The sequence below is a fragment of the Coregonus lavaretus genome, assembly GCF_964263955.1.
Source record: "Coregonus lavaretus genome assembly, chromosome: 14".
NCBI classification, from domain to species: Eukaryota; Metazoa; Chordata; class Actinopteri; order Salmoniformes; family Salmonidae; genus Coregonus; species Coregonus lavaretus.
This window is the reverse complement of record NC_140001.1, coordinates 25321019-25433323: the sequence shown is the minus strand read 5'-3', so window position 1 is coordinate 25433323 and position 112305 is coordinate 25321019. Positions and strand designations below refer to the sequence as shown.

Here is a 112305-nt window from a genome sequence, read left to right as displayed (position 1 = left end):
ACCTACAATAAACTTTGGAGAACAAACACCCTCTTACTATTGAGCGAGTCATGTAGGCTAATTAGGTACGAGAAACACTCTGAAAATAGTGTGTCCCGTGTCCCAATTAGGTATTAGGAGCAATGTTGGGCGACGCGAGAGAACAGGGAATCTGAGAGCCAAGCCTACTGGTGAGAGCGTTCAGGCGTCATCTATCCATAGTCTTTCTGTAGCTACAAAACATCAAATTTTCACTGACAGTATTGCAAGTGACTGTGCTGCACCTGTCCATTCTTTTAAATCGAGCGAAAACAGAATCGAAAACAGTCAGCGACAGATGTGATACGATTTTTAAAAACTAATAGATAGAGTATAATTCAGACATTTCGATTCTCGGGACTTTCTTGCTGATGTTCTTCTGCTTAGACAGGTAGGTAAGTGATTTTACTTAGTGATTTATTAATTTTTTTGCTATGTGAAGTTAAAGTTGCATAGCTGAATCTCTAACAATTTGACATATTTTGTTGCGTACTATGCCTATTATTTAATCAACTGCATCCTTAGTGCGAAATGAGTTTTTGAGCTGTCTTTTCAATCAAAGACGGTCTAATTAGAATGTTCTGAAATGCAACAAATAAAAAATTTACAATGTAATACACGCACACACACACACACACACACACACACACAAGTGGCGGTCGGTGCCGTTTAAGATGAGGGAGGACGACTATTTATTTTATGGGCCTTATTTCAATTACAGCATATTGGATGACTGTCATTCATATTCCATTCACCCAGTTCAATGTAACATCGATAGGTTTAGGCTACTACATGATACTCAAATGTTCCATATACCCATCATGAGGTTGCTACAACCTACGAATGAAAGTTTACAACATAGTAGCACACAGGTCGAGAGAAAGATTTGAGGTGACAGACAGTACCACCTTGCACACTCTTGCCTGCATCTAACCGATCTAGGGTGTAATGATTAGGCCATACATTTCAAAGGAGAGTTTCTATTGGACAAATTCAGGGATGTTTATCCCCGTTTCGTTCCGTTTGCTTCCGTTTCAGAAACGTTTTTCAACAGAATCGGCGGAATGAATAAACCCCTGATCAAACGCAAACTGTTCACTTTCATAGCCACAGACAGTATAAACAGTTGTATTCCTTCTCGCATCTACGCACTCTCCTCCTCTCACCTTTTCCATTCACTTATGAACTTCAGTGCACAACACATCAGCTGTCTGTGACCAGGCGAAAGAACCTTTCCAAGCCAAACCTTCATATCGTAACTGCTACACACAACCTACATCGTTGTCACCATATTAGCTAAAGTAACGTCATAGTCAATAGCTAATGGAACTAACACCTTAGTAAACCCGCTACAATCATGCAGTACAGTGTACAGCCAGTAAGCATTTTTAGCAACTACACCGGCAGGCCCCGGTGGCAATAAATGAGTAAAATCAAAATTTTACCTTGACTTGGAAGAGTTTCAGTGTTGGATAGTCATAGCCAGCTAGCTAACATAACAGCCCTCTGCTTGATCAGGGTGTTTGAGTAGGCAAAACTAGCTAGCAGCATTTGCTAGCTAAGTAAGTGAAAGTGAAAGTTTAAAAAATGGTGAAATATAGCTCTCTCTCTCTCTCTCTCTCTCTCTCTCTTGCTCCTCATTCATTTTTAAAGACATGTATTTCTTCAAAACTGTTCAACTATTGTCTTTCTCTCTCTTTGAGTCAACTAATCACCACATTTTATGCACTGCTGTGCTAGCTAGCTGTAGCTTATGCTTTCAAAACTAGATTCATTCTCTGATCCTTTGATTGGGTGGACAACATGTCAGTTCATACTGAAAGAGCTCCGATAGGTTGGAGGATGTCCTCCGGAAGTTGTCATAATTACTGTGTAAGTCTATGGAAGGGGGTGAGAACCATGAGCCTCCTAGGTTTTGCATTGAAGTCAATGTACCCAGAGGAGGACGGAAGCTAGCTGTCCTCCGGCTACACCATGGTGCTACCCTACAGAGTGCTGTTGAGGCTACTGTAGACCTTCATTGCAAAACAGCGTGTTTTAATCAATTATTTGGTGACGTGAATATATTTAACATAGTTTTATCTAAAAAGGATAAAACATTTACATTTGACTATTTAAAAAAATGAAATTCACTGAGGAGGATGGTCCTCCCCTTCCTCCTATGAGGAGCCTCCACTTACACACACTCTCTCTAAATCTCTCTCATAATTCCCTCGCCCATCAGCTTTGCTCCGCTCTACAGAGGCAATGGGTACACTTCGAGACCTGCAGTTTGCCCTGCAACTGAAGATTGAGGAGCTTCGCCAGAGGGATACACTCATTGATGAGCTAGAGCTGGAGTTGGATGCCAAGGACGACTTGATTCGAAGGCTGCAGGGTGAACTGGACCGGTACAGGGCAACCATCACACCCCCAGGGTCTTCTGGAGCTAGTGAAGGTAAGACATTATGCAGAAAATACATCCACATTTCAGGCAATGTTTTTATTTTATGCTCTTATACATTTTATTTATCACATACAGTGCCTTCAGAAAGTATTCACACCCCTTTACTTTTTCCATATTTCGTTTCGTTACAGTCTGAAATTAAAATTGATTAATTTGAGATTTTGTGTCACTGACCTACTTTTACAGATTAATTAAAAATGAAAAGCCCCTTTGTTATGGCAAGCCTAAATAAGTTTGGGAGTAAAACTGTGCTTAACAAGTCACATAATAAGTTGCATGGACTCACTCTGTGTGCAATAATAGTGTTTAACATGATTTTTGAATGACTATCACATCTCTGTACTCCACACATACAATTATCTGTAAGGTCCCTTAGTCGAGCAGTGAATTTTAAACACAGATTCAACCACAAAGACCAGGGAGGTTTTCCAATGCCTCACAAAGAAGGCACCTATTGGTAGATGGGTAAAAAAAACAGACATTGAATAACCCTTTGAGCATGGTGAAGTTATTAATTACACTTTGGATGGTGTATCAATACACCCAGTTACTACAAAGATACAGGCGTCCTTCCTAACACAGTTGTCGGAGAGGAAGGAAACCGCTCAGGGATTTCATGAGGCCAATGGTGACTTTAAAACAGTTACAGAGTTTAATGGCTGTGATAGAAAAAAAATGATGATGGATCAACAACATTGTAGTTACTCCAAAATACTAACTAAATGACAGAGTGAAAAGAAGGAAACCTGTACAGAACTAAAGTAAAACTGCAAAGAATGTGGCAAAGAAATTATCTTTATGTCCTAAATACAAAGCATTATGTTTGGGGCAAATCTAACACAACACATCACGGAGTACCACTCTTAATATCTTCAAGCATGGTGGTGGCTGCATCATGTCATGGGTATGCTTGTCATCGGCAAGGATTAGGGAGTTTTTTAGGATAAAAATAAATTGAATAGAGCTAAGCACAGGCAATATCCTAGAGCAAAACTTGGTTCTGTCTGCTTTCCAACGGACACTTGGAGACAAATTCACTTTTCAGCAGGACAATAACCTAAAACACAAGGCCAAATATGCTTACCAAGACAACATTGAATGTTCCTGAGTGGCCTAGTTACAGTTGTGACTTAAATCGGCTTGAAAATCTATGGCAAGACTTGAAAATGGGTGTCTAGCAATGATGAACAACCAACTTGACAGAGCTTGAAGAATAAAAAAAATAAAAAAGTCCAAATATTGTACAATCCAGGTGTGCAAAGCTCTTGAAGACTTACCCAGAATGTCTCACCGCTGTAATCGCTGCCAAAAGTGATTCTAACATGTATTGACTCAGGGGTGTGTATACTTATGTAAATTAGATATTTCATTTTCAATACATTTGCAAAAATGTTTTCACTTTGTCATTATGGGGTATTGTGTGTAGATGGGTGAGAAAAAAACATCTAATTTTGAATTCAGGCTGTAACACAACAAAATGTGGAGTAAGTCAAGGGGTATGAATACTTTCTGAAGGCGCTGTATTTCTATATGTGCTGACGTAGGATACATTGTATCTAATGTCTGAATATTATGAATCATAGTGTAAATACTCTACATTTGGCTATTTGTTGTTTTAGACTTGAATTGTGCTCCTTATATGTTGCTCAAAGAAAGTGAGCAGAGCAAAATTGATTTGTTTTCCTGTTTCAGGGCATTCTGCAGAGTGTGAAGAGATCCAGAGAGCCAAAAGAAAGACCATATTATCAGAGCCCCTCACTCTGGATCCAAGGCAACTTGCTCTGACCACCCTGAAAAGCTACAACAAAAGCCAACAGTGAGAGAACACACCAAGGACACCATTAGCCTTGGCAACATTCCCTTTTACCTGTTCCACTTGAGAAATGTGCTCGGAAAGGCCCGTAAGGCTGATCAAGTGGTACATGCACAGACACAAACGTCAATAATGATTTTCATTGATTTATACACACTGTATGAAACTTGGCTCAAGGCTTTAGAGTCTTTGTTGTCAAACACTAGCCACTGTGAAATTACTTATTGATTGCCTCACACACTCTTTACTCCTTCAGGTCACAGGAGCTGATTCAGACCTCCTTTTTAGAGAATGACTTTCTAAAGAACCTGGAGAGTGGGCAAATCCTGGCTATAATGGACTGCATGTACCCCACCACGGTCAACCAAGGCTGCTGCGTCATTCAAGAGGGAGACAGTGGAACTCTTGCCTATGTTCTAGAAGGTAACAAGTTAAATCAACAGTGGTTTAAAAGTGGTGGATTGGGAATACAGCCACTTCAAGGTCCAAACCCTGTTGTCTTCTTGAAATTCCATGTATAGCCCCACTCTCAAAAAGAGGACTTAAGTATTCCCAAAGTCCCCAATGTATAGTAATTGCTCGAGGCGTTTTGGTGAATTATTCATCGAGCACTTGGTCTCCGCAATCTAAGAGCAGGCAGCTCATGGTCTTTAATGTATGTTGGTTATTCGTTTTTTAAGTTAGCTCAGAGATGTCCCCCTCCTTATTTCCTCCTCCCTCTGGCTCAAGTTGAATTGGTATGCTCCTCTGTTAGTGCCGGCACTGCTTTCTGGCGCAATGAGGGAGACTGTTAGAATGACCTGTTTCTGGAAGGAGAGAGGGAGAGATGGTGTTGTGCATGATAAGCGGCATACATCATGTTTAATGTCAGATAGGGACAGGGCAAGAGGCCCATTCGCGATCGGCCCTGGTTTGCAATGCTCATTGATGCTGGAGCTCAGGCATTTCTCCGACTACCCTCATATCTGATCTGACACGCAATCGGGCACGGTTGTCCAATTTGCTTTTCTTGTTACCTGAGCCCTAGACTGTTTCTGTTTCTGCTGTGCTGTTGTAGATTAAAGTGTCTCTACCTGACACATGGCATATCTCAGACAGCTGCGTTCATCTGATGGTGTCAGTCACACTCCCTGTCAGCTCCTGCAGCTGGGAGCTGGGTGAGGGGGGCTGAGCTAACGTGTGGTCACACCTCCTCAGCTTCCGCCCTGCTGTTTGTATGGGATGCCTCAGACTGCCATCACCGTCCTTTACCATCTTCCTCTGAAGGAGATCAAACAGCAGCTGCACTGTCACACACACACACACATAGCCTACACGCACATGCCAATGGCATAAACACGCACACGCACATGCAAACGTAAACATGCACAAAGGTAAACACATACATGCATACTTAAACACAAGCACACCACATATTCCTGCAACATCACTGGTGCACTTTGATTTCAAGCATTTGTAATCTGTTGATAACGATATATTCTGTATTTGCTGCATTGTATGTTTGTGTTTAAATGGGCATTTAACAGAGGGGAAGATGGAGATGACCAAGGATGCCAAGAAGCTACTCACAATTGAACCAGGAAGAGTGTTTGGAGAATTGGCACTCCTGTACAACTGCAACTACACCTACACTATAACAGGTACTGGAGTGTTGTGCATGGAGTGCTGTGTAGTGTGGTTGTTCTATTCTATTGTAACAACAGCTGAAGTAAATGCAAAACATGTCATCTAGAAATCCTTTCACAATTTTGCTGTGCTTGGATAGATTTTTAATTGGTCTAAAAAATTATTGTTCAAGAGAGCATCACAATCACAGACCAGCCTATTCATCACAGCTGAGTAGATTAGCTGTCAGATTGGGAAATTCTGTAGAATTTCAAATCAAAATAACTTTTTCAAACACTACATCACAGCTTCAAACACTCCTCTCCTCTGAGATGTGCGGAATACAAAACACATCTTGCTTTGGTTCATAAGTATACAGTTGAAGTCGGAAGTTTACATACACCTTAGCCAAATATTTTTATTTATTTATTTTATTTCACCTTTATTTAACCAGGTAAGCCAGTTGAGAACAAGTTCTCATTTACAACTGCGACCTGGCCAAGATAAAGCAAAGCAGTGCGATAAAAACAACAGCACAGAGTTACATATGGGGTAAAAAAACATAAAGTAAAAAAATACAACAGAAAATATATATACAGTGTGTGCAAATGTAGCAAGTTATGGTGGTAAGGCAATACATTTATACATTTAAACTTTTTCACAATTCCTGACATTTAATCCTAGGAAAAATTCCCTGTTTTAGGTCAGTTAGGATCACCACTTTATTTTAAGAATGTGAAATGTCAGAATAATAGTAGAGGGAATTATTTATTTCAGCTTTTATTTATTTCATCACATTCCCAGTAGGTCAGAAGTTTACATACACTCAATTAATATTTGGTAGCATTGCCTTTAAATTGTTTAACTTGGGTCAAATGTTTCAGGTAGACTTTCACAAGCTTCCCACAATAAGTAGGGAGAATTTTGGCCCATTCCTCCTGACAGAGCTGGTGTAACTGAGTCAGGTTTGTAGGCCTCCTTGCTTGCACACGCTTTTTCAGTTCTGCCCACACATTTTCTATAGGATTGAGGTCAGGGCTTTGTGATGGACACTCCAATAACTTGACTTTGTTGTCCTTAAGCCATTTTTCCACAACTTTGGAAGTCTGCTTGGGGTCATTGTCCATTTGGAAGACCCATTTGCGACCAAGCTTTAACTTCCTGACTAATGTCTTGAGATGTTGCTTCAATATATCCACCTAATTTACCTTCCTCATGATGCCATCTATTTTGTGAAGTGCACCAGTCCCTCCTGCAGCAAAGCACCCACACAGCATGATGCTGCCACCCCGTGCTTCACGATTGGGATGGTGTTCTTCGGCTTGCAAGATACCACCTTTTTCCTCCAAACATAACAATGGTCATTATGGCCAAACAGTTCTATTTTTGTTTCATCAGACCAGAGGACATTTCTCCAAAAAGTATGATCTTTGTCCCCATGTGCAGTTTCAAACCGTAGTCTGGCTTTTTTATGGCGGTTTTGGAGCAGTGGCTTCTTCCTTGCTGAGCGGCCTTTCAGGTTATGTCGATATAAGACTTGTTTTACTGTGGATATAGATACTTTTGTACCTGTTTCCTCCAGCATCTTCACAAGGTCCTTTGCTGTTGTTCTGGGATTGATTTGCACTTTTCCCACCACAGTACGTTCATCTCTAGGAGACAGAACGAGTCTCCTTCCTGAGCGGTATGACGGCTGCGTGGTCCCATGGTGTTTATACTTGCGTACTATTGTTTGTACAGATGAACGTGGTACCTTCAGGCGTTTGGAAATTGCTCCCAAGGATGAACCAGACTTGTGGAGGTCTACAATTGTTTTTCTGAGGTCTTGGCTGATTTATTTTGATTTTCACATGATGTCAAGCAAAGAGGCACTGAGTTTGAAGGTAGGCCTTGAAATACATCCACAGGTACACCTCCAATTGACTCAAATGATGTCAATTAGCCTATCAGAAGCTTCTTAAGGCATGACATCATTTTCTGGAATTTTCCAAGCTGTTTAAAGGCACAGTCAACTTAGTGTATGTAAACTTCTGACCCACTGGAATTGTGATACAGTGAATTATAAGTGAAATAATCTGTCTGAAAACAATTGTTAGAAAAATTACTTGTGTCATGCACAAAGTAGATGTCCTAACCGACTTGCCAAAACTATAGTTTGTTAACAAGAAATGTGTGGAGTGGTTGAAAAATGAGTTTTAATGACTCCAACCTAAGTGTATGTAAACTTCCAACTTCAACTGTACATATTCAAATATGTATAATGGTACATCAAAACAACACATTTTATTTAGTTATACATTTTTATTATTGCTCAGTGGCTTGCACTTGATTTTATCAATGGAAAATTAAATGTGTGCTATCGTCTCTCTACACTGTCTGAGCCCAAAGCCCACTGGGAAACGCAGCCACTGCTGCTCACATCTGACCTGCTTTCGCAAAGAAATAGGTTGATGGAATGGACAGAATCAGTGCAAATAAAAAAATCTGTTCATTTCTCCCCCTCTTACTGTGTTTCCTTTGCCATCCTCCTGTCCTATTTTCCACTGTCCCACCTTGTCCATTTTCTCTTTCAGTGCATTGCTGGTTTCGTGTTTAATTGTCTAGTACATTTATCTTTCAGTAAATCTCCCTCTCCAATTCCCTCTCCCTATCTGTTCTCACAGCAACAGTTCTCAATTTATGTTCCTTGCCTCTCTTTCTTCTATATCCACTCCTCCCAACCCTTTCCCTGGTGCGGCACTGCCTTGTTCTCCTGGCTGACCTGACATTACTTTTTCCCTTTGTTGCCATCAAATAACATCAATAAAGCTTTCTCTCCTGTAGTCTAAAATCACTGTATAACTGCAAGAGGTTAAGGTGAAAAAATGTGTTCCCTGATTTGGCATTCATGGTCACACAGGATGTTCTTCCCAGAAAATGGCAAAGAGTATGACATTTAAAAGGGTTAGACTAATATCTGATATTCAGATTTTAGACTCAAATATACTGTAGCAATCCTCGCAATATGAGGCACGTTACAATTCCCACCAAGTGGGTTAACCCTATTGGCACGATAGGGTGTTTGCCTTTCACGTAAGTGACCTGGGTTCGCTTCCCTGCCTGGCTGCCCTGCCGTTCGCTACATTGGTGTCAGAAGGCGGCAGTGTAGTGATCCTTGCTATATGAGCCACGTTACAATTCCCACCAAGTGGGTTAACCCTATTGGCGCGATGCGTAGGCCAGCGATCTGGGTTCACTTCCCTGCCGTTCGCTACAATAGGTACCATATAAAGATAACAATGGCATGTTGTTGATTTCACACTGTGCGTTCATTATCAACTTAAATAATGGCATGATTGGGAGGGGAAGGACTAGAAGGATTGGAGTTGTACGGCCAGTACAGGACAGAGGCTCCTGTTCGCACAAAGCCCTGCTGAATCAATTAATCTGGATCATTATTCATTTACAACATCTCTGTCAGAGTTCCGTTCCTGTCTGCCCACAGAACAGACAGAAGAGAGGAAGGCTGCATGGGGAATGTCATCTAGAATCATCTGTCCTCCTTATTCCCTTATCCACAACACTTTCAGAGAAAGGAACACAAACACTCAGACATTCCTTTTAAGAGTACAGGAAACATTTATAGTAGTGTTATCTAACTGTGTTTCTAGGAGTCAATTGTTTGTAGAGCATCGTTTGCAAACCCGGCCTTGACAGATGCTGCATCTATTTACAGAGATGAAAATGTTGTGAAATAGAAGACATTTGCTAAGTCCCCTAGCCTTACATTGTAGTGCAACAGAGGGTACTATCTATACTACTAACATAAACTGGAAGGGTAAGAATGAAAATTTGCCCTCAACACACATACGGTATACTCACAGAATACAGAAAACATTCATACCTAAAGAGATTTCTGTTTCTTTCTACCACTGCTCTTGACATTGTGGGATTTGGAAGATCTTCTTTACCATTTCCTGTCTTTCTCTGCAGCCCTAAAAAACAGCATGTTGTGGGTTATTGACCGGCAGAGCTTTCAGACCATCATGGTGCAGAGTGGCCTCAGCAGACTGGCCCAGTTCAGAGAGCTCCTCTGCAGGTAAATACCACCCTCATCACTACACAAGGAAAATATATATCTGTGTAAAATTGAAAATACATACAGTGGGGAAAAAAAGTATTTAGTCAGCCACCAATTGTGCAAGTTCTCCCACTTAAAAAGATGAGAGAGGCCTGTAATTTTCATCATAGGTACACGTCAACTATGACAGACAAATTGAGAATTTTTTTCTCCAGAAAATCACATTGTAGGATTTTTTATGAATTTATTTGCAAATTATGGTGGAAAATAAGTATTTGGTCACCTACAAACAAGCAAGATTTCTGGCTCTCACAGACCTGTAACTTCTTCTTTAAGAGGCTCCTCTGTCCTCCACTCGTTACCTGTATTAATGGCACCTGTTTGAACTTGTTATCAGTATAAAAGACACCTGTCCACAACCTCAAACAGTCACACTCCAAACTCCACTATGGCCAAGACCAAAGAGCTGTCAAAGGACACCAGAAACAAAATTGTAGACCTGCACCAGGCTGGGAAGACTGAATCTGCAATAGGTAAGCAGCTTGGTTTGAAGAAATCAACTGTGGGAGCAATTATTAGGAAATGGAAGACATACAAGACCACTGATAATCTCCCTCGATCTGGGGCTCCACGCAAGATCTCACCCCGTGGGGTCAAAATTATCACAAGAACGGTGAGCAGAAATCCCAGAACCACACGGGGGGACCTAGTGAATGACCTGCAGAGAGCTGGGACCAAAGTAACAAAGCCTACCATCAGTAATACACTACGCCTCCAGGGACTCAAATCCTGCAGTGCCAGACGTGTCCCCCTGCTTAAGCCAGTACATGTCCAGGCCCGTCTGAAGTTTGCTAGAGTGCATTTGGATGATCCAGAAGAGGATTGGGAGAATGTCATATGGTCAGATGAAACCAAAATAGAACTTTTTGGTAAAAACTCAACTCGTCGTGTTTGGAGGACAAAGAATGCTGAGTTGCATCCAAAGAACACCATACCTACTGTGAAGCCTGTGAAGCATGGGGGTGGAAACATCATGCTTTGGGGCTGTTTTTCTGCAAAGGGACCAGGACGACTGATCCGTGTAAAGGAAAGAATGAATGGGGCCATGTATCGTGAGATTTTGAGTGAAAACCTCCTTCCATCAGCAAGGGCATTGAAGATGAAACGTGGCTGGGTCTTTCAGCATGACAATGATCCCAAACACACCGCCCGGGCAACGAAGGAGTGGCTTCGTAAGAAGCATTTCAAGGTCCTGGAGTGGCCTAGCCAGTCTCCAGATCTCAACCCCATAGAAAATCTTTGGAGGGAGTTGAAAGTCTGTGTTGCCCAGCGACAGCCCCAAAACATCACTGCTCTAGAGGAAATCTGCATGGAGGAATGGGCCAAAATACCAGCAACAGTGTGTGAAAACCTTGTGAAGACTTACAGAAAACGTTTGACCTGTGTCATTGCCAACAACGGGTATATAACAAAGTATTGAGAAACTTTTGTTATTGACCAAATACTTACTTTCCACCATAATTTGCAAATAAATTCATAAAAAATCCTACAATGTGATTTTCTGGATTTGTTTTTCTCATTTTGTGTGTCATAGTTGATGTGTACCTATGATGAAAATTACAGGCCTCTCTCATCTTTTTAAGTGGGAGAACTTGCACAATTGGTGGCTGACTAAATACTTTTTTCCCCCACTGTATTTGTATAGAATTTACACTAATCTACAATCTACGCCACTATAGTAGAACAGTTCAAATGTCCTATGTTGTGAGTCAGTCGTCCTGATGTTACCTGTGTGTTTGTCTGGCTGCAGAGTTCCCTTCCTGCGCTCGCTGCCAGAGGATGTGCTCATGAAAGTGTCTGATATTCTGGAAGAGGTACAGAACATTAATCTATTATACACATTCTCTCCTCAGCTTCACTAACACAACATGCTGTAGAAAAGGCATGTTCCACAAACAGAATCTAGTTAGCTGATTGTTTTTTTATGTTATGCAATAATTATTACCCATCTGCTATGCATTCTCTATTGACAGTTTACAGGCATATTTGCATTGCATTGGTGGCCTAATCAGGTTGGCTCACAGACAACATTTTACATTTACATTTACGTCATTTAGCAGACGCTCTTATCCAGAGCGACTTACAAATTGGTGCATTCACCTTATAGCCAGTGGGATAACCACTTTACAATGTGTATTTTAATGTATATTTTTAAATAAATAAAAAATGTGTGTTATTTTTATTTTTTTATTTTTTATTTTTGGGGGGGGTGGGGGGGGGGGGTTGGGGTAAGGGAGGGGTAGAAGGATTACTTTATCCTATCCCAGGTATTCCTTAAAGAGGTGGGGTTTCAAATGTCTCCGGAAGGTTGTGAGTGACTCCGCTGTCCTGGCGTCGTGAGGGAGCTTGTTCCACCATTGGGGTGCCAGAGCAGCGAACAGTTTTGACTGGGCTGAGCGGGAACTATGCTTCCACAGAGGAAGGGGAGCCAGCAGGCCAGAGGTGGATGAACGCAATGCCCTCGTTTGGGTGTAGGGACTGATCAGAACCTGAAGGTACGGAGGTGCCGTTCCCCTCACAGCTCCATAGGCAAGCACCATGGTCTTGTAACAGATGCGAGCTTCAACTGGAAGCCAGTGGAGTGTGCGGAGGAGGGGGGTGACGTGAGAGAACTTGGGAAGGTTGAACACCAGACGGGCTGCGGCATTCTGGATGAGTTGTAGGGGTTTAATGGCACAGGCAGGGAGCCCAGCCAACAGCGAGTTGCAGTAATCCAGACGGGAGATGACAAGTGCCTGGATTAGGACCTGTGCCGCTTCCTGTGTAAGGCAGGGTCGTACTCTCCGAATGTTGTAGAGCATGAACCTACAGGATCGGGTCACCGCCTTGATGTTAGCGGAGAACGACAGGGTGTTGTCCAGGGTCACGCCAAGGCTCTTCGCACTCTGGGAGGAGGACACAACGGAGTTGTCAACCATGATGGCGAGATCATGGAACAGGCAGTCCTTCCCCGGGAGGAAGAACAGCTCCGTCTTGCCAAGGTTCAGCTTGAGGTGGTGATCCGTCATCCATACTGATATGTCTGCCAGACATGCAGAGATGCGATTCGCCACCTGGTTATCAGAAGGGGGAAAGGAGAAGATTAGTTGTGTGTCGTCAGCGTAGCAATGATAGGAGAGGCCATGTGAGGATATGACAGAGCCAAGTGACTTGGTGTATAGCGAGAATAGGAGAGGGCCTAGAACTGAGCACGTGGTGCGGAGACAGCTTCTCGCCACGCCACTTGGTAGGAGCGACCGGTCAGGTAGGACGCAATCCAAGAGTGAGCCGCGCCGGAGATGCCCAGCTCGGAGAGGGTGGAGAGGAGGATCTGATGGTTCACAGTATCAAAGGCAGCAGACAGGTCTAGAAGGACAAGAGCAGAGGAGAGAGAGTTAGCTTTAGCAGTGCGGAGAGCCTCCGTGACACAGAGAAGAGCAGTCTCAGTTGAATGACCAGTCTTGAAACCTGACTGGTTTGGATCAAAAAGGTCATTCTGAGAGAGATAGCAAGAGAGTTGGCTAAAGACGGCACGCTCAATAGTTTTGGAGAGAAAAGAAAGAAGGGATACTGGTCTGTAGTTGTTGACATCAGAGGGATCGAGTGTTGGTTTTTTGAGAAGGGGTGCAACTCTCGCTCTCTTGAAGACGGAAGGGACATAGCCAGCGGTCAAGGATGAGTTGATCAGCGAGGTGAGGTAGGGGAGAAGGTCACCGGAGATGGTCTGGAGAAGAGAGGAGGGGATAGGGTCAAGCGGGCAGGTTGTTGGGCAGCCTGCCGTCACAAGTCGCAAGATTTTATCTGGAGAGAGAGGGGAGAAAGAAGTCAAAGCATAGGGTAGGGCAGTGTGAGCAGGACCAGCAGTGTCATTTGACTTAACAAACGAGGATCGGATGTCGTCAACCTTCTTTTCAAAGTGGTTGACGAAGTCATCCACAGAGAGGGAGGAGGGGGGGGGGGGGGATTCAGCAGGGAGGAGAATGTGGCAAAGAGCTTCCTAGGGTTAGAGGCAGATGCTTGGAATTTAGCGTGGTAGAAAGTGGCCTTAGCAGCAGAAACAGATGAAGAAAATGTAGAGAGGAGGGAGTGAAAAGATGCCAGGTCCGCAGGGAGTCTAGTTTTCTTCCATTTCCGCTCAGCTGCCCGGAGCTCTGTTCTGTGAGCTCGCAATGAGTCATCAAGCCACGGAGCTGGAGGGGAGGACCCAGCCGGCCGGGAGGATAGGGGACATAGAGAGTCAAAGGATGCAGAAAGGGAGGAGAGGAGGGTTGAGGAGGCAGAATCAGGAGATTGGAGGGAGAAGGATTGAGCAGAGGGAAGAGATGATAGGATGGAAGAGGAGAGAGTAGCAGGAGAGAGAGACCGAAGGTTGCGACGGCGCATTACCATCTGTGTAGGGGCAGAGTGAGTAGTGTTGGAGGAGAGCGAGAGAGAAAAGGATACAAAGTAGTGGTCGGAGACTTGGAGGGGAGTTGCAGTGAGATTAGTAGAAAAACAGCATCTAGTAAAGATGAGGTCAAGCGTATTGCCTGCCTTGTGAGTAGGGGGGGACGGTGAGAGGGTGAGGTCAAAAGAGGAGAGGAGTGGAAAGAAGGAGGCAGAGAGAAATGAGTCAAATGTAGACGTAGGGAGGTTGAAATCCCCCAGAACTGTGAGGGGTGAGCCATCCTCAGGAAAGGAACTTATCAAGGCGTCAAGCTCATTGATGAACTCTCCAAGGGAACCTGGAGGGCGATAGATGACAAGGATATTAAGCTTAAATGGGCTAGTGACTGTGACAGCATGGAATTCAAATGAGGAGATAGACAGATGGGTTAGGGGAAAAATTGAGAATGTCCACTTGGGAGAGATGAGGATTGCTGTGCCACCACCCCGCTGACCAGATGCTCTCGGGGTATGCGAGAACACATGGTCAGACGAGGAGAGAGCAGTAGGAGTAACAGTGTTTTCAGTGGTAATCCATGTTTCCGTCAGCGCCAAGAAGTCGAGGGACTGGAGGGTAGCATAGGCTGGGATGAAGTCTGCCTTTTTGGCAGCAGAACGGCAGTTCCAGAGGCTGCCTGAGACCTGGAACTCCAGGTGGGTGGTGCGTGCAGGGACCACCAGGTTAGAGAGGCAGCAGCCACGCGGTGTGAGGCATTTGTGTAGCCTGTGCGGAGAGGAGAGAACAGGGATAGGCAGAGGCATAGTTGACAGGCTGCAGCAAATGGCTACAATAATGCAGAGGAGATCGGAATGAAATGAACTAAACATCTGGGAAAGGAGAGAGCGGGGCCTGCCTCAGCACAACTCCCAAATATAACTCTCCCAACTTCCACCTCAGAAACTATAATTGTTGTAAACTACAGCGGTTCAATGTTTCTAGGAATAGACTAACTCAGTTTATTCAGCTAGCTAACTAGGTGCATCTCTGTGTTGATTGGTTGGTGATGTACACATGCCAGGATTCTCAACATCTCACATGCTACATATCCCTTCTCCCCCTGCCTTCATACTGTTACTTCATAATTTACCTCTTATTTCTAACTCCCATCTCCCATTTTCCCACCTATCCACCATCTCTCACCTGTCTGTCTCAACAGAGTCGCTACAGTGAAGGTGATTATATTATTCGCCAGGGTGCCACAGGGGACACGTTCTACATCATCAGTAGTGGCCAGGTAAGGATGAGGATGGCTGAACCTTACCTTGAACTCAATAAACAAGCTTCAACTAGTGGAGGACAGAAATAGGCATCTACAGGGGTTAGTCTGACACAACAACTGTACTGGCACAGTTGGTGCTAATTAATCAGTGCATCTCCACATTTCAAAGATGACATGAAAGAGACAAGACAGATAATCAGTCTCTACCCCCTCTATCTACCTCCTAGGTGAAGGTGACAGAGAAGAAGTCAGCCAATGATGAGGCAGTACTCCTGTCAACTCTCTCTGAGGGCCATTGGTTTGGAGAGAAAGCACTGAGGGGGTGAGAAACAGTAATTCATCATGTGCTTTTATCCAAAGGTCTGTTATACAGCAGCTTACATTCGTACACATTACATTGCTTGATATATATTGACATACTAGCTCTCTCATATCACAAATCTCATTAACCACTAGACAGTTATAGTTATAGAGTAATAGAACATACATACATTATACTGTATGGATAATTCAGCTATTACTAAGCCAACACTGTCCAAGTTTGTCTCATCTGGGGAATGAGACATACTCTCCCCATGTGATTGCATTTTGCTCATCATGTTGTCCCTCATAAACAACTACAATCAATAGGACAGTGGGAACTAGTGACAATATGCAAATTCATAATGAATCTATCTTGGTCAAATGATAGTAATAAAAGCTACATAGGGTCTCACAGATTTCAAGAGAATATTCTGAGCGATAACATTTTCTGTCTGCATGGTGTCAGTGCTGTTGTCATTTATTGGCATGCCATTTTGATAACCTTTCAATTACAAACCTTTTGCTCCATTTCCAGAGAGGATGTGCGGACAGTGAATGTAATTGCTGCTAGTGATGTCACATGCCTGGTTGTGGATAGAGAGTAAGTGATTTGTTTAGACTATGGCATGATTATTTGAGAATGTTGCACATTCTGCTTCATTCTCATCCTCTTATTTGTAGAATATGTAGAACAGATCTCCAACATGCACGCAATGCCCCACCACGGTGTCCCCCAAGCACACAGTGCCAGGATAGTTTTTATAAGCCACTTTGTTATGATGTGAAAATGGTTCAAAATGTTTTAAGTGACCTGAGACCATATCATTTTTCATCAGGTCTTTCAAAAATATCATAGGTTTGGTGGAGGACAGTAATACTGTGCACAAGAGCAGCGAACTCAATGCCCAGTAAGTAGCAACGGAAACTATAGCTAACACTTTACAGCCAACAGGTATATTGCATTAGTATTTGTTATAAGCATGGTATAAACCTTTATAATGTCTTATCATAAGGCTTACATGTTTTGTCTCTTTATCTCTGTTTGTATTTTAATGAGCCTTGATCCAAATGAACCATTTTTATGTATTTAATCTTTATTTAGAACAAGTAAAGCAACATGGGCTAACCCATCTTTTCCATGTGAGCAGGTCAGAGGAAGATGCAGCTCTCCTCTCCAACGCGTCTCTCAGAGATTTCCAGGTCATCTGTAACCTAGGAGAGGGGGAAACCGGTCATTCAGAGCTGGTGAGTTGTTTCAAGTTTTATTAGTCGTATGGGATATGCATGGAATACCTTATCCAAGGAAATACTTACTTGCAGGTTCCTTCTTGACAATGCAACAACAATAAAGAAGAATAAAATATAAGAATGCGAACATAAAGTAAATGGCAGTAGAATAGAAGAAACATTTTAGCATAAGTATTATATAGGAAGGCACAATTTATAATCCAATATTTACATGTGTATTGGGGAAGGGGGGGATGGGGGACAGTATATAATTTGAGCAGTATAATAAGAGTCTTGTAGCAGCAGTTGTGATGTGTGTGCAGCATGAATGTATATGTGTGTGTGTGTGTATATCTGTGTGGGTGTGTGCATGAGTGAGTGCATGTGTGCTAAGGTGAAGAGAATCAGAGCAGGTGGTCAGTCCAGTTCAAGTGTTCAGCAGTCTGATGGCTTGTAGATAGAAACTGTCTCTGAGCCTGTTGGTATCAGACCTCATGCTCCGATACTGTATGTCCGACGGTAAGGGAGAGAACAGCTCGTGGCTGGAGTGTGTGGGGCCCTTGATGATGCTGTGTGCCTTCCTCAGGCACCGTTTCAAGTAGATGTCCTAGATGGGTGGGAGCACGGTCCCAGTGATGTACTGGACCGTCTTCACCACGCGCAGGAGGGCCTCTCAATGGTGCAGCAGTAGTATTTGGAGAGAAGCTTTGGTGCCCTCTTGGGAAGAGTGGTGATGTTGTTGGTCCATGACAAGTCCTCTGTGATGTTGATGCCGAGGAACTTAAAACTCGTGACTCTCTCTACTGCAGTACCGTTGAGGTTTTTGTCATGACACCGTAAGGCCAGTTCACTGACTTGTCGTTGTTGGTTATCAGGCCTACAACCGTGGTGTCGTCAGCAAACTTGATGGTGGAGTTGGTGTAGTGCAAAGCCACGCAGTCGTGGGTGAACAGGGAGTACAGCAGAGGACTGATGACACAGCCTTGGGGGGCCCCTGTGTTAAGAGTCAGTGTGGAGGAGGTGTTGTTGTGGATCTGTTGGAGCGGTAGAAAATTGGAGTGGGTCCAGTGTGCCTGGCATGCTGGCCTTGGCGATAGTCATTTGGGCATGTCACCTTGTTTTTCTTTGGCACTGGGACGATGGTGGTCTCCTTAAAGCAGGTGGGGACTACAGCCTGGGTTAGGGACAGGTTGAAGATGTCAGAGAAGACGCCCGTGAGCTGGTCAGCACACACTCTGAACCAGGGATGCCATCTGGGCCGGTGGCTTTGTGAGTATTCACTCTTTTGAGAGCTTTCCTCACGTCAGCCTAAAGACTCCAAGACCATGAGGAACAAGATTCTCTGGTCTGATGAAAGGAAGATTGAACTCTTTGGCCTGAATGCCAAGCGTCACATCTGGAGGAAACCTGGCACCATCCCTACGGTGAAGCATGGTGGTGGCAGCATCATGCTGTGGGGATGTTTTTCAGTGGCAGGGACTGGGAGACAGGATCGAGGCAAAGATTGTAAACAAAGTACTGAGTAAAGGGTCTGAATACTTATTAAAATGTGTGGGGGGGGGTTATATATAAATTAGCACACATTTCTAAAAACCTGTTTTTGCTTTGTCATTATTGGGTATTGTGTGTAGATTGACCAATTTAATCAATTTTAGAATTGTGTGTAGATTGACCAAAACCAATTTAATCAATTTTAGAATAAGGCTGTAACGTAACAAAATGTGGAAAAAGTCAAGGGGTCTGAATACTTTCCGAAGGCACTGTATATTACTCATTGTTGATGGATGAATCCTGGGTGGATGAATCTTTGAACATATTCCAATCAGTATTCTCAAAACAATCCTGCAGCATTGAGTCTGCCTCCTCTGTCCAGCGCCTCACTATTCTCTGTGTTGGTGGCTCCCTCTTGAGTTGCTGCTTGTAGCCGGGGAGTAGGAACAGCAACGTGATCTAATTGGCCGAAGTTGGGAGTAAGTAGTGTGTCAAGCTTGAAACTGTCAGTAAATCCCAATGCATTATTGTCTGGTTTCCATGTTGCTTTTAATGGATAAACCTACATGTTGTTGTTAATGTTTTTGCATTCCTCCTAGGTACAGCTTAAGTCCAACATCAACTGCCTGTTCACCATGAGGGTGTTGAGGAAGCATCAGATCCTAAGCACTGCTAAACAGGAGTGCATCCTGAGGGAAAGACACATCCTCATGGCAGCTCATAGTCCATTCATTGTCAGGTGTGCTGTGCACCCACCCACCAGCCAAACATACCTAGGCCGGGATTCAATCCGATCACGGGTTATAGGCATTGCGGCTTAGGCAATGTTCTGCCGTTCACGGAGATCCCATTCACTGTATAAAAGCTGCATATATCGGCTCAAAAAAACCTTTAATTACTGCAATGCCTATCACCTGCGATCGGATTGAATCCTTGAACAAATCTTACACTGGTGAACTCACTATATGCTTATCAACTGTACAACATCTGTGTCTTCTTTGCCACTCATAGGTTACACCGTACCTTCAGAGATGCAAAGTGCCTGTACATGCTGACAGAAGCTTGCCTAGGTGGTGAGCTCTGGAATCTACTGAAAGACAGGTACTGCTAACGGCACTACTGTCTACATGTGATTTTTGTATATTTTGCAGTATGGATTTTATAACTGAATTGATAGCGTTTGAATACTTATTTTTAGGGCACAACATCAGTATGTCCCATGAAACTTGCTAATCACTACGGTGCTCTTGCTCCTACATTTCAGAGGCTCATTTGATGACAGTAGCACACGTTTTTACACTGCCTGTGTTGTTGAGGCCCTTATCTTCCTGCACCACAACAGTATCACATACAGGGATCTGAAGCCTGAGAATGTAGTTCTGGACCAGCGCGGATATGCCAAAGTGGTAACATGACTAGAGCTCCTTTCACTGCATTTCAAACCCACACAAGATGGAATATAATATAGTAATTGTCAATTTTGCATAATAATAATATGCCATTTAGCAGACGCTTTTATCCAAAGCGACTTACAGTCATGCGTGCATACATTTTTTTTTTGTGTTTTTTTTTGTGTTTTTTGCACATGGTTACACAAACAAATACAGTACGTTCAAAGGTTACAGTTATATTAGCATACATAGAACTGTTTCACTTTGGAAAATATAGGTTATGGATCCATTGAGATACTGAACATCCATATTCATGACTTGACTGTGCTACCCTTCTTAGGTGGGGTTTGGTTGTGCTAAGAAAGTGGGCTTGGGTAAGAAGACATGGACATTCTGTGGCACACCTGACTATGTGGCCCCTGAGATCATCCTGAACAAGGGGCACAGTCTGTCTGCAGATCTCTGGTCTCTAGGCGTCTTTGTGTTTGAACTGCTGAGTGGAAGGTAAGATTATAAGATAGTCAATTTCTCTCCAGAGCTCCAGTGTTTTGTCCCATTTTTTGTTCTCTGTTGTTCTCGTCTCTGTCAGGCATTCTCATAGATCAATCTTTACCTTTCCAGTCTCCCATTCTATGGCCCTGATCCTATGAAGACGTTCACAGCCACCATCCGTGGGATTGACCTGGTTGAATTCCCTAAAACCATCAGTAAGAGTGCCTCAAGCCTGATCAAGAAGCTCTGCAGGTGTGACACATTTAGCAATGACTGAAAACAGTCATTCATTGTATCACACTTCCTCAGCTATTAGTTGTGTGTCATGATGACTCTCTGTCCTGGTCTCTCAGGAACAACCCTGCAGAGAGACTGGGGAATCAGAGAAACGGGGCCAAGGACATCCAGAAGCACAAGTAAGATGAAAGGCTGAGATGAAAACATCCGACTGTGTCACTGTCATCTATATAGCAGCAGGTTATAGTCTGTTATCTTGTTCTTTCTTTCAGGTGGTTTGAAGGTTTCAACTGGGAAGGACTTCGCAAAAGCACTTTGGCTCCACCAATCATACCCAAAGTAAGTACTAGGCAGAGCTATATGTTAATTAGTCATAAGACAACATGCTTCAGCAACTGCATAAGAATAGTTATTGCACAGGTAGCTGTACAGGTCTGACCATTGCTGACTACTTCTGGTTTGATATATATACTGAACAAAAATATAAAAGCAACATGCAACAATTTCAAAGATTTTACTGAGTTACAGTTATATAAGGAAATTAGTCAATTGAAATAAATTAATTAGTCCCTAATCTATGGATTTCACATGACTGGGCAGGGGTGCAGCCATAGGTGGGCCTTGGAGGGCATAGCCCCTGTCACGGAATCAGCCGAGGCTGCTCCTCCTCCTTGCTCGGGCAGGCTTCGGCGTTCGTCGTCCCCGGAGTACTAGCTGGCACCGATCTATGTTTCTGTGTTTGACTTGTTTTGTCTTGATTGTGTACACCTGTTTCCTATTATGTTGTATTGTATTCCCTATATAACCCTCTGTCGTTCATTGTGTGTTGTGTGTGATTGTTCTCGTCATTTTCGGCAGTTGCTATTGTGCGGGTATTCCCCTCCCTGTTTGGAGGTTGTTTTGTACTCTGGTTACTTTGTTAGTAAAAGTACGTTTCCAGTAGCTCGGTGTCCTGCGTTTGACTTCGCCTACCGCATTCACGTCGCACTTTGACAGCCCCACCCACTTGGCAGCCAGGCAACACTCACTGGGGAGCCAGGCCCAGCCAATCAGAATGAGTTTTTCCCCACAAAAGGGCTTTATTACAGACAAAAATACTCCTCAACAACCCCCCCGATCCTGTAGGTGAAGAAGCCGGATGTGGAGGTCCTGGACTGGCGTGGTTACACATGTTCTACGGTTGTGAGGCCGGTTGGACGTACTGCCAAATTCTCTAAAAGATGTTGGAGGCAGCTTATGGTAGAGAAATTAACATTCAATTCTCTGGCAACAGCTCTGGTGGACATTGCTGTAGTCAGCATGCCAATTGCACGCACCCTCAAAACTTTAGTCATCTGTGGCATTCTGTTGTTTTAAAGTGGCCTTTTATTGTCCCCAGCACAAGGTGCACCTGTGTAATGATCATGCTGTTTAATCAGCTTCTTGATATACCACATCTGTCAGGTTGATGGAATATGTTGGCAAAGGAGAAATGCTCACTAACAGGGATGTAAACAAATTTGTGCACAACATTTTAGAGAAATACGCTTTTTGGGCGTATGGAATGGGGTATTTTTTATTTCAACTAATGAAACATAGGACCAACACTTTACATGTTGCATTTATATTTATGTTCAGTGTATATATACAGTGCCTTCAGAAAGTATTCAGACCCCTTGACTTTTTCTACATTTTGTTAGGTTACAGCCTTATTCTAAAATTGATTTTTTTTAAAATTCCCTCATCGATCTACACAATACCACATAATGACAAAGCAAAAACAGGTTTTTAGAAATGTTTGCTAATTTATAAAAAATAAAAAACTGAAATATCACATTTACATAAGTATTCAGACTCTTTACTCAGTACTTTGTTGAAACACCTTTGGCAGCAATTACAGCCTTGAGTCTTCTTGGGTATGACGCTACAAGCTATTTTCAGGTCTCTCCAGATATGTTCGATCGGGTTCAAGTTCGGGCTCTGGCTGGGCCACTCAAGGACATTCAGAGACTTGTCCCGAAGCCACTCCTGCGTTGTCTTGGCTGTGTGCTTAGGGTCGTTGTCCTGTTGGAGGGTGAACCTTCGCCCCAGTCTGAGGTCCTGAGTGCTCTGGAGCAGGTTTTCATTAAGGATCTCTCTGTACTTTGCTCTGTTCATCCTTGCCTCGATCTTGACTAGTCTCCCTGTCCCTGCCACTGAAAAACACCCCCACAGCATGATGCTGCCACCACCATGCTTCACCGTAGAGATGGTGCCAGGTTTCCTCCAGATGTGACACTTGGCATTCAGGCCAAAGAGTTCAATCTTGGTTTCATCAGACCAGAGAATCTTGTTTCTCATGGACAGAGTCTTTAGGTGCCTTTTGGCAAACTCCAAGCGGGTTATCATGTGCCTTTTACTGAGGATTGGCATCCATCTGGCCACTCTACCATAAAGTCCTGATTGGTGGAGTGCTGCAGAGATGGTTGTCCTTCTGGAAGGTTCTCCCATCTCCACAGAGGGATTCTAGAGCTCTGTCAGAGTGACCATCGGGTTCTTGGTCACCTCCCTGACCAAGGCCCTTCTCTTGCTCAGTTTGGCCGGGTGGCCAGCTCTAGCAAGAGTCTTGGTGGTTCCAAACGTCTTCCATTTAAGAATGATGGAGGCCACTGTGTTCTTGTGGACATTCAATGCTGCAGAATTTTTGTTTGTACCCTTCCCCAGATCTGTGCCTCGACACAATCCTGTCTCGGAGCTCTATGGACAATTCCTTCGACCTCATGGCTTGGTTTTTGCTCTGACATGCACAGTCAACTGTGGGACCTTATATAGACAGGTGTGTGCCTTTCCAAATCAATTGAATTTACCACAGGTGGACTCCAATCAAGTTGTAGAAACATCTCAAGGATGATCAATGGAAACAGGATGCACCTGAGCTCAATTTTGAGTCTCATAGCAAAGGGTCTGAATACTTATGTAAATAAGGTATTTCTGTTTTTTATTTTTTATTAATTTGCAAACATTTCTAAAAACCTATTTTCGCTTTGTCATTATTGGGTATTGTGTGTAGATTGCTGAGGATTTGTATTTATTTAATCCATTTTAGAATAAGGCTGTAACGTAACAAAATGTGGAAAAGGTCAAGGGTCTGAATACTTTCCGAAGGCACTATATACTTGCATATTGTATTTTACCATTATAAATATTATTTTTTCAGTTCATCAGTCACTTGGAGGACAACAAATTGGACCCCTTCACTGACATCATTGAGGACTCACCAGCTGTTGAGGACTCAGAGTGGGACATAGATTTCTGATTGAAAAATATAATTTCTATCTGGGTTGAATCCTACTCATGATCTGATACGAAAATAGTTTTTGTAAATTCAACTGAGGAGACAGAGAAATGGAATGTCATTGTGTTCAACATTCTTTGATTTCAACTGGTTTGAATATTTTGTAATTCTATATTTTGTAAACTAGCAAAGAAGTGAATGTTGATAGCTGTTCCTGTATTATTATGTGATATTTCTTACTGTGTATTATTGTTTTACCAAAAGTGTTATGTAGGCTATCTCAATTCATAAACCTATGAGTCAACATCTGATTATTTGTAATTAAATAAATAAACAAATACATAATCTGAGCTTCATCTTGCATTCAATAACTGGTTGTTAAATCACAGGATGTTTTAGAGCACTTTAATTAATAAAAAAATGTTAATCACCTCCAATATTTGTTGAGTTGAGATATAATGTGCTTGACTAATTCAAAAGCTTTTTTTTCTCTCATGATCATTAATTTCAAGAGCAATAGACTAGCTACAGACATCATCTCTCAGGCCCCTCATCTCTCTGGCCCCTCTCTATACTGCCACCTACCGGAGACATCATCTCTCAGGCCCCTCATCTCTCTGGCCCCTCATCTCTCAGGCCCCTCATCTCTCTGGCCCCTCTCTATACTGCCACCTACCGGAGACCTCATCTCTCAGGCCCCTCATCTCTCAGGCCCCTCTCTATACTGTCACCTACCGGAGACCTCATCTCTCAGGTCCCTCTTATCTCTCATGCCCCTCCCCACATCTCTCAGGCCCCTCATCTCTCAGGCCCCTCTCTATACTGCCACCTACCGGAGACCTCATCTCTCAGGCCCCTCATCTCTCAGGCCCCTCTCTATACTGTCACCTACCGGAGACCTCATCTCTCAGGTCCCTCTTATCTCTCATGCCCCTCCCCACATCTCTCAGGCCCCTCAGTGACAAACCGCCCAGGGAAAACAAACCCCCTCTTTCAATTGGCTCTTGGATGCTTCTCTTTCTATTGGCTCATGACTACTTTATCGTTCTACGGGTCGCAGTAGCAGCCATTTTTTAAACTTCATTTTGATTTGCCTACCTAAATCGAAATAGCCTACCGTTCCTGGTTTATATGCTTATTTAGAAGTATTTTATTCATGGAATGCTGCTCATGTCACTATACCAATTGTTTAATTGACTTGTTTATTTCATTCTATTTGGGAGACAACAAATGTAACCATATTTTGCATTATTGAAATATTGTGAATTATGTTGGATGATGACAATAATCCTGTCTGACATGTAGAGAGTTCAGTTCTATGGCAATCTCTGAGAGATGAGAGGGGCCTGAGGATGAGGGGGAGGTGCCTGAGATATCTCTAGTTGGTGGCATTATAGAAAGGAGCCTGAGAGATGAGGTCTCCAGTGATCGGCGTATGCGCACGTGGAAGGGGCGATGGAAGACGCAGGCCAAGATGTCGACACAAGTCCACAGGATAGAATAGACGCCGGAAGGGAAAGGAGGGGGGAAATGGAGTCCTTTGAGAAGGCAAGAAACAGATATTGGTTAGGAGAAATGCAGTATTATCATAAGGAGACGTATACTTGGATGAATGAGGAGGAATGGAGGGAAAAAGAGAGGCAGAGGAGGTCTAAGAGAGAGAGGGAGGAAGACTGAGTTTGAGTCAGTAAAAAATGGCGGGGAAAAGGGAGAAGGTTTGTTAAAGAAAAGTGGTAGGAAATGTAAGCAAAGTGAGCTGAAGACAGGAGGAGAAATGGAAGTGAATGAGGGTGAAGTATCGGAGGGGGTAGGTGTGGTGAAGTACTCGGAGCCAGAGGCTTGCACTGAGGGTCAGGATAAAGATGAGTCTGTGACAGTAGGAGTGAAGTTTGTGGAAAAAGTGGATCCTTGCCTTTTGGCTGATCCATTTGTGGTTTCAAGATGGGTGAAAAAAAGCATTGGGTATAGTGGAATCGGTGAGGGTAACCAGAAGTGGTCTAGTGATAATTGTTTGTGTTTCTGTTGGGCAGAGGGAGAAGGCGCTCAGAGTTAAACAAGAAAAGGGTGCCATTGAAAGGAGTGATTACTGGGGTAGCAGTAAATGTAAAAGTGGATCAACTGAAGGAGAAGATTCCTGGTGTGTGTGATGCTCGTCGTTTGGTGCGACGCAAACAGGGTGGCGAGAGTGGGGAAACAGAAGAGTCATTGTCTGTTCTTTTGAGTTTTGAAGTTGAGTCTTTGCCTGACAAAGTGAAATTAGGATATATAAGTTATCCTGTGCGAGCTTATGTGCCGAGTACATTACGATGTTACAGGTGTCAAACTTATGGGCATGTGGCAGCAGTATGTAGGAGGGAGATTCCAAGGTGTGAGAAGTGTGCAGAAGGGCATGAGACAAAGGAGTGTGAAGCAGTGGGGAAAGTGGTGGTATGTGCTAATTGTAGGGGTGGCCATGGGGCTGGGGATCAGACATGTCCAGTGCGAGAGAAGCAGGTTGAGGTTTCCAGGGTAAGATTAGAGAAGAAATTGTCATATGTGGAGGCAGTGAAGAAAGTAGAGGAAGAGGGGTCAAGGGGGGTAGTGGTGAGAGTAGGAGATATATACCAGTACAGTGGGATAGGCAAGCAAGTGATATATGTTTCAGTAAGATTGGATTTTTAGCGTTTATAGCAATGGTTATTAATTGTACTGCAGGGATGGAACGTAAGTCGAAGAAAATTGAAGTTGTGGTAGCAGCTGCAGAGAGATATTTGGGTGTGCGAGACTTGACAGCAGAAGAGTTACAGAGAGTGTTAAGTGGTGATGTCCCATCATTTCAGGTTGAGTGCATGAGGTAGGAGTGAGTATATTTAAATAGTGGAGAAGGGTGGGGTTAATTATTAGTAATAGTTTTGAATGTGTGAGTGTAGTGTTAGATGGTAGGATATTTATTTGGTTTGTTTTATTTTATTTTTCAAGGAAAGATAAGGGAGTTGTACTCCAGTCTAGTAGGTGGCGGTAATGCAACAAATTGGATGCCAACCGCCGTTAAACCTCATGGAAGAAGAAGAAGAGGTCTCCAGTAGGTGGCAGTAAAGAGTGGGGCCTGAGAGATGAGGTCTCCAGTAGATGGCAGTATAGAGAGGGGCCTGAGAGATGAGGTCTCCAGATGTACCCCTCTCAAGAAGAGGGGGGTTAAGGGTTACACTTTGGTATGTTTGGTGGCGGGTGGTGATTTCGCTACTCCTGTCGAAGTAGAGGAACACAATTTGAAGAAAATCGGGTGACTTAGATTTTATTCAGGTAAGAGTCAGTTGCGTTGAGACTTGTGAAACGACTTCTTTAAAACTGTGGGGAAAGTTCTCTACTAGGTACAAATTAACTAGAGTAGGTAATTGGAACACACTTTGTAGTGACACTATTGGATACAAAGTAGCGTACTCAACGTGGCATAAGTGCAATACACTTACAACCTGTTTACCATTTCCATTCGATACTAGCTTTGAAACAGGTACAGTACAGTTTTGACGATGTTGAGTTGTCCTGCACTATTCTGTAAATGAAGAGAGAGAGTCAGAGGCGTGTGTCTATTCTGAAGATGATGCATGTTAAATTATGTATTGCCATGAATGGGACAGAAATTCGATTTTCGAGCTCACCGTCAATCTGGCTGTTTTTAGTTACATTGTAGCCTTTTATTTTGCAAGCTACAGTATTAGTTAACACCCCAATATCTACACAGTAACTGAAAGACAAAATATTCTAAACTTTGCAATACATGGTAAGAAATTGTCAGCTGCCATAACAGTAGGTTATCAGTTTCAAGGAAGGATATATTTCAAATACTTCTTTGTACTTTTAATTCTAGCATATGAGGTGAAAACACCCTTTGCAGAATTATGTGGTCCTTCTTTTTCCCCAAACAAAGGTAAGTGCTATATGGCTTGAAACCAATGGTATTTGGCCAGCTGGACCAAACCCGTGTATAGCTTGAGTTCTTTGGCATTCCTCCTATTGCAGTTCATGCTGTACAGTTACCCGAAATAATGCCTGGCTGCATGTACCCATGTGTCTTCATTTAGTTTGTTTTTGCAAGGGCTTTGTGCCTTTGCCTTAATATTGAAGTCTATGTCTGTCAATGGAAACCACAGGCAAGGTGTTAAAAAGTTGTTGATGTTGCTGGAATGCAGTCTGGGCAGGGCTGAGTTGGCACACTGTTGTGTTGCTGGTACAGTCAGACAGTGGAGGTAAAGTAACACTGTGGATAAAGTAACACTGTGGACAGCTGAAGTTTGTGTCCATTTATGCATAGTGGGCTGTGCTGCTTTAGTGTACAAACACACATTCTAGACAGGCCCTCCTTTTAATCAATACCATGGGAGTCTAATGATGGTGGTAGGAGTGCTGCAAAGACCTCCTGTGTTCTTTGTGTGTGTGTGTTGACTAGAGTGATGGCCTCTGCTCTGCTCTGTCTGCTCCTGGACTGTTAATCTTCCCAGCAGCCCATCATGGTGATGGTTACCGTGCCTTCTGTTTTCCTCTCCATCGCCTTTCCCTTCCCAAAACCCTAATTGTGACTATGTCTGTGTTTTTCACGCTTCATTTGGGAATCACAGCCGGGAAAACAATGTGCATTTCATTCTCTCTCCCCCTTACTCTCTCACTCATTCACTAACCTCACGTGTCCCCAGTGCTCTTCCCATCTCCACTCAGATCCCTTGCTTCTGTGACCACATGGAAGCAGTGCAAAATGTACTAAACCTTTGGTATACTGCTAGGCTATGCTGTTGCTCAGTCCTTCCTCTCTCACCTGTAGTTTTCTGGGTCAGAGAATAACATTTCCTGCCATTTTTCTTTCATCAGGGATGGCCTTCGAAGCCAACATGACATTTGCTCACACACGTAATTAGATTTTTGTAGTGGGGTGGCTTTTGATCACTAGAAATCTGTAAAATACTGAAAACAATGCTTAATCTCTGCTTGATGATGAAATCCTTTGCCAACCACATTCCCCCATGCACCACTCTCCTGTAGAACATAGACCCAGGTGTGCAGTGACATAGGCACCTATGTTAATTTAGTACAAAGACAATGAGGATACAGATAGAGGGTGCAATACTGCTCCTGATCCTCATTTTAGATTTCTCCACAGACAAGCATTGCATCTTTAAACGTTCTTATTATTTTCTATTGGAGAGGATTACACATTGTGTGGTTTTTGCTTTTGTCTTAGTGTTGCTCTGTTTTTATCTCTGTTTATGCCTGCCAGCAGGAGTGAATATGCACAGACATGCAAACTGCCCTTGGGTGTCTGTTTAAATATTTGTCATTTTTGAAACTCTAAGCTGGTGCTTTATGGCACCTTTTAATGTGTACCTTACTGAGCAGTATAGGTGATTCATTCCAGATTGTTGTGTTTACTCTAAAGGCTATAGAGAAAATATATGTTAGAGGCCTACAATGTGTGTATTTAATCCCTCTTAGATATTTCATTTGCTTAGTAACTGTTTCACATGTCTCCATTATTCCCTTTGTCTCATTTCTGTTTGGGACTAAGTGCCAGGGAAGCACAATAGTCCCTGTCTGGTTCTGACAATAGCCATAATGAATGGGACTGAGGGAGGAAGGGTGATAATGCTACATTCTAGTCTAGATAAAGAGAGAAATAGGGGAATATAGGGGGATATTCTCTTCTCAGCAAACCATCATTTTTGATGTGTCATCTATGAAAGCCCATTTATTTTCTCATTGGTATATGTCAAAGGAGCCATGGGGACCTTCCAAACTCAGACTGCAACTTTTCAGCAGGTGTAGTGCAATGCTTAGGGCAATTGTTGCCATATTTATTATTTTATCAGCTAACAGAATTGATGAATTATTATGGATGCTGGGCACAGTATGAATTATGTGACCATTCCAACAGGGCATTTTATTTGAGTTCAGAGCAATATATTCTGGTTAGATATTGTGCATTTGGAGAGGTCCTAGAACTTTCAAAGAACTTGAAGAAAAAGTAATGAGAAAAATGATGAATCTTTGGTCATTTTCTTCTCTATGGGGGTGAACTGGGAAATGGTTGGCCTGCTTTAAAGACTGAAGGAGAGGGGAGTGACCACCCTTTATCCCCTTTACTTCTGAAAGAAGGGGGGAGAAAGTGGGTGAGAGGTTGAGGGGTATGGGGGAGGGGGATTTATTTGGTGAAGTGAATTCCATGTGCTGATGCAGAGAAAGTGGAACGGTGGACAAACTCATAGTTTGGAGAGACTTAGAAGATTTTAGAAGACAGGAGGGTGTGAGAATGAAATGCTTTAGTAGATGTATGTTTGTTTCACATTTGTTTTGGTTAACATGTTGTGCCCACGTTTCTTTCTCGTACTCTGGTTTGGTTGTGACCATTACAGACTGGCAGGGAAACATTAGGGTGGACCTACAGGCTGTCCCTCCCATCTCCCCACCAAACTACTCTCTTTCTCTCTCACTCGCTCTCTCTCTTTATTCTCTCCTCTCTCTAGCTCCATTTATGTTGGTGGACACAGCATTGACTAAATGCCTGTTTCTGGTTAGCCAATCATGATTACTTCCGAGTGTCTGTCCTCTATACACCCCAGCCATTCATTCTCTCCTCAGTCCCCCCCGTCTGTCTGCTGAGCTGGAGGGCCAGTGTGCGTCGGCTTTTAAAAACAGAGGATGTTGCATTGTTTAGTTTTGGTGACCAAGTTTGTTTGTTGTCATTTAGCTTTATTCATTTTGTGCTGTATACGATTTGTCAGTTTCATTCCTAATTGTTCCATAAACATTGACCCCCCTCAGCCCCTCTTTTCCCTGAAACATTTAGAAAACTATTGTATAGGGGAGATTAGCTACTCTTTCTTGCATACTGCACATGCTTTATGTTCTGTTTCTAAAGTACAATAGCACCTCTGTGGACGTCTTTTCACAAGTTTGTAGAGAATTCCTGGATGTAATTGCTTCCCCTTTCACGTTTACACTCTCATTACATTTCTCTCTCATTCATTCAGGCAAATACACTCATATTCTCTCTCTCTCTTTCTCTCTCAGCTATGCATTTTCAGGAGTGGTTCCAGTCCCTTCGTTTCAGTGGGGGGGTTCGAGGACCTGAGAGGGAGGACTTCTGGAGCCTTGTCCCCTCTCTCCCTTCATTGTCCTCTTTCTCCGTCTCTCTGTCCCCGTCCTCTCTGCTGGGTATAGGGGCTCTGGCCTCCTTCACTGCATACTGGCTGGTGACCCGCCCTCGGCCCATGCGTCCTCCTTGTGATCTGAATGCCCAGTCTATCCCTGTACAGGTGAGAGTATTGTGTTCTGGAGCAGATGAGTGTTAGTAAGAGTAATATTTATTAAGAACAGTCGTGTTTGTTTGTGTGAGTAATAGTAGTTGTATTTATCACTGTATTTTGGATTGTATTTTTTTAATGGAGTCTATATATTGCAGGGAGAGCCCAATTGGAGGCGTTCAGCTTTGCTCAAGGACGATGTCCTGTTGGAGTTCTACTATGATGACACCAGGACAGCTTATGATATGTTCCAGAGAGGACTGAGGGTGGCAGGTGAGCTGGTCGGACACAGTGGACTAATGGGCTAGTTATGAGCAATGACAACTTACCAGACATGCCAGAGTGTACCTGACTAGAATGTGTTGATGCACAGGGGATGGCCCATGCCTTGGCTTCAGGAAACCTGGGGAACCTTACCAGTGGATCTCCTACAGTGAGGTCTGTGGATCTTTGGTCTTTGATCGTTATTGCTAAGTAATTACATACGGTATGCTCAAGCTCTATTCAATGATTTTATTATTGTTGCTGTCTGATTGTCATCTGTTTTAGGTGGCTGAACAGGCACAGGTGCTGGGCTCTGGGCTTTTGGGCAAAGGCTGCCAACCAAACCCTGAGCAGTTTGTTGGAATATTTGCCCAGAACAGGCCAGAGGTACAGAAGGCTACACATTCCTTCCCTGCTATTCTACGTAGTGAAATGCCAAGACGTTTAATCCTAATACTTCCCTGTCTGTTAGAGCACTGTCCTTGTAGAGACTCCACTAATGTGGTGACCAAGCATCAGTTAGGAAGGAGTCTGGGGTCTGTCTTTCTAATAGTGTTGCTCTGTCTCCCTCTGTTGGCGGCAGTGGATCATTTCAGAGCTGGCCTGCTACACCTTCTCAATGGCTGTAGTGCCCCTGTATGACACACTCGGAGAGGAGGCCATGGTGCATATCCTCAACCTTGGTAAGGCTGGAATACTCTGTTACAACAGACTGTAATGTATGGGTATATATATATATATATACAGTACCAGTCAAACGTTTGGACACACCTACTCATTCACAGGTTTTTCTTTATTTTTACTATTTTCTACAAGACATCAACACTATGCAATAACACATATAAAATCATGTGGTAACCCAAAAAGTGTTAAACAAATCAAAATATATTTGAGATTCTTCAAAGTAGCCACCCTTTGCCTTGATGACAGCTTTGCACACTCTTGGCATTCTCTAAACCAGCTTCATGAGGTAGTCACCTGGAATGCGTTTCAATTAACAGGTGTGCCTTGTTAATTTGTGGAATTTATTTCCTTAATGGTTTTGAGCCAATCAGTTGTGTTGTGACAAGGTAGGGTTGGTATACAGAAGATAGCCCTATTTGGTAAAAGACCAAGTCCATATTATGGCAAGAACAGCTCAAATAAGCAAAGAGAAACGACAGTCCATCATTACTTTAAGACATGAAGGTCAGTCAATCCGGAAAATTTCAAGAACTTTTACAGTTTCTTCAATTGCTATGATGAAACTGGCTCTCATGAGGACCGCCACAGGAAAGGAAGACCCAGAGTTACCTCTGCTACAGAGGATAAGTTCATTAGAGTTTTGCAGCCCAAATAAATGCTTCACAGAGTTCAAGTAACAGACACATCTCAACATCAACTGTTCAGAGGAGACTGCGTGAATCAGGCCGTCATGGTCGAATTGCTGCAAAGAAACCACTACTAAAGGACACCAATAAGAAGAAGAGACTTGCTTGGTCCAAGAAACACGAGTTTCTGATGAATTTGAGATTTTTGGTTCCAACCACCGTGTCTTTGTGAGATGCAGAGTAGGTGAACGGATGATCTCTGCATGTGTGGTTCCCACCGTGAAGCATGGAGGAGGAGGTGTGGGGGTGCTTAGCTGGTGAATCTGTCAGTGATTTATTTAGAATTCAAGGCACACTTGACCAGCATGGCTACCACAGCATTCTGCAGCGATACGCCATCCCATCTGGTTTGCGCTTAGTGGGACTATCATTTGTTTATCAACAGGACAATGACCCAAAACACACCTCCAGGCTGTGTAAGGGCTATTTGACCAAGAAGAAGAGTGATGGTGTGCTGCATCAGATGACCTGGCCTCCACAATCACCCGACATCAACCCAATTGAGATGGTTTTGGATGAGTCGGACCGCAGAGTGAAGGAAAAGCAGCTAACAAGTGCTCAGCATATGTGGGAACTCCTTCAAGACTATTGGAAAAGCATTCCAGGTGAAGCTGGTTGAGAGAATGCCAAGAGTGTGCAAAGCTGTCATCAAGGCAAAGGGTGGCTACTTTGAAAAATCTAAAATATAGTTTGATTTATTTAACACTTCTTTGGTTAATACATGATTCCATATGTGTTATTTCATAGTTTTGATGTCTTCACTATTATTCTACTATGTAGAAAATAGTAAAAATAAAGAAACACCCTTGAATGAGTAGGTGTGTCCAAACATTTGACTGGTACTATATATATATATATGTCCACCACTGTCCTATTACTCTTCTTGTTCATTCTGGCTGTTTCACCTCCTAGCGGAGATCTCCCTGGTGATCTGTGACAAGGAGGAGAAGGCAGAGTCCCTTCTGGGGAATAAGGAGAAGGGTGTGACGCCTACTCTCTCCTGTCTGGTGCTCTTCAATGCCTGCAGTGATGCCATAGTGGAGAGGGGGAAGAACTGTGGTGTGGAGATTCTAGAACTCACACAGCTCATGGTGGGAGGAGGGTAGATGTATACAATGTAAAGATGATGAATTGCTAGAATAGATGCCTGCTTCTTTAGTTGGGATATTGGATCAACATCACAAACAAAAGATCACATCACAAACCCTTTCACTGGGGTTAGATTATAAGTCACCTTGAGTACCACAGACATGACCTTGTGTTTGTATGTGCATATTGCAGGAACTTGGACGACAGAACCTCACAGAACCTGTGGTGAGTTTTCCTCTGGTAAATGTCGATTAGGTCTCAATTACAGTTTTTGCTGCTTCCCTACTGTTTTTGATCCTGTTGTCAATCATCTGTGTCTGTTTGTTGCAGCCACCCCAACCCCAGGACCTGGCAGTCGTGTGCTTCACCAGTGGAACAACAGGTACCATGTGTTTTTATAGATCTCTGTGTGAGGCCTCAAGTACCCCCACTACCCTGCATGTTAATCATATACTTAAGCATTTACCCACACTGCTAGGAATGTGCCCATGGGGGCCCACTGACAACCTCTCATTATGTTATGAGATAAATTCCGGTGCTACACAGAGCCGTGCAATGATGCCCTCCTTCAAACTAAACTGTGTTCTGTTTATTTGGGCAGGAAAGCCCAAGGGAGCCATGATCACCCACGGCAACATCGCCTCCAACTCCTCCTCTGTTATTAAGATCCTGGAGGTCTGTTCTGGCTCCCACCTCCGTCTTGAATTCAGAAGGAGTTTCATGGCTAGCTCCATTTTCTCTCTATTTGTCTCACTCCATCCATCTCTCTCACTGTTCTTCTCCCTGTAGTGTTTTAAGATATAATAAATGGGATGTTTAATAGCCCTTGTGAATGCGAAATAGTTTACCCATAATTGTCCTTGTAAAAGATACATTGCTGTTGTAAAATCTAGATTGCATATTTAATTGGTTGTATGCCATCTCTATTATCCACTGTGTAACTGTTTTATGCGTCAATTATTTCCCTCCATTACAGGGGTCATTTGTGATTCAGCAAGAGGACGTGTCAATCTCTTACCTGCCTCTTGCCCACATGTTTGAGAGGATGATTCAGGTAGCTCACCCTCTTTTGATTACAATAATACTTTTATATGTCTGTCTTGGTGACTATGCATGTCAGACAGTGCTTCTAAATGGTCCTGTCTTCCTCAGGTGTCCATGTTATGTCATGGGGCCAGGGTAGGATTCTACCAGGGGGATATCTCCCTGCTCATGGACGATATTAAGACTCTGAAACCCACCTTCTTCCCAGTGGTGCCTCGCCTACTCAACCGCATCTACGACAAGGTCAGCAGATGAGTCCAAATCCTATGATACTGTACCAACCATACCAATTTTGTTTGTTTATGTAGGATTTTATTTTTTTCTATGCTCTTTTCTGTGTGCATGCATGTCTGTGTGTAGATCTTAGGCTCCATGACGTCCCCATTGCGCCGGGCAGTGCTGCACTATGCGGTGAGGAGGAAGCAGGCTGAGCTCAGCAGTGGGGTGGTACGTAACAACAGTCTGTGGGACAGGCTGGTGTTCAACAGGATTCAGGTCAGTCACTGAACACATACAGTGCATTCAGAAAGTATTCAGACCCCTTCCCTTTTTCCACATTTTGTTACGTTACAGCCTTATTCTAAAATGGATTAAATATTATTTTCTTCTCATCAATCTACACACAATACCCCATAATGACAAAGCGAAAACAGGTTTTTATAAATTTTTGCAAATGTATTTCAAATAAAAACAGATACCTTACTTACATAAGTATTCAGACCCTTTGATATGAGACTCAAAATGTCCATTGATCATCCTTGAGATGTTTCTACAACTTGATTGGAGTCCACCTGTGGTAAATTCAATTGATTGGACATGATTTGGAAAGGAGCACACCTGTCTATGTAAGGTCCTACAGTTGACAGTGCATGTCAGAGCAAAAACCAAGCCATGAGGTCGAAGGAATTGTCCATAGAGCTCCGAGACAGGATTGTGTCAAGGCACAGATCTGGGGAAGGGTACCAAAACATTTCTGCAGCATTGAAGGTCCCCAAGAACACAGTGGCCTCCATCATTCTTAAATGGAAGAAGTTTGGAACCACCAAGACTCTTCCTAGAGCTGGCCACCCGGCCAAACTGAGCAATCTGGGGAGAAGGGCCTTGGTCAGGGAGGTGACCAAGAACCCGATGGTCACTCTGACAGAGCTCCAGAGTTCCTCTGTGGAGATGGGAGAACCTTCCAGAAGGACAACCATCTCTGCAGCACTCCACCAATCAGGCCTTTATGGTAGAGTGGCCAGACGGAAGCCACTCCTCAGTAAAAGGCACATGACAGCCTGCTTGGAGTTTGCTAAAAGGCACCTAAAGGACTCTCAGACCATGAGAAACAAGATGTTCTGGTCTGATGAAACCAAGATTGAACTCTTTGGCCTGAATGCCAAACGTCACGTCAGGAGGAAACCTGGCACCATCCCTACGGTGAAGCATGGTGGTGGCAGCATCATGCTGTGGGGATGTTTTTCAGCGCCAGGGACTGGGAGACTAGTCAGGATTGAGGGAAAGATTAATGGAGCAAAGTACAGAGAGATCCTTAATGAAAACCTGCTCCAGAGCGCTCAGGACCTCAGACTGGGGCGAAGGTTCACCTTCCAACAGGACAACGACCCTAAGCACACAGCCAGGACAAGTCTCTGAATGTCTTTGAGTGGTCCAGCCAGAGCCCAGACTTGAACCCGATCGAACATATCTGAAGAGACCTGAAGATAGCTGTGCCCTACGCTCCCCATCCAACCTGACAGAGCTTGAGAGGATCTGCAGAGAAGAATGGGAGAAACTCCCCAAATACAGGTGTGCCAAGCTTGTAGCGTCATACCCAAGAAGACTCAATGTTGTAATCGCTGCCAAAGGTGCCTCAACAAAGTACTGAGTAAAGGGTCTGAATACTTATGTAAAAGTCATATTTCAGTTTTTTTTTAAACTGTTTTTGCTTTGTTATTATGGGGTATTGGGTGTATATTTGAGGGGGGGAAACGATTTAATCAATTTTAGAATAAGGCTGTAATGGAACAAAATGTGTGAATACTTTCCGAATGCACTGTAAAGTCTCCCTTTTCAGAAAACTGTATTTGTTAGATGTAATTGGATTCTAGTTGTTTCTTTGTGTTTCAGGCTAATTTAGGAGGTAATCTGAGGTTCATTCTGACCGCCTCGGCCCCCATCTCCCCCACCGTGCTCTCCTTCCTCAGGGCCACCCTCGGCTGTCTGGTGAGAATGCCTGCCTGGAGCTCAGGCTAAATGTATGGGTTTATTTCTGATGGGAGTGTGAGGTTTAGTGATGTGGAATGTGCCTGCTGCTCTGTGCAGATCTTCGAGGGTTACGGGCAGACTGAATGCACAGCAGGCTGCACCTTCTCCATGCCAGGTGACTGGAGTGCAGGTAAGGGGCTGGGTCTCTGACTATGGGAAACTATGTACTTCATATCTGGAGACAACTAGTCACTGATCAAATCAAATCAAATCAAATTGTATTGGTCACATGCGCCGAATACAACAGGTGCAGACATTACAGTGAAATGCTTACTTACAGCCCTTAACCAACAGTGCATTTATTTTTAACGAAAAAAGTAAAAATAAAACAACAACAAAAAAGTGTTTAGAGAAAAAAAGAGCAGAAGTAAAATAAAGTGACAGTAGGGAGGCTATATATACAGGGGGGTACCGTTGCAGAGTCAATGTGCGGGGGCACCGGCTAGTTGAGGTAGTTGAGGTAATATGTACATGTGGGTAGAGTTGCATAAATGAGTGACTATGCATAAATAATTAACAGAGTAGCAGCAGCGTAAAAAGGATGGGGTGGGGGGGCAGTGCAAATAGTCCGGGTAGCCATGATTAGCTGTTCAGGAGTCTTATGGCTTGGGGTTAGAAGCTGTTGAGAAGTCTTTTGGACCTAGACTTGGCACTCCGGTACCGCTTGCCGTGCGGTAGCAGAGAGAACAGTCTATGACTAGGGTGGCTGGAGTCTTTGACAATTTTGAGGGCCTTCCTCTGACACCGCCTGGTATAGAGGTCCTGGATGGCAGGAAGCTTGGCCCCAGTGATGTACTGGGCCGTACGCACTACCCTCTGTAGTGCCTTGCGGTCGGAGGCCAAGCAGTTGCCATACCAGGCGGTGATGCAACCAGTCAGGATGCTCTCGATGGTGCAGCTGTAAAAAATTTTGAGGATCTGAGGACCCATGCCAAATCTTTTCAGTCTCCTGAGGGGGAATAGGCTTTGTCGTGCCCTCTTCACGACTGTCTTGGTGTGTTTGGACCATGATAGTTCGTTGGTGATGTGGACACCAAGGAACTTGAAGCTCTCAACCTGTTCCACTACAGCCCCGTCGATGAGAATGGGGCTGTAGTGATCCCATTATCTGCATGTTGGTTATACTCTGGTACTGTGTGTGTGTGTCTCAGGCCATGTTGGTGCTCCCCTGCCCTGTGCCATGGTGAAGTTGGTTGACATTCCTGATATGAACTATTATGCCAAGAACGGAGAAGGAGAGGTGAGGTGGTAAAAAAGCATAATGGTATTACCGTGTTATTGTACAACATACCCAGCAAAAATGTATCACTCTGGCTGTTGTGTATCAAGTGCTGTTCCTATATTAACACTGTTCCTACCTTTCTGCTGAGTTAGATCTGTATCCGTGGCCACAGTGTGTTCCGGGGGTACCTGAAAGATGAGGAGAAAACAACAGAGGCCCTGGACAGTGATGGCTGGCTGCACAGTGGAGATGTGGGCCAGTGGCTACCGGTGAGCTGGGTTACCATAGAGGACAATGATCAGTAGATACTCCAGTCAGTCAAGTCATGAATGTGTGTCGGTATGTTTTCCTGTTAGAATGGGACACTTCGCATCATCGACAGGAAGAAGCACATCTTCAAGCTGTCCCAGGGAGAGTACATTGCCCCTGAGAAGATTGAGAATGTCTACATGCGTTGTGTCCCTGTGCTACAGGTCTTTGTGCACGGAGACAGCCTACAGGTATTTGATATACCAGTACTCTGTAGTCCCCTGTAGCTCAGTTGGTAGAGCATGGCGCTTGCAACGCCAGGGTTGTGGGTTCATTTCCCATGGGGGGCCAGTATGAAAATGTATGCACTCACTAACTGTAAGTCGCTCTGGATAAGAGCGTCTGCTAAATGACTAAAATGTAAATGTACTCTTGTATTCACTGTCAGAGAATAGTCCTTTTTCTAAGACACAGTCATTCTCACTAACACTGTTTTATGTTCTGTTTCCAGGGTCACCTGATCGGTATTGTTGTGCCAGACCCAGAAGTGTTCATTGACTGGGTTAAGGAGAGGGGAATCGTTGGAACCTATGAGGAACTCTGCCAGAATCCAGTATGTGACGTCACCCTGGTTCACTCAATAGGCCATCTGCACCTTTACAATGTTTGCTGTTGTTGGATTGTATCAACTCCGAAGGTACTGATTGAAATCTTCTCTCACTACAGGATGTGAAGAAAGAAGTGTTAGAAGACATGACAGCCGTGGGGAAGGAAGCTGGGCTGAAGTCATTTGAGCAGGTGAGGAATCTTCAACATGAATACAGGCATACATTGGCTTCATATTTGTAACTAATGGTGCCATGGTATATGAAGACATAAAACATGGTGTAACAGGAAACTGAATACAACATAAAGAGTCTGATCGTTTTGCCATCTCTTTCCTCACTTTTAGGTGAAGGACTTGCACCTGCATCCAGAGATGTTCAGTGTTAGCAACGGTCTCCTCACCCCCACTCTGAAGACCAGACGAGTGGACATCCACAGGGTCTTCCAGGAACAGATAACAAACATGTACAGCACCACTGCCATCTAGAAGACCTCTATCCACTGTAACATGCTCACACACACACCCTGACATTTACATGAACTGTGTCTGTGTTTCCTGTCACTGGACAAAGATATGCAGTTTGCTGGATCTCACTATAGTACTAAAAACTGAGCATGTAGCCAAGCCAACAGAGGCAATTCCTACAGTACCCAGCTCAATACTATCAAACACATTTGGTACGGTTTTCAGGGGATTCCAGTCTGATACCATGCTGCTTCTTGTACATCAGTGTGTCAAATGTATTTTCATTGTTTACACATCATAGACAGTAGGAACAACAACATTAAATGGGACCAAACTATTTTTGCTCAAATGTTGTCCTTGCACAAAACCTGTCCGTAGAAAAAAAAAAAAAAAAAAAAATTGGGTAGAGAGCCGTGAGCAAGTAGACACTAGGTGGGCCTGATAATGCCCCCCTGGACCACACTTCCATCCTCCTGACTAATATGTAGCATCTAAACCTCGTGAAGGCTGCTTCTTGCAGTGTAAATGAATTAATATTCAGGTGTGTATTCTAGAGATGATTGTTTAGTGTTCTCAGTGAAGCTGTGACTGAGATACAGTAGCTTTGAACAAGACGATATCTGCAGTAAATCATTCCCATTTACTGACCACAGTCCTTTCTCCAAGGTTATATAAGGGATTCAACTGAAACATTACCCTTAAAGACATGCGCCGGAACTTCTTTAAACCGCCGGCTTTGGTCTGGGTGTGTCAATGTGTAGTTCATACATTCATAAGCTATGAGTAGAATTACTGTCTTATCTCAATTAGCCACTAAATCCTTAGTTTGAAAGGGACTGTGCTGCGCCATTTTCCCCCACATGGGCCAGCCCCTAGCAATTTGAGTTCTAGCCAATGAGCTTCAGCCCCTCGCCATTTGAGTGACAGCTAGAAAGATGCATACACCGTAGCACCTGAGAAAGCGCAATGACGTGGTGCACATATAACATAATACATTTTCGGGGACTACTTTTGGCTTGTGAGCACTCACTACTTTTAAAACTACTGCCAAAAAATTATACAAAAGTACCGGAGAATCTCTTTATAATTTATGCAGTTGCCATTAAATAGTGAATTTGTAAATGGGAAGTGCATTTTAAACTGTGAATATTGATGAATTATGTTCACTGGGCACGATTGACTAAATCCCAACAATGTAGAAATATTATTGTATGTTGCTTTCCTTAATAAAGAAACTATGATGATTATCATTCGTCAATTTCATTTAGTTGAAGTGTATGACAAGGCAGATCACTGAAGGAGACACTTCTTACATCTATTTATTGCATGGTTGTTCATAGAAAATGACAATGGAAAAAGCTTTACTGAACACAATGTCTAAACAGATGGTAACAGAGCAACAACAAAACTGCTTAATAAAACCCACTAACATTAAAGAAACAGATTACAAGTCAAGTTTCTCACTCAATAACAATGTTAATTAAACTAGAACTATGTTTTGGAAAAGGTAACCAAATAATAAAAAAAATACACATTTAGTCAAGTATGCATTTTGTGCATAGCTGTCCACAAAGAAAAGGCACACATGTCAAGAGAGAATTCCCTCAAAACATGACAAATTGACAATCATTGACTAAGGAAAAATGTCATCCTCAAGCAGAAGCATTTGCCATTAATAAATATCCAACAAAGGTGGGTATAATAGTTAAGTGATGTACTTCAATCATATGCCATGATCTCATCTTAGGCAATAACTGATAGACATGGTCCTCTCCTGGTTTTATTTGATCTGGTATGTAGTAGGAACATTTACTGGAGAGTTTAAATCAATAATTAAACTGTTTGCACAAATAAAACTGAGCACAAACAATGGAACAAAGAACAACAAAGATATGGTCAAATGAAGGAAAGCTATGAGAACAATGAACAGTAAGTGTCACTAGAGGGAACAAGAGCGTTGCTTTTGAAAGGCAAGCACTCTAGCTTGACTTGTAAAACCTACATGAAGAACAAGATAAGGGTATAAGGACTATCTCAGTCTAAGACTATGTCAGATTGTCCTTTTCAGAAGCAGGGGACGATTAGGGAACAGACAAAAACATTTTGACACTCCTTTATACAGCCACCATCAGAGGTCTGAAGATTAAAGAGTTTGACGTATTATATCCATAGCCAGGAAACTGGAGTGGCTAGTGTTAAATACTACAGGTAACTTTCAATATAATTTTTACCCCAACAAATAAGCTCCCAGTCCACAATGCACAGGCTAGATCAGTGTGCATAACCCCTGAGGGAGGGAGAAATACAGAGATTCAACTGAATGTAGCTTTCTGACCTACACTTCATCCTCTAGTCTGCTAACATTTCAATATTAGTGTTCAAGACAGTACTACCAATATGGTACAATAAATTACATTTTGGTACGTACCTTGATTTGGAAATGATTACAAAACTCAAACGATCAAAACCGAGTATGCAGCTTTGAGAAGAAAGTGTGACCCACGGATATCCTATAAATCTACTAGTTCTATATGTAATTCTATGGTGTGACCCACAAATGAGTTCTTAGAACAGTTTCATTCCATGATTTAAAAAATATATATACATATTGGCTTATGATAATAGCACTTGGCTGATGGCTTGGTAAATGTGGCAGTTAAAATGCTTTGAATTGCTATCAGTGTTTCTTTAGACGTGAGAAAAGGGTCAGATGTGAGAGAGAGAGAGGTGGGAAGATGAGTGCAAGAAAGAAATTGATGATTAGGATATGACCAAAGCTGTCCATTTGCACAGTGAGAAGGATCCTGAAGAGCAATCCATTCACTGAGGTTTGAAAGGAGTCAAGGCCAGAGGTATAGAGCGAGCCCTTCCCCTCCTTGGTGTTCTCTCCCGCGCTCAGTCATCAGCGACAATAGACAGAGCACGCAGCTCACTCAGCTTGGCTTCATTCTCCCTCTCCCTCTGCTCATCAGTCAGCCCTGCCTGGTCGATCTGATCTGTCAACTCACTGAAGATATTGTGCATCTCCGTGAAGTACACCACCTGAAAGAGAGAAGGAAAGAGATGAATGGTTAATTTACTGAGGTGGAAGACTTTAAGAGGATGAGGATCTTACAGAAAGAGAGCAGTTGAAGTTCAAATCAGAACCCTGCCCAGTCCACCCCCCCCAATCTAACCACAGTTTACTTACAACATGCAGAGGCTCATGGTCCTATAGCCCTTCACCTCCACTAATGAGAAGCCATTCAGAAGTAAAGGAGCGAGCCCGTAGAAATCAAACAACTAAAACAAAGCCCAAACCCCAGCACTTCAGTGGGTAGTGACCCTGCCTTTTCTCTTCCAATCTGAACATGATACAGAGAGTGTTCGCTGAAAGCTTTCTTGACACATTCCACCCCTGTTTCTTCCCCCAGTTCATGAGTCAGGATCCCAGGAGAGATGCTTTGATGATTAATAGACTTTAATCACATTACAAGACTCCAAAAGAGTGGGCAGAGAATGAAAGTACTGGGAAATACAACCCCTTGAAACCCACACACATTTCAATATTTATTCATGCAGCGATGCATACGCTACAGTGCACTTAAGGGGGCATTTCTGACTTATTTGCAAATGCACACGTGTGTTCTGTTCTATATAGAGGCTGGAATAAAATAATAGCTGCTGGCAGATCAAGGGCGTTGAAGAATATAGACAGGCCATTTCAGATAGGAAAATGAAGATCTCTCTCTCTTGGGTAGGGAGAAGACGTAGCCACATGCTACTATAAGAGCTTTGTCACAGGAGGCATGCTGGTAGAGAAATGATCATGTAGCCATTTTCAACTAATTACATTTGAACAGTGATTAACTATCCAAATGTCTAATCCACATGACGTGTGCCAGCTGCAGCCCAGTTATATTAACAGAAGCCAGTTGGTATACCCAGTGACTAACCGGAAGAGGAACCCAGTTTGAAAAGCCTGTGTGTGTTTATACCGAACTCTGTCACTTAGACCACATGAGTGGGCCATGAGTATTGGGTTACCGGTGTATGTGGGGACAAAGCGGATATTTTTCATTTGAAAAGTGGCTTGGTGAAAAAGCTATGGGATACATGTCAGTTATAATGTACACCAGATCACGGTGTCCGGTCTGGGGTGAACATCCTTCATGTCATCCAGTCTCTACAATTATCCCAGTAATCATGTGCCATAAACTCCATGGACCACCTATGAAAAGAAGCCAATGGCCAAATTCAGACTTATTTATATGAACTATGTGATGTCTATTTATTTTCTTATTTTTATTTTATTTTACAAATGTCCAAATACACACCCTCGTCACCCTGGCCCTGATGACTAAATATTTTTTTAGACAGAGCTACACCAACTCATCTGACCTCAACTATGACTGTTTATTTCACTAACAATATTTCAAAAACATACAGCACGTGGGAGAAAAAGTTGCAGAACTTTGGCATCCAATATGATCCCATCTATCAATCTAATCTATCGATTGCCTCAGGAGAAGTGCAAAATAACTAAATCATTATGACAGTAGCGTGTCAAAAGAACATATCATTTCTTTCAGCTTGTACAAGCAGTACAGAACACCCTAACCAAGAACAACCACAGGGAATCCAAACTCAGACAATGTCTCAATTATCCAGCATCCGTACAGGTGGACAGGCACATCCGATCACAGCAGAGCATTGCGTCCCATTCATAGCCATTTCATGGAACTCCTGCTAGTGGTGCTAGAGCCTCAGAACAAAGGGAGGCATTGTGAGGGCACCCTGGGAGGCATGCAGCAGGTCCGGGGGAGAGGGAGTCCAGACTGCGCATGGGCTGCAGTGCTGACTGACCACCCAGGAGCGGCTGTGTTGGAGGAGTGGGTGTGTAGACCAGCCCGGCGCTGGAGTCTGTCCCTCTGACCCAACTGCATCCCCCCCCGCCTCCATTCACAGTGTGCTGGGGTTAGAGATGCGCTCTCTGAGCGAATTTGAGTCATCAGCGCTTTGCCTTCAGAGGGCCCTCATTACTGTTTCAAGTCATTATTTGCAGATGACTGAGTACAGACATGCTCCAGTGTCCATAGAGGACAGAGCACTGGAAAAGGGACACTAACAGTGGGAAGGCCCAAAATCTTTACCCAATCATTTTTATCCACAACCTGTCTCTATTAAATCCTAATCTTATAGGGCATTGGATCCATGTTTCTATAATCATCATTCTAGGGAGAGATAATGGCTCAGTGATGTCCAGTGTTACATTACAGAGCTACTATGGAGGAGATAATCCTGATCAGCTAACAAGATTACCAGAGACCTAATGGCAGCTGCCAAGTTCATACAGACTACCTCCAGTGACACCATCTCCTGAGCTGTGAAGATTAGGCTCCGATGCTGTTACACAAGTTTGTCTTTACTCAGCCAGCCCAGGAGGGCTCCATTCACTTCCAGTCTTCCAGTAACAGTCATCACATACAAGCCTTCCCACCTGTTCTAATGTCATAGAAATACAGGGGGAAAGTAAAGAACTCTGTCACGGAAGACAGAACTATGGATAGATCAAAGGACGCAAATATCAACTTCCTTTGAACCCCCTCTGGGCTTGCCTGGTAGTATCAATGACACAATGTCGGCTGAGTCTGATAGGCAGCTGTCGGTCTGTCAGTGTGTTTGGGGGTGGGGCGCCAGCCTGGCCTAGTGACGTGGCCACTACTCAATCTGATTAGGCGTGTGCCAGTTTCTATCCCAAAGGGGAAATGACATGGCTGGGGTGGGGTTAACGGTGTGGGGGTGCTCGGCTCAGCTGCTGGGCTGGATAAAGCGAGGCGGGCTCGCAGGTTAGAGGGGCTGGAGCCAGACAGACAGATAGACGGACAGACCTGGGCTTCCTGGGCTAATCAGGGAGGAGTGGGGCCGTCGCTGGGGGTTAATCACATTAAGACTGGGTGGAGGGAGACAGGGAGGATTACACACACTCTCTCCACTCCACTACCACTCCATGCTGTTGGTCAACAGACTGCTGGGCGCAACACTACACCCAAATCAACAATCTACTATAATGACAAATAAAACCCATTGGACACTTTTTGAACTGGGATTGGACAGTTAACAGGTTTTGTGTATCAACTGTATGCTCATACATACCTAGGCCTAATAATTCATAACTGTGCATGTATGTATGCATTACAAAGATGGCTCACAGGAGTTAAACTGGGTATGTCATGAGTGTGCACCCAGCCAGATACACTATAGCTCACCTGTGCCCGGATGAGTGCCTCAAAGCTGGGCTGAAAGTAGTCGATGCGGCTGTGGTAGAACTTGGGCATCTCGTCCAACAGCTGCTTGTTTTTGGCTTCAAAGTCCTCCCTGACTGGTCTCAGCTCCTCCCTGGCCTGGACGGGGGCAAACAGACGACAGGTTGACACTTCAACATACACACCTCATCATAACTATGGAGTCTCAACAATAATATTCCAGCTACGTTCTCAGAAATGTCATCTGTCAATAACAATGAAAAACAATAGGAGGAATGAAAATGTGTTCTGACGCAGAGAAAAAATAAAAAGACTAATCACGACCACAAGTGAGGAGGAGTGGGTTATGTGGGAAGAGTTGGCTGTGTGCAGACCACACCACCACTGATCAGGATTATGTGTGATGTATTAGCAGGTAGTCTATTGGTGGGCATAAAAAAAATTATATCTCAGTGAATATGCATGATTTAGAGTGCATGATGTGTGTGTATGTTAGTGGGGAGGGAGGAAGGTATAACAGCATTACCTGTGAGCACTAATGTTTATCTTAAGTATCTACTCTGTGTGTCCGTCCTTAGTGAGTCTGTTTAACTGGTGTGGTAGTGTTTTGTCAAGATCATTTCTCTAAGAGCTGTGAGATTCAAAGGCCAGGGAGATAGGGGGCCTCTTTAGGCTTTGTGCCCCTGACAATGCTTTTCTCATTGTGTGTGGGTGGGCAGCCATGTGAGGGTGTGAGCCCAGGCAGTGCTGCATTGATATCTGTGAATATGTGTGTGCTGCCGAAGAGGTCTCGGTGAGTGTGTCTACAATACTCAATTACGTGCCTGTATATGTGCAGCAGTGTCTTTTCAAAAGGCAATACTTGAGAGCCTGGTAGCTTGCGTGGGTGAACAGAGAGCACATGTACAGTATACATGCACTCAACTATTTTTGTTCATATCCAGTCAACATTTGTACCTTGTTCACTTCTTGATTGTATTGAAACCACTGACACCATGCTAGGACTTCTGCTGCCCAACGGAGATATGGAGTGAGAGTTAAAGTGGCAACACGTGCCAGCAGAAGCTGTTAGCACTGTTCCGTTACATAGAAAGAGCAGTGTACCTGGTGTAGTTTGACCATGGTGGGACCCGTCTTCTCCTTCTCTTCATACTTCTCTACCTTGGACTGTAACCTCTTGTAGTCCTGTAGAGCCTGCTCCCTTCGTTTCACGGCCATGTTGAGGCTGGGGAACACACTGCTGTACCTGAGACACACACACACACACAGAGACACAGCGAATGAGATCTGACACACAGAGGCAGACCTTGAGAGACAGAGAGAGAGAGAGAGACAGAGACACAGAGAGACAGAGAGAGATAAAGATACTGAGAGCCTGCTGGACAACACATCATGGAGACAAAGTGACTGCTTTGTACCTGAGATGTGGACATAATGAGACATGACATTGCTCTGTGTACATATCTGAATGATACTTCCTACTTATTGCATTGTGTCCTCAATTCAGACCAAGAAATCTAAACAAATCATGCGAAATGAACCCAAGGTGTTGTCTTAAAATAATAAACATGTGCATTGAAAAAAGTATTGCACTTTAAGATCGAAAGTACACTACCGGTCAAAAGTTCTAGAACACCTACTCATTCAAGGGTGTTTCTTTATTTTTATTATATTCTACATTGTAGAATAATAGTGAAGACATCAAAACTATGACATAACACATATGGAATCATGTAGTAACCAAGTTACTACAAATATATTTTATATTTGAGATTCTTCAAATAGCCACCCTTTGCCATGATGACAGCTTTGCACACTCTTGGCATTCTCTCAACTAGCTTCACCTGGAATGCTTTTCCAACAGTCTTGAAGGAGTTTCCACATATGCTGAGCACTTGTTGGCTGCTTTTCCTTCACTCTGTGGTCCGACTCATCCCAAACCATCTCAATTTGGTTGAGGTCGGGGGATTGTGGAGGCCAGCACTCCATCACTCTCCTTCTTGGTAAAATAGCCCTTACACAGCCTGGAGGTGTGTTGGGTCATTGTCCTGTTGAAAAACAAATTATAGTCCCACTAAGCCCAAACCAGATGGGATGGCGTATCGCTGCAGAATGCTGTGGTAGCCATGCTGGTTAAGGTTTTTTTTTTTTTCAGCCCTCTAACCAATTGTACTATTATGTGTGTTTTTCCGCGTTATTTGTAATTTATTCTGTACATAATGTTTCTGCCATCGTCTCTTATAACCAAAAAGATCTTCTGGATATCAGGACAGCGATTACGCACCTCGTATTGGACTAAGATTTTTTCTTCAACAAGTCGGATGCGAAGGATATCCTACAGACACCTGACAAGGCCCAAATCCCCGTCATTCGCATGAGAAAGAGACGGAGATATCGTGGACGTAGGTCGGGGTGCCTTGTAAGGATCCGACGGCGAGCGAGTAAACTGCCTCTTCCATCAATCCTATTAGCCAATGTTGTTGTTTTATTTTAAATGCATTGTTGGTTAAGTGTGCCTACGTTATATCGGCATCGAACATGTCACCCTCCCTAGGAGAGGGGGTGACCTCGACAACTTATTGTTAAAACGAGAGGCTGCCTGGATCTTTAATTTAAAGACCCTTGCCCCCTTCGGTCTCAATGTAGACTTTGATTTGAAGCCATTCTTGTGATTATTGTGATTTTGCTATTCATTGTAAATGTTTGTGGGCCTATGTAGCCAAGTTGTATCTATGATCGTATGCTATCCATGTTTTTTGTGTGTTCTGTTTATCTGTGAATTAACCAATGCTATTAAGCCACACCCGGCCATGATTACAGACACCTGCGTGTGTCCTTTGACACTATATAAACTAGTGACCAGCAGTGTTTGGCATTATACCCTGATGAAGACAGCTTGTCTGTCGAAACGTTGGTTATTAGGTTATTAAATGATTGCATCTGAGCTCCTAGAGTGTGCAGCTCTCCTTTTCTTTTTCAAGCCACGATGGTTAAGTGTGCCTTGAATTCTAAATAAATCACAGACAGTGTCACCAGCAAAGCACCCCCACACCATACACCTTCCTCCTCCATGCTTTACGGTAGATCATCCGTTCACCCACACCGCGTCTCCCAAAGACACGGTGGTTGGAACCAAAAATCTCCAATTTGGACTCATCAGATCAATTGACACATTCCCACCGGTCTAATGTCCATTGCTCGTGTTTCTTGGCCCAAGCAAGTCTCTTCTTCTTATTGGTGTCCTTTAGTAATGGTTTCTTTGCAGCAATTCAACCATGAAGGACTGATTCACGCAGTCTCCTCTTAACAGTTGATGTTGAGATGTGTCTGTTACTTGAACTCTGTGAAGCATTGATTTGGGCTGCAATTTCTGAGGCTGGTAACTCTAATGAACTTATCCTCTGCAGCAGAGGTAACTCTGGGTCTTCCATTCCTGTGGCGGTCCTCATGAGAGCCACTTTCATCATAGCGCTTGATGGTTGTTGCGACTGCACTTGAAGTAACTTTCAAAGTTCTTGAAATGTTCCGTATTGACTGACATACATGTCTTAAAGTAATGATGGACTGTCGTTTCTCTTTGCTTATTTGAGCTGTTCTTGCCATAATATGGACTTGGTCTTTTACGAAATAGGGCTATCTTCCGTATACCCCCCGTACCTTGTCACAACACAACTGATTGGCTCAAACACATTAAGAAGGAAATAAATTCCACAAATTAACTTTTAAGAAGACACACATGTTAATTGAAATGCATTCCAGGTGACTACCTCATGAAGCTGGTTGAGAGAATGCCAAGAGTGTGTAACGCTGTCATCAAGGTAAAGGGTGGCTATTTGAAGAATCTCAAATATAAAATATATTTTGATTTGTTTAACACTTTTTTGGTTACTACATGATTCCATGTGTGTTATTTCATAGTTTTGATGTCTTCACTATTATTTCTACAATGTAGAAAATAGTAAAAATAAAGAAAAACTCTTGAATGAGTAGATGTTCTAAAACTTTTGACCGGTAGTGTAGACTGAACAAGAAAGAATAAGCTTTCTCTAAACCACTGACAACTTTTTGAAGTGAGTTCTCCTGGATCGATACGCAAGCAGCACAGAAAAGTGTCCTCAAGTAGGAGACATCTTAGTGTAGACTGGAGTCACTTTCAAACAACCATGGAGGACAATGGTCAGTCAAACCGACTCCAATATATTATTTAACTACTATAGTGCAAAATGGCATGAAACAATTAATTCGGTTTCAATGATTTTATTCAAAATGAAAATATAATCTTTCTGAGAGGATCCTTGTCTTAGGTACTAAAAATAGGAAACACATTTGTAACTTAGCAACAGGAGTCCGTGCCTCATCCTGGGACTTACTTTGCTCCAACACACTGGTTCTGTGCATTCTGCTTTTACAGGAAATATAGTACAGAAATGCAGCTACGCCACTTCATTTGCAAAATACTTTACATTTTCCAAACTAGAAAACTAAAATGGTTGCCAACCAACTAGATACCTGGATCTTCACACATTTGAGAGCACTTTAATATACTTTGTATGATTCTATATAGGCACAGTAAGTCAGGTGTCACATTCACCATGCATGTTTATTTACCCAGGTCTAAGTTTCATAACCTGATGACATTGCTTTCTTTTCTATGATTCATCTGGGAGGATTCCATACAGGCTGTGGCTAGCTATAGCTTAGTTCCTTGAACGTCTGCTAATCTCACTAGTGTAAAGTGTGCCAGTGATTCATATTTTTTCCTCAAACAATGAGCCAATTCTCCTGGTTCTCTACTTAATATACCACAGGTGAGGGGAATCCACAATGGACCTGACAAGAGGTTGTGAAATCCAGTCTGCCTCAACAAAGAGTAGAGTAAGCCCTGTGAGGGGGTGGCCAGCTGGGGTGGGGGGAGTTGGGCAGTGTGACGTGACGTGACCTGGGCTCAGCCTCAGACAAGCTGTGGATTGTTTCCCACAGGAAGTTGAGAAGGGAGCGGCCCTGTATCGTTTTGCCGATGTCACAGAGCCCAGCCCCACGACCCACGCTCTCCCTCTATTTATAAAACAACACTTTGGCCCAGTTTACGGCAGGCAGGCAGGCTGGGTGGATGCCTTCCTCTAGTAGTTTACGATCTGTCTCTTGCTCCAGTGTAGTGTACACATACTTCAAGTGCCAGAGGATTACACAACCGCCCCCTAAGCACGAATGCACTCCAACATGATTCACTTCAGACTACATCACAATAGAGTAGTAATGACAACATTTGGGTCACTCACACATGATCACATTGTAGGTAGGAGGTATCTGGTAGAGTAGTGACAGTCAGGAGGACCACTGCTTCCTTTCTCTTAATGATGTGACTGAGAGAACACCTGTGTGAGCCGATATAAGGAGCTCACTGTTCTAATGCTGTCATACCTAGAGGTAGAGCTCCAAGAGGATGCCAATGTGTCTGTTGTGCTCAGACTGTGTAAAGAGGAGCTCTGTGGGAGCCTGGCTGACTCAGCTGTAACTGTGACATGTAGAGGAGTGACAGTGGCTGTGTTTGAAGGTCACTGTATACATTGCGTAATGATAGTTTGGGATCGCTGGCTGGGCTGGACATTTCCCTAGATGTCTCTGGTCTGACTTCCACATACTGACCAGTCAGCTCCAGACCAGCCTATATTTACTCCGGCCTCGTCTAGGCCTAGGCTCTGCTGGACCAAGGGCGCACCACCACTGTCTATGTGACAGGTCAGTCAGGGTGTGGTGGCTGGCTGGATGGAAATAGCAACTGGATGAGAGCTTGTTTATGACAAGTTGATCCACAGTCGAACCGACACAACCAGACAGCCAGCCAGCCAGACAGTCAGCCAGACAAGCCCCAGTCTGGACCAACCAGCCCAGCCGGAGCGGAGCAGAGACCTTGTTCTGGCAGGTTGATTGACCGCTCCACTGAACACTGTCACTATCCCATGACTAAAGGCCTCTCTAAGAATATGTTCACCTTCTATGTCTCATTATCTATGAAATGAGGAAGTAACACAGTGAAAGCCAAGCTTACGCAATCACATAAGGCATTATTTATGCGTAGTGAAAATACAAAGTCACTGTAGGCTAAGTGTTGTGTAAAGGCTAGAGACAGCGTGTTGCGTACGTGCCAGCAGAACCTCTGTTTCGATAGGGAAGGTTTGCTCTGCCACAACATGCCTCATGCTTTGTCTCTGTTGATCGAAAGTGAGAGGACGACTCACGCAAGCTAGATACCTGATACACCCGATATAAAAAATAAAAATAAATGTTTTTATTGTCACATACACCAGATAGGTGCAGTGAAATGTGTTGTTTTACAGGGTCAGCCATAAGGCAAGATCAGAAAAGAAATGTCTAGAATAACTTAAATTAAAAAAAACATTTCTGTGACTGTGAACTAAAATGTAGGCTAGTTTATAGGCTACGTAATTTTGAGACACCCCCTTAAAACACATCGAATTGCTTAAATTTGACAGTGACAGAAAACCAACAGCACCTTGAGTAACTCCCAAAGTAGGCTAAATGAACCAGAGTGTCGGGGGCAGTCACTTTCTTACCCAACCCCAGGTCTTATAACAGGGCTGCCTTCCTTCTCACTCAAAAGAGCAACAAAGCAGAAAGGGTTAGGCTAGGAGGCCTCATGCCCACGCACTCCCCCTTAGGTATGGGCATGAGTAATCGAGTACTCGAACGGACATCAAAGCTCAATCTTTAACCAGAGATCACATTTTTTGAAATACTGTAAATCTATTTGGTGGAATGTGCTTTGTGGCTGCCCGAACGTGCAAGTGAAATTTTGTCTTGAAGACAACGGTAATTTGCTTTGACTCTAATGTACTCTTTGTACATGCGCCTTTCCGGGGAACAACAAAAAAGAAAACAATTCAAGCATCACACTGTTCTTCTCCTTAAATTCCCTTTCCCCTCCATGTCTCATTCACTCAATTGCGTTCCGACTCCTCCCTCCACACACGCGTGCTGAGTGCGCACAAAAGCTCCCGTTAGGCTTACAGAAATAAATGTCTATAAAACAAATCTGTTGGGATACACAAGATGCATTCCTTGTCAAGTTTTGTTACAAATTCAAAATGGACTGTTGATTGAAGTAGGAAAAGATGTGTTCCAACAACGAGCTGCAGTTTTGGAATAATTGCGTGCCGTCTTTTTTTCGGTTAAGCTACTTTGCGAAATGCTAGTGCCATTTAGAATTGGTTAGCCTAGGGCCCTAGCCTATAACCTCCATAAACATAGACAGGGTCCACACTGAAAATGTGCAAAAATAGTTTGATAAAGACAAAGAGCGTATTTTCATCAGAATCATTAAGCATATGGCTACTCACCAAACAGATGTCATGGTCGTAATTCATCCACATGCAGTGTTCAATGTGGAATTGTTCATCCATTTAAATTCCAAAGAACAGGCAGAATAAACTTAATCGAACGTCTGTATATTCGAAAAGATTACCGATTTTGGTTTGTAACCCTGATTTTTTTTTTCTTTCTCAACTCGCCAAATTGAGCCCCGTTTCAAATGATCACACTGTGAGAATAACTGTTCCAGCCACGAGATGTGAATCACTTCACACTGGCAACTTTTTCATTTGGAAAAATGATGTTCTATTTTATTCTGTTATATTCAGTTTCTTTACAATAAAATAGGCGTCTTGGCTGTGATAAGGGCTCGGGAAATAAGAGCATATTGTCTGCTAAATTAGCAAAACAAGGCTATGCCATTGTACAGCCTTGGGCTTCTAGAAGCAAGCACCACTGCTGAGGTTACTTCCTTTTTGAAGATTGTGTTCCACAATATAATATAAAATGCCCATCCCTACTCCCCCTCCCTCCGCATAAACAGCCTGATGTCATTCACTGACCCCCCTGAGTGGATGGAATTCACGGCTGGGAGAGAGGGACAGACAGCGAGAGAGAGGGAGAGACAGAGAAAGGGAGAGCATCTTTTCGTGCTTATCATTTCCTGGATATGTTGGTGGGTGCTTATATTTGTCCTAATACATTGAGTGTTAATTACCCAACTAAGTGTAGCCAAATTCGAATACACACACTCTGGCACGTACACAGCCCATTGAAGGGACAAATAAAAACCCTCCATTAACACTGTCCAGGCCCAGCCCATTCTATGCTCTATTTAAGATTCAACACATTTGCTTACAGATCGACACAAAAACATCAAAAGAGTATTGAGACTTCATAAACAATGCTTAACATTCTGTTACTGGTGGACTAATGGAATTTTATTTTTAATGGAAGCTTAATGTATGGTGCCTTAATAGAGCAGTCCTCTATACTTTGATGGCTAATTACATTACGCTGCGCTTCAACGCCATATACAGCAACAGGGCTGACGGCTGGTTTTCCTCATCCTAAAACAGTGGTCACCAACCTTTTGAGTCAAGATCACTTTCCGAGTTAAAATGCAAGCCGAGATCTACGGCTCAGATTTTTTTTTAAACATGACTTAAAAACATAAGCCTGTAACAGTACTGTAGCAATGAGGTTTGTGCAGTAGGCTATAGGCCCAATACATTATCACTGCATATTGGCTACGCTTGAATTGCCCTGCCAATGTTGTTCTTCCCAGACCATTTTGAAATTATATATATTTTATAATTAGGTATATGATCACACTGATAATGTGTTGTATTACTTGTGAGGCACAGCTGAGTGAGCTTAATCATTTGCTTTTATTTTCTTTACTGGACTGATGGCCTGCATCTGATGGTCAGTCTGAGGGGAGGGAGGGAGCAGCGGTGAGGCTGCCTCTCACCCGTCGCGCCGCCCTCCTTCCCTGCGCTGAGAAAAGGGGACACAGTCTTCCAGCTGATGGCGAAACGCAAGTCGCAATGCCTCATGCACCAATTCATGTTTTTACTCCTATGACCAGAGAAAGTGAAATATTCCTTGGTATTAAAAAAGACACATAGGCCGCTAATAATAACAACGTAAGCTTATCGGAACACTTTGCTATACTCATTCATTGCAGCTGCAGTGCTGGTTGTAGCGTGTGGAAGTCTGGAGAACGTGCATTTTATGGCTTATAAAGAAAGGTGTTGAACAAAGTGTTGACAGTGTTGAATAACAATTTAAACATGAATTTACACATAAAAACAGCAGCTCTTTGCTGTATTCGTTGTGTCTTTCTCTAGTCATGGTTTTAAACGTTTTGAAATCACAGTATCAACTTTGCTGTGCGTTCTATGCTTTTCTTTCCAGTCTATGGCTCGAAGAAACTGTGCAGACATGGTGATCTGAGCTGTCTGATGGGTCAGCGGTGGCCCTACAGGTGTACTTGATTTGCTCTCTGGGCCTGCCGGGTAGGCAGAGTTCTACCTTCAGTTAAAAATGGGAACACTTTGCCTTCCCGGCGCTAGGGCTGCTGAATCAAGTGCACCAACAGTGCGAAACTAATACAAAAATAGGAACGCAAGGCTTTATCATTGGGTTTTTTACAAAAATGTTTGGTGATAGACTAGGAATGTCTAAGAGATCGACCAGTCTGTCCCCACAATGCGGTGTGTGTGTGTTTGTGTACTGTCCTGAGACAGTCCTGCTCTCCAGCCAATCCCCTGCCCTTGGCCCAGGAAGCTGGGCCCTCTGCCATATTCAGAGCCTGCCCACACGTCCGCCTGCCGCCCACCAGGAAGAGGAAATTAGAACCATTCCATCCTGTCACAGCTCTGCTACCAGAACACATGAGGAAGAGACAAATAGCACATGCACACAATCACTAACTAGTGCATTCATATGTTCCATCAAAGTTCACTTTGTCAGGGGTTTGACTTGACAAGAGCAGGAATTTGACAGATTTTTTGTTATAAACAAAAGTTAAAACACACACAAATTCACCAGACAGCAAACACATTGAGTCTCTCTCATACACACACCCCGCTCCAAAAAGCACCCTCCGGGGAGGGGCCAGCAGGAGGAAGCAGGACCTTAACAAGCACTACAGAAGACGGGTGGGATCCCTGCTCCCAAGCCTGGCCACTCCCTCTACCGCCTCTGCACTCTGTGTGTGTGTGTGTGTGTGTGTGTGTGTGTGTGTGTGTGTGTGTGTGTGTGTGTGTGTGTGTGTGTGTGTGTGTGTGTGTGTGTGTGTGTGTGTGTGTGTGTGTGTGTGTGTGTGTGTGTGTGTGTGTGTGTGTGTGACAGGGCCAGACTTCAGGAATGGAATAGCACTCACTGTGTGCTCGGACGGACGGGGGCGAGTATAAGGAAGGGGGGCCAAGTAAACTTTCTTCCAGACGCACTACCACAGCAGCCCCATTCACTCCCCTGTCCAGTTCAGTTTTACAATCTGCTATGCTTTATTACAGTGCATTCTGGAGCTAATGCTAAGTTCCAACTCCCCTTGTGTGTGCGCTCCTTCCCACTCTACAGACACAGACACAGCAGCTGCAGCTTGTGATGTATTAAAAACATGCGGACAATGGGAGCGGTGCAGGTCAGGATCCACACTTACTTTTTTAGAGGATCGATCACCGTCTTCGAGATCTGGTTCAACTGTGGACGAACAGACACGGGTCAATGTTAGATTAAAAAAGTACAGTACTTTTTTAAGTACAGAATGTCTTTATGAATTAAAATGTGTTGTCAAAGTGGATTACATCAAGTTGAATAAAATAGCTCCTCCAAGTCCCACTGATGTACAGCATGATAAAGCCTCCACACAAACAATCAACAATTGTGTATTTTCAAACAGAGCACTCAAGACAATAGAGGGGAGGGAGGTGAGGCGGGTTGCAAAGAACATTTTGTGACATTGACTCTTTTATTGTACACAAGCCCTGAGGAGAAATCCCTGAATATTCATTGAGCTCAACAATACAAAAGGATACAACTGTCAGGGGACGAACATGAAAGCAAAGCCCCACTGATTTCAAATCCTGCGGAGGGTGGGCTGCCTTACAAGATGAAAGTTCTTTGCAAACAAACATTTTAACAATAACAGTTTCTATTTTCCTGCATTCTCCTTCTCGTTGCCAGAGCCGACAGGGGAAGGGAGGGAGGGGGGATTTGTTAAATGGAAGTAAATGAACATCTCATCTTGAGGCCTCCAGCCCCGGCGCCAAAGTCTCATCGATAGAAGTTGGCACACAATTAATAAAGTTTCCAGTGTCATTTACATTGCATATTCAAAAGTAATCCTAGATCTAGATCTCTGACAGAACGCTAAGTTAACCTGGCAAACAACTCCAGTGAAGAACATCACTAAGAACATTTAATGAGAAATAAAAGTGGCAAGACAACTCCATGAAGTGACAGCTCCATGTGAACAGTGAGCCTAGTACAAGTAATAACTTGTTCACTAGTTATTGGAAGGATAGTCAATCACAGAATATAAGAAACAAATACTGTACAACAGCAGAGCTTTGTGAATGCCCTGACCAACTGAGAATACACACACATCAACACTGCTTCGCTAAGGCAAGTACATAACACGAATGAATTTGGTTTGAGGGAAAACAAGAGAACCAATAACAAATAAGTACATGGGAATTCACTTTTTCTTCTGTTTTACATATTCACACCATCCCCCCCTCCCTGGGAGAGAGTAAAAAGCTGGAGCTGCGCTGCTGCTGAGGTGAGTGCATGCAGTAAGCAGGGAGAACAACACCAGCGCATTTGCTTAAGCATGCTGGTGCCCTCTACTCTCTGCCCTTCCCACAGAGAGGGGGGGGCAGGACTATTCCACTGAGGCCCAGCAGTGCCTGAGGCCGGCGCTCTAGCAGCAGTCTCCGTGAGTGAGTCACGGGGCAGAGGCCATCCCGGCACACAGGCCTCCCAAAAATACACGCAGATCGCAGAGGAAATCAATATCCCTCCAAACGGAGCATCCGCTACTGCTCAGCCGCCATTTTCACTGGGGCTCGGCTTCAGCAGCAGTGTGCCGGGGGGGCTGCGCGCCCACCTCGGCCCCAGAAATAAACACACAGGCCTGGGCCACTGCTGCCTTCATTATCCCTGCACATTTTATCCACTCGCTCTCTCACTCACAGCCCCGCGGCGGAACATCTCGTCTCAACACCAAGGAGAGCAAAGGGTGGTTGCTTTTGTGTCTGTTTTGCTTGAGCAGTTGAGTTGTTGGTGGTGCCGTCAGAAGGAAGGAACAGCCAGCTTGGAGGGAGAGCTGGTGGAGTATGATTCTGGTGAGCTGCGCTGGGCTTTAACAACTCTGGACTCCTGAGGTGATATTCAAAAATACTGAACCAACTGACCAACCAAGGGCCTAGAAACGCTTTGCTTGTGCGTCAGCTCTCAACCAGTTAACCGAATGCCAAGCTATGCGGCTCAGAGAGACATACTGTACCAGAACACAGTCATGTCAAACATCTTGTTGACGGAGACTGGCTGAAAAAGGAGGCCTCTAAACTCAAGCACCATCTTGTGATAACAGAAGGGTTGCATGTCAAAATACTGTGAAGGCCACCTACCTACCAGGCTCAACATGATGGAGAATAATGTATTTTGGTTTGAGTATTTTCTAACTTATGATGACTGCTTCACTTCCAGAAGTGAGAAGGTGTACTTGGCTCCATGCTGCCTGGCTGGAGTCCTGTCCAGCAGACCATGGCCATGGAGCCAAGCAGGGAAATGACACCCTATGGAGTCAGCCAACGCCTCCAATCCTACGCACTGTGCAGCAAACCTGCACCTTTTGTTACTGACCTGCAAAACGGCAGTGATGTAAAAATACAATACCACATAGACATCTTGCTGTTCCTGACCATATGACTCAAAGCAACTCAAAACCGATTCGAGATGATTTCAAAAGCTCAAGTAGAGTCCAGCAAGATGAGTGCTGTGTAGTGCAGAGCTGGCCTCCCGTGTTTGTCCGAGGTAAAGGTTATGAGGGTTATTAGCGTAGCCAGAGGGAAGAGGACTCTGAGGAGAACAGTAAGAGATCTTAACTACACTTCAGGGTTCTGACACACTGTTTAACTAAGAGGGAAGGGGAGAAAGAAAGAGAAAAGCTGACTGAAAATGGATGATCACTAATACATTTGCCTTGGACGTTTCCATAACAATGGGGTAGAGAATATTGGCTACGCTTCATCTTTTGCAAGGGTTACAGATTTAAGTGGAGAATAACTCTGTTCTGATGTGAAAATGTTACTCATTTCAAATCTTCAGAAAGGATGAGAAGACATTTCATCTTAAATACAGTCAAAATGGAAGGACTGTTCATGGCAGACCACCAAGCCAAACTCTTGAAAAGACCTACCATAGGTCACAAGCTGTGAACCACAAGCACAGTCACCACACATCTTTGTCCAGTCATTCCAAATGGCTACTGTAAAACTTGATCTGAGCACACTGTGTTATATGTACAGTTTTGTTGGAAGAATGCCTTGTTGTTGAGTGCTTGAAAGGAATTCACAGAGATCTGCATAATATGTACAGAGAGGGACATTGTCACATAAGGTAAAGCCACCAGACACATAAAAGGACGCTGGGAAAACCAGTCTAAAGCACACTCATGGAAAAAGCACTCTTCTAAAGTTGTAGTAGAATCAGGTCTTGTACATATTTGTTTTTCTGCACTCTTGATGATCAGTGTGATTCCCTGTTGACTGACTTCTCTCTCTTAACAGAGATGTCTCTCACAGTGCAATGCCCTGAAGAAACACGCATGCAATGCCACCCCTATGATTCCCTTTGTGATTACCTGCAGTGATGATTTTAATAAAATATGTGAAGTACACAAGGCAAATAATATAAAGGAGCAGAGAGCAGAAGCAGAATTCCTCACAGAGAGGGAATGGGGAAGATCATGCAGAGAACAAATCCCATTAAAAACAGCCTGTGACATTTCCAAGTGAAGCTATTCCATAGTAGGAGTTATTTTAAACACTAGTGAGTCACAAATGCATCCGATCTACAGCTCTCTGATATTCGACAAAGATGAGCAGCTAATAGACCAGTGTGCTGCTGGAGACGCTCTCAAAAGAAGACAAGATAAGAAAAGAGATCCTGAGTGAGTTTTTTCTTCTCGTTCAAACAATATTGAGAAAGATGAAAATACACTTAGGCAAACCAAACCCTTTTGGTTTCTGCTCTTTGAGTGTTTAAAGAGAGGGGAGCATATGAGGCATACCTGTCAGAATTCTAGGTAGAGCTGTGAAAGCTAGGATGGGGGAGGGTTTCCCTGCCTAAAAGAGTATATCGTTTATTTTGGTTTCAATAGACAATTTCGATGCAAGAGGGCCTAGATGTTGCTCTGGGGGTTTTGCAATTGCACCCCACCTATGGGAATGACTCAGCTGTGGTGTGAGGCTGAGGAGCACAGACAGGACCTGACCTTCTCCTGATTGAAGGAGTCCATCCTCTTCATGGCCGTGTCCAGAGCAGTCATGGATTCCAGAAAGACCTGGTCCTGTTCACACAGTGGGTTACTGAGCAGGTCCCCTGAGATCTTCACTGCTGCCTTGGACATGGCTGAGAGACACACATAGAACATTACATTTACATTTTAGTAATTTAGCAGACGCTCTTATCCAGAGCGACTTACAGTTAGTGAGTGCATACATTTTTCATACTGGCCCCCCGTGGGAATCAAACCCACAACCCTGGCATTGCAAGCGCCATGCTCTACCAACTGAGCTACAGGAGGCCCACATGCAAGGAACATTATTATTACCATGTTAAAACTGGGCCTGAGAAGGGAAGGGAGGGAGGAAAGGAGAGAGAGAGAAAGAAAATGAGAAAGAAAGGATAAGAAAAATAAAGCCATAACCAAATAGAGACAGGAGGAAGGGAGAAACATTACCATGCCAACATACAATCTGTGTTATTAATTGTTGGCCTGGTTTGACTATTTGGCCCAGACATGCTTGGTGGGCGCGGCTAGCAGCAGAGGTTAGCACCGTGCCAGGACTGACACAGCGGGGAGGGGTTCAAAAGTTTGAGCTTTTCATGAAATAAAGCGAAAAGGAAAAAGTAGGATAGTGCAGCGCAGCATCACTTGGAGGGAGTCGCGGGTGTGGTGGGCTCAGCTGCTGTGATTAATATTCACAAAAGCACTGGGAATCTGTGTAAATGTTTCTACAGTGCCAGCGCCAATTACTATTAATCTGTACTCCTGAAACTTTATCTTAGACCCAGAGTGCATATCGGATGACAATCACAATCAAAATAAATGAGCTGCACTGGGGACACGCAGAGAAGTTGATAAGACAGGAAGTAAAAAACAAAAACAAAAAATAAACATCAGACTCAACTTAGGACTCATTCACAGGATCGGGTAAAGACCCATTTACTGTCCATCAATCATATGCAGGTGGAGTTTCTGGTTTTGTAATAACAGGTTGAGCCTGACCTAACCTGACATTCACATGAGAATGTCTATGTGGGTAAAACAAGCCAGGGTGATTTAGTGGTTATAAAACAGACTAAAGCCCCTTTCTCACCAAGTCCCTTATTTTTGTCAGAATAATTCAGACAAAAATAAATAAATACAGCACGTCTTGTTTATTACGCCGTTCACTCCAATTGCGAAATATCATCCTGCCGCAATCAGTCAATTATTTATTTGGAACAGGTTCGATTTTTGCATCTTTTCGCAAGCGAAAATAAGCTGTTGACCAATAGCAACTGTTTTCTGATTAAGGTTCTCCCGAGTGGCGCAGTGGTCTAAGGCACTGCATCGCTGTGCCACTAGAGATCCTGGTTCGAATCCAGGCTCTGTCGTAGCTGGCTGCGGCCGGGAGACCCATGGGGCGGCGCACAATTGGCCCAGGGTAGGGGAGGGAATGGCCGGCAGGGATGTAGCTCAGTTGGTAGAGCATGGCGTTTGATTCCCATGGGGGGGTCAGTATATGAAAAAAAAATGTAGGCGCTAACTGTAAGTCGCTCTGGATAAGAGCGTCTGCTAAATGACTTAAAATTCAATTAATCTGGGATACTGACATTGACATGCCGCGCACTTCCCCTGACAGGTCTGTGTTCTTTGTGTGTATGAATGAATTTATCTTTGCCCATTTTTTGCATTTACAATGCAGCAATGTATCAATTTAGCCAATGTGATCACATCACACCAGAGCTACACGTCACTCTCGCCATTCAAACTTCCCCGCCAGTTCATTGCCAACGCTGTAACCTATTTTATAGCCATTCAGCAAGCAAGAGGATCGATCAATGCTTCTCTCCTCAAATAGGCCTATTAGTTTAACCCCCTAGAGGTAAACTTGCATAATTAAGAAATTACCATAAAAATCCAACAGTTTAAGGTAGAGATATGTTTTTTTGCAATGGATGCGTCTCAATCCACCGCATCTGCCGATGTCGCACTTCCGCATCTGCGGTGAAAGGTCACAGAGCTAGAGTGGTGTTTGTCAGACCATGAGACATCATGAAAATCGGTCTTCTCACAAAATCATCTGTAGAGTCTGAATGGCCTACAAATTATTATGATCCCTCTATAGAAAGATGAGACTCTCACGAACACGATTGTGTTCTCTGTTTAGCTCTACGACCCCCACAAGCATATTGGGACTCTTCTGAAGTCAGTACAGCCGATCTGCCAACTTCTGTCTGTAGCATCCGAACAGTTTGGGCTACACACCAATTGGCCCAGCGTCGTCCAGGGTAGGGCAGGGAATGGCCGGCAGGGATGTAGCTCAGTTGATAGAGCATGGCGTTTGCAACGCCAGGGTTGTGGGTTCGATCCCCACGGGGGGCCAGTATAAAAAAAATATGTGTTCACTAACTGTAAGTCGCTCTGGATAAGAGCGTCTGCTAAATGACTAAAATGTAAATGTAAATGACCGCTCTGTGGAAAGGCGAGACTCTCACCAACACGTACATGTCACAAGACTCTTCTGAAGGTCCCCCTGTACCAGTTGAAAAAAATGATTGGAAGTAAATATGGAGACTATTTAGTACCAAGAATAAGGGGTTGATTAAATGTTTAAAAAAATACCTAAAAAGTTTCCTGATCTTTCAAATAGGACAGACACTTCAGAACAAACTTCCTTTAGATTTTTTTGAGGGAGTATCTGTTGTTCCGTGTATTAAATCTGTTATTCAAATCGTTTGTATGGGATAATAGCAGTAAGGCCAAAAATAATTTATCAAATATGTTTTGATATTTTATGTGGATACTTCAAGGGGTCTTAAAATTCAAAATCAAATAGCCAAATGATCCTTAAAACAATTCCATATAGCTTAGTAGAACCCCCCGGCTTAGACTCTTATGGATATTATTTTTTTAGCTTTAAATAAAAAATTGCTTCAAACTATATTGCTGTTCATTGTCTATATATAGGCTACTCATTCAAGAAAGAGGGGAAAGAGATAGGGCAGTGGTGTTGCCAGCGGAGATGCGTGAATTGTGCAAGAAGAGAACAGTGAAAGAGAGAAGTTAGAAGTTAATTCATATATTAATGCATCATTCATATAGCCTATATATTAGGCTATACATTATAGGCCTGCTAAAGTTAATCTAGGTGACCACCTGTGCTATAGACAACCCTAAAAGACAGACCAAAAAATATCTGCTGGAGCTTACCGTTATCAATAAGTGTTTGCGCAGATTTAGATAAAGCACTCACTCAAATTAAAATGTAGGCCTAGTGTCAACATAACCACCCATTGCTTCACTAAAATTGATCAACAGCTGATAGGAACACATGCACACAGCCTGTCCTAGCCTATTTTCTAATGGTTGTCAATTTCATCTTCATATAGCCTTGGCTTATATCACAGCTATCTCTATCTCTTCCCCTTACAACTTTCGTCAAATGATATGATAGGCTACATTGATTTAGCATTATCCTATAATGTAGACTAGTTTTTGATATCCTACAGAAAGGATTTGAAAACTAGGTTTTTAATAAGTTTTGTTTTGGGGAAAGAAGAAATGTGATTTGCTTTTGTGTCTGAGTGAGATGCACTGCAGGCGGCTTTGATTGATTGGTCCTTTTAGGTGGGTGGGTGTGCGTGTATGAGTTCGCTAATTCTCCATGTCCATTTAGGAAGTTTCCTAAAATAGGTATAGTCTGTCTGGACTTCACCTCTTTAAAAATCAGATAGAAAGAAAACTATAGGCAGCAAGCATCATGATGGTCAGCTTATGTGCGTGGAATGACGACAGGTGCCCATTTTGCTTTTAACTGAATGAAACATAGCCAACCTCCTTCATGAATAGCCTATCCTAATATTTTCAGTAGCATATTATTTGTCCAGTATTATATGATTTTTCTCTCATTCTGCATCCTCTCATAGTCACTTTGAACAACATATTGCCACTGATAATGACCGCAGCAACGTTGGTGACGTTATGCAAATGTTTCGCAAAAGTGGAGGGAAAAACGTATCAGACTTGGTGTGAATGGTTAGTGTGTCAAAATTGGAATCTGTATCTTTTCGGAATTTGGACAAAAAGATTGCAATGCAGTTGGTGAGAAAAGGTCTTAACATGGCTGGCAAGCTACAGAAAATCTAACTGTTCAATTCCATTGTGTGAACGATCCTTAGTCAGGTAATGAAGAAACCGTTTGTGTTGCCAATGTAGAACTTGACTCAGCTTTTCTGCTTGCAGTCAAACAGATTTTAAATGGTACAAAATGGCTTATGGCCAGTAATATGCCGACTCTGCAAAGATTTCTCTCTAAAGGCTTATGGACTTGCCTCAGAAGTCCCCACAATGTCATTGTCTTACTTTAAATAAACTAGACAAATGATTGCGGTTATGAAAAGCTGTGTGGAGCACACTGTGTGCTAACATATTGTGCAGGCAGGTCTACTCATTGTTTGGTTGCAGTTGATAGAGAAAGGACCTGTGCAACAGATCGAATCCATTAATTCTAATGAGACATTGACAGCTCTGATACTTTGATGAGGCATCATCCCATATTCCAGAGCACAAAGCAGAGGAAATGAAGAAGCCCCACCCTCCCCCACCCTTCCCCTCTCCACCCTCAGAGTAGCTATCTACCAGGGGCACATTCTGCTACTGCTCCTCCCAAAGATACCCATTTCCATCTCCAAAAGAGCCAACCCCAAAATATATTTATTCTTAGCAGAAATGTAAAACAGAATGTAGGCTAAAAGCTATGAGTAGAAACATTGCTAATCTTTAAGGGCAACTGAATAAAACCTCACATCCCAAAAAAGGCATTTTTCCAAAATTGCATAATAGACATGTCCCTGAAAAGCCTGACAGGCACAACAATTAAGGTGTCAGCGTGTGAAAGAGATTAGAAGAATGAGAGCAAGTTAATGACGTAAAGGAGATTCGTACATGAAAGAAAAGATGATCAGTGGGAAATCCATTTTTTTCTGAGATTGGCCAAAATATACAACACTGGGTCAACAACAAACCTATATCAGCCTCTGTGCTTTTCTTCATGTCTTTGTGGAGCTTCTTTGTCTGATCTTCCAACCTGTAAATGAAGGGAAATGTAGTTTTTTTTCAGTTCAGGTATACCTTGGATATCACAATAATACAACATATAACATTTGGTAAGCATCTGTCCAAGTACAGTTAGGCATCAACAGAGCAAATTGACAGTAGGATCATGTTTTTGAATTCAGCAGCTAGAGTAGGCAGAGTGGCAGAGATGGAGAGTACAGAAAAAAAAGTGTCCACTGTGTCCATCCTGATCAAACCCCTCTAATCTCTATACAGCCTTCACTGACACAGTCTTACTGGGATATCTCAGTCCAACCTGCATGTTACAAATAAACACCTACAAGTCACTCTGGACTGGGACATTCAATAGGATTACAGAAATGCATTGATTTCATATAAAACACATTATTATGACTTCCCTTTTGCTAATTAAAAATACTAGGATTGGTTCTTGTTACTGTCAACTAAATTCTGGCATAAAAGCATTTATGTCTTCAATCATCCCTCCGCATTCATTTAAATGATGGGTGTTAAAATGGCAATTACGAGACTATGGAGGCTGGATCGTGTGCCGTTCATTATATCAATTAAGGGAAACGAGGGGCTGTTTAGCAACTCCCAGGAGACTGCTGTCACATCAGTTTTCAGGGTTTCATTAAGGGAGGGGGGAGGAGAGGGGAACTGAAAAAAAAACAATTTTCCTATTTCCATCTTCATTCTCCAATCTGTGTGAACTGACGTGAGGCAGGAGAGTGTGAGGGCTGAGGAGGGCTCTTCTGGATGTGGGCCAGAAGTCCGTTTCTACAAGGTGTTAATGGAGGCCTGCTGGAGCAGCTGCTCCTCATTTACATTTTACATTTTAGTCATTTCGCAGACGCTCTTATCCAGAGCGACTTACAGTTAGTGAGTGCATACATTTTTTTCCCCATACTACTCCTCGCTCCTGTGTGCCCCAACAGTTCACCCTTTCCTGCCGCCAACAGCCAGCCTCTCTACACTCCCAGATGCTGCGGTATAATGCCGTAGGAGTATGGACTTAGGAGCTGATCTCAGGTAGACAAATACTGCTATGGGATTATAGATGCTAGACTTACTGTGGGAGGCATTGGATGATGAAATTATTTGCTATATTTGACCAAAACGTGAAGTGCTCTCACTCAGTCTGCAGGCCCCTCGGGAGTCTCTTTAACCTCAGACACACAATAGGAGAGGGCCTCCTATGTGCTAGGTCACGGAAGGTCTTGGGCAAGAGAACGCTTCACACACAAACCATCTACACTGTACAAAAATATAAAACGCACCATGCAACAATTTCAAAGATTTTACTGAGTTACAGTTCATATAAGGAAATCAGTCAATTGAATTAAATTCATTAGGCCTTAATCTATGGATTTCACATGACTGGGAATACAGATATGCATCTGTTGGTCACAGAAACCTTAAAAAAAATAAAAGGTAGGGGCGTAGATCAGAAAATCCATCAGTATCTGGTGTGACCACTATTTGCCTCATGCAGCGTAACACATCTCCTTCGCAGAGTTGATCAGGCTGTTGATTGTGGCCTGTGGAATGTTGTCCCACTCCTCTTCAATGGCTGAGCGAAGTTGCTGGATATTAGCGGGAACTGGAACACGTTGTCGTACATGTCGATCCCGAGTATCCCAAACATGCTTAACGGGTGACATATCTGGTGAGTATGCAGGCCATGGAAGAACTGGGACATTTTCAGCTTCCAGAAATTGTGTACAGATCCTTGCGACATGGGGCCGTGCATTATCATACTGAAACATGAGGTGATGGCGACGGATGAATGGCACCACAATGGGCCTCTGGATCTCGTCACTCTCGATAAAACGCGACTGTGTTCGTTGTCCGTAGTTTATGCTTGCCCATACCATAACCCCACCACCACCATGGGGCACTCTGTTCACAACGTTGACATCTGCACGGTACATTTGAAACCGGGATTAATCTGTAATGAGCACACTTCTCCACTGAAGTCGGTTACAACACCGAACTGCAGTTAGGTCAAGACCCTGGTGAGGACGACAAGCACGCAGATGAGCTTCCCTGACAGTTTGTGCAGAAATTCTTGGGTTGTGCAAACCCACAGTTTCATCAGCTGTCCGGGTGGCTGGTCTCAGACGATCCCGCAGGTGATGAAGCCAGATGTCGAGGTCCTGGGCTGGTGTGGCTACACGTGGTCTGCGGTTGTGAAGCCGGTTGGACGTACTGCCAAATTCTGTAAAATGACATTGGAGGCAGCTTATGGTAGAGAAATGAACAATTATCTGGCAACAGCTCTGGTGGACATTCCTCCAGTCAGCATGCCAATTGCACGCTCCCCTTGAGACATCTGTGGCATTGCGTTGTGACAAAACTGCACATTTAAGAGTGGCCTTTTATTGTTCCCAGCACAAGGTGCACCTGTGTAATGATCAAGCTGTTTAATTGATATGCCACACCTATCAGGTGGATGGATAATCTTAGCAAAGGAGAAATGCTCACTAAAAGGGATGTAAACAAAGTTGTGCACAACGTTTGAAATAAATAAATAACTTTTTGCGTGTATGGAAACATGGGACCAACACTTTACATGTTGCGTTTATATTTTTGTTCAATGTATATTGTATAACCTAACTCACTTCAGCATTGGGTCAGAAGAGAGAGAGGTGAAAGATTCTAACATGGTATTTCCCATGAAAATAATTATTTCAAGGTTAAATGTTGATGTGAAAGCCTAAAGGCCCTGAGAGAGAACAGGCATGTATGTTCACCTCCACAAATCAATGGAAAACTTGCACTTAAAATAGCACTCGTTATGTTTTCTAGTCTGTCAGTTCAGTGTTCATCTGTAATGAGGGTTTTTGCTGCACTAATGATGCAGAGTCAATACATACAGTATGTAAAACAGAGCACAAACGAGAACTTAAATAATTATCTCCAGCACAATACCAGTGTCTACATTTCCCTTACATTAGGAAAAATTGCACATTTCTATGATCTGTGGTTAAAAAGAGAGAAGAAAGGTCCTAAAAATGCTTCTTTGTGACATCACAGGTTAGGATTAAAGGGTACGATTTTCTTGCTCCCCACGAATCTCATAGCGTTTGAAAATCACTGCTTTTAAAATGTTTTAACTTTTGATGATGGCATCGGGTAAAACTTAACGTTATATATTTTTCTACATAATGTAGAAGTGCGCCGGTTTCACATACAGTCAGACCCCTTCACTTTTTCCACATTTTGTTACGTTACAGCCTTATTCTAAAATTGATCTTATCAATCTACATCCCCATAATGATTAAGCGAAAACAGGTTTTTATTTCTTTTTGCAAATGTATTAAAAATAAGAAACAGAAATAGCTTATTTACATAAGTATTCAGGCCCTTTGCTATGAGACTTGAAAATGAGCTCAGGTGCATCCTGTTTCCATTGATCATCCTTGAGGATGTTTCTAAAACTTGAGTTCAACTGTGGTAAATGCAATTGATTGGACATGATATGGAAAGGCGCACACCTGTCTAAATAAGGTCCCACAGTTGACAGTGCATGTCAGAGCAACAACCAAGCCATGAGGTCGAAGGAATTGTCCGTAGAGCTCCGAGACAGGATTGTGTCGAGGCACAGATCTGGGGAAGGGTACCAAAACATTTCTGCAGCATTGAAGGTCCCCAAGAACACAGTGGCCTCCATCATTCTTAAATGGAAGAAGTTTGGAACCGCCAAGACTCTTCCTAGAGCTGGCCGTCTGGCCAAACTGAGCAATTGGGGAAGAAGGGTCTTGGTCAGGGAGGTGACCAAGAACCCGATGGTCACTCTGAAAGAGCTCCAGAGTTCCTCTGTGGAGATGGGAGAACCTTCCAGAAGGACAACCACCTCTGCAGCACCCCACCAATCAGGCCTTTATGGTAGAGTGGCCAGATGGAAGCCACTCCTCAATAAAAGGCACATGACAGCCCGCTTGGAGTTTGCCAAAAGGCACCTAAAGGACTCTCAGACCATGAGAAACAAGATTCTCTGGTCTGATGAAACCGAGACTGAACTCTTTGGCCTGAATGCTAAGCGCCACGTCTGGAGGAAACCTGGCACCATCCCTACGGTGAAGCATGGTGGTGGCAGCATCATGCTGTGGGAATGTTTTTCAGCGGCAGGGACTGGGAGACTAGTCAGGGTCGAGGGAAAGATGAACAGAGCAAAGTACCTTGATTAAAACCTGCTCCAGAGCGCTCAGGACCTCAGACTGGGGCGAATGTTCACTTTCCAACAGGACAACAACCTTAAGCACACAGCCAAGACAATGCAGGAGTGGCTTCAGGACAAGTCTCTGAATGTCATTCAGTGGCCCAGCCAGAGCCCGGACTTGAACCCGATCGAACATCTCTGGAGAGACCTGAAAATAGCTGTGAAGCGACACTCCCCATCTGACCTGACAGAGCTTGAGAGGATCTGCAGAGAAGAATAGGATTAACTCCCCAAATACAGGTGTGCCAAGCTTTTAGCGTCAAACCCAAGAAGACTCGAGGCTGTAATCGCTGCCAAATGTGCTTCAACAAAGTACTGAGTAAAGGGTCTGAATACTTATGTAAATGTTATATTTCCGTTTTTTATAAATTAGCAAAATGTTCTAAAAAATTGTGTTTGCTTTGTCATTATGGGGTATTGTGTGTAGATTGATGAGGAATATCAGTTTGAAAAGTGGAGTTCCCCTTTAACATTAATGGCAACAAACTTACTTTTGGAGCTTGTTATATTCTCGTTCGAAGTCTCTTTCAACCTGTAAAAACACATTGAAACTCATTGTTAGATACAACTTTATCATCTTTGTGTTCATGTCCGTTCATTCAATGTTGTTCCCTTCAATTATGGTCCTAACATGTGCTTGATGAATACTGAATATCCCTACTATTGGAGAGCCAATAAAGCCATATCATGAGCACAGCCTGGCTCCCCCTAATTTGCTTCATGTTGTTAGTTCTAAAGGTCTGGTTGACAGCCCCCACCCACCCCCTCCCTGCTCCGCCTCAGATCAGACTGGTCTGATTGAACAGGCCAGCGCTGGATACGGAGGTAGCAGGGGTTCATGTCTTGTGGTTCTGTGGGCTTCTGGATAAACAAATAAACAGTAAGGGAGGCAGCTGCCAGTCTGTCAGTAGAGGGAGGGTTGTCCACTGGGCTCCCTGTACTGTAGCCCACTCCCTGGGCCTGGGATGTCACAGGAAGCTGCCTGGGAGCCCGTTCTGACTGTCTGCCACTGCCGGACCACAGAGACAGACAGATTACTGTGGAAGTGGTTTTCCCCAAAGGAAGGCACCCACTCACTGGCACTTCAAGGCAGCCACCTCTGCCCCCTCACATGTTTTAGACAAATTGGCACCCCACAGACCCAGGCTCATTGATGAGGGTGCAGTCACTTGTCTGACGATTAGCTGGTGGTTACCTCTAGTACACTATGCTCATTTTGTGAATAGACTCATACGCCTTATACAATAAAGATATTTCAGAAAACCCAAACAACAAGTTAAAGATGCAGTTGGTCAGGATGAGGGACTTCATTTGGGTTTCCACATAATTTTTAAACTGATTTTCTGATTACAGGCTCCTTTGGAGGTCAATGATTGGATGTAAAAGCTGTATAACTGCTGTCCATTCAGTTCTGAAAACAACCGTGCTGTGGGACCTGGAACATTGTTTGAGGTTTATGTGTGATTCTCTCCACAGGCCACACAGACATGCATTAACTCCTTCACTGTCCAGTGTGTGGACAGAGGTGCTCTGCTCTCCCCACGTCTAAATCCATGGTTTCAGAGATAAAATTGACAGGTTAAGCAAATGTCCTCTTCCATAGCCACCACAGGTCTTTGATCTTTTTGGCTGAAGGACACTCATAGCATACATTTCTAACAACAAAATGCAACCAACTATTTTTATTGGTTGGGCCAGACTGCCTAGCCTTCCCCCATAAAAGAGGTAAAAATATCAAGCTTGGATTTCTGCAGTCTGAAAGTCTCTTACTCATCAGTCGTAAGATCCCAGTGTGCTTCCATATACAGTGGGGGAAAAAAGTATTTAGTCAGCCACCAATTGTGCAAGTTCTCCCACTTAAAAAGATGAGAGAGGCCTGTAATTTTCATCATAGGTACACGTCAACTATGACAGACAAAATGAGAAGAAGAAAAAATCCAGAAAATCACTTTGTAGGATTTTTTATGAATTTATTTGCAAATTATGGTGGAAAATAAGTATTTGGTCAATAACAAAAGTTTCTCAATACTTTGTTATATACCCTTTGTTGGCAATGACACAGGTCAAACGTTTTCTGTAAGTCTTCACAAGGTTTTCACACACTGTTGCTGGTATTTTGGCCCATTCCTCCATGCAGATCTCCTCTAGAGCAGTGATGTTTTGGGGCTGTCGCTGGGCAACACGGACTTTCAACTCCCTCCAAAGATTTTCTATGGGGTTGAGATCTGGAGACTGGCTAGGCCACTCCAGGACCTTGAAATGCTTCTTACGAAGCCACTCCTTCGTTGCCCGGGCGGTGTGTTTGGGATCATTGTCATGCTGAAAGACCCAGCCACGTTTCATCTTCAATGCCCTTGCTGATGGAAGGAGGTATGGTATTATTTGGATGCAACTCAGCATTCTTTGTCCTCCAAACACGACGAGTTGAGTTTTTACCAAAAAGTTCTATTTTGGTTTCATCTGACCATATGACATTCTCCCAATCCTCTTCTGGATCATCCAAATGCACTCTAGCAAACTTCAGACGGGCCTGGACATGTACTGGCTTAAGCAGGGGGACACGTCTGGCACTGAGTCCCTGGCGGCGTAGTGTGTTACTGATGGTAGGCTTTGTTACTTTGGTCCCAGCTCTCTGCAGGTCATTCACTAGGTCCCCCCGTGTGGTTCTGGGATTTTTGCTCACCGTTCTTGTGATCATTTTGACCCCACGGGGTGAGATCTTGCATGGAGCCCCAGATCGAGGGAGATTATCAGTGGTCTTGTATGTCTTCCATTTCCTAATAATTGCTCCCACAGTTGATTTCTTCAAACCAAGCTGCTTACCTATTGCAGATTCAGTCTTCCCAGCCTGGTGCAGGTCTACAATTTTGTTTCTGGTGTCCTTTGACAGCTCTTTGGTCTTGGCCATAGTGGAGTTTGGAGTGTGACAGTTTGAGGTTGTGGACAGGTGTCTTTTATACTGATAACAAGTTCAAACAGGTGCCATTAATACAGGTAACGAGTGGAGGACAGAGGAGCCTCTTAAAGAAGAAGTTACAGGTCTGTGAGAGCCAGAAATCTTGCTTGTTTGTAGGTGACCAAATACTTATTTTCCACCATAATTTGCAAATAAATTCATTAAAAATCCTACAATGTGATTTTCTGGAATTTTTTTCTCAATTTGTCTGTCATAGTTGACGTGTACCTATGATGAAAATTACAGGCCTCTCTCATCTTTTTAAGTGGGAGAACTTGCACAATTGGTGGCTGACTAAATACTTTTTTTCCCCACTGTACACTGCATCGCCAAAAGTATGTGGGCACCCATTCAAATGAGTGGATTTGGCTATTTCAGCCACACCCGTTGCTGACAGGTGTATAACATCGAGCACACAGCCATGCAATCTCCATAGACAAACATTGGCAGTAGAATAGCCGTACTGAAGAGCTCAGTGATTTTCAACGTGGCACAGTCATAGGATGCCACCTTTCCAACATGTCAGTTCATCAAATTTCTGCCCTTCTATCGCTGCCCCGGTCAACTATAAGTGCTGCTATTGTGAAGTTGAAACGTCTAGGAGCAACAATGGTTCAGCCTCAAAGTGGTAGGCCACACAAGCTCACAGAATGGGACCGCCGAGTGCTGAAGCCTTAGCGCGTAAAAATAGTCTGTCCTCGGTTGCAACACTCACTACCAAGTTCCAAACTGCCTCTGGAAGCAACGTCAGCACAAGAACTGTTCATTGGGAGCTTCATGAAATGGGTTTCCATGGCCAAGCAGCCGCACACAAGCCTAAGATCACCATGTGCAATGCCAAGCGTCGGCTGGAGTGGTGTAAAGCTTGCCGCCATTGGACTCTGGCGCAGTAGAAACGCGTTCTCTGGAGTGATGAATCACGCTTCACCATCTGGCAGTCTGATGGATGAACCTAGGTTTGGCGGATGCCTGGAGAACGCTACCTTCCCCAATGCATAGCGCCAACTGTAAAGTTTGGTGGAGGAGGAATAATGGTCTGGGGCTGTTTTTCATGGTTCGGGCTAGGCCCCTTAGTTTCAGTGAAGGGAAATCTTAATGCTACAGCATACAATGACATTCTAGACAATTCTGTGCTTCCAACTTTGTGGCAACAGTTTGGGGAAGGCCCTTTCCTGTTTCAGCATGATAATGCCCCCGTGCACAAAGTGAGGTCCATACAGAAATGGTTTGTCAAGATCAGTGTGGAAGAACTTGACTGGCCTGCATAAAGCCCTGACCTCAACCCTATCAAACACCTTTGTGATGAATTGGAACACTGACTGCGAGCCAGGCCTAATCGCCCAACATCACTGCCCAACCTCACAATGCTCGTGGCTGAATGGAAGCAAGTCCCCGCAGCAATGTTCCAACATCTAGCGGAAAGCCTTCACAGAAGAGTGGAGGCTGTTATAGCAGCAAAGGGGGGGGGGGGCAACTCCATATTAATGCCCATGATTTTGGAATGAGATGTTCGACGAGCAGCTGTCCACATACTTTTGGCCATGTATTGTAACAACAACAAGCTAAATAAAGCCTGGTAGCGAGTGTCTAGTGAAATTAGACATTTAATTATGTATTGTCTAGTTTCATAGGTGTTGCAACACAAATAATGGAAACTCTTATGTTGGCACATTAGTTTTTTTTTTTTTTGTTAGGGACAGAAGACTGAACACTTACTGTTTTGGAAACAATCTGCTTTTTTGGTTGTCCAATCTTGAAGGGCATCCTGGAAGCAGAAAATATTATAAATTGGTGGGACAGACACCACATTCTGCACATCAAAGACAATCTAACACATCCAAACAGACATTTAACTGAAATGAGAGGCATTTTTAAGGGGCTGGCAGACAGGTACTCTGACTGGTAGGTAATAATGTGTTGCGAGGTGGGTACAAGTGAACAAGTGAATCCTTTGGCTCAGTTACAGCTAGCCAAATCAAAATGTTGTTAACCCCTGGCCTTCTGGACTGTGCTTCAGGAGCCCTGTGCATTGACTTCCTGTCATCACACGCCACATCTGGCTTCCATTGCTGGTGGATATCACTAATTAGAAGTGGCTGTCCCCTCTGCTCTGTGTGGCTTTCCTGCAACCCCCCCACCCCCACAGTCAAACACAGGCCCACATGTTATACTGGCCATGGCCTGACAGATTGCTGTGAATGGAGACTGCAGCATGGCAGTTCACAATGCATCACTCTGCACCCCTTACAGACTCCAGTCTGCCTACAGTATACAGTGCATTCGGAAAGTTTTCAGAGCCCTTGACTTTTTCCACATTGTTACGTTACAGCCTTATTCTAAAATGGATTAAATTGTTGTTTTTTCCCCATCCTCAATCTACACACAATATCCCATAATGACAAAGCGAAAACAGTTTGACATTTTTGCAAATGTATTAAAAATAAAAAACAGAAACACCATATTTACATAAGTATTCAGACCCTTTGCTATGAGACTTGGAATTGAGCTCATGTGCATCCTGTTTCCATGGATCATCCTTGAGGATGTTTCTAAAACTTGATTGGAGTCCACCTGTGGTAAATTCAATTAATTGGACATGATTTGGAAAGGCACACACCTGTCTATATAAGGTCCCACAGTTGACAGTGCATGTCAAAGCAAAAACCAAGCCATGAGGTCGAAGGAATTGTCCGTAGAGCGCCGAGACAGGATTGTGTCGAGGCACATATCTGGGGAAGGGTACCAAGAAATGTCTGCAGCATTGAAGGTCCACCAAGGCTCTTCCTAGAGCTGGCCACCAGGCCAAACTGAGCAATCGGGGGAGAAGGGCCTTGGTCAGGGAGGTGACCAAGAACCCGATGGTCACTCTGACAGAGCTCCAGAGTTCCTCTTTGGAGATGGGAGAACCTTCCAGAAGGACAACCATCTCTGCAGCACTCCACCATTCACGCCTTCATGGTAGAGTGGCAAGACGGAAGCCATTCCTCAGTAAAAGGCACAGGACAGCCCGCTTGGAGTTTGCCAACAGGCACCTAAAGGACTCTCAAACCATGAGAAACAAGATTCTCTGGTCTGATGAAACCGAGATTGAACTCTTTGGCCTGCATGCCAAGCAACACGTCTGGAGGAAACCTGGCACCATCGCTACGGTGAAGCATGGTGGTGGAAGCATCATGCTGTGGGGATGTTTTTCAGCGGCAGGGACCGGGAGACTAGTCCGGATTGAGGGAAAGATGAACGGAGCAAAGAACAGAGAGATCCTTGCTGAAAACCTGCTCCAGAGCGCTCAGGACCTCAGACTGGGGCGAAGGTTCACCTTCTAACAGGACAACGACCCTAAACACACAGCCAAGGCAACGCAAGAGTGGCTTCGGGACAAGTCTCTGAATGTCCTTGAGTGGCCCAGCCAGAGCCCTGACTTGAACCCACTAGAATATCTCTGGAGAGACCTTAAAATAGCTGTGCAGCGATGCTCCCCATCCAACCTGACAGAGCTTGAGAGGATCTGCAGAGAATAATGGGAGAAACTCCACAAATATAGGTGTGCCAAGCTTGTAGACTCGAGGCTGTAATCACTGCCAAAGGTGCTTCAACAAAGTACTGAGTAAAGGGTCTGAATACTTATGTAAATGAGATCTGCAATGCAAACCTGCTTTTGCTTTGTCATTATGGGTTTTTTGTGTGTAGATTGATGAGGGGAAACAAATATCTAATCAATTTTAGTATAAGGCTGTAACGTAACAAAATGTGGAAAAAGTCAAGGGGTCTGAATACTTTCCGAATGCATTCGAATGCCGAATGTATGATGACAAGATCCAAGGATACTCATCGCTTAAAATAAGCTTCCAAGATTTCCAAAGCCAGTCAAGATGCTCTCAATGGTGCAGCTGTAGAACTTTGAGGATTTGAGGGCCAATGCCAAATCTTTTCAACCTGCTGAGGGGAAAGAGGCGCTGTCACGCCTTCCTCACGACTGTTGGCGTGTGTGTGGACTATTTTAAGTCCTTAGTGATTTGGACATTGAGGAACTTGAAGCTCTCAACCCGCTGCACTGGATGGGGGCGTGCTCGCCCACCCGTTTCATGTAGTCCACAATCAGCTTCTTGGTCTTACTGACGTTGAGGGAGAGGTTGTTGTCCTGGCACCACACTGCCAGGTCACTGACCTCCTCCCTGTAGGCCAGGGTTCCCCAACTGGCGGCCTGTGAGCTGAATTTGGCCCACGGGTGGTTTTATTTGGCCCCCCAAGTAAAAAAAATAATAGATATATTTCATTGTAGGACATAAGACCAAAAACACCAGGAAATCAGCTCCAAGTTATTAAATTTTTTGGAAATCTGTTCCCAAGTAATCCCATACATATTAGAGAGAGACACGTGATTGTGTAAGCAAGGTTTGAAATTATTATGTTTTAGTCACAAATATTATATCTGTTTGGGCTTCTTGTGGTCAATTTGCTGTCTACAATTATTTGTAATTATGTTCCGGGCACCCGATCAAGAAATAAATAAAATCGGCCCGAGCTGAATGTAGTTGATGATCCCCGTTGTAGGCCGTCTCATCGTCGCCGGTGATCAGGAATTCCACTGTTGTGTCATCAGCAAACTTGATGATGGTGTTGGAGTCTTGCGTGGCCACGTAGTCGTGGGTGAACAAGAAGTACAAGAGGGGACTAAGCACCCACCCCTTTAGGGCCCCCGTGTTGAGGGTTCAGCGTGGCAGAGGAAATGTTGCCTACCCTCAACACCTGGGGTCGGCCTGTCAGGAAGTCCAGGATCCAGCTGCAGAGGGAGGTTTCTAGTCCCAGGGTCCCAAGCTTGGTGACGATCTTGGAGGGGACTATGGTGTTGAACGCTGATCTGTAGTCAACTAACAGTATTCTCACATAGGTATTCATTCCTCTTATCTAGGTGGATGGGGGCAGTGTGGAGTGCAATTGAGATTGCATCGTCTATGGATCTGTTGGGGCGGTATGCACATTGGAGTAAGTCTAGGGTGTCTGGGATGATGGGAGTTGATGTTAGCCATAACCAGCCTTTCAAAGCACTTCATGATTACAGATGTGAGTGCTACAGGGCGGTAGTCATTGTGGAAGGTAGCCTTAGAGTTCTTGGGAACAGGAATGATGGTGGTCAGCTTGAGACGTGGGGATTACTGACTGGGACAAGGAGAGGTTGAAAATGACTGAATATGCCTGCCAGCTGTTCTGTTCATGCTCTGAGAATGCACCCTGGAATACAGTCTGGCCTTACGAGTGTTTACCTTATTAAAAACCTTACTCACGACAGCCTCGGAGTAGCGAGATCAACCAGTCCCCTGGGCCAGCGGGGACCCTCGCCCACGGGTCGGTGTTGTTTTTGTCAAAGCGTGCATAAAATGCATTGAGTTTGTCTTGTAGAGAGGCATCGTTGGTCAGATCACAGCTGGGTCTTCCTTTGTAATCCGTAATGGACTGTAGCCCCTTCTACATGCATCGGAGCCTGTGTAATAGGATTCCACCTTGTTCCTATATTGCCCTTTTGCTTGTTTGATGGCTCTGCGGAGGTCGTAGCGGGACTTCTTGTACTTGTTTGTGTCCTCAGCCGTAGCCTCGGGGTTGGCTGCAATAGCCCTGTGTGCGGGAGCCCTGTTATTTAGCTTAGCGCCAACCTCTGTGTTAATCCAGGGCTTTTGATTGGGGAAGCAGCGAACCTTCACTTTGGGGACAACGTCGGCGATGCATTTCTTAATGAAGCCGGTGACGGAGGTGGTTAGCTCGTCGATGCTATTGGCAGAGTCCTGGAACATATTCCAGTCAGCGCAAGCAAAGCAGTCTTGTAGCATAGCCTCGGAAACGGAGGACCATTTCTCAACAGAGCGTGTCACAGGTACTTCCTGTTTGAGCTTCTGCTTGTGACACCTATCAAAACGATCATAAGATAACAACTTATTTTCTTAATGCCATCCGTCTTTTATCCGCCTGAAACCATCTTTATAAACCATGTCTCGCTACATAAGTTGTTACTTAAATCACCATTGTGATGGAGAAACATGAGAAAGAAAACACTTTTTATTGCCACTGCACATTGCTGTAGGTTGTCATTGATGTGACACTAATAACATCCAAGGCACATGATGGACGGTTGCCGTTGACAGGCTCAGTGAGACAGCAGCTGCGTCAAAAGAAAGGTGTATAAACTAATGAGATGGAAAGATGAGGATGTGAGGCAGGGCCGTGTTGTGCAACCAGGGCACGCCACTGATGTGTGTGTGACAGTTCCCTCTGATGACAGCTGAATCAGAAAGCACAACACAGCCAAGAGAGGCAACAGGAAAATGGGCTTAATCCGAATTACAACAGAAAGGCTGCTTTCACTGGCAGGAGGGAGTATTAAGTCCCTATCAAACTACCCCTGGTAAAGCGCTGGGAGAAAGATGTTCTTTGATTACCCTTTTGACTCCTAGAGTAAAGCAGTGTTTAAACAAAATTGATGTATCCTATTCATAAATGACTGACTCATATCAGATCAAGTCAAAATTCTAAGGTCAAAATAGCTGATTCAGGAGGAAAAGTTTCACCTACAGTGGGGAAAAAAAGTATTTAGTCAGCCACCAATTGTGCAAGTTCTCCCACTTAAAAAGATGAGAGGCCTGTAATTTTCATCATAGGTACACGTCTACTATGACAGACAAAATGAGATTTTTTCCCCCAGAAAATCACATTGTAGGATTTTTAATGAATTTATTTGCAAATTATGGTGGAAAATAAGTATTTGGTCAATAACAAAAATGTCTCAATACTTTGTTATATACCCTTTGTTGGCAATGACACAGGTCAAACGTTTTCTGTAAGTCTTCACAAGGTTTTCACACACTGTTGCTGGTATTTTGGCCCATTCCTCCATGCAGATCTCCTCTAGAGCAGTGATGTTTTGGGGCTGTCGCTGGGCAACACGGACTTTCAACTCCCTTCAAAGATTTTCTATGGGGTTGAGATCTGGAGACTGGCTAGGCCACTCCAGGACCATGAAATGCTTCTTACGAAGCCACTCCTTCGTTGCCCGGGCGGTGTGTTTGGGATCATTGTCATGCTGAAAGACCCAGCCACGTTTCATCTTCAATGCCCTTGCTGATGGAAGGAGGTTTTCACTCAAAATCTCACGATACATGGCCCCATTCATTCTTTCCTTTACACGGATCAGTCGTCCTGGTCCCTTTGCAGAAAAACAGCCCCAAAGCATGATGTTTCCACCCCCATGCTTCACAGTAGGTATGGTGTTCTTTGGATGCAACTCAACATTCTTTGTCCTCCAAACACGACGAGTTGAGTTTTTACCAAAATGTTCTATTTTGGTTTCATCTGACCATATGACATTCTCCCAATCCTCTTCTGGATCATCCAAATGCAGTCTAGCAAACTTCAGACGGGCCTGGACATGTACTGGCTTAAGCAGGGGGACACGTCTGGCACTGCAGGATTTGAGTCCCTGGCGGCGTAGTGTGTTACTGATGGTAGGCTTTGTTACTTTGGTCCCAGCTCTCTGCAGGTCATTCACTAGGTCCCCCCGTGTGGTTCTGGGATTTTTGCTCACCGTTCTTGTGATCATTTTGACCCCACGGGGTGAGATCTTGCGTGGAGCCCCAGATCGAGGGAGATTATCAGTGGTCTTGTATGTCTTCCATTTCCTAATAATTGCTCCCACAGTTGATTTATTCAAACCAAGCTGCTTACCTATTGCAGATTCAGTCTTCCCAGCCTGGTGCAGGTCTACAATTTTGTTTCTGGTGTCCTTTGACAGCTCTTTGGTCTTGGCCATAGTGGAGTTTGGAGTGTGACAGTTTGAGGTTGTGGACAGGTGTCTTTTATACTGATAACAAGTTCAAACAGGTGCCATTAATACAGGTAACGAGTGGAGGACAGAGGAGCCTCTTAAAGAAGAAGTTACAGGTCTGTGAGAGCCAGAAATCTTGCTTGTTTGTACGTGACCAAATACTTATTTTCCACCACAATTTGCAAATAAATTCATAAAAAATCCTACAATGTGATTTTCTGGATTTTTTTCCCTCCATTTGTCTGTCATAGTTGACGTGTACCTATGATGAAAATTACAGGCCTCTCTCATCTTTTTAAGTGGGAGAACTTGCACAATTGGTGGCTGACTAAATACATTTTTTCCCCACTGTATGTCATACTTCTGGTGAGCCAACACCATCATGGAAAACTACGTTTCGTCACCCACTGAAATTCCTGTGGTCCATGGGGTGACTCATCTTACTACCCATGCAATGCATCACCAGAACACTATGGCAGTAACTGGGCCTAGCCTACCTATCTGAGCAGTAATCACATAAGACTTGGCAAGGACTATACGATATGTCAACTGTTTGTTAAACACGCAGTAACTTTCCAAGAAAGAAGGTAAGATCATCAAGGTGGCAAAACCCCCTACTGTATATCTCTGGCCCAATACAAAAGATCTTGGCCCAGTAGAACATACAATCGAGCCCCAGAGTTACAAAGTATACTTAGCTAACAGCCTGTGGACACTGCCTTATTTGCTAAAATCCCAAAGCAATCCAGAGAGAGTGGTAGGCTAGAGGGGTAGAGGAAGGAGGATGGTCTATCCTGTGGGAATTGTTTGTTATGTTTCTTCACACACAGCGGCATTAAAGTAGTGGCCTGTACATTTAGAACCTTTGGTTAGTCTGTAAGCCCTGATCCCATGACCTACTCAAAGAAGGGCAGGAAAGACAGAGCGTGCACAGAGCATGTTACATTAGGTAGATAGAGAGCACAACCTTCTCTCCTATGGAAAGACTTTCAACTGTATGGATAAGTATGGATAATTCTATAGGCTAAATATCAGCTTTGGACATGTTCCAGGGCTCTACGCTGACCATTTTTACAAGGAAAGATTTACGTTTTACGTTGAAAAATGTAGGCGCACACAAAGAAACTTAGGAGCACAATGCAAAATATTTTAGGTAATAACACTAGAATCCTTCATTTTTCTAGGCGCACTGGTGCTCCTATATACACATTCCAGGTCACACAGCAAAATATTTAAGCACATACAGTGGGGAGAACAAGTATTTGATACACTGCCGATTTTGCAGGTTTTCCTACTTACAAAGCATGTAGAGGTCTGTAATTTTTATCATAGGTACACTTCAACTGTGAGAGACGGAATCTATAACAAAAATCCAGAAAATCACATTGTATGATTTTTAAGTAATTAATTTGCATTTTATTGCATGACATAAGTATTTGATCACCTACCAACCAGTAAGAATTCCGGCTCTCACAGACCTGTTAGTTTTTCTTTAAGAAGCCCTCCTGTTCTCCACTCATTACCTGTATTAACTGCACCTGTTTGAACTCGTTACCTGTATAAAAGACACCTGTCCACACACTCAATCAAACAGACTCCAACCTCTCCACAATGGCCAAGACCAGAGAGCTGTGTAAGGACATCAGGGATAAAATTGTAGACCTGCACAAGGCTGGGATGGGCTACAGGACAATAGGCAAGCAGCTTGGTGAGAAGGCAACAACTGTTGGCGCAATTATTAGAAAATGGAAGAAGTTCAAGATGACGGTCAATCACCCTCGGTCTGGGGCTCCATGCAAGATCTCACCTCGTGGGGCATCAATGATCATGAGGAAGGTGAGGGATCAGCCCAGAACTACACGGCAGGACCTGGTCAATGACCTGAAGAGAGCTGGGACCACAGTCTCAAAGAAAACCATTAGTAACACACTACGCCGTCATAGATTAAAATCCTGCAGCGCACGCAAGGTCCCCCTGCTCAAGCCAGCGCATGTCCAGGCCCGTCTGAAGTTTGCCAATGACCATCTGGATGATCCAGAGGAGGAATGGGAGAAGGTCATGTGGTCTGATGAGACAAAAATATAGCTTTTTGGTCTAAACTCTACTCGCCGTGTTTGGAGGAAGAAGAAGGATGAGTACAACCCCAAGAACACCATCCCAACCGTGAAGCATGGAGGTGGAAACATCATTCTTTGGGGATGCTTTTCTGCAAAGGGGACAGGACGACTGCACCGTATTGAGGGGAGGATGGATGGGGCCATGTATCGCGAGATCTTGGCCAACAACCTCCTTCCCTCAGTAAGAGCATTGAAGATGGGTCGTGGCTGGGTCTTCCAGCATGACAACGACCCGAAACACACAGCCAGGGCAACTAAGGAGTGGCTCCGTAAGAAGCATCTCAAGGTCCTGGAGTGGCCTAGCCAGTCTCCAGACCTGAACCCAATAGAACATCTTTGGAGGGAGCTGAAAGTCCGTATTGCCCAGTGACAGCCCCGAAACCTGAAGGATCTGGAGAAGGTCTGTATGGAGGAGTGGGCCAAAATCCCTGCTGCAGTGTGTGCAAACCTGGTCAAGACCTACAGGAAACTTATGATCTCTGTAATTGCAAACAAAGGTTTCTGTACCAAATATTAAGTTCTGCTTTTCTGATGTATCAAATACTTATGTCATGCAATAAAATGCAAATTAATTACTTAAAAATCATACAATGTGATTTTCTGGATTTTAGATTTTTTTTTTGATTCCGTCTCTCACAGTTGAAGTGTACCTATGATAAAATGTACAGACCTCTACATGCTTTGTAAGTAGGAAAACCTGCAAAATCGGCAGTGTATCAAATACTTGTTCTCCCCACTGTATGCGAGTAAAATTGTCTCACTGTAGAGCCTTACTTAGCCTATAGGACAATATCATTGATATAGCCTGGGCCTATTCTGAATTATGTTAAAAGTAAAAGCATTACTATAGTATATTAGGCTATATTGTGTGGCGTTGGTGTTGTTTAAGGCAGGGCGATTCCATGCCAGCGTAGGCTGAAAATATTTAGGTTATCTTAGATTGTTCTGGCAATTCTTACACAGTAACTTCATTGGGAGGAAGGACGCTTGAGATGATTTTTATTTGTATGACAAACCATTTTTTTGAAAATCATGATGAAAGTGCCCATTTTAGACCTAGTATACAGTGGGGGAAAAAAGTATTTAGTCAGCCACCAATTGTGCAAGTTCTCCCACTTAAAAAGATGAGAGAGGCCTGTAGTTTTCATCATAGGTACACATCAACTATGACAGACAAATTGAGGAAAAAAATCCAGAAAATCACATTGTAGGATTTTTAATTAATTAATTTGCAAATGATGGTGGAAAATAAGTATTTGGTCACCTACAAACAAGCAAGATTTCTGGCTCTCACAGACCTGTAACTTCTTCTTTAAGAGGCTCCTCTGTCCTCCACTCGTTACCTGTATTAATGGCACCTGTTTGAACTTGTTATCAGTATAAAAGACACCTGTCCACAACCTCAAACAGTCACACTCCAAACTCCACTATGGCCAAGACCAAAGAGCTGTCAAAGGACACCAGAAACAAAATTGTAGACCTGCACCAGGCTGGGAAGACTGAATCTGCAATAGGTAAGCAGCTTGGTTTGAATAAATCAACTGTGGGAGCAATTATTAGGAAATGGAAGACATACAAGACCACTGATAATCTCCCTCGATCTGGGGCTCCACGCAAGATCTCACCCCGTGGGGTCAAAATGATCACAAGAACGGTGAGCAAAAATCCCAGAACCACACGGGGGGACCTAGTGAATGACCTCCAGAGAGCTGGGACCAAAGTAACAAAGCCTACCATCAGTAACACACTACGCCACCAGGGACTCAAATCCTGCAGTGCCAGACGTGTCCCCCTGCTTAAGCCAGTACATGTCCAGGCCCGTCTGAAGTTTGCTAGAGTGCACTTGGATGATACAGAAGAGGATTGGGAGAATGTCATATGGTCAGATGAAACCAAAATAGAACTTTTTGGTAAAAACTCAACTCGTCGTGTTTGGAGGACAAAGAATGCTGAGTTGCATCCAAAGAACACCATACCTACTGTGAAGCATGGGGGTGGAAACATCATGCTTTGGGGCTGTTTTTCTGCAAAGGGACCAGGACGACTGATCCGTGTAAAGGAAAGAATGAATGGGGCCATGTATCGTGAGATTTTGAGTGAAAACCTCCTTCCATCAGCAAGGGCATTGAAGATGAAACGTGGCTGGGTCTTTCAGCATGACAATGATCCCAAACACACCGCCCGGGCAACGAAGGAGTGGCTTCGTAAGAAGCATTTCAAGGTCCTGGAGTGGCCTAGCCAGTCTCCAGATCTCAACCCCATAGAAAATCTTTGGAGGGAGTTGAAAGTCCGTGTTGCCCAGCGACAGCCCCAAAACATCACTGCTCTAGAGGAGATCTGCATTGAGGAATGGGCCAAAATACCAGCAACAGTGTGTGAAAACCTTGTGAAGACTTACAGAAAACGTTTGACCTGTGTCATTGCCAACAAAGGGTATATAACAAAGTATTGAGAAACTTTTGTTATTGACCAAATACTTATTTTCCACCATAATATGCTAAAAAATGCATTAAAAATCCTACAATGGAATTTTTTTTCTCATTTTGTCTGTCATAGTTGAAATGTACCTATGATGAAAATTACAGGCCTCTCTCATCTTTTTAAGTGGGAGAACATGCACAATTGGTGGCTGACTAAATACTTTTTTTCCCCACTGTACATTCCTCCTGTAGGATCTGTGGTACACGATACATACAACATCTTGGTGTCATTATACTCCTTATAGTGTTCTCAAATATGGACTAGCCTATGTCTACATTCTGAAATACACACTTTCACATTTATTTATTCAACATTAAGAATATGTATATCTCACAAGTACCCTTTCTGATTTTGCTTAGTTTTAAACATACAGTGGGGAGAACAAGTATTTGATACACTGACGATTTTGCAGGTTTTCCTACTTACATACGTTTCCTGTAGGTCTTGACCAGGTTTGCACACACTGCAGCAGGGATTTTGGCCCACTCCTCCATACAGACCTTCTCCAGATCCTTCAGGTTTCGGGGCTGTCGCTGGGCAATACGGACTTTCAGCTCCCTCCAAAGATTTTCTATTGGGTTCAGGTCTGGAGACTGGCTAGGCCACTCCAGGACCTTGAGATGCTTCTTAGGGAGCCACTCCTTAGTTGCCCTGGCTGTGTGTTTCGGGTCGTTGTCATGCTGGAAGACTCAGCCACGACCCATCTTCAATGCTCTTACTGAGGAAAGGAGATTGTTGGCCAAGATCTCGCGATACATGGCCCCATACATCCTCCCCTCAATACGGTGCCGTCGTCCTGTCCCCTTTGCAGAAAAGCATCCCCAAAGAATGATGTTTCCACCTCCATGCTTCGCTGTTGGGATGGTGTTCTTGGGGTTGTACTCATCCTTCTTCTTCCTCCAAACACGGCGAGTGGAGTTTAGACCAAAAAGCTCTATTTTTGTCTCATCAGACCACATGACCTTCTCCCATTCCTCCTCTGGATCATCCAGATGGTCATTGGCAAACTTCAGACGGGCCTGGACATGCGCTGGCTTGAGCAGGGGGACCTTGCGAGCACTGCAGGATTTTAATCTATGACGGCTATTTTAATCTATGTGTTACTAATGGTTTTCTTTGAGACTGTGGTCCCAGCACTCTTCAGGTCATTGACCAGGTCCTGCCGTGTAGTTCTGGGCTGATCCCTCACCTTCCTCATGATCATTGATGCCCCATGAGGTGAGATCTTGCATGGAGCCCCAGACCGAGGGTGATTGACCGTCATCTTGAACTTCTTCCATTTTCTAATAATTGAGAGCCGGAATTCTTCCTGGTTGGTAGGTGATCAAATACTTATGTCATGCAATAAAATGCAAATTAATTACTTAAAAATCATACAATGTGATTTTCTGGATTTTTGTTTTAGATTCCATCTCTCACAGTTGAAGTGTACCTATGATAAAAATTACAGACCTCTATATGCTTTGTAAGTAGGAAAACCTGCAAAATCGGCAGTGTATCAAATACTTGTTCTCCCCACTGTATTGTTTGTTACTATATACTCTTCAAACATCACATACTTTTATGATATGACCCATTTTATACATAGAAATTGACATGATAGGTAATTAACCGATCACAGCCCTCCTTTAGGGTTGCACATTCAGCAAATCACCAGCAGAGGGAGTTCCGTTTGAATCAATTTTCCCATTCACCGTGTTGGTGGTGCTCATAAAAATGTCATACCTAGAGATATTAGATATACCTACAGTGCTTTCAGAAAGTATTCACACCCCTTGACTTTTTCCACTGGGATTCAATTACTTGTACAATTTTTGTAAACGATCTACACAAAATACTCTGTCAAAGTGGACAAAAAAATCTAACATTTGTAAAAATACAAATAAAACTAATATATCTTGATTAGATAAGTATTCAATTCATGTTAGAATCACCTGTGGCAGCGATTACAGCTGTGAGTCTTTCTGGGTAAGTCTCTAAGAGCTTTCCACACCTGGCTTGTGCAACATTTGCCCATTCTTCTTTTTCAAAATTCTTCAATCTGTCAAATTGGTTGTTGATCATTGCTAGACAACCATTTTCAGGACTTGCCTTAGATTTTCAAGCAGATTTAAGTCAAAACTGTAACTTGGAAACAACTCCAGTGTAGCTTTGGCCTTGTGTTTTAGGTTTTTGTCCTGCTGAAAGGTGAATTCATCTCCAAGTGTCTGGTGGAAAGCAGACTGAACCAGGTGTTCCTGTGCTTAGCTCCATTCTGTTTCTTTTTTTTATCCTGAAAAACTCCCCAGTCCTTAACGATTACAAGCATACACAACATGATGCAGCCACCACTATGCTTGAAAATATGGAGCGTGGTACTAACAAAAAAATACATTACAGACAAGACTTTACAATTAACATGTAGTGTGCACGTGTGTGCATCTATCAGGTACACATACGTCAGTACATACACACAACAATAGGTCACATGGGGGGGAGAGGTGTTGCTTTATTTCTTTTGTTTTTTAAACCAGGTTTGCTGTTCACTTGCGCTAGCCTATATGAGATGGAAGGAGTTCCATTCAAATCATGGCTCTGTAAAATACTGTACATTTCCTTGAATTTGTTCTGGACCTGGGGACTGGTGGGGTAAGTGTGTTTGTCAGTGCTGTGAGTAAGTTGACTATGCAAACCATTTTGAATTTCCAACACATTAATGTTTCTTATAAAAACAAGAAGTGATGCAGTCAGTCTTTTCTCAACTCTTAGCCAAGAGAGACTAGCATGCATAGTATTGATATTAGCCCTCTGATTACAATCAGGAGCAAAGTGTGCCGCTCTGTTCTGGGCCAGCTGCAGCTTAACTAGGTCCTTCTTTGCAGCACTTGACCATATAACGGGACATTACTCAAGATAAGAAAATTCTAGAGCCTGCAGGACTTTAGTGCCTTGTTGTAAACAGGATGCATGTTTTGGAATATTTGTATGCTGTACAGGCTTCCTTCTTTTCACTCTGTCAATTAGGTTAATTACAATGTTGTTGATCCATCCTCAGTTTTCTCCTATCACAGCCATTAAACTCGTAACTGTTTTAAAGTCAACATTGCCCTCATGGTGAAATTCCTGAGAGGTTTCCTTCCTCTCTGGCAACTGAGTTAGGAAGGATGCCTGTATCTTTGTAGTGACTGGCCATATTGATGCACCATCAAAAGTGTAATTAATAACTTTGCCATACTCAAAGGGATATTCCATGTCTGCTTTTTCTATTTTTACCCATCTACCTATAGGTGCCCTTCTTTGCGAGGCATTGGAAAACCTTCTTGGTATTTGTGGTTGAATCTGTGTTTGAAATTCACTGCTCAACTATGGGACCTTACAGATAATTGTATGTGTGGGGTACAGAGATGAGGTAGTCATTCAAACACTATTATTGCACACCGAGTGAGCCCATGCAACTTATGTGACTTGTTAAGCAAATTTTTACTCCTGAACTTATTTAGGCTTGCCATAACAACAGGGTTGAATACTTGACACAAGACATTTCAGCTTTTACTTTTTAGCAACATTTGCACTAATTTCTAAAAACATAATTCCACTTTGACATTATAGGGTATTGTGTGTAGGCCAGTGACAAAAAATAAAAATGTAATTAATTTTAAATTCATTCTGTAACTCAACAAAATGTGCAACAAGTCAAAGGGTGTGAATACTTTCTGAAGTCACCGTAATTAACAGCGAGCCCATTCTGGAAAATGTATGTACTTGTAGAGTATATTATTCCAAACAATAGCCTATGTCTTCAAATGAACAAAATCAAAAAGGGTGCTTTTAAGATATTAATATGTTTAATGTTAAATACATTTTTTTTTCAGAATCAAGGCATACTCCATATTTTACAGTACACTATAAGGAGTATAATGACACCAAGATGTCTGTACGATTCACATGTACGGTTCAAATATCATAGGGTCTTACTGGAGGCGTATAGGTATAAAAAGGGCCATGATTTTCAAAAACATTGTTTGTGATTCAAATGTAAAAAGCATGTCAAACATCCTGTGATGTGGTCCTCTGTAGCTCAATTGGTAGAGCATGGTGCTTGTAACGCCAGGGTAGTGGGTTCGATCCCCGGGACCACCCATACGTAAAAATGTATGCACACATGACTGTAAGTCGCTTTGGATAAAAGTGTCTGCTAAATGGCATATTATATTATATTATATATTATCCTTTCTCCCAATTAAGTTTGTATGTGAGAACAATCTGAGATACCCAAAATATTTTCGGACTACGCTGGCATGGAATCACCTGGCATACGTTTACTTCATTAAATCAGAGCAGGCAAGGGCCAATATATAGGCCCTTGCCAAGGTTTAGGCCTTCATTTTTGACACTTGTTTGTTAGCCTAGCCTAAATGTCCATACACAATAGCCTACCTTTTTTTCTTGTAAAAATGAAGCTAATGAGAGCAAGGCAGAAGCCCTAATTTGCCCTGAGTTCTACTGTGGTCCACACAACAATATGGCTGGTGGTGTAGGCCTAATGTAGGCTAGGCCTATTGCTTGAGCTGTCAGCGAACTGCTGTGCCCAGCTTTACATTCCCTAAAACATAGTGGCTCATGTTAAAACCCACAGTTGAACACCCCTGCTCTCCCCCTTTACCAAACCTTTAGGACTAAGCTGTTTCCTTACGGACGTCACTCTACTCTAGTCTAGACGTATGCATGTCCAGAGAAACAACAGTCTTATTTACCAGCGCAGCAATTAGTTCTGCATTATAAGAATACATAAATTATGCTGCTACAGGAAGAACCAATGACTACGTTGGAACTATAAATGTGTGCGCCATTGGCAAGGGGATATCATATCACTCCAACTGGGGCTATTGCCTGGAGTACAGAGGGATGGTTGAGGACATTAGGAGTGCAATTGTTCTGATGATGACCCCAGAGTCAAATCTCTCGCGTCATAGAAGCAAGAGTCAGGGCCTGACTGGAATGCGTCGGCCAGCAGAGTCGATAAAGGGCTCTTTCACTGGACAGGCACCCCACTTTTGACCTTGTGCATGGCTGTGCGTAGAGCCCTGCACAGGCATGAATTTAAACCCTGAGCCCTACCCATGCCAGCAACCATCAAGCCCTACCCTACCCAGGTCCGACTGCTTCTGCCAAATTTAAAGGCACCCCACACTTGACCTTGTGCTTGGCTGTGCGTAGAGCTGTGCGTAGAGTTTGAACAGTGCAGAAGAGAACTTCCCAACAGTTTTTTTCTCTCTCGTCAGGACAGGAAAGAAAGAGACGCTGCTCAGGTGTTTATTTTACACCTGCTACGTTAGGTTAATAGTCTGCCTGTGTGAGTATCCATAGCAATGGCTCCGCCTTGGGCTGCTCAAAGACGAGACGCGAGAGAAGTTGTCACTCTAAACTCCGGAACATTATTATTTTCTGTGAAATAATCCGTCCTGTCGACAAATGACAATGTTCTGATCGTATATTTGACGAGGTTGAAGCACTTCTGACACCATGTTATGATCTTAGTAATATATGACTGTAGGCTGCTTGAAAATCTAAGGCAAGACCTGAAAATGGTTGTCTAGCAATGATCAACAACCAATTTGATATAGATTGAAGAATTATGAAAATAATAATGGGCAAATGTTGCACAAGCCAGGTGTGGAAAGCTCTTCGAGACTTACCCAGAAAGACTCACAGCTGTAATCGCCGCCACAGGTGATTCTAACATGTATTGAATACTTATCTAATCAAGATATTACTTTTATTTGTATTTTTACAAGTGTTAGATTTTTTAATCCACTTTGACATTAGAGTATTTTGTGTAGATCGTTGACAATTTTGTTTTACAATTACATTCATTTTAATCCCACTTTGTAACAACAAAATGTGGAAAAAGTCAAGGGGTGTGAATCCTTTCTGAAAGCACTGTAGGTGTATCTAATATCTCTAGTTATGACACATTTTATGAGCACCACCAACACAGTCAATGGGAAAATTGAGCATGAGCAAATGGCTCAGCTTCAAAATGTTTGTGATCAATTTAGTGACACCCGAAAAACAGGCCCTAACCCGATGTATAGTGTCGGGCCCGTCGGGCTCGGGCCAGGTAGCAGAGCTCTAGCTGTAAGTGCTGATGGAAGCGTCGCCTGCCAGCTATCTGCTGTGTGATGCGGTGTTGCTTCTTCCATGCAAATTAGTTTCAGTCACAGAAGCACACTTAAAAGAAACTACCCAAGATCTCCACCCAATAAGTCCCCTACATTGTCCTCTACATATACCACCAAAAGGTCTGAAGGGATGGGGGCTAGCTAATGTGTATGGAGCTAATGTGTATGGAAAAGTGATTGTTCTGTATAGCCTGCAAGCGTATCCATGTTCAGGCTACTGTGAAATGCTGGCTGTCAAGCAAGCACCTACCTAGCTCTCAAAAACCCTTCTTATCTGTAGAGTTTTCAGCGGTTAGCGTAGCCCACGGTTGGCTCCGTGTGAACTACAATTCCAACGCTGTGTATTAACGTTTAGAAATGTAAATAATAATCTCTTGCGAAACGGTTTTCCAAGCATATGCTGATATGCCCCTTATCTTTTATACCTGCAAGAAATAATCTTTCTAATAAGAAAGATACACTTATTGTAACTAGCATTTTTGCACAGATCCATTAACTGTGTGTGTCCCCAGTTGACGAACTACACTTCCTACCCAGTTATGCTTACAAACAGGTATTCGGCGCATGCTAGATAGCTATGTCTTCTGTAAACAAGCACAGTAACGTGGCGATATGGCCATGTGGGAACACAAAGCCTAACCCTATAAAAGGTATGTAGTAATTTAACCTCCCAGGATTGTAATTTAACCTACCAAAACGAGCGTCGTGACTCTTAACAAAACTCCCCCAGCTTCTATGAACGGGTTAGCTCCTACCTAAGCAGGTACTTAGCTAAAGTTGGCAACCTGGCTAGCTAACTAAGAATTTAACTACACTACAATGTAACATTGGAGTTAAATCTTTAGGTTAGTGCCAGGTTAGTACTAGCTATCTTTGCTAAACAATTGGTTGATGGTTAGTTAACTAGCGCTGCTACTTTAACAAGTTAACTAGTAAGCCAACATAAGTTGTTGTTTCTGGTCACTATGCTAGGGTGCTAGCTAGCTAATGTAAATAACAGCTCGCAAGCTACGCTCATCATGCTAGCGTTTTAAAGTTAGTTGACGAGTTTGCAAGGCAAATTAAACCATACTGTTCGCTATAATTGTCAACACATTACATCATGTGTATAATATATTTCTAAACAGCTTGGCCAGTTTTAGATAACGTTAACTTACTGAAAGCTAAGCCAATGATGGCTAGCTAACCCCACAACTTCACTAGTCGAGTCAAAGCGTTAACGTTAGCTTGTTGAAGATGATTAACGTTAATTCGTATAGCTGTCTTATCAAAATACATACCAGCTCATTTTGTCTGACTTTCTGATCCAGTTTCAATGGGCAGCTTTTCTCTCTTCAAAAAACCTCATCCCCTTTCACAGAAAATACTAGTTAGCTAGATAAAGTAACCAGGAAGTGGCTACATTAGTAGTTGGGGGGGTTTAAACTACGGAGAGCAGAACGGCCTGAGAGGGAGATTTTACATTTTAGTCATTTTAGCAGACGCCTTTATCCAGAGCGACTTACAGTTAGTGAGTGCATACATTTTTCATACTGCTCCCCCGTGGGAATCGAACCCACAACCCTGGGGTTGCAAGCGCCATGCTCTACCAACTGAGTTACAGGAGATGAAGTAGAGAGCCATATTTATGTGGGCTTGTCTGTTCAGCAATGTCATTTTGAAATGTTTGAAATGTTATATTATAGCTTAGAAAATTATGTTGCTGACAGGTAAGCTCAAATCAAGGAAAGATCAGAAATAAAAGGGATCCTGGACCTTCAGGATTTCATGCTGATCTATCTTGATTTCAGCCCAGAGGTGGAAGCATGGATATAATATGGATGGAGTATGATGCCATGCCAGTAAGTGTGCAGGCAAATCACATTTTCCAAAGTTCTTTAAATGCTGTGTGTCTAACATAATGGTCTTTCATCACATAATACACCTGTTGATACGCATGTAACATAATGTTTGAGGACTATTCCTCTAACAAATCAAATAGTCCGGGTAGCCATGATTAGCTGTTCGGGAGTCTTATGGCTTGGGGGTAGAAGATGTTAAGAAGCCTTTTGGACCCCTCGTTGATTATCCCTTACATACTTATATACAGTGCCTTCGGAAAGTATTCAGACGCCTTGACTTTTTCCACATTTTGTTACGTTACAGCCTTATTCTAAAATTGATTAAATAAATAAAAATCCTCAGCAATCTACACACAATACCCCATAATGACAAAGGGAAAACAGGTTTTTATTAATTTTTGCAAATTTATAAAAAAAATAAAAAACTGAAATACCTTATTTACATAAATATTCAGACCCTTTGTTATGAGACTCGACATTGAGCTCAGGTGCATCCTGTTTCCATTGATCATCCTTGAGATGTTTCTACAAATTGATTGGAGTCCACCTGTGGTAAATTCAATTGATTGTACATGATTTGGAAAGGCACATACCTGTCTATATAAGGTCCCACAGTTGACAGTGCATGTCAGAGCAAAAACCAACCCATGATGTCGAAGGAATTGACCGTAGAGCTCCGAGACAGGATTGTGTCGAGGCACAGATCTGGGGAAGGGTACCAAAACATTTCTGCAGCATTGAAGGTCCCCAAGAACACAGTGGCCTCCATCATTCTTAAATGGAAGAAGTTTGGAACCACTGCCCGGCCAAACTGAGCAATCGGGGGAGAAGGTCCTTAATCAGGGAGGTGACCAAGAAGCTGATGGTCACTCTGACAGAGCTCCAGAGTTCCTCTGTGGAGATGGGAGAACCTTCCAGAAGGACAACCATCTCTGCAGCACTCCACCAATCAGGCCTTTATGGTAGAGTGGCCACTCCTCAGTAAAAGGCACATGACAGCCTGCTTGGAGTTTGCCAAAAGGCACCTGATGGACTCTCAGACCATAAGAAACAAGATTCTCTGGTCTGATGAAACAAAGATTGAACTCTTTGGCCTGAATGCCAAGCGTCACGTCTGGAGGAAACCTGGCACCATCCCCACGGTGAAGCATGGTGGTGGCAGCATCATGCTGTGGGGATGTTGTTCAGCGGCAGGGACTGGGAGACAAGTCAGGATCGAGGGAAAGATGAACAGAGCAAAGTACAGAGAGATCCTTGATGAAAACCTGCTCCAGAGCGCTTAGGACCTCAGACTGGGGCGAAGCAAACAGCCAAGACAATGCAGGAGTGGCTTCGGGACAAGTTTCTGAATGTCCTTGAGTGGCCCAGCCAGAGCCAGGACTTGAACCCGATAGAACATCTCTGGAGAGACTTGAAAATAGCTGTGCAGCGACGCTCCCCATCCAACCTGACAGAGCTTGAGAGGATCTGCAGAGAAGAATGGGAGATACTCCCCAAATACAGGTGTGCCAAGCTTATAGCATCATACCCAAGAAGACTTGAGTGTCACGACTTCCTCCGAAGCTGCCTCCTCTCCTTGTTTGGGCAGGCTTCGGCGTTCGTCGTCATCGGCCTTCTAGCCACTGCCGCTCCTCATCTCATCATTCCATTGGTTTTGTCATGTTTATTACACACACCTGGTTCATATCCCCTCATCAGTACCTGTATAAGTGTTCCCTCTGCCCCCTCTCCTTGTATTTTGTATCGCCAGGTTATTTTCCCTGTGTGCCTTGTTGGGGGTGGGGTGGGGGGGGGATTGCACGATAAACCTCCGGGTAGACGCTGTGCCTCCCAGGAGTCATGTGTATCTCCTGTCGCAAGCTGAAATGGAGGCTATGGAGACATACGTCTCCGAGTCCCTGTGCCAGGGGTTCATACGTCACTCCACTTCGCCCACCTCCTCGAGTTTATTTTTTGTGAAGAAGAAAGACGGAGGTCTGCACCCTTGCATTGATTACCGAGCACTGAACAAGGGGACAATACGTTATAGTTATCCTCTACCCCTCATTCCATCTGTGATCGAGTCAATGCATTGGGCGGACTTCTTCACAAAATTAGATCTCCGGAGTGCGTACAACCTGGTGCGTGTCCGAGAGGGGGACGAGTGGAAGACAGCATTCAGCACAACCATGGGGCATTATGAATACCTGGTGATGCCTTACAGTTTGATGAATGCTCCATCCGTCTTCCAGTCCTTTGTGAATGAGGTGTTTCATGACATGCTTGGTCGCGGTGTAGTGGTCTACATCGATGACATTCTGGTGTATTCCGCTATGCGCGCCGAGCATGTGTCCCTGGTTCGCAAAGTGCTGGCCCAACTGTTGGAACATAACCTTTATGCCAAGGCAGAAAAGTGTCTGGAGATGGAGGGAGATTGCATTTCAGCCGTGCGTAATTGGCCGACTCCAACCAGAGTTAAGGAGGTGCAGCGCTATATTGGCTTTACCAACTACTATCGGAGGTTTATCCGGGGCTTTGGCAAGGTCGCAGCTCCCATCACATCTCTGTTGAAGGGTGGGCCGTCCCAGCTCCGCTGGTCTGCTGAGGCTGACAGGGCCTTAAGTAACCTGAGGGTTCTGTTCACCTCAGCCCCGGTACTGGCCCATCCCGATCCATCACTACCGTTCATAGTGGAGGTGGATGCGTCCGAGGTAGGGATAGGCGCTGTCCTATCTCAACGCTTGGGCACACCACCCAAGCTCTGCCCCTGTGCCTTCTTCTCCAAGAAGCTCAGCTTGGCGGAGCAGAACTACGACGTTGGTGATCAGGACTTGTTGGGTGTTGTCCGAGCCCTGACCGTGTGGAGGCACTGGCTCGAGGGGGCAAAACACCCTTTCCTCATCTGGACGGACACTGTAACCTGGAGTACATCCGGGCCCTATTCTTCACCCGGTTTGATTTTACACTATCTTACATCCCGGGTATGAAGAACGTGAAGGCAGACGCACTGTCACGGCTGTACGACACAGAGGAGAGGCCCATACACAACACCCCCATACTCCTGGCTTCCCGCATTGTGGCGCCGGTAGTATGGGCGATGGACGCGGCATAGAGCGGGCATTACGCACAGAGCCATCTCCACCTCAGTGTCCAGCTGGGCTGCAGTACGTGCCTTTTCTTGTCCGTGACCGTCTGATATTTTGAGCACACGTCTCCCTCCTCTGGTCACCCAGGTATCGGTCGTACAGTGCGCTGCCTGACCGGTAAGTACTGGTGGCCTACCTTGGCTAAGGACGTGAGGGTGTATGTCTCCTCCTGCTCGGTGTCCGCCCAGAGTAAGGCACCTAGGCACCTCCCAGCGGGTAAGTTACAGACCTTACCAGTTCCACAACGGCCATGGTCCCACTTGTGTATTGACTTCCTTACTGATCTTCCCCTCTCTCAAGGTAACACCACCATCCTGGTCATTGTGGACCGCATTTCCAAAGCCTGCTGCCTCCTTCCTCTGCCCGGTCTCCCCACGGCCCTGCAGACTGTGGAGGCCCTGTTTACACACTTCTTCCGGCACTACAGAGGACATAGTGTCTGACCGGGGTCTCCAGTTCACATCCAGGGTCTGGAAGGCGTTCATGGAACGTCTGGGGGTCTCGGTCAGCCTGACATCTGGTTTTCACCCGAGTCTAATGGGCAGGTGGAACGGGTGAATCAGGATGTGGGTAGGTTCCTGTGGTCCTACTGCCAGGACCGGCGGGGGGAGTGGTCGGTATTCTTGCCATGGGCCGAATATGCCCAGAACTCTCTCCGCCACTCCTCCACTAACCTAACGCCATTTCAATGTGTTTTAGGTTATCAGCCGGTTCTGGCACCGTGGCATCAGAGCCAGACCGAGGCTCTTGCGGTGGATGACTGGTTTCGGCGGGCGGAGGAGACATGGAACGCTGCTCACGTCAACCTCCAATGCGCCGTGCGTGGCCAGAAGGCCAATGCTGACCTCCACCGCAGTGAGGCCCCGGTCTTTGTGCAGGGTGATCGGGTCGGCTCTCGACCCGGAATCTGCCCCTCTGCCTGCCCTGCCGGAAGCTGAGGCCGCCGTTTGTGGGGCCGTTCAAAGTCCTGAGGAGAATAAACAAGGTTTCCTATAGGTTACTACTCCCTCCAGATTACCGTATTAACCCCTCGTTTCATGTGTCTCTCCCCAGACCGGTGGTGGCTGGTCCGCTCCAGAAGTCTGAGGTGTGGGAGGTCCCTCCGCCCCCTCTGGACATCGAGGGGGCCCCGGCGTACTCCGTCCTTTCCATCCTGGATTCGGGGCTTCGGGTGGGGGGCCTTCAGTACCGTGTGGATTGGGAGGGGTACAGTCCGGAGGAATGGTGCTGGGTCCCGGTGAGGGATATCCTCAATCCCTTCCTGTTGTGGGATTTCCACCGTCGCCATCCGGCTCGCCCTGCTCCGCATCCTCCTGGCCATCCCCGAGGCCGGTGTCGGCGCGCTGCTAGAGCTGCGCGTCATGGGGGAGGGGGTACTGTCATGACTTCCTCCGAAGCTGCCTCCTCTCCTTGTTCATGCAGGCTTCGGAGAACACATAGAGTCCCGAGATGATTATCCCTTTTATACCATGGCTATAATTTAACACATTTCCCACTAGAAATGTCAGTAAAAAATGGTTCAACATCCACTGAAGTAGCTACCAAGTTACTAGATAGCTACAGTAGTTGCCATGGTAACCAAACTAATAACTTGCTAGTTTAGCTAACCAAACCATTATGAAAATCGAATTCAACAATGCCAATAATGTTTTCAGTTCGACTTTTGCTTTCAAAAGCAGCTCAAACATAGAACATTATGCATATATAAATCAAATCAAATCAAATCAAATTGTATTGGTCACATGCGCCGAATACAACAGGTGCAGACATTACAGTGAAATGCTTACTTACAGCCCTTAACCAACAGTGCATTTATTTTAAACAAAAAAAGTAAGAATAAAACAACAACAAAAAAAGTGTTGAGAAAAAAAGAGCAGAAGTAAAATAAAGTGACAGTAGGGAGACTATATATACAGTAAAATAAAGTGACAGTAGGGAGGCTATATATACAGGGGGGTACCGTTGCAGAGTCAATGTGCGGGGGCACCGGCTAGTTGAGGTAGTTGAGGTAATATGTACATGTGGGTAGAGTTCATATACAGTTCATTATTTAAGCAATAAGGCCCGAGGGGGTGTGATATATGGCCAATATACCATGGCTAAAGGCTGTTCTTAACACGACACAACGCGGAGTGCCTGGATACAGCCCTTAGCCGTGGTATATTGCCCATATACCACAAACCCCAGAGGTGCCTTATTAAGTGTTAGTGCCAGAGAAGAATGTTTGGAGGATATATTGGCACAACCGTGCCAATATATCCTCCAAACACCGGCTTTGAGGGGCTTATCACTTAATAAGGCACCTCTGGGGTTTGAGGTATATGGCCAATATACCACGGCTAAGGGTACGCCTTTCCTACGTATGCCTTTGCAACGCACTTCTCAGTAGTTGGTATTCAGACTTACCTTGTGCAGGTGCATAATGGGATTTGCATGCGTGGTTCCCTTGTGCCCGCTGAATACATTTAATTAAACCGCTGAAAACCCTCCCATTTGCTGGTCAACAGATTTTCCTGTGGAATTTTCATTCAATAGGGTTTTCAGTACATTTATCTAAAGCCATCCCTGTAAATTTGGTGTACCTTTTAATTTGAATTTTCTCTACAGACTCGCTAGAATTTATGGAGAGAACGGTTCAGAATATTAGGGATCAATTACAGAAAGCATGTAAATACACACATATTCGTCTCCTTTTCAGCACCAATTAGTAGATTTAAAAATACTCTGATCTTGTATATTATTTAGGGTTAGGAAAGTATTTATGCAAAATTAAAAAAAAACTGGTTTAGAGAGCCTTTACGCATTAAATATAATGGTGAATAAAAAATGCAGTTGTTTGATTCATCCTGAAAGTTGCCATATTCAATTGTTCAATACATGAAATATTGGAAGGTGAGAAAAGTGTACAATAGGGTTTGAACAGTAGTCCTATAAATCTACCCTAATAATTCTCACTAATCATGGAACTGTGATGACAACTCTCCAGTCGTGGTGAACCGTGCGCCAGGCTCCAGGGTTTAATTAAGTGATAATGCCAGAGAAGCCGGTGTTGTTAGGCAAACCGTGCCAATATATCCTCCAAACACCAGCTTCAAGGGCATTATCACTTTTATACAACGGGTTACCAACATATTCAAATAATAATTGACATATTTTCATTAAGAATGTTATTTTGTTGAATTTATTCATACTATTTCATCCTTCCACAAGATATAGACCCGACACAAATCTAGGGTTGCTACCCAAAGTGGCTGGTCGTTTGTTCTATCGGTTCGGTTGCCAGAGACGCGACCAGTAGTTCAGTCTTTTTGTTCTGTATCTATAGACGCGACCCAGTCATTCGTTCTAAATGTTCCATTGCCATACTGGCTGGCAACGTTCTTATCCCTTGCTTGCTAGCTAGCCAACTACTGCTAACTTACAGTCACGACAAACAGTGCAGCCAGATTAACAACAGTAGCTGCATTTGCATTTGTTTAAGCTGTTTTCTAGTGACATTTATTTGGATACATCCATAACAATGAGTGATTTCGCCTGGCATAGAACATGTGCTCACTTGTCAGGACACTGTTGTTCAGAGGAGCTAGTCAACAACACAGCTAACACAATCACTTCAAACTGAAGCTGGAAAGACTGCAAACTAGCTGCACTTTGTTTTGTTTGACCTTTCTTCAATTTACATTTCTTTGTATATATCCATAAAAATGATGCCAGCTGATTCATGATTTGGACTGGCTGAGAAACGCTGCCTGCCTGCCTGTCTGTCTCGTCCCAACTCCCGACATGTTCATTACTATGTGACAGTTGGAGATCGAATTTGAATATTGAAACAATGTTGCAAATGTCGGAGAGACAGACCACTAGGTTTATACAAATCTCCGCTGTTGAAAACTAAATGTTAGTCTAAAAGAAATGTAAGATAATGTCTAGATGTTTTTTATAGTGGAGATGAAGTTCATAAATTGCCTGGCTGGGCTGATGAGACAGTGGATTGCTCAGTCAGATGGAACAGAGTAAATAGGCATTTTAAAGTCATAGATTTAGATGGTGGTAACTTGTGGAATAGACACCGGCTGGAATGCAGTTTTAACCAATCAGCATTCAGGATTAGACCCACACCTTGAATGATTGCTGTTATAAACTGGTTACCAACGTAATTAGAGCAGTAAAAATACATGTTTTGTCATACCAGTGGTGTACCAATCAGCATTCAGGGCTCGAACCACCCAGTTTATGAGGGGAAATAATGCACGCTCTAGAATGCAGTATTCAACAATGCCATGGTATAAATATATATATATATAATAGTGCAAATGGTACACACACACAGTTTCATTTTCTTTATTCAAGTACTAGACATAGAAATAACAAAAACAATTGCATTACAACAAACTGAAGTGCCAAGTTAACAATGATGGGAGTACATCTCCCCACCACAAAAGGATAATACATTTCATTACAATATTCAGAATTTATATTAGGACCTTATTATAAGGTAATAGAAAAACATGAAGTAAGACAATCCACAACATTTTCAACAAGACCTTTTGTTTTCTTTTTTTGTGTAAAGAATCCCAGTGTGTTTTCCAAAATGTCCAAATTTGTAGTCCCGCAGTTTGTCCCATTTTACTTATGTTTAATGTTTTTATTGTAATCATTATTTTCATGCATAATAAAATAATTGAGCACCACCTTTAGAACCTTAAGGTGGCTCTAAACATGGTTAGAACGTTTTCGTGCACATGCAAACAAGAAGATATAATGAAAAGCAAACACAGGAGACAACAAAGAAACATTTCCCAAAAACATTTCAGTGCCATCTACCGAAGGTTAACCTACTCTAGTATGGACCACATGTCTGGTACCATCCTCAAAATAAACGTTTAGGATAGCAATCTATGATAATTTTAAATTTTTTGAATTTTTTGGTTATTAAGATGAGATGAGCTGCCAGTCATTTATCCTGGTACAAAAGTGGTCATGGAGGTTTTGTGTGGAATGTTTACTTTCAGTCTTTTATGACCTTGCACAAAGGCAGCTTTACAGGGAGTAAATGAATGAGTAAACACAGACATCAGCACAGGGCCGCCTTGAGCTGGAAGCTAACTGAGGTCACATTTACATTTTGTTACCTTTGTGGAGTTCTCATCGCATATTGTTCCTAATCACCCAACCTTGCATCCGAATTTGGCCCAAACATGTCTGTTAAGGTTGGCTTGAGTCCAAGACTGAGCAGAGAACTATCAGGATGATGAGGAGAAGATATGAAGGGAGCTCTCTTATTTAAATATCTTACACACTTAACGTATCCTCTAAAATCATACCAGTTCAAGACAAATACAAAAACAAAACGGAAAACAGTCTTGAAAGTTCTCTGTTCAGATCATATGGGACAAACAAAGCACTATTGAATCATGATTCATGAGGACAGTTTTTGCTTTCAGACCTTTTGACAGTGGTTTTATATTTAACAGTAATGTGAAATAAAAATGTACAATTGTTATACTTAATATAGACCATGCTTTTACACTGTGCAATTTGCATTAGTCAGAAATATGACAGATGACAACATCCAGTTGTAATTACATGTCTTTGGGTGACAGATGGAAATATGTTAGCGTATTCTCCTCTCTTCCGAGCACAACTTCCACTCTTCTCACTGAGAGCTAGATAAACACAGTATTCTTTAAAACCAAACCTCATTCACCATAAACGTAACATTTGAACCCTCACATACGAGCATCAAATCCACAGGGCAGCCATATGATCTCTGAGAACTGTCTTTGTTATTCTACTCTTACTGCAAGGCCTTGTTGCTGAACTATGTTGGCTGAATGAAAAGGTACAGAATAAGTCAGAGGATATGTTGCTCATCATCCATGTGCCCTTAAAAAAGTAATCATTCTAAACCAGAAGAGGCTGAAACAATATCCCAAACCAGCAAATAATGTCTACACCAAATCCTTAGAGACATTTCTTGTTCCACTGAACAAACATATAAAAGGAACATGTAAAATGTTGGTCCCATGTTTCATAAGCTGAAATAAAAGATCCCAGAAATGTCCCATACACACAAAAAGCTTATTCCTCTCCACTTTTGTGCACACATTTGTTTACATCCCTGTTCCTGAGCATTTCTCCTTTGCCAAGATAACCCATCCACCTGACAGGTGTGGCATAGCAAGAAGCTGATTGAACAACATGATCATTACACAGGTGCACCTTGTGCTGCGGACAATAAAAGGCCACTCTAAAATGTGCAGTTTTGTCACACAACACAATGCCACGGATTTCTCATGTTTTGTGGGAGCGTGCAATTGGTGTGCTGACTGCAGGAATGTCCACTAGAGCTGTTGCCAGAGCATTGAATGTTCATTTCTCTACCATAAGCCACCTCCAACGTCGTTTTAGAGAATTTGGCAGTACGTTCAACCGGCCTCGCAACCGCAGACCAAGTGTAACCACGCCAGCCCAGGACCTCCACATCCAGCTTCTTCACCTGCGGGATCGTCTGAAACCAGCCCCCGGACAGCTGATGAAACAGAGGAGTATTTATTTCTGTAATAAAGCCCTTTTGTTGGGAAAACTCCTTCTCATTGGCTGGACCACCCATGGCTGCGCCCCTCCCCAGTCATGTGAAATCCATAGATTAGGGCCTAATTTATTTATTTCAATTGGCTGATTTCCTTATATGAACTGTAACTCAGTAAAATCGTTGAAATTGTTGCATGTTGCATTTATAATTCTGTTCAGTATAGATTATATTTGCCCTTTCCACCTGTGAGCCAATCCCGTCTCAGCTGTTGAGAATTTCATCCCCTCAATTAATCAGAGAAGTTAAGATGGATACACTTGCTTATGCGCACACTTTTGACATTAAAGGCCATAACTGAATATTCCAAGCCATAAATCGTTTTGTACACTTCACTTAGCTTAAGGCAAATCCCACTTCAATTGATACATTTTTTTAAATCAATGCAGACCAGTGTTATTTGAGTATCATTATAGATAGACTGTAATCATCTACATTCCCCTTCTATAGCCTTTCTTTTTCCACTTACTACTATTCACTTACTAACTATTCATGATCAGTGATCTACCCTTTTTAAAATCCTGCCAGTCATCGAACTAGCTCAAGCAAAGTACAGGAAATAATAATAATGGTCACCAGGAATACAAGTGTCTTAAAATGCACTTCATAAAGCCATTGATTTAAATAATAAGTGAGATGATACTGTATGTGTGAACTCGCCAACTCTTTCAGTCAATGCAAGGGGTCTGGTCATTTACCCATTTACAGTAGATGAACTGGAGAAAGACTCTCTGGGGCCAAATTCATTGGAAAATAAGTGGACACTTGCCAGGAAGCCCAGCAATGAAAACCAGTTTCACAGGAAAGAGGGAATGTGGCCTTGGAAGCACATTGGAGAATTCTGTAATATTAGTGAGCAATGCATTTATAAATCCTTGTTGTTGACATTTGTTGAAATTTTCAATCAAGATTTGTGAAAGTTATTGCTATCAGGCACAGCTGCTATGACAATAAGTAATCCATATCAAACACACAGAGAACACATTTGACTGTGGTGCATTAATTATCACGCACGGGACCAGATGGGACAGGAGGGGTAAAATAACTGCCCTTTAAGGGGAAAGACATCAGAGAAACACGCCAAGACCAAAGCTGACTAGAGCATTGAGCAGAGTGAAGACAACAATCAAATGTAGTGGATCAATTCCCAAACAGTTTGGATTCACATCCCTCAAATGAATTGTAGTACATTATTACCTATACATTGTTATCATTAAAGAAATTATAAGATTATATGATTTTACTTATTTGACTACTTGTTTAATGATTTTATAGATTTGACACACATTTGAGTGCATTTTTGAATCAGTTTGACCCAAGATTAATGTGAGAAATGTATTTATCTGAATCTAGAGCCAGTCAAGTAGTGTAACCTTCAGTCAATGCCAGACTTGCCACTTGTAAGACTGTATGTTGCATACTGATATTGCCTTACTGATAAATACAAATCCATGTGGATAGTGAAAAATGTTGCATACTGTGTACTAGGCTTATCTTTTTCAATATATTTGTCTGAACTTTGGAATCCCATACATTACGGGTTTGTTTGCAATTGAAATACAAAGATTTTTGTTCAGATTTTTGTTTATTTAGTTGAAGAACACATTAGTGTTTCCTCAAACCACCCTCTGCTAAGAACCCTATAGTAGGTACAAATAATATTAGACTGTTTTGAAATGGAAGATAATGTACTCCATTTGGCACTGTGTCAATGCTCCAAAGTCTTTTGCAATGACTTCTATTCACAAAACGTTCTGCATTATCATTACTTTACAAGAAGCATTTTAAGACACCTTCTGCACAAGCATTCAGTCAATAAGAAATGTGTGTATGTATACATTTGATTTTATATATTGTACGTCTACATACACATGCATACAAATGCACAATTTAATACTGAAGTATATGGTGCCTTTGACAGTCTGAGTACAAAAGTTGAAGTACCTGTATATATCTCTCACTTTACAAAAAATAACAATCATTTAAAATTCAGAATCTCTCAAAATAGTAGGAGGTGTAAACATGGCAATACCATGTAGATTCCATAGTAGTTCTTAGAGGTGTTGCTCATTGTAACAATATGCAAAACATTTTATTTTACAATATCTCTAATTACATGCATATAACTGGCAGGTCTCTGTCAGTGAACGCACAGATAAAAGGCTCTCTAATTCATGTCTGCTGTTATTCAGAAATGTTGTCGACTTGCAGTATAGATGGAGGTATTTCAACGTTTCAGTCTTTTTCTCTGAGCTCTCAGCATTTCATTTCAAGATTGGTTGAGTGTGTCTTACATACACATATAAATGTGACCAAGAGGAGTCCTCGGAGGATAGACTGAAATAAAAAATTTTTAAAGCAACATAAGCACTCAACTTAAAATATATATTTTTTGTTTTATCTTGGGTATCTTAATAGGCTTTCTTTCATGGATTTGTGTAATTTGTAGTGAATATGTTAAATTCTTCATCAGTTCATAAATATTTAGCATTAATGTTGCAATCCATTTCATTTAGTGTGCATCAGACGACAATAGATTACCGCCAAAGACTGGTCCATTGAACACAGGATCAGGTTTGGATGGACAAAGCCAATGATTTGTGTGTTTTTTTATGCTGATGTTTTGAGCTTATAGCAAAAAGATTTCGACCCATTTAGTTGTAACTGTGATACTTATAATTGCTAAAATTATAATAACATAAAAATAAAAAATAAACGTTACCAATCTGCCTTAAATCAATGTCGGAAACATAGTTTATGTCTTTGTAATGTTTGGTTAATCCCAGGCACAATTAAGAAAAAAACTTAGCAGTATTATCCCAAAACGTTTGGCACATTCTTTTGAGAAACAATAAAAAAAATAAAAATAAAAATATATACAAAAGTATTTTTCAACATAAAGACAGGCAATGGAAAGTGCAGCAAATAAGATATCAACAATAGCACACAAATACAACCAATTGCACTTTTAAACAACCAGATGAAATAAATGCATACATCCCAAACATTGCTCACCTTATTCTACGCCCAGTTGTAATTCAGTCTAAACCCCAATTATTATTTTTTTGAATCCCTTCACATCCAAGGTTCTTGGTGAATTTCTCAGAAAGCACAATACATGATATGACTTCAGAAAGTTGACTTTCATTCTCAAAGATATGCCATGTCCTCTTGGACAGCCGGTGCCATGATGCCGCTCTGCTTGCAGACATTCACAGAGTTGCTGGCCCTCCAGTCTATGTCGTCTTCTTCCCCTACTCTTACAAGATAACATCTCCAAAAAGAGGAGGGAAATATTACATGGAAATAAAAATGAAGAGAAATGGAGTGTAAGAGAAAAAGAGAGAGAAAGAGTCACCTATTTGTCTCATTGTGGATAGGATCCCTCCCTCCCCAGTCTTATGTTAGGGCATGGTGATGGTCCATCCTAAGCACAAGTAGTGACAGTCATGATGTTGCCACCGCTGGGCCCCCCACTGCCACCGCAGGAACTGGGGGGTGAGCTGTGGCTGCCAGCCGCCCCACTCCCCTTGTCGGCCGGCTTCTTGTCCTTCTGCTTGAAGTGAACTTTGGCATGTCTTTTGCGCTCATCACTCCGGGCGAACTTGCGTCCACAGAACTCACAGGAGAAGGGCTTCTCGCCCGTGTGCGTGCGGATGTGGGTAGTCAGGTGGTCGCTTCGGCTAAAGGAGCGCATGCATATGCGGCACTGGAAGGGTTTGAGACCTGTGTGGATGCGGAGGTGGCGTGTCAGTTCATCTGAACGGGAGAAGCGTCTGTCACAGTTTTCTGCTGGGCAGGCATGTGGCCGCTCATGCACAGGGGTTTTGCTGGGCCGGTTTGGGTACTTCCGTGGTCGGATGGGTTTGAGTGTTAGTGTCTGTGGTGGCTGGTGGTGCTGAGGAGCATGCTGCTGCCCACCCATGAAACCTGGATGAATCTGCTTGTCTTTGAATGCTCGAATGGTCTCTAGTGGTGTGATGGGTGGGGGGTTGACACGAATGGGGTCCATGGACTGGAAAGGCTTGTGCTCCATCATGCCAACCTCACCCTGATGATGGAAGATGTTATAGTCTGGGATCATAGAGAAAAGGCTCCCGTCCATGGAGGGCTTGGAGGTGGTGTGGTAGTCATTGCTGGGGTAGCCGAGGGCAGTGCTGGTGGCAGGGCTGTGGTGGAAGGAGACCTGGTCCTGGTACAGGTCACTGCAGGTGGAATAAGCGGGCAGTGGCGGACAATAGACCTGTTCCGTATCTGATGACTGGCCGCCCATGCTGGCTCCAGAGGACGACGTCTGTGCGGTGATAGTGCCAGGCGACGGGGAGACGCCCAGGATCCCAGCACTTACTAAACTAATTATATTGTTGTCTGAACACCAGCCAGAGCCCCCAATTCCACCCGATGGAGGAGTGTCGAAGGCAAACTTCCCCAGATAGGTCACGGGCTGCCCGCTGCGGCTGGACTGGAAGTTAGAGCCGTACTGGATCTCTGCATTTCCCTTATCACTTCCCATCCCCAGATCCATGATATTATCTGGATGAAAGGGAAACAAATTGAAGTAGAGTGTCAATGAATAGTTCACCCAGCTGTTATAACATGAAATGAAATACAACTAAAAGCAGAACCTGTTAGAAAAAAAACATACGTGAAAGTGTGCAGTACAAAGTGCAGAAAAGTTTCTCGAAGCCTAGAAGCTACTATACTAGACTATGATAAATATAAACCTGCTTGATATTTCAGTCAGAGTACTCGATTAGTCCGAAATTCAGGTTCTCTGTATATCTCTGCAAATAGTCTGCCAAGAAGAAATCATAAAACAAATCAGTCCAATCCAGTTCATTAGGAAAAAGTGAGCGGTGGTGTCAGACCTGCAAGTTTATCGACTGACTTGTGCATCTGAGACAATGTTCTCTCTTTCAGATCCCACAAGCTCTCATAAATCAAGACCTAAACACCCCTTTGATCCAGTCATTGTATGTCCCACAGGAGGACAGCCACACTGAATGGCAAGATCTGATTCCCTCACAACAGGGTGTAAGCCAGACACCACTGCCAGCACTCTTACATGTATTGTATCTGCATGGGTTTTAGCAGAACATGAAATCTACACAAAATGAGCAACTTGAACTGTAAAGTGTACTTCCTACTCAGATCACTTAGTCAGCTATGCACAATCGGCCATAGAAATGCACATTTGGTCTTCTAGCTAAATGTTATGTTCACAGTAACTTTCTTGTTTCTTGCACTTTTGTCAGTGTGTATTTTACTAGTACTGTAGTAGCCTATCTTAGATATATGTGGCAGCATTACAATTAAATGTCATATCAGACACCTGCAATAAAAATATCCAAATGAATGCAGTTCTGAGATGGCACAGTTTTGTGCAGACATTTTAACATGTTTTGTGCAGACATTTTAACATGTTTTGTGCAGACATTTTAACATGTTTTGTGCAGACATTTTAAAATAATTCATACATCATCAGACATAGCCTATATCAGCCCATCATTCAAGTTGCAATAAATTATACACAAGGGTGCTTATATATTCAGTCCCAGTAATTACTGTCTGTTTACCAGAATTTGGCTAAGGGCAAAGCATGATGAAACAAACAAAACCAAAATTACATATCTTTCACACAACTATTGAACACATGAGGTAAATTCAATACCTTTTGGCATATATTTTAATTATTCTGGAGGTGAAGTTGAAGAAAACAAGCCTAAAAATAGCAAATGCTTAGGATTGTGTTTTAGACAGTAGGCTATATGAATACAAGGCAGACATTATATCTTGCTGTAATCTTCCTCAATATTTTGATTTGAACGATTAAGCAGTGTCACAGATATTGCTCTCAAGTGAGCTGGTGTTATTGCTTTGGGGGTGAATATTGTGAGAGAACACCACTTGCACAAGGGACCTAACACCTGACTCTAGAGGTATCAAATATGTACTTCAGATATTATATGAAATGAACATGTCACATTATCATATATTGATGGCTACCTGGCAAACCTGGTAAACACCTGGCTAACCTAATTGTGAGACATGTAAAGGTTTTCCATCTCTTTCATGAAATGTATTGATTAGTTATAAAAAGCATGCTGTTATCACTGGAGTATGGAGAGGTGATACTTATATCAGAGCAAATGTAATTTTAACGCATTGGCAAACACTACTGGACTAAGGCATGGGGATGTGTAATGATAGAACATAGCTATATCAATATTATAATTAGAAGTGGTTGGTGCTGTGTTTTCAGTCATTTGAAAGGTTATCTACAATTTCTAATTATTTACTTTGCATATAAATAGGCCTAACATATTGACAAATAACAAATGTCCTTAGATATTCAATAATCAATATAGATCATATTAGGACAATTTAAACCATACATTGATTAACCTCTAATGAATAATGGCACTTCAGCTGGCTATATACTTCTGTATAGTTAAATAATTAGACTACTTTACTGTATTATATTTAATTATTAAAGATTTTATAGGCCTTAATCTTTATCTTGCCGCTAACAACAACTCCAACAACAATTATTTAATGTAAAATATATACATTTTTGAGTGAGACACTTTCAGTAGGCTACTATACAATTGTCATTCCTCACCTATTGATATACAGGCCCAAGAGGTCCAATTGAAATGTGCTACAGCTATATATAGCCTACTGCCAGCTGTAAAGTTGAATAAAATCTGTTGGTGAGTCTGAAGCGTATTGATCTGAAAACATGTATGTGCTGCTATCAAGGGTCGTTTCAATTATCATATAAAAGTGGTTCTTCTAAACTTCACTTTAGAATTGACAAACCCTTGCATTCAATTTAAACAGAATGGACACACATCTCTCAAAATGAAAGTTGCTGTCACCTGGAGACTTGCATTCCAGTGAGAGCAAACAAATAAAATATCTACATAGATCTGTAGCTATATGTAGCCCAATCGTCGTAAAGCCTGCTATAAGGCCTACAGCCTACGCGTGAGGCTATGGGCATGGGCAAGTTTGAAAATCAACGCCGGTCAAACGCCCACTTTACAGTGGATGGCCATGCCACACATAGTCCAATCCAAAAACAATTTCTAAATTGTCAATAAATACACAAACAATGATTCATTAATTAGTGTAATGTTAGCGAGAAATAATGAATATCTTGTGCATAGGCAATGTATGCAATGTTGTTTTGGTTACAGTGGCACATTTATTTATAGACTATCAACAAAACTGTGGCTTTATCATGGTTCAATTTAATTTAACAAAAAATATGTAGGCCTATCATACCACATTAATTAATGTTTTAGTTTTGGTGATTAGATTTTAATCTATGAACGATTTTTAATCTATGACCTTTTCGTCAATTTGTGCGTTTTACTTTCACTTTAAAGACATGTCAATCATTTTGGGTAAGCTTTCACCAGAGCAGATAAGTTAATGTTAGACCTATTTACATTACTGTTTGACCTTACATGCAAATTACAGGTCGTGAAATTGTGACAGTAGCCAGTGAAACTCATAGGCTTGGACATGGTTAAGCATATTTCTGTCATAAAAGCTTGCCTCTCATAATATGGTTAACACTAACAGTTACAGCACTTGTTTTACATGTCATCGAAATAATAGTATCCAACCATTGTGAAATATGCTTTAAAAAACAAAGTATTCAATCGAGATCGATTCTGTGCGTAACAGCCCGAAGCGCAAACAGGTGCCTGGATGATGGTCACTGCGTGCGCTCCAAGACAACTGTTGCGGTGCCTGCATTATCTCTACAGCTGAGACGCGATGTAGTTACAACAGAGACTGGATAGAACATAATCCAATCACATCACAAACAAAGTAAACTATGCTTACCTGTATTCATTTGCGAGTAGTGGTTTATAGAATCCGTATTGGTGAAAATGTTCATAGACGTCGGAATGTCCTCTTCTTGGTAAAGACTGTCAGGAATCGTGTTTGTTAAACTGCTCATGATAAGAGGGAGCTTGTCCGCTAGTTTCCCTGTCATAGCAGTTATTTAGTCTGACATAAATGACAACGTGTAGGTATCCGAATAGAAAACACACAGTTGATGACAAACTATAAACGTTAGAGAGTGGAGGAAAAATATCCTAGATGTTGTATCCAAGTTCCCTTCAGAGACAGCGTTGATATCTCTCCTTTCAGATATAGTAGAGCTTAATTGTCACAGGCAATTGTTATTAATATCATTACAATGAGACCTGTTTGTTTGCTTGTTGTGTGTTTAAAGTCTGTGAATCAATGAAACGGTGGTGGTGGTCGCACAAGTGTAGCGCTGCTCTGTATTGCTCGGATAGGGAACTCCAGCGCTTGCTGGTATTAAATAGGGGGACGGAACATTTATGTGACGTAGATGACCATTTATGGATACACAAAGCCAGCCCGTACACAACACGTCACCAATGGAAGCGCCTCATAGTGGAACATTATGCTGCATTCATAATCTAGTGGGAAGGTGGTATTTACCCTATATTACTGGGAAAGAACCACTAGAAAGCCCCTCCAACTAGTAGGCCTACTAGTAGGAAACTCGTTTATCATCCCTGACCTCAGAATTCTCCCACATGCTGAAATCTGACATAACCCACAAAGGAAATTACCTCGACAACAGCATTTTCGGCAGTTAAATGCAACCACAAAAAAATATTAATAAAAAGCAATCTATTAGTACGGTTTTTGAACACTAATTTGTGTGCGAGCATGATAGCTGTAGCCTACTTTTATTTATGGTTGACGCAGCTGGTTTGCCATTAGCTAATCAGCGTTTCTCAACAAGTTCAAAGCACATGAATGCATCCAACTCGTACGTAAGACTTAAAAACTGGAAATTACCACCTTCCCACTTGGTTATGAACGCAGCATTACAGTCGGTTGCAGAAAGACAAGCTGAAGCGACGGATAAACTCTGTGGAGCGAAGCCTGTGTTGGTCTGCTATGAAGCGGATCATGATGTCCTCATTGTGCAGTCGGCTACTTTGCTACCTGTAGACGAATTCACATTAATATAAAATGTTCAAGTATGTGGGATAGCTTTGTAATGAAGCATGTTGTTTGATATGAGGTATTGCATTAGTCTTGTCCTCGAGAACATATTTCACTTTTATCCTTTGTCATATTAGAAGACGCAACTGGACACGCGTCAAAATCATGCTGGTCAAAATGACATCGGAATCATAATTCATGCCTAAAGCTGCTTTTGCCAAATCATCGCAGTTATTCATTCTGTGATAAAAAGTAAAATATTCCGGCCTTTACCTAGTCAACCAGTTGAATCCATACACAATACTGGCGCGGGAGACAACTGTGCGCAAAAGTCTGGAGAGGTTGTGTCAACTCTTCTCTTGACATTTAAAAATGTTTTAGTGTGATTTAAGTAATGCATACTATATTCACATCTTAAATGTATGTAGGGTGTTTTACACATCTATTGCATCATTACACATGATAGTAAAATAACAATAATGGC

The 112305-nt window shown here is 43.2% G+C and overlaps 4 protein-coding genes across 6 annotated transcripts; 2 read left to right on the top strand and 2 right to left on the bottom strand.

Annotated features, from left to right (window-relative positions):
- Positions 1–2265: 2265 nt before the first annotated feature.
- Positions 2266–24041, top strand: LOC311141724 (cGMP-dependent protein kinase 1-like; the record flags this gene model as incomplete). The annotated part of the gene is made up of 19 exons (XM_084177157.1): positions 2266–2455; positions 4157–4280; positions 4534–4700; positions 5804–5917; positions 9855–9960; positions 11753–11816; positions 15564–15641; positions 15854–15948; positions 16465–16530; positions 16766–16837; positions 17078–17174; positions 19247–19386; positions 19659–19748; positions 19912–20053; positions 20379–20542; positions 20660–20782; positions 20884–20946; positions 21040–21106; positions 23943–24041. 19 exons carry the CDS (start codon positions 2266–2268, stop codon positions 24039–24041), a joined length of 2061 nt encoding a protein of 686 aa, XP_084033283.1.
- A 3092-nt stretch (positions 24042–27133) lies between these two features.
- LOC311141723 (long-chain-fatty-acid--CoA ligase 1-like) lies at positions 27134–41095 on the top strand. Of its 3 annotated transcripts, none has more exons than XM_084177154.1 (21): positions 27134–27302; positions 31059–31303; positions 31450–31564; positions 31665–31729; positions 31841–31942; positions 32139–32238; positions 33838–34016; positions 34207–34239; positions 34345–34396; positions 34616–34689; positions 34991–35068; positions 35167–35301; positions 35419–35553; positions 37168–37263; positions 37363–37435; positions 38457–38545; positions 38680–38796; positions 38884–39027; positions 39288–39389; positions 39503–39574; positions 39729–41095. In XM_084177154.1, the coding sequence occupies exons 2-21, from the start codon at positions 31061–31063 to the stop codon at positions 39867–39869; spliced, it is 2145 nt and encodes a 714-aa protein (XP_084033280.1). In that variant the 5' UTR covers positions 27134–27302; positions 31059–31060; the 3' UTR covers positions 39870–41095. The 3 variants fall into 3 exon arrangements, with proteins under 3 accessions (XP_084033280.1, XP_084033281.1, XP_084033282.1); XM_084177155.1 differs by lacking the exon at positions 27134–27302 and adding an exon at positions 27408–27510 and having other exon boundaries at positions 39729–41089; XM_084177156.1 differs by lacking the exon at positions 27134–27302 and adding an exon at positions 27575–27780 and having other exon boundaries at positions 39729–41089.
- Positions 41096–41151: 56 nt separating this feature from the next.
- LOC311141726 (bridging integrator 3) lies at positions 41152–92755 on the bottom strand. The gene is made up of 9 exons (XM_084177159.1): positions 92535–92755; positions 74402–74450; positions 70221–70261; positions 65453–65514; positions 60432–60568; positions 56592–56632; positions 47198–47339; positions 46097–46231; positions 41152–42890 (listed from the first exon to the last, which is right to left on the bottom strand). The coding sequence occupies exons 1-9, from the start codon at positions 92540–92542 to the stop codon at positions 42744–42746; spliced, it is 762 nt and encodes a 253-aa protein (XP_084033285.1). The 5' UTR covers positions 92543–92755; the 3' UTR covers positions 41152–42743.
- An 11637-nt stretch (positions 92756–104392) lies between these two features.
- Positions 104393–111134, bottom strand: LOC311141725 (early growth response protein 3-like). The gene is made up of 2 exons (XM_084177158.1): positions 110673–111134; positions 104393–107345 (listed from the first exon to the last, which is right to left on the bottom strand). The coding sequence occupies exons 1-2, from the start codon at positions 110824–110826 to the stop codon at positions 106240–106242; spliced, it is 1260 nt and encodes a 419-aa protein (XP_084033284.1). The 5' UTR covers positions 110827–111134; the 3' UTR covers positions 104393–106239.
- Between the last annotated feature and the right edge of the window lie 1171 nt (positions 111135–112305).

Bases quoted from the DNA above. Each gene is read 5' to 3' on its own strand.
- LOC311141725 (XM_084177158.1), bottom strand. From the start codon at position 110,826: ATGACAGGGAAACTAGCGGACAAGCTCCCTCTTATCATGAGCAGTTTA. The intron at 107,346-110,672 runs GTAAGCATAGTT...CCTTTCATCCAG, and splicing joins CTACTCGCAAATGAATACAG to ATAATATCATGGATCTGGGG.
- LOC311141723 (XM_084177154.1), top strand. From the start codon at position 31,061: ATGCATTTTCAGGAGTGGTTCCAGTCCCTTCGTTTCAGTGGGGGGGTT. The intron at 34,017-34,206 runs GTGGGAGGAGGG...TGCATATTGCAG, and splicing joins TAGAACTCACACAGCTCATG to GAACTTGGACGACAGAACCT. The intron at 35,302-35,418 runs GTCAGCAGATGA...GTCTGTGTGTAG, and splicing joins TCAACCGCATCTACGACAAG to ATCTTAGGCTCCATGACGTC.
- LOC311141726 (XM_084177159.1), bottom strand. The intron at 56,633-60,431 runs GTCAGGTCCTGT...GTTCGTCCACAG, and splicing joins ACTCCTTCAATCAGGAGAAG to TTGAACCAGATCTCGAAGAC. The intron at 47,340-56,591 runs GTAAGTGTGGAT...TGTGTGTCTCAG, and splicing joins GTGATCGATCCTCTAAAAAA to GTACAGCAGTGTGTTCCCCA.